Raw genomic sequence first — 137410 nt, forward strand, 5'->3', positions numbered from 1 at the left:
GGCTTTCTCTAGTTGCAGCGAGTGGGGGCTACTCTTCGTTGTGGTGCGCGGGCTTCTCATTGTGGTGGCTTCTCTTGTGGCTGAGCACGGGCTCTAGGCACGTGGGCTTCAGTAGTTGTGGCATGAGGGCTCAGTAGTTGTGGCTCACAGGTTCTAGAGCTCAGGCTCAGTAGTTATGGCACACAGACTTAGTTGCTCCGTGGCATGTGGGATCTTCCCAGACCCATGTCCCCTGCATTGGCAGGCGGATTCTTAACCACTGTGCCACCAGGGAAGTCCCACTAATCTACTTTCTGTCTCTATGGATTTGCTTGTTCTGGACATTTCATATAAATAGGATCATATAAATGGGATCATACTACATGTGGGCTTTTGTGTCTGGCTTCCCTCACTTAGCATGTCTTCAAGGTTCCTCCATATGGTAGCATGTATCAGTGCTTCATTCTTTTTGATGGCTGAATAATATTCCATCGTGCGGTTAGACCACATTTTGTTTGTCCATTCTTCTGTTGATGGACACTTGAGTTGTTTCCACGTTTTGCCTACTGTGAATAGTGCTGCTGTGGACATGTACGTGGATGTTTTCACTTCTCTTGGGTATGTCCTGAGGACTCACAGTAAATGTTCCTGGTTATACTGAACCCTGTTAAACTGCAAAGAGTCACCTGGGTTCGGTAAATGAATGCTCCAACCTCACAGGCTTTGAAATCAGGAATGTGGGCTGGAGTCTGCCCCCACTGGCTCATCTGTGAAGGGGACCACAGAGACTTCTGGATTCGTCGATTGCCTTGTAAGGACCTCAGGGCCCCGTGAGTGGAAAATGCCCTTTCATCGTCAGCTGGTGTAATCACTTCCTCTCTCCTGGGTCTCTCCAAAATGAAATTTTTGTTCTTTGAGGCCAACTGGTCCACCACTCAGGGCTTTTGGGACCAAAGACAGCCCTGTCCATGGGACTGGAAACACCTAGATCTGTGATCTGGATCAGACCTTGGGGTTTTGGTGGGGGCTGATCTAGAGGCACCCTGCCCTGGGTTTATTTTGATTGAGGGTGGTGGGCTGGGTCAGCACGTTGGGGGTAGCCTGTGCCCAGGACTGTGAAACCTGAGGCCTCGAATGCATGTCCTTGGCCGGCAGGTGTCTTGGGTGGCATCTGAGGCTGAGGGCCTGGCCTGTGTCCAGTCAGGGAAGGCCGAGGTAGGCTGTTCTTGCCTCTGGACACTCACTTTGTCAAGGAAATCTCATCTCTAAAAAACAAGCCCTGGGGATTCCCTGGTGGTGCAGTGGTTAAGAATCCGCCTGCCAATGCAGGAGACACAGGTTCGAGCCCTGGTCCAGGAAGATCCCACATGCCGCGGAGCAACTAAGCTCGTGTGCCACAACTACTGAGCCTGCGCTCTAGAGCTCGCGTGTCACAACTACTGAGCCTGCATGCCACAACTACTGAAGCCCGTGCTCCTAGAGCCTGTGCTCTGCAACAAGAGAAGCCACCGCAATGAGAAGCCCGCTCACTGCAATGAAGAGTAGCCCCCACTCGCCGCAACTAGAGAAAGCCCATGTGCAGGAACGAAGACCCAATGCAGCCAAAAATAAATACACAAAATATGTAAATTTTTTTTAAAAAGAAAGAAAAAAAAGCAATGTCACTGAGCTGTGCATTACTGTGTCAAAAATTCACAGCTGCCTCTCGAGGAATGAGAGGGCAGGGGCATTTGAGAGTCCTTGATATCCATCGCCATCTGGCCTTCCCTCCAGAAGTCCCCAGTGATCAATGTCACAGGGTTCCTGCATGCTGATTTCCCTTCAAACCTTCCACTTCTTTTTTTTTGGCTGCACTACACGGCTTGTGGGATCTTAGTTCCCTGACCAGTCACTGAACCCGGGTCCTTGGCAGTGAAAGTGCGAAGTCCTAACCATTGGACCGCCAAGGAGTTCCCCAAACCTTCCACTTCTGACTACAAAATTACTAGCTGCCAGTGCTCTGAACTGAGCCCAAAATGAATGAATATTCTGAACTTCTCCTGAAAGAGAAGGGAGTTCCAGGAAGCTGAGGCCACTATGTTCCTGTCCACATCATTTGTTTACAAATATTATGTTGCCACACTGTGCATGGCCCCACACCAAGTGATGCTGGACTCATGAAACCTCAGTCCTCAAGATCCCCCCAGTCTGGGGAGCAAAGGCAAACACAGATTCCTCCAGTCCCATGGGGTCAGGGCTGGGCTGGAGGGAGGAGGAATTGGAGCTGGAGGACCCTAGAACAGGGAGCTGGGCCTGGGGGTTTAAAGGAGACTTCCTGGAGGAGGGGGCAATGACACTGGGTGTTGAAGGATGAATAGGACTTCGGTGGGTGGGGAAGAGATGGCAGTGACCCTGACAGAGGGAATTTGCAAGAGCATGAGTCCGAGGACATTGAGCGAACATGGGGAACTGTGAGCAGGTGGGCACACGGAGGCAGGGGGGACATTGCTTAAGGATCCCCGTCTGTAGAGTGACCTCGAAGGGAAGCAGCTCCTGCAGAAGGAGTGGACAGTCTTCCTCAAGATCAGCCTCATATGCTCCATCCCGAGACTAGCTTCCACGTCAACATCCTGCAAGACTAAAGACTAGAGAGAAACTTTCTCTTACGGAAAACTTACACTGCAGTGTAAGTGGGCATCATCTCTGTGCCTCTGGGAGCAATAATAGGACATCCACTGCATGCTAATGCCTCATGGCCGGAGGCAAAAACAGCAGCTCAGGAAGGTTCAGGGCTTTGGATTCGAACACTCGGCTGCAGGCCTGGGCCAGACGGGGCCATCTCTTCCTTGAATCACTTCATTTCATCTTCACGCCCAACACTTGGGAGGAGAGAGTCTGATCTCCATTTATTGAACCTCCAAGAGAGGATTTCTGCTTGAGGGTTCATAGCGCTGGTGTCTCCAAGGAAATGCAGAGCCTGAGACCCCCACCTGCACCCATCTCCCTCTACCCCGAGCTCAAAATGGCAGGAGGCTGAGGCCCACTTTCAAGGCCAGTCCCTTCCAGAGGGAGCACCTGGAGTCACCCCAGGGTTTTACATGATCATTTTCTCCTAATTATAAAAATGTTAAGCAATTTCCTGATGGAGAACCAAAGAAACAGAAAAGAAAACAAACAAACAAAAAAAGACACAACCTGTCCCACAGTCGCTCAGCTCAGAGATAATCTCCCCTGGCATTTCATGTACTGCCTCCCAGCATTTAAAAAATGGCCTTATTATATTTTATTATCCAAGTAATGTGACTCTCCTGGAGAATAAGCAACTGACAAGATAAGGAGAAAGAAAACATAAGCAGAAATTACCTATCATTTCCAAAACAAGAACTCTTACTATTTTTTTTGACTTTTTGAATGTTATTTTATTTATTTTTTATACAGCAGCTTCTTATTAGTTACCTATTTTATACATATTAGTGTATATATGTCAATCTCCCAGTTCATCCCACCACCACCAGCCCCCAGCCGCTTTCCCCCAAGAACTCTTTCTATTTTAATTTATTTTTCTTAGTATGCAACACCTCATGTCTACTGCAAATGATTTAGAAAATACAGCTAAACCAAAGGCAGAACAGTTTCTTTTTATTCCTTCACCCATAGATGAGCCTCGTTAACTCCAGTTCTATGGTTTCTTCACACTATAAATACTCATGAGATGAAGAACAGCAAATGCTTATGAGCAAAGACTCTGGACCCAGACAGCTCAGGTTCAAATCCTAGCTCTGCCAGCTGGCTGTGTGACTCTGGACAAGTAGCTTCACCTCTCTGGGCCTCAGTTTTCTTATCTATACAACAGGAAGGATGATCATCATGCTTCCAAGGCACAGTGAAGATTGAGATAATGCACTTGCTGTGCTCAGAACATTTTTTACAACTTGATTTTTGTACTTCTTTCCTCTGCTTACAAAGTTAAGATGTGCATACCATATACAAAAAAATACACACACACACACACACACACACACACACACACACACACACAGCAACAGCTAATAGGAAGGGAAAGGTTGGCAACCCCACCCAGCAAAGCCCAGCCTAAAGCAAGTTAGGGCAAGAGACAAGCTGACGTCCAGCCTCAGCCTGATCCCACGGGGAGCCCTGGAGCATGAACAGCACCCCAGAGCCTGTCTCGCTCAGAGGTGAAGGGGCTGGGCTAATATATCCAAATCCACCCTCGCAGGGGCTATTATTTCTCTCCATTTTACAGAAGAGGAAGCTGGGACCCAGAAAGGGGTAGGTGACTTGTCCACGGTCCAGACTTGATTCATGACATGGATGAAAGAGTCAAGTGATTAGGAAAAAAGCTAATTCCTAAATTTTTTTCCTTTTGTTGTTTTATTTTATTTGTTTATTTATTTATTGGATGAAACCATTTTATAGATTAAAAAATGAAACTCCTAAAAAAAATGAAACTCCTGCAATTAGTGAAAGTATATATTGGTCCATCCTTTTTGAAGTAAAATTTGACATTATATCCCCCAAACCTTATAAATATACATGCCCTTTTGCTTAGCAATTCTGCATTTAGAAATTTATCTTGAGGAAGTAATCACATAAGTGCTCAGAAAATGTTGTTAATAATAATACAAAACTAGAAACAAAACATTCAGAAATACAGTATTGCTTACAAAACTTATGGTACACTTGTACAGTGAAACGTATTTCAGAAATGAAATACGATTATGCCTGCCTATATTTATTGTTATGGAAAGACATCTATGATATGTTATAATATGAAAATCCAGGTTACCAAATAGAGTGTGCTCCTTTTAAGATATGTATAATATGTTATTTTATTTTAAATACAAAAATATTATATGCTCAGTGTGAAAAATTCAAATTTAGAGTCCTGTTGAATAAAGAGAGAAGCCCCACTTCGCCCTTTTGAGAGCAATTTGACATGCATCCTTCCAGGTGGTTTACACCTGCCAGGTATAAATATACAGATGCAGACATTATATACAATTTTTTCCCCTTATTTTTACAGAAATGTGATCCTACTCTACATATTAATCTGCAAATTGTTTTGTTTACACACTGTTCTGTGAATATATGTGCACATCTATACATATAGATCTATCTCATTTTTTTTCCCTTAAATGGACTACTTTAATTCCCCCACTGACATTTTCTGTAATGTTTTTTAAAATTTTTGGTAAATGTAAATTGATCTTTTTTATTTTTTCTTTATTATTGCAGTATGGCTTACACCCAGGAACATACATAAAGTGCATTAATTTTAGGTGTAGATTTTGGTTAATTTTTGAAATCTTTTTTCTTTAAAATTTATTTATTTATGGCTGCTTTGGGTCTTCATTGCTGTGCACTGGCTTTCTCTAGTTGTGGTGAGCGGGGGCTACTCTTCGTTGAGGTGTGTGGGCTTCTCATTGTGGTGGCTTCTCTTATTGCGGAGCACGGGCTCTAGGCGCTCAGGCTTCAGTAGTTGCGGCTCGTGGGCTTTAGAGCGCAGGCTCAGTAGTTGTGGTGCACGGGCTTAGTTACTCCACGGCACGTGGGATCTTCCCGGACCAGGGCTCGAACCCGTGTCCCCTGCATTGGCAGGTAGATTCTTAACCACTGTGCCACTAGGGAAGTCCCTGGTTAATTTTTGATATGGGCACACCCAGGTAACCACCACCCAAGTAAACCTGGCAGGTCCCCTGGTGCCCTTCCCAGTATATCATGTTTCAAATAGCTGTATGCATCTCAATATCTTCATAGAGGTTGTCCCCCACTTTAAAAAATAATTTTATTGTCTTCCATTATTTTCACTATCTGATCTTAATGTCTCAGCATTGCAAGTCTTTTTCTCCCTTTCATTAAACTTTGGTTTTTGTTTTTGCTTTCAAGTTCTTTTTTGTCTTTTTTTTTTAAATTGAAGTATAGTTGATTTACAATGTTGTGTTAGTTTCAGGTGTACAGCATAGTGATTCAGTTATATATCTATGTATATGATTCAGTTATATATTCTTTTACAGATTCTTTTCCCTTATACGTTATTACAAAATACTGAGTATAGTTCCCTGTGCTATACAGTAGGTCCTTGTTGGTTATCTTCATTAAACTTTTTATTTTTAAATAATTTTAGATTCACGTGCAGTTGTAAAAATAAGACAGAGACTTGAAAGCATATTTTCATACTAGAACTTGCATGTGAATATTCGTGGCAGCATTATTCATCATAGTCAAAAGTAGGAACAATGCAAATGTCTACCAACTGGTGAATGGGTAAATTAAAAGTGAGACATCTATACCGTGGGAAATCATTCATCCACAAAAAGGAGTGAAAATACTGATACATGCCACAGCATGGATGAATCTTAAAAACATTATGCTAAGTGAAAGAAGCCAGACATAAAATAAAAGGTCACATATTATATGATTCTATTTATATAAAATGTTTAGAATAGGCAAATCTATATGTAGAGACAGAAAGTAGATTAGCGGCTGACAGGAGCTGGGAGAGGGGAAAATGAGAAGTGATTGCTAATGGGAACAGAGTTTCTTTTTCGAGGTGATGAAAATACTCTGGAATTAGATAGTGGTGATGATTGTACAACTTTGTGAATATACTAAAAACCACTGAGTTGAACACTTTCAAAGGGTGAATTGCATGACATGTGAATTATATCTCAATAAAACTGTTGAAAACAAAGAAAACATACAGAGAGAATTAGGGTACCCTGCATCCCACTTCAACCAGTGGGAACATCCTGTGTGACTACAGTACATACAGGAAATTGACATGGATACAATCGACAGATTTTATTCAGATTTCTCCAGTTTTACATGCACTCATGTGTGCGTCTCATAGAATTTTAAAGAAATAATAATGGCAGTAGCTTGAGAGCCAGCTGCACAGCAGGCCTACTGGGACCCAATCCCACCACAGCTCTGCAAGGTGGGGACCATCTCCCAGAAGAGGCTCAGAGTTTAAAAAGGTGAACTTTTGTGTATGGCATGAGGTAGGAATCAAGGTTTGTTTTGTCCCACATGGATATTCAGTTGCTACAGAAAAATTTCTTAAAAAGTCCATGCATACCCAAGCTCACACAGGTAACCAGGGATAGGGCAGGGACTCCAACCCAGAAATATTCGACTTAACCCAGAACAGTCTCCAGGTCTCCTGTGGGCCTGTCCTAATGGCTAGCCAGCCAAGCGAGCTTTGCCCTGTCAGCAAAATGGAATGACTTTTTTAGAGCGTTTGCCAGAGGAAGCAGGGTGGGGAAGCACAGGCCAGCTCTAACTCGCTTCCTTCCTGCAGGGATGGCGAAACATCTCTCTGTCTCCTTCCCACCCTGACCTCACCTTTAAATTTTTTTCCCCTTTTTCTGCCTTCTTCCGAGGGGGAAGGTAGTTGTCTGGACTGTGTGTGCAGTCCCAGTGCGGAAGGTCCAGCATGTCTTTGCCAAGGGGACGTTCAAGTGCATGCCTACATATAGCACTTTTGTCCACTGGGAGAGGTGAACATGAGGCTCCCAGGACACCCTCAAACTGGCCCAGTTCCCCCCTAGTCTCCCCAAGTCAGGGAGAGGCTCCATCAAGCACCCAAATATCCAGGAGTCTCCCTAGATTTCTTGCCTCCCTCAGCCTCTAGAACATTCCTCCACTGGCCAAATTCTTCCCCTGTTCAGGCAGGCCATCTCTCCCTCAGAAGGTTGGGGGATGGTCATGAAGCCAGGAGGCCTAGGGGCCACAGTTGGTGCCTAACAAATGTTGAATGGAGCCATAGTTATACTCCATGCTTCCTGACACCACTGTCCCTGAGTCCTTTCTCCCTACAGCAGCCACTGGGGGCTTTCCAGAACTTAAAAACCATATCAGGTTACTCCCCAGCTTACCCATGTCTCCCATCATCCTAGAATCCTACTCCCTGCAGCCCCCCAAGGAGGCCCAGTCCCTGCCCATCTCCTTGGCCTCCTCTTTCTCCCTCCCCAGCCTTGCTCACCCTGCTCCAGCCTCACCACCCTCCTCAATGTTCCTCAAACACTCCCAGCTCCTTTCTACCTCAGGGCCTTTGCATGTGCTGTGCCCTCCCCCTGGGATGACTTTCCTCCTGATCTCAGTGTGCCTGACACCTTCTACCCTTTCTGCTCTCGGTTCAAATGTTACCTCTCCAAATGCACTCCCCTGCCATGCTCTCCCAGCCATCTCCCCTTTCCTGTTTGATTTCCTTCTCAGTACCTATTGCCATGTGACCTCTCCTTATTTAGATATTTGCCTTCTATGCTTTTTGTACGCCCCCACACCCAGCCCAGGGCCCATGACATGGTTAGACCTCAACATATCTTTATGGAATGAATGAATGGATGGATGAATATATGAATAAATGAAGGGACGGAAGTGGTTAAGGGACCAGAAGTCACAAGAACCTCTTCTGAGGTCCAGCTATGGGGTAGACTGTTTACACTTTCCCCAATTTGAAGAGGACCCCAGCCATGGCCACTGGGCATCTCTGGAAGGGGCCAGGACTGGGGTGGGATGTGAGGATGCAGCCCAGACCTGCACTCACCTGGCTTGGTGCCCTGGGGCAACCCCAGCCCTCTGAGCCTCAGTTTCCTTCTCTGGAAAACAGGCATAATGATTTTTCCTCTGCTCTCCTCTACCTGGTTTGGACCAGGGCAGAGTCCAGGAGTATCAACTGCTGCCATTGCTGGGATGGTTGAGGAGCTGGGAGGCCTGGGTGTCACGGTTACACTCCATGCCCCTTTGGGTTCATAGTTGGCAGAGCTCCAAGTTCTTCTCTCTGCCTCCCCTTACCCCTGCTCCAGGGGCATATGTCATCTCTGCCCTAATTGAACCCCCGGAATGGGGAGTAGGTGGGGAATTTGGTCCCTGGGGTTCCCACCCCCACCTCACCCCAGTGAGGGAACATCCACGGGACCCTGAGCTTCAGGGCAGCCCAGAAGGGGAGACTGAGACCCAGTGAGGCTTCCCTACTTGCCCAGCCTTGAGAAGGGAACTAAGGTGGGGGTCTTCCAAGCGACGACTCTCTGGACCTCTCCAGCACAGGCTGAGGACGGCACCAGGGGGCCGAAGTTCAGGGAGGTTACCTTGTGCACCCAGAGGTAGAGTGGGGAGGGGCAAAGCCGGGGTTCTCCTGAGACAACAGGGGCCCAGGCTGGCTCTGTGCCCTGCAGCACAATTGCAAAATCAGCCCAAACACTCCTGCTTGTGAATGCTGACGAGTGTCAGGTCTATGAGAGTCCAGCTTGTAGAAAAATGAGATGATTCTGAGCACCTTTCAATGGAGACCCAGGAAATTCCCCCTTCTTTCCTCCCTCCCCCCTCCCTTCCTCCCCCTCCTTCCTTCCTTCCTTCCTTCCTTCTTTCCTTTCCTTCCTCCTTCCCTCCTTTCCTCCCTCTCTCCCTTCTTCCCTCCTTCCCTCCTTCTCTCTAATATGACCCCGAAGGTCTTTAGAAACATCCTTGCTTTCTGGCCTCACAAGATGCTCCTGGATCCTCTGGCCCATTTCCTGCCCAGACCTGGAATCAGCCATTCCTCCAGGAGCCCCGGCTTCTTTCGTGGGAAATGGTATTTAGAGACCACAGTTGGCATCAGGGGTGCTCATTGCTGCACATCTGGTCACTGTTTCTAGGCCTTTTCAGTGGGCAGAGTGAGAGCATACTTCTTCTGTTTGAGAGAAAATACATGCTGTATTCTTACTGATTTTCCAATTCAACTATTTAGGATCGCAGAATTTTACTTAACTTCTTTGCTTTATTGGTACATCTTTCCTCTAACCCTGAAAATCTTGGTTTCTAACATTAACAAAATGACTTAGTTGCTTTATCCAAAAAAAAAAAAAAAATATATATATATATATATATAATAGTTACAGAATAGCAACACCAGTATTATTACTAATGCTATGATTCCCCACCAGGGAATAGGATTTACGTACTGTATACTGTGTTCAAATGACTGTGTTCTAAGGTCATCTGAAATAATTCCTGTTTGTGAGGTTAAGCCAACAGCTCAGAACCACAATTAGATTCATTTGTCTCTCTCTCTCTCTCTCTTGTTTTTTCTTTTTCTGGCCACTCTGCACGGCTTGTGGGATCTTAGTTTCCCAACCACGTATTGAACCCAGGCCCTCCACAGGGAAAGCACGGAGTCCTAACAACTGGATGGCCAGGGAATTCCCCATTTGTCTGATTTTTTTTATTTCAAGTTTTTTGTTTCTCTCTCTCTCTCTTTCATTTAATTTTGTTTTGTAACCGTGCAAAACATTCACATGATCCCAAAGTCACATTTACAAAACAAGATAAACTCAGATAAATCAGCTTTTAGCCTGTCCCTTTCATCCTGTTTCTTCCTTTTAAATGTTGAGGTTTATTCTTCCATTTTAAATATAAGTAAATATACATTCATAATCCCCCTTAGATAAATGATAGCCTATTACATGCACTTTTCTCCGTCTTGCCCTTTGCACTTTATAACATACCTTGGAGGTGACTCTGGTAATACAGAGCTTTTACTCATTGCTTTTTAAAAATATATATATATATATATTTTTTTTTGGCTGCATCAGGTCTTAGTTGCGGCACGCGGGATCTTTTCGTTGGGGCGTGTGGGCTACTCGTTGCAGCGCGTGGGTCTGTCTCTAGTTGTGGCGCACACGCTCACCAGTTGCAGCATGAGAGCTCTCTAGTTGTGGCATGTAGGCTCAGTAGCCCCGCGGTATGTGGGATCCCAGTTCCCTGACCAGGGATCGAACCAGCATTGCAAGATGGATTCCCAACCACTGGACCACCAGGGAAGTCCCATTACTCATTTCTTTTTACAGTGGTGTATTCCATTGGGTGGATGTATGGATAGTTCATCCCATCATCCCCTCTAGGTCATTTTCAGTCTCTGTTATTATCATGCATTTCCCACACATCTCTCTTTGGACAAGATTCCTAAAAGTAGAGTTGCTGGTTCAAAGGGCAAATGAACATGCAGATTTGCTGCATACTTCCACCATGCCATTATACTATTCTACATTCTCACCGGAGGTGAATAAGAGTGCCTGTTTCTTCACAGCCTCACCAAGAATGAAGGGTCATATTTCTATCTCCATGTATATTTTCCCCCAAACAAAATGGAAGTTTATTTTCTGTCTTGTAAAAGTCCAGAGGTAGCTGGTCCAGGGCAGGCATGATGACTGCTCCACAAAGTCCTCTGGAATTCAGCCTTGTTTTCCCTGGCGGCCTCCATGCCCAATGTCTCACGGTTCAAGATGGCTGCCTCAGCTCCAGCCATCACATCTGCATTCCAGGCATAGGAATGATGAAGGGATAGAGAAGGTAGCAAAGAGAGTGCCCTCCGTGTAGTTTTAATTTCCATTTCTCTTATTAGAGCAAGGTTGAGCATGTTTTCAGGGCTAGTGCACTTATTTAATGTGATCTCTTGTCCATTTCTAAATGTAGGGAAGTTGATTTTCTTCTTTATTTTTGGGAACTCTATATTAGGTATATTAACCCTTTGTCTGTGATATATATTGCAAGTGTTTTGTCAGACTTGGAGACTGAGGCTTAGAGAGGCCTAGGGGAGTAGGGCTCAGACAGGGGGTGGGGATCACGGTCCCATTTCTCTGCAGAGGAGCTTAGTCCGGCAGCCCCCTCCCTTCCACAGTGGACAACGTGGCCCTGCAGCTTCTCGCTGGAGCTGCCAGAGCAGACACCACAGTTCGAACACAACCATGGGTGGCTGGCCTGCCTAACCTTGCCCCCAGCATATTCTCAACTTCGTGGCACACTAATGCCCTTCCCCAGCCCCGCCCACTACGTGTGACTCCACCCCGTCTCTCCCACCAAATGGAACAATCCCACCCCCTCACTCCATGGTTCCACCCACCCGTTGTGAGTAGCCCCGCCCCACCAGCCCCGTTTAAGCCCATCCTCCCAGCTGCACAAGACCTCTGCAGAGGTGCATTCCAGCTGGCCCCACCTGATGGGGTAGCCCCGCCCCAACCCCTCTGGCAGCCAGGTTCAAGTCTTCTCCTCGATGCCCGCATCTATGTGTCCTCCAGCACCGTGCTGACCTCTCAGCCTCACCTTCCCCCTCTATACACTGAACGCAGGAATAGTGTCACCCCAAAACCTGCTCCGGCATGGCCTTGATGTGTGACCTTAGGCATGTCACTTCAGCTCTGTGACTTCAGTTTTCCTCTCTGTACAGTGGGTATATTGAGCTCCCTCCTCAAAACCCAGCCCCTCATTTCCCAGCTATGTCAACTTGGGCAAGGACCTTAACTGCTCTGTGCCTTAGTTTACCCACTCATAATGGGCTGTTGGGAGAAATTTGAGGAGGAAGATTGGACTCTCCGTATACAGCTGGCACTCAATAAATGTTTGGAGTTGTTCGCTTAGTTCCTCCAGGTAAGGAGATAAGGAAACAGGCAGTGATTGGAGGAGGTGGTGGCTGAGGGAGACGACAGCAAGTCGGGGGGCCCAGGGCCAGCACTGCAGACCCCAGGTGTTCCCATAGAAACCACTGCCCAGGCAAAGGCATGGAGGTTGGAATATGCTTGGTGCTTTTTTCTTTTTTTTTTTTTTCTGCTATGGAGATATTTTTTTCTAATTTACTTATTTCATTTATTTTTTATTTTATTTTATTTTTATTTTTATTTTTTTGCGGTACGCGGGCCTCTCACTGCTACGACCTCTCCTGTTGTGGAGCACAGGCTCCGGACGCACAGGCCCAGCATCCATGGCTCACGGGCCCAGCCGCTCCGCGGCATGTGGGATCTTCCCGGACCGGGGCACGAACCCGTGTCCCCTGCATCGGCAGGCGGACTCTCAACCACTGCGCCACCAGGGAAGCCCTATTTCATTTATTTTTTAATTTTTTTTTTGCTGTGTTGGGTCTTCGTTGCTGCACGCGGGCTTTCTCTAGTCATGGCGAGCAGGGGCTACTCTTCATTGCGGTACGCAGGCTTCTCACTGTGGTGGCTTCTCTTGTTGCGGAGCACGGGCTCTAGGCGCATGGGCTTCAGTAGTTGTGGCACATGGGCCCAGTAGTTGTGGCTCACGGGCTCTAGAGTGCAGGCTCAGTAAGTTGTGGCGTGTGCGGGCTTAGTTGCTTCGCGGCATGTGGGATCTTCCCAGACCAGGGCCCGAACCCGTGTCCCCTGCATTGACAGGCGGATTCTTAACCACTGCGCCACCAGGGAAGCCTGGCACTTTTTTCTTTTTACTATTTTTTTGGCTGCGCCGGGTCTTCGTTGTGGCACGTGGGATTTTTTTTTTTTTTTTAGTTGTGGCATGCAGGCTCTTAGTTGCAGCATGTGGGATCTAGTTCCCTGACCAGGGATTGAACCCAAGCACCCTGCATTGGAAGTGCGGAGTCTTAACCACTGGCCCACCAGGGAAGTCCCTGCTTGGGGCTTTTGAGGACGAGATTGTTGAGGCCAGCTGGAGTGGGGAGAGGGGCAGGTGCTAGGCAGCTAAAAGCCAAAGAGGTGTGTGGGCAGCGGGGAGCTAGTGCAGATCCTCCTGTTAGCAGGACACCCTCCCCATGTGGGCCAACCTGAATTGGGTCAGGGAGGAGAAGAATGCGTTAAACCTGCAGTTTCATGGGGCATGTGGTGAGGGAGGGGCTGAGAAGCCAAGTCCAGAAGCCGAGTCCTGGCCTGGAGTCTGCCTGGCTCTCCTCACATCTGCCCCCCCCAAATACACCTCACGCCAACTCACACCCCAATCCCCATACAAATTAAGCCATTGGGGAGAGTTGGAAGGGTGGGAAGGGAGCCAGGCCCACGTTCAAACCCCTGCACTGTCCCGCCCCTCCTGGCCTGTGGGCCTGTGGCCATGGCCATTACAGTCCTTGGGCTCAGTTTCTGTATCTGTGGCATGGAGATGATCACGCTGAGCTTGGGAGGTCCAAATACCTCAGAGATGGGGAGGGTCTGGTCAGGTGTTGGTGGGTGTGGGGTGGGGAGGTCCTCTTTAAATGGCTGTAGAATGAGCAAATCCAGTCCACTCAGTCTAGCCACTGTTCATTATCAGTAGTAGTTTGGGGATCCCAAAGGCTGACTCCACGATGAAGACTTGAGGGCCCCTGGATTACTTGGGAGGTGACTCCAGGAAGACCTAGTTGGGGGGTAAAGACCTAAGGTGGGGGGAGTTCTGCAGGCAACGCGGTGGGCAACCGGGGCTCCATCCCACTGAGGACCTCGCGAGACAGGATAGCACACACCACAGAGTGGTCTCACCCCAGGGGTGAAGTCACAGTGGCTCGGGCTGCTCTAGTGTCACTGACCTGGCGCTTCCAGCCAGCCCCGCAGGCCCCACTAACATAGCATTTATGTAGTATTAGGTATTATAAGTAATCTAGAGATGATTGAAAGTATACAGGAGGATGTGCATAGCTTATATGCAAATACTGTACCATTTTATATAAGGGACTTGAGCATCCACAAATTTTGGTATACAAGGGGGGTCCTGGAACCAATTCCCCCCATGGATACCAAGGGACAACTGTAAGACATATTCTTATCCCAAAGACATCCCTTGTCCCCCCACTTCTCTCCACCCCGATGCCCCCACTCAAGGTGCCCCAGTCTCTTCTCAGAGGTCCCAAGCCCTGCTTCCTCCTCCTCTCCCTACTTTGGCTGCAGCGGGCTTCTCCAAATCCTCCTGTGGCCTCCAGCCCACTAGGAATAAAACCCCAACTCCCCACCAAGACCCTGCTCCATCTTGCCCCTCCCAATGGCCCCGCCCCCAAGTGAGTTCAGACCACTCTGTGTGACTCTGGTTACACTGACATCCACCTCATCCCCACTGCTGGGCCGTTGCACATGCAGCACCCTCTATCAGAAACACCTTCTCCGGGGGACTTCCCTGATGGTCCAGTGGTAAAGAATCCCCCTTCCAATGCAGGGGACGTGGGTTCAATCCCTGGTTGGGGAACTAAGATCCCACATGTCACAGGGCAACTAAGCCAGCACGCCACAACTACTGACCCCACACCCCTCAACTAGAGAGCCCACGCACCCTGGAGCCCACATGCCACAACTAGAGAGAAGCCTTCGCACCGCAATGAAGAGCCTACACGCTGGCAATGAAAGATCCTGCATGCTGCAACGAAGAGGCCTTTATTTTGTTGGTTGGTTGGTTGGTTTTGATGTAAAATTCACATAACATCAAATTAACCATTGTAAAATGTACAATCCTGTGGCATTTAGTACATTCACAGTGTTGTGCCGCCATCACCTCTAGCTAGTTTCAGAGCATTGATGAAAGCATCCCCCAAAAGGAAACCCCATACCTATTGAGCAGTCACTCCCCATGCCCCCTTGGGCCCCACTGGGGGTCTCTGATTTGAAGCCACATTTTGCAAAGTAAATGCCTCTAATATTTATGTGCAAATGTCAGATGTTCAAAGAAATGGACACACTCATTTCTTTGATGAGTGTGGAGCAGAGTGAGATATGGGTATCCCATATGGAAATATAGAAGCTGGTGTGGCCCTAAGTATACATAAGAAACCCTGAAAACGTGTGATTCCACTTTTAAGGCTATCTCCAAAAAGCATCCCTCAAGGAAGCAACCTAGATGCCCAACCATAGGGGATGAGTTTAATAAATCACGGAAGAGCCCCCAGCTGGACAATGATGAAGTCTTTCAACACCAGAGGATAGAATGGTACTGATCAGCGTGGAAAGTGGGCCTTGACTGACAAATCATGTGTGCCGTGTGATTCCATTGTGGCTGAGATAAATAAAGGAAAAAAAAATCTAGAGTGAAATAGGTGATCGTGTTAGTAACAGTGGTTTCTGGGCATTGATTTTATTTTTAAAATTTCAGGGACTTCCCTGGTGGCGCAGTGGTTAAGAATCCGCCTGCCAATGCAGGGGACACGGGTTTGAGCCCTGGTCCGGGAAGGTCCCACATGCCGCGGAGCAACTAAGCCCATGCGCCACAACTACTGAGCCTGCTCTCTAGAGCCCACGAGCCACAACTACTGAGCCCATGTGCCACAAAGCCTGCACACCTAGAACCCATGCTCTATAACAAGAGAATCCAATGCAGTGAGAAACCCGCGCACTGCAACGAAGGGTAACCCCACTTCGCCGCAACTAGAGAAAGCCTGCACGCAGCAACGAAGACCCAACGCAGCCAAAAATAAATAAATAATTTAATTAATTAAAAAATTTTTTTCATTCACTCTAGATATTTACTGAGTGCCTGGTGTGTGCCAGCCCTTCTTTGCCAGTGTTTTTTAACTTAACAGTGAGCACCTGGCACATCATAGGTGCATCATAAAAATTCACCCAGGAAATTAAATGCTATAACAAAGGACCTTATTTAGATGATTTATGTCATGCTTGTTTGTGTTTTCTGAAACTGTTTTTATACTGAGCATATTACTTTGGCAGTCAGAAGAGAAAACACATAAAGCTAATTCCATTAGAAAACATATGCATGTATGTTTCATGCCCTCCCCCTGCCCCTCATCATGGCTGTTTATCTTCCCAGCTGCCTCTCCTTTCCTCCAGTCTGGCTCCTCCTGACTTCTCATTGAGAGTGGAGTTGATACATCCCAGTTCCTAGGGTCTGGGGCTGGGCTGGGCTCCTAGAAAGTGTGCAATTAAGATGAGATGGAGAGGGAATTCCCTGGCGGTCCAGTGGTTAGGACTTGGCACTTTCGCTGCCGTGGCCTGCGTTCAATCCCTGGTTGGGGAACTAAGATCTGCAAGCCGCAGGATGAGATGGAGAGATTTCCAGATGGGGGAACTGAGGCTCAGAGAGGTAAGTTGACCTGTTCAATGTCACATAACACGTAAGTGTCAGTGGAAGCTGTCTGCCCCCAGAGCTCTTTCTGCTACCTGGAATGGACTCAGGCCAAGCCTGGATTCCTTCCTACCCTGCAGCCATTTTATTAGGCTTATATGATGGTGGCTTTATTATTGATGGGGGGAGTTGCACCCCACATGGAGTTTGATTTCTCAATGGGCCACTGGCAGAAATCGCTGGTCTTTTCCTTCGTATACATCTCACACTGGTGCTCCTTGTTCCCCAAGAAGCCTCAGCCCCAGGCCTAGGGACACCAAATCAGATACATTTGCCCTCTGCTCCCTGGGATCAGGCCTGAGCCAGGTGCTCTGCCTGGAAAATCTGGAGGGCTGCATGGAGGAGGGGGCACAGATTTGAGACTCAGATGAGTAGAAGTGTGTTAGGTTGAGAAGTGGAGGAGGGACTTCCCTGGTGGTGCAGTGGATAAGAACCTGCCTGCCAATGCAGGCAACACGGGTTCGATCCCTATTCCGGGAAGATCCCACATGCTGCGGAGCAACTAAGGCTATGTACCACAACTACTGAAGCCCGCGCACCTAGAGCCCGTGCTCCACAACAAGAGAAGCCACTGCAATGAGAAGCCTGCGCACTGCAATGAAGAGTAGCCCCCATTTGCCACAACTAGAGAAAGCCCGCACACAGCAACGAAGACCCACACAGCCAAAAATAAATAAATAAAATTATTTTAAAAAAAAAGAAGAAGAAGTGGAAGACTAGCTGGGTGGATGTGAGGATGGAGGAGCTGGGGGTGGATCATGGATGATGCCTGCATCTCTAGGAGGGTAGGTAGATGGATGGGTAGGTAGGTGAATGGTGGGTGGATGGATTGATGGATGGGTGGCTGGGTGGGAGGATGAATGGATGGGTGGATGGATGGACAATGGGTGGGTGGGTGGATGAGTAGATGGGTGCATAAGACAGAGCAGGCCACTCAGAACCACTCACCACCTGGCCGACCCAGTGGGGGCCCCTCAGCCTCCCTCCCTCTTGCCTCTGATCTTCTTCTCCCTGGAAGGTGCTCCCCCAGAACAGCAGAGACACCTCAGCCCAGCCACCAGACACATCCTACCTGGGCCGCAAGGTGCAATGAGAGACCCCAACATGTGGTGAGACTGACACCCCTTCCCCAGACTCTGAGTTCCCCTGGTCTGTGCTCACTTTGGGATTTGTTATAACAAAGAATTAAACGATTTTGAGAAGCGGGGACCCAGAGTTCCAAGTTCCACAATCCCCCCTGCTGGGGTCCCCAAGATGTGACTAGGAGGCTGAGTCCTAGTTGTCCCCACTACACTTATCACACATGCCACCATTTTGGGAGGTGGGAGGGTCCCCGTGTGTCCCTCTGCTCTTGGGCACGCCCCTTCCCTCTCTCAGACTCAGTTTCTCCAGCTGTAAAAGTTGTCCACGAAAGCTCCCAACTGGGACCAGCTTCTAAGTTTACTGCTCTGATGTCACAGTCTTAAAGATCTGAATAATTTGCATTTTGCTTTCACACTGGGTCCTGTAAATCACGCAGGCTACGCTGCTCCCACTGCATCAATCAACAAGCATTTATGCTGCGCCAGGTGAATGCAAGCCAAGCCAAGCCATGATTCCCCTCTCTGGAAGTGTGTGGCCGCTACTCTCAGGCCTCCCGGCTAGAATGACACAGAGCAAAATTCGAACCCAGGCCTCTGATTGCAGCCTGGAAGTAGTCTCCCCTGTGTATGCGGTTGGTGTCCAACGTGTGACCCTTTCTCTGTCCCTTAGTGGGCCCCCTCCTCCAATCCAGCCCAGGGCAAAGCAGGCTCCTCTGTGACCTCCCTTGGGGCTACAGGATCCACGTGTTCCGGAAACCAGATGTTTCCGTCCTGTTGGAGGCCTGGGATTTCAGTGATAAGACCAGGGCCAGCATCAAGAGCTTTTGAGAGAGAGAAAGAGGAAGGCCAGACAAAGCAAAAAGAGAGTTACTGAGATGAGCTTTCTCCTGGAAGCCCTGGGAGGGATACACGCTTAGAGCCTGGGACCGTCTCCAAAGATATAATGATAGCGCTAATAACAATGTCATTTGTTTATCAAGCACAGAGCAGGATACCCTCTGTTTCGTGATAAACGAAGAGGCAAGTATTAGAATCACCCTCCTCAGTCCATTTGCCATGTGGTGTGCTGGTGAATCTTATCGCAGCATGTGAAAGCAAATCCTGTCCCTCTCCTGCTCAAAAGCCTCCCATGGCTCCCCAGTTCACATTCTTCACTGGGACCCAGAAGGTCCCTTCTGACCCAGTCTACGAAGCTCTCTGCCCACACGGTCCCCAACTGTGCCCCCGCACTCACCCTGCTCCAGCCACACCTGCCTCCTCGATGCCGCTCCAAGGGGCTGAGTGTGTTCCCACCTCAGGGCCTTTGCACATGCTGTTCCCCTGAATCACCACCTCCTCAGAGCAGCCTTTGCCAGCCACCTGTCTTTGCCTGTTGCTCTGCTTGATTTTCTTTCCTTCGCACAATGCTGTCAGAAGCCAGCCTACTCTGTCCTCTGTCATCCATTTTGTCCACCAGGTAGTTGTGAGCGCCCTGAGGGCAGAGCCTCCCACAATGCTGGCATGTAGGAGGTACTCAATAAACATGAGTTAACAAATGAAGAGCCCCATCTTAAAGAGGAGGAAACAGGGGATTCCCTGGAAGTCTGGTGGTTAGGACTCCGTGCTCTCACTGTTGAGGGCCTGGGTTCAATCCCTGGTTGCAGAACAAAGATCCCATCAGCTGCGTGGCGCGACAGAACAACAACAAAAAAAAAAAACGAGGAGGAAACAGAGGCCCCCAGTGCATCCATGGAGATGGGCCGTTGGAACATTTGAGTCTGAGCCCAGATTGCATCAAATCTACCTGCATGGAAGTGAATGCCCCCCCAACCCCCTCCAATGGGTAAATAAGTTTCCAAAGGCTGCACGGAGCAGGGCCTGGCCTGTCAGATCCAGGTTCGAGGCCAAGCTTTTCCACTCGGACATTTTATAATTTGGGGAAGTGGCCTAATTCCCCTGATCCTCAGTTTCCTCTTCTATAAAAATGAAGTCAGAGGTCAGATCAAGGAGGCAGCCTGTGGGGCCCTGCCATGGGCTGCCATAGCAGGCATCTCTCTCCCTCTTTGTGCCCTCCCACACTGCACGACGATGGGGCCCCTGAGAGGCCTTTGCCCAAGTCGGGACTCTGAGGGACTCCCAGTCTGGGGTGGCGGCAGAGCCAGACAGAGATATCCCCTCATCATGTAGGGTCAGGGTTGGGGTAGTGGAGGAAGTCTGGGAAGGCTTCCTAGAAGAGGAAGTGTTGGAGGTGGCATTCCAGGCCATAGGTGGGGTCAAGTGCAAAGGCTCAGAAATGAGGCCGAATGCATAGGTTCAGAGATGGGGTTTAGCAGCTTGGCTGATGGAAATGAGGCGCTTGATTCTCCCTCTGAAACCTAACAAGAGAGCCATAGAAGGTGCTGGAGTAGGAAAGTGAGCAATGCCACCAGTTAAGGGGTCCTGGGGGTGGGAATGCTGGTTTAGGGGCTGGCCAGAGGGGTGAATCCTGACTCTAGCCTGTGCCTGGGGACCAGCAACAACCTCCCCTGGCAGACTGAGGGAGGAGGGTGCAGCATCTGAGTCACCCGGTTCCTGCAAGAACATTCGGCACCCAGCAGCCCCACATGGGCTGTCACGAAGCAGGAACACTGCCCGCGGAGCCCCTCCATGCAGACTTCCCCGAGACCTCCTGCTCTCTGTTCCCACAGCTGTTCCTTCAAGGCCACAGAAGGAGAGTAGTAGGAGGAGAGGGCAGGTGAAGGGGAGGCCATGTAGGTTGCTTGGCCAGAATTTGGGAGCTTGGGGGAAGGGGAGATTCCCTGGCTGAGGGTCCTGAGTGTCCTGGGGCTGCCAAAGCCTCTGGACTCTGTCTGGGATTGGGAAACTGAGGCTCAGAGAAAGTCAGGGTCTGCCCCTATTCTGCGCAGTGTATAGATACCTGGTTCTCTCCTAAGAGTTGAAACCCTGGGGAATTCCCTGGCAGTCCAGTGGTTAGGACTCCCCACTCTCAATGTTGAGGGCCTGGGTTCAATCCCTGCTCAGGAAACTGAGATCCCGCAAGCCGCACAGCGCGGCTGCTCCCCTGCCAAAAAAAAAGAGTTGAAACCTTGTCTGGAGCCTGCAGTGTAAATCTGATCACATCCCTCCCTCTCTGGCTCCAAACTCTCCCACGGCTCCCCAGAACCCTCAATACTTCATTGCCATCCACGAGCTCCCACCTGGCTCCTTTAGCCCTCAGCATCCCCTTAGTCTCCTCCCTCACTCTGTTCTGACCACCCTGGCCTCCCTGCTGTTCCTCCAACACACCTAGCCCATCCCCACCTCGGGGACTTTGCACATGCTGTGGCTCTGCCCAGAGCACTCTTTGTGACTTATTATCCCCATCTGATCCCCCAGCAAAGGTGCGGAGAGAGGGGATCATGTGCCCAGGAACACACATCAAGTTGGTGTGAGTCAGGATTTATACCCAGGCCTGTCTGACTACCCCCAATCCAAGCCCTCTCCCACAGATGATGTCACGTTCAAAACAGGCCTCCAGACCAGTCCACCGTAGAGATGAATGATTCTCAGTCTCTCTAGGTTTTGCCACCCCAGGTGGGTGCCAAAGACTCTCAGTCCTTAGGCCCAAACCCGCTGCTCAGGGAGCTCCTGGGCCAACTTGACTCTCAAGTCTCCCACTGTCCCTCCTGATGTGGCCGTGATTTTTCTGCCCCACTTTCTGCCCTTCACATGAGTAGATGGTGGAGCCTTCAAGGACAACACAGCCAAAAATAATCAGGCCCTGACCTACCTCCCAAAAGTGGGGCAGCCCCGCCCAGCCACCTGGTATCGGGGAGGTAATTAGTACATGTGGCAAATGAGGGTAATTAGGTCTGTGGGAACTGAACCATGGATCCAGATTTGAAGTTTGGAGGGGGCTCAAGGGCCGTCTCCCTCAACCCCCAACCTGCCCTGGTCCTGGGAGGTTGAGTCCATAACCCAGTGCCAGACCCCCTGCACCAGCCCCTTCATGTCTGGGCCTGAGGGGGTCTGGTTCCGTTACTTCCTGAGAGCTGTTTGTTTAATGAATTAACCTTGGCTTTGGGGAGAAATTGAATTGGATCTGAATTTTAGGTGGGGTCACTTTCTAGTGAAGAAAAATCACCAATAGTAAATCATCAAACTCTCCTCTGCCATGACCCCTGTGCGTCCACCCCATGCTGGGAGATGCCAAGCCCAAGAGAGGCCTCAGCCCAGCCCTTGAGATACCTTCAGGCTGGGGGAATCAGCGCTGGACACAGGCACCCCCTGGGGTCAGTGTTGGGCTACAAGGAGGGAGGGTGTTGGGAAGGGTTCAGCAGAAGAGGAAAGAGGGCTTCTTAGAGAAGCAGGCATTGGAGGTGGGGGTTTGAGGAATGAATAGGAGTTTGCCGGGAGGATAAGGTCTAGTGGCTGGCCCAACTAGCCAGCCTGGGGCAAGAGGGAGTAGGAGAAGGAGAGTGGTTAGAGAGGCACATACAGGGCCCAGAGCTAAAGATTTAGAGGATATCATTGCCAGGTTGGACCCATTTCTGTTCTCAAGAGCACATGCCTGGTTGGGACCCTTCAAAGCCTAAAAGAGAAAATCTTAAGAACTTGGCTCAGGGTCGAAACCACATGCCAAGAATAACTATGTTTATAACAGCAAGCATTTATTAAACTCCTAGGGTCATACCCTCTTCACGCCAGGATACGTTGGAGCCTTAGAGGAAACCTCAGAAGTGAGCACCATTCTTATGCACATTTTATAGATGGGGAAACTAAAGTGCAGGGAAGAAAAGTGACTTCTTTAAGGTCACCCTGCTGGTAGGAGGCAGGGCTGGGATTCACTCCCTGGCTCATGTGACTCTGGAGGCCACCAAGGACCAAGGTGGGGCCTTGGGACCCCTTCCTTCTGGAAGCATTTACAGAGTTCCTGCTGCAAGTCAGGCCTTGCTCTAGGTGTTGAGACAGAGCCATGGAAGAAGTAGACAGTAACCAAATCATGACCTAAACAGATCTAAGTGGCCACTGTGACTCATGCCATGAGGTTGGGCATGTGGCTTTGGGGAAGAGTGACAGACCTCCCCTGCTCTGGTGGGACAGGAACCCTCCAGGGAGGAGAAACAATATAACTTCAGCCCAAAGGTTGGGTCAGATTTAACTAGGCAGAGGCCAGAGCCTGACCTTTAAGAGCCACTCTGTAAATGCGGCTGCCCTAGAGCCGAAAAAGCTGTTCTATTTCTTGCTTGGTTCCTCCTGTGACGGGAAGCTTATTCCCTCATGTCCTTCCTCAGCCCCAAGAGAAAGCTGTTGTTACCAGTCAGCCACCTTGGGTTGGTGGCCTCTGTTCGCCCCTCAAGGACATTTCCAGTAAGACAGGCCCGAGAACCAGGCAGAAGAGGGCTCAGGCTGGGCTGGTAGTGGCAGCTCAGGGCAGCCCCCTACCCATCTATACCCAGGGGACAGCGAGAAGCTGCTAGTGTTGCCTGGATCCTTCCTGCCTCCTCCCACCACCTACAGCCCTGTAAGCATCGGCCCATTCTCCAGGTGAGAAAACTGAGGTCGACACCGACAAAATCACTCCCTCAGTTTGAACTTGATTAAGACAACTTCAGGTCAGGGCTGCTCAAGGCCAGCCACATCCTTGTCCTTCCTGGAGACCTGAGAGGGGACCCCATTCTCCCTCATGCTGTTGCCTCCTGCCCTCATAAGGGGTAAAGTCTGCCCAGGCTCCTCGCCCAGCCGCCCCCACAGAACAGCCACATGGCCCCAGCTCTACAGCCAGTCAGCACACACCAAGCAGCTTCCAGAAGCCTTGGCTCTGCCGGCACCTTTCCAGTTACTGTTTTTTTTATTTTAATTTTTAAATTTTCTTTTTTTTTTTTTCGGTAATAAGGAAAAGTCATTCTTTGCACAGAACAGACGGTATTTTCTTTGTTCCCTACAGTGTTCAAGCGTTTTGTGGCTTCGCGCCTGAGAGCGAAGCCAAATCCTTTGCTTATGCAGATGCCGTATGAAGTTAAAGGCAACTGGGGAAACTGAGTCTGCAGCTCTGTTTTCCTAGCTGCAGTGATACTACCTCTCATGCTGAGTGAGCCTGGGCTCCAGGATGGGCCAGCTCTGGCCACAATCGAACAAATAAATAGATCAGGGATCCCACAGAAAGGGATGGGGTGGTGGAACAGGGGCGGGTGATATCCCTTCCGAACCCAGGATAGTTAGAGAAGCTTCCAGGAGGCGAGGGGGCAGTGGAGCTGAGCCTGGAAGGACAAAACAGAATATATGCCTTTGGGAAGGGCATTCTAGGTAGAAGAAACAGCTTGGGCAAAGGCCTGGAGGGAGGAAAACTCAGATCTTGGCCTGGGAGTAAGTCTCCGGAAATGACATGACCTGGGATTCGCCTAAAGGTAATTTGAAGGAAGCTACCAGCTCAGATGTGCGATTCTTGTTGGCGGAAACAGACAGACAAGAACAGGGAAAGGAGGTGAGGAGAGGAAAAGCAAAAACCTGGCATGTGAGTCAGAGCTTCAGGGAAGTGCAGGGCTTGGTTCTGAGGAGCCCCGGTGCCTCTGCCCATGAACCCGATGGCACTCTGTGACTTTGGAGACACTGTGTGTCTCCAGAGAAAGGGCAGATGCAGGACTGAAAAGCGGGCTCCACAGGCAGGGTCGGAGGAGATCCTGGCTTGGCTCTAAAAGGACCCTCTCCCAGCAAGTGTAGGCAGGGGGTGGACTCCCTCTGACCAGAGGTGGCAAACCTGGGCCTGTGGACCTCCAGGCAATTCACCCATTTGGTGGCAAGTGGACACTGACATTCCCTCCACCTGGATTTGGGGACCCTATGACATAGCAACGATAATCCTAATCCAACCTCATCGGCATTGTTACAGTTGTTTTAGGGGGCACAGAAGCCCCGAGGTTGACAGAAGTCCCAACCTGGGGATCCGGGTGAGGTGGGAGAGCAGGCAGGAAGGATTCTGAGCAGGGGACCTGGGATCAAGCCCCATTAAGTGCCTACTGTTTGCCTCTCTCTCATCTACCAGCCCCCTCTCTGCTGAGGTCTCTTTCATTTTCTGGATACAGCCATTGAGAAGCTACTGTGTGCATGCGCCTGGGCCCACCAAGGCAGCAGATGTGCCCTGCCCCTGGACTCCCATCGGGTGAAGAGGAACCTGATTCCCCATCACGGGCAAAAGCAGCAGAGGCCCCGAGGGTCAGGGCCCCCCTTGAAGCGAGGATGAGGCCACATTCTCCTCTGTCCACCCAGGTCTGTCTGTCTCTCTCCTGTGTCTCTGCCTCTCTCCTCCATCTCTCTGTCTCTAGGTCTGGATCTCTGTCTCCGCCCTATTCCCTGTCCGCTTCCGCCCCCTTCTTAACCTCTCTTCCCCAATCCTCCCCGCTTCCTCCCTGCTCGCGCCCCTCCTTCTCCCTCTCCCCCCACCTGCCGCCGGCAGGGGGTGCTGCGGTGCGGCCTCGGCGGCCCGGGGAGGCGGGGCGGGCGGCGGCCGCGTCGGGACTCGCCGCGATGGGACCGGAGACGGCGCGGGCGGCGGCGGCGACGGCGCAGACAAAGGCGCGGGCGGTGCGGAGGGCGGCGCGGAGGGCGGCGTGGAGGGCGCGGGCCCCGGAGCCAGCGAGTGAGCGGGGCGCCCGTCTGCGGGGACTCGGCGCCGCGGGACCGCACCCGCCTAGCGCCCGGACACTTGCGGGGTGCAGAGCCGGCAGGGTGAGCCCGGCCAGCTGAGCCAGCGCTGGGAGCGCGGGGGGCCCCGAAGTTCCAGGGCCGGGGAGAGGGCGCTGGGAGTCCCGAAGTTCCGGATACGGAGGCTGGGGGCAGCTGGGGGAGCCCCGAAGTTCCAGGGCTTGAGAGGGCGCGGGGACCCCGAAGTTCCGGAGTCGGGGTCGGGGAGGGGACAGTGCGAGCGGTTCCCGAAGTTCCGGACCCGTCATTGGAGGAGGCTGTGAAGATGTCTCCGACGTTTCGGACCTGGGGTGGAGGGGCGACGCGAGGGAACCCCGAAATTAAGGACCCGGGGATGGAAGGGTGGCAGGGGCGTCCCCGAAGTTCAGGAGTCAGGAACAGCGCGCAGGATCCCCTAAGCTCTGGACCTGCGGTTGCAGGAGGTAGATAACGTGTCCCCGAAGTTCTGGACCCGGAGTGGGGCGGGGCGTCGCAGGGATCCTGGAAGTTCCAGGGTCGGGGGCGGCACTTCCCGAAGTTGGGGCGCGCATAGGGCACCCTGGTCCTGACCCTGGGAACTCGATCCCGACTGAATATCAGATCCCCTGGACTGGGGCTCCTGGGGTGGGGCTTCGCCCCCGCACGCGATTGTGGATCCCGGACACCGGGCGGAGTCGGGCTCCCCTTTGGAGCCCCGCGGCCGGCAGCGTCCGAGGCGCATGACTCTTGGTGAGTAACTTTTCCCAATGCCGCAAGTCGCTGCAGGAACATCCGCTGCAGGAACGTCCAGGCAGGAGGGGCCTGAGTTTCTAGGATCCCTGCGCCCCGGAACCCTGGCTCGACCCGGGACTCACCCCCAAGCCCGGCCAAAGTCTCTGCCCCTCCCCCACCCGGGGGCTCCGGTTTCAGACCCTGTGACCGGGACAGAAGCTGCCCAGGACAGAGTGGGGGGGGGGCATTCCCCCCTCTAACCACGGAGGCTACCGAGTCCAGGCCTCCCTTCCCTTAGTTTGCCTCCCCCCCTCCCCCAGGTCTTTCGTGGACCTGGATCCCGCCCAGCCCCATGGTACTGGGATTGAGTGGTGATGGGTGGGCACCATGGTAGACCTGTTCAGCTACATCTTGACTTTTAACTAGGCTTGAGGCTCCCTGGGGATTTGGACTTTGACTCCAAGGTGTGCCTCTGCCCTACAGTGGAAGCTGAGGGGTCTCTTTGTGGGTCCAGTGGGGGACCGGTCTCCCAGTAGGCACCTGTCAATGCCCCACTTTTTGATGGAGGCCCTGCTTTGAGAAGTGATGGACGAAAGTGTCAGGAAATACTGAACAGGAGTTGGCCACCTTGGCCTCCTCCACCCAGCCCAGAGATTGAGAAGACTTCACTGGGGGTCCAGTAACCAGGAAGATGTGAGGTATATGCTGGGCTGTTAGATGCCACCTGGCTCCTATCAGAGGCCGTCTCCTGCCCAGGGTGTTGCAAGAGTTTCCTCCCAATGGAGAGAGTTGGGATCTTTTTGCTGAGTGATTCCCTCACTTTTGGATTGAAGTTCTATGAATGGTGTACTTGGAAGTGGGTCCTGGGGCTGGACATGCTTGGCCTCCCACAGCTTGGTCTGGGGAGACACTCACAAACCTTTTGTCCCCCCAGAGGCCAAGCCAGCTGTTCCTACCATCCCCCTGGCTGTCCCTTGGAGCCCACCCAGACAAGCCTGACCAATGTCCACAGCCAGGTGAGCCCCTGCTTCTACCAAAGCTTGGCCTTGAGTCCCCTGGGGGGCCGGTGCCTGGCCCCCGCTGAACACCCTCTCCCTATGCAGGGAGCAGCCCATCTTCAGCACACGGGCGCACGTGTTCCAGATCGACCCGGCCACCAAGCGGAACTGGATCCCTGCGGGCAAACACGCACTCACTGTCTCCTACTTTTACGATGCCACCCGCAATGCCTACCGAATCATCAGCCTTGGGGGTGCCAAGGTCCTGGTGGGGCTTGGGTGGGGTGGCAGGTGCCAAGGATCCTAGGGACAAGCCTGGTTCAGTCACTTCCTTGCTGTGTGCCTTGGGGGCCGGGGGAGTACCCTGAGTCTTTCTGGGTCTCAGTCTTCCTCCTGAAATGGCTCAGACCAAGGCCATCTGAGGTGCTAATACAAAGCTATATCCCTGGGGGTTTCACATTCATTATTACCAGTCCCATCACCCGGGAACTTTTCTCCCCACCGCCTTCCCCAGGCCATCATCAACAGCACTGTCACCCCCAACATGACATTTACCAAAACGTCCCAGAAGTTCGGGCAGTGGGCAGACAGTCGCGCCAACACCGTCTATGGCCTTGGCTTTGCTTCTGAGCAACATCTGACTCAGGTGGGCCTGCAGGGATACATGGTGGGAGGAATGGGGCTGGGGCTGGGGCTTCTCTTGGGTGCACTGGGGGACCCTGGACAGATGCTGGGCCTCCATCTTCCCAGCTGCAGAATGGGCCTACAGAATTGGACAAGCCAGTAGCTCCTTCCCAATTTTCTGGTTCACATTCCAGCTCTGTTGGCCACCTGCTCTGATTTCGGACACACCCTGCCCCTCTCTGGGTGCCTAGGATGGGCTGGGTGCTTCCCCGCACCGCTGGCATTACCTTCTTTATCGCCTTCCTCCACCCTCTGCTGTTTCTAGAGTTCAGTATTGTCTTATCCATTGTTTCCCTGTATGGTTCGTGCTCTCTGGATCCTGTTGAGTTCATGATGCTTTTCTTTGCTTTTCTTCTAGAAGCATTAGTTTTCCTTTCAAATTTAGATCATTGAATTAATTTCTACCGGAGGTTTAAAGTAGGAGTGTTTTTTTCCCACATGAGTATTCAGTTGCTCTTGGGCCATTTTTTGAAAAAAACATCTACCCCTCCCAACCCCCAATGAATTGCACTGGCCCCTTTGCACAAATCAAGTGGCTGTATGTCTGTAAATATGTTTCTTTAAAAAATGACTTTCAAGCTGAGGAAATTTATTTTAAAATGAAAAACAAAAAAAGTGTATCCTACCCTAGCTGGAAATGAAAGACAGATTAGCACCCACCTGAGGCTCTCCTTGCTGAAATAAGCCTGACTGAGAGGGAAAGGGGGCCCCTTTCTCAAGGTGGCTCAATGTGATATACCTCCATGAACATCCCCCCCCCATCCTGATACCCACTCTGCTCATTGGGCGTCGTTTTCCAAGCCTACTTCCCACTCTTCCAGTTCATGAGAGGAGGGGATGCACTCAATTCTAAAGTTCCTTCCAAAGTGACAGAGGTGCTACTGGGTGGAGCTAATGTGGTGGGACCCTGGGAGAGGGGGCTGGGGGTTTGTTGACTGTCTGTTCCTGCCCCCCATTCCTCAGTTCGCTGAGAAGTTCCAGGAAGTGAAGGAAGCAGCGAGGCTGGCACGGGAGAAATCTCAGGATGGGGGAGAGCTCACCAGTCCAGCCCTGGGGCTCACTGCCCACCAGGTCAGCACTCCCTGTCCCATGCGTGCCAGGAGCTCAACTGATATTGGGGGGGTCTAGGTGCTGTGCCGGTTCCCAGGACCAAATGCTCACAGATGATGTAAAACTAGATCCATGGCAAGGACCATGGAAGAGGGCTGTGGGTGCCATGGGAGCGTGTCATAGGCTGTCCAAATGTTAGATCAAGGAAGGCCAGAAAACCAACTCACAGGGCAGAGTTGAAATGTGGAAGTTGAAATGGCTAAGTAGAGCGGCAGAGTAAAAAACTGTCCCTGGGTGTTTTCCCCCACTAACTTATTCGTATCATTTATTTATTTAGTTTAAATATTTATTATTTATTTTACTTATGTATTTTGGCGGCACCGGGTCTTAGTTGCGGCTCGTGGGATCTTTGTTGCGGCATGCGGGCTTCTTAGTTGCGGCATGCAGACTCTCAGTTGTGGCACGCATGCAGGATCTATTCCCTGACCAGGGATCAAACCCAGGCCCCCTGCATTGGGAGCACGGAGTCCCACCCGCTGGACCACCAGGGAAGTCCCTCAGCATCATTTATTGACCACATACTGTGTGCCAGGCCCAGGGCTGGGCACAGGGATTAAGGAGATGAAAAAGTAGGTTGGTCCAGGCAGCAGGTGGATTCATAATGAATTTAGCCTGATGGAGTGCGTTTCCTGTAGGAATTTTAAATGGATGTTGAAATTTGGCCCCAGGGAAGGTCATTGCTCTGAGGGAACAGCATGGAGGTTTCAGATTGCTCCCCGCTTTGCAGGTTATGAGTATCTCCCGGGGTTTAGGCTAGCCTGCATCAGGTTTGCTCCTGGGGGTTGGCGACAGCCCAGCAGGCAAGGTGGGGGGCAGGGCCCAGAAAGGGGCCATCGGGAGCCATTGGTGGTGGGTGAGGAGGGGAAAGGAGCAGTCAGATCCCAGTGCTGGGAAGGACCTCCTGCCCTCAGTCACGACCCACGTAGCATCATGCCTCACTGTGCCCTCACTTCTGCCCATGCTCTTAGGTGCCCCCGAGCCCCCTCGTCAGCTCCAACGGCCCCGGCGACGAGAAGCTATTCCGCAGCCAGAGCGCGGACGCTCCCGGCCCCGCTGAGCGCGAGCGGCTCAGAAAGATGCTGTCCGAGGGGTGAGGGGGTAGGGCGGGGCACAGGGGCGTGGCAGGACGAAGGGTTGGGGAAGAGGGGAGAGGAAGTTCTCAGAAACTGTAGGGACTTGTTCAAGCGGCGGGATCTGACACTGGACCCAAGGCCTGTGGTAGGAGAGGAGACACCCAGATTATGCCCCTTCCAGAGCCGACCCCGCTCCTGCCTCATCCATTACTCGGGGCTAACCCTGGCCTGTCCACATCTCCCCCGGCTAATTCTAAACCCACGGGTGCCTCCCCACCCACTTTGTTCTGTCCACATCCCCTGGGCTGATCCTGCTTGGCCTTCCGACTGTGTCTCAGCGAACTGACACCAAAGCGCCTACTTTGACCCCACCCCCGGCAAGACTCCGCCTCCCCGGGACGTCCCCACCCCCTAGTCCCGAGGTACCTTGGCCCCAGCCATAACCCCGCCCCCAGCCCAGCACCTCCCTCACCCTGCCTCAGGCCTAGTGAGGCCCCGCCCTGCCCTCTGCCGACTCCAGCGTCCCCGCAGCTCGGTGGGCGAGGTGCAGTGGGAGGCCGAGTTCTTCGCGCTTCAGGACAGTAACAACAAGTTGGCGGGCGCCCTGCGAGAGGCCAACGCCGCCGCCGCCCAGTGGAGGCAGCAGCTGGAGGCCCAGCGCGCAGAGGCCGAGAGGCTGCGACAGCGGGTGAGGAAGCCCCTCCCTCCCAGAGACCCCAAGTGGCCCGGACCATTGTGAAGCCCCGGCCTCCTATCTGTCCTGGGTTCCCTGGCTGGCTATGTGATCTTGGCAAATCACTTCCCTGAGCCTTAGTTTCTTGTTCTGTAGTATGGGTCTGAAATAATGTCAGCCTCAGAGGGTTGTCAGACCCTAAAGACCTACCTGCCAGAGGCGGGGTGGTGGCCCCAACCAGAAGGGGTTAGTGCCCAGTCATGGGCTTGGCTGGTCAGGCATATTCCCCAGGGATCAGGAGAGTACAGGCTGGGGCGTCAGGGGCTGACCTTCCTGTCTGCACAGGTGGCTGAGCTGGAGGCCCAGGCTGCCACCGCCGAGCCACCCGCAGTCAGTGAGAAGGAGGGACCGGGCCAGTCGCTGGAGCAGCTGGAGGCACTAGTGCAAACTAAGGACCAGGTGTGTGAGCGTGTCTGTATGCGTTTGTGTTTCCTTGGGCCCTGCCTTCCCTGATCTCCCATGGGGGAGCCAGGACTCTCAGAATGGATTCTGGGAACTTCTCCATTAGGAGATCCAGACGCTGAAGAGCCAGAGTGGTGGTCCCCGTGAGGCCCCAGACAGCGCCGAGCGTGAGGAGACACAGCAGAAGGTGCAGGTGTGTGCGGTTGCTGTGAGGCGGGGTGGGGTGACCACCCAAGGCAGCCAGCCTCTGATATAGGACAGACCTGGCATCTTCCCTACCTAGTGGGTTCTGGGCAGCTATGTGCCTCCCTGAGTTTCAGTTTCTTCATAAATGGAGTAGGAAGACATCTAAGGTTGTGAAGGATTTGGATGACCAGGTGCATGGAAGGACTGAATCAGTGGGTGGTTTATAAAACATGGTTATTAGTACAATGTTTCATCTCCTTCCGTTCATTCAACAAGCAGTTTTTGAGTCTCTGTTGAATCTTCATTCTTGACCCCATCAAATCCTCACACATTCCCAGCCTGAGGTCAGGAGCTTGCATTTGTAGCCAGGTGTGCTGGCCTGGCCCTCACTGTAGACTTTATATGAGAAACCTTCAAGCATGTCCTGTGAGTCCAGCAGGAGGGAGAAGTTAAAGGAGCTGGTGCCCCCAAAGAGAGAGGTTGGGGGAATGCTCCCTGTTGTTTCCTGGGCAGAGTGCACAGCATATGCAAAGGCCCTGAGGTGGGGAGAAAGTATGTTCAAGGAACCACAAGGAAGCCAGCAAGCCTGGGTTGGAATGAGCGAGGAGGGTTATGGATTTCATTCCCAGCATGATGGGTGATGAGGGGTCTTGAGCAGAAGAGGAATGTGGTCATTTCAGTGATGTTCCAATCAGGGGACCAGGGAGTGTCTTGGGTAGAGGTGGCAGGGAGGAGGCCAGGAGACAGAGAGGGCTTGGCCCAGAGTGGAGGCTGTGGGGATAGCATTCAGATGCTGGACCCTTGAGACTTGCTGGGGCCCCCAACCCTGCTTGCCCTCTCCCTGCAGGAACTGGAGACCCGAAACGCGGAGCTGGAGCACCAGCTGCGGGCAACGGAGCGCAGCCTGGAGGAGGCACGGGTAGAGCGGGAGCGGGCACGGGCCGAGGTGGGCCGGGCCGCGCAGCTGCTGGACGTCAGGCTGTTTGAGCTGAGCGAGCTGCGGGAGGGCCTGGCCCGCCTGGCCGAGGGCACGCCCTGAGTCCGGCCTCTGGGTCTACGTGGGAGCAGGGGCCTGCGGGAGCTAGTTTTACATGAACGATTCCCGCCTGGGGCACGGGCCAGGCCGCAGGCGGCACAGTGGGCCATTCCCCCGGCAGGGACTGGGGCCCGACTCAGCCTGGGGAGGGCCTGTCCACAGTACTCCAGCCGGCCCTGGCTGTTCACAGCTCACGGGCTGTTTTTGAGCTCTTCATCGTGTAGAATTTCTAGACTCCCCAGGGCATGTGCTGGTGCCCAAATTACATTTCTAAGCGTGGCTGTGTGTGTGGTGTGTGAGTAGCTAGGTACCTGGTCGCCGTCACTGGACCCGCTGCCCTCGGTCTGTGTAGGGTTTGGTAAGCCACTCAGAGATGAGAGGGAGGCTCAGAAAGCCTCAGGGGCATGCCCAGGCCACATGGCTCTGCTGCCCCATCTTCTTGGGCTCTGCCCATGTTGTCTGGACCAGCTTGGACTAAGGTGGACCCTGGTTAAGGACTCCTCCCACCACTTCACTTTGGCCACAAACCCCAAATACAAGCAGGTGGGCAGGAGGGGAAGGTCCTAGCCCATGGCTGTGTTCACTGGGCATGGGAGGGATCTCACCAAAACATCTGCATTTGCAGAGAAGAGCAGCTGCTATGCCCATTTTCCAGATGAAGAAACCAAGGCCCATATAAGGGGCTTCACCAACCCAAGGTCACTCGGCTGGAATGGTCAGCACTGCAGTTCAAAGCTTTGGGCCTGGCCCCACAGGAAAGGAGACCTGGGGGGTGGGGGGGGTGGTAAGTGGTGTTCTGGGAGACTTGAGAAGTATAGGCAGTCATACCCTCCTCCCTCTGCCCCTGCTCCCCGAGAGTCAGACTGGGGAAGTCAAAAGACTCATTTATTGAGCATCTCCTGCAAGCGACACACCTTCGCTCTGGGGCCCCACGGCACCCCCAGGGTGACCCTGGGCTGGGGTCACTGTACGTGGACTTGGGCCCAACCTCATAGCTTTCTTTCCTCCTCTGCAGCCTGCCTCTTGGCCAAGGTTCTGAGGAGGGGCCACCAGGGGCTGCAGGGTGGGGTGGAGGGCTGCGCACTGCACGTGGGTGTCCGTGGGCTCCACTGAGGGGGACTGGGCAGACTAGGAGGAGAGATTATCCTGAGGGGGAGGACCCTCCAACCTTCAGCTGGATGAAGGCGTCCCGGGCTGGGCAGACGGGGGCCGTGTGGAACTCAGGCCGGGCCCTGAGCGGGTGCTGGGGACAAGCAGGCCTCAGGCTGGGCCCTGGATGGACACCCCCTGCGGCCAGCCCCGCTGGCCTTCTGCCGCTGCAGTGCCTGCTCCACTTTCTCCTTGAAGCGCCGGTTCTTCTGCTTGATTTTGGCCAGCTCGGCCTTGCGCTTGGCCTCCAGGTCGGGATCCTGGCATGGGGAGGACCGGAAGGTGGCTAAGCTGATCACCCGCGGGGAAGCTCGTGCCCCACGCCCACTCCACCACCGGCTCAGCCCTCACCTTCCCCTCCAGGATCATCTGCTTCCGCTTATTAATCTCTTTCTTTTCATCAAAGTTGGCTGCCTCCAGTTTCTGCAGGGCGGGGGGAGGGAGAGGCCGTCTTGGGGGTCACCATCTTGCAGGAAGCACCCTGGGCCCCGAGGACCAGCCCCTTCCCCAACACTCACAATCTCACACTCCCTCCGCACCACGTTGACCTGTGTGAGGATCTGTAGCACCTCAGGTTCCTCCACCGAGAACTCCTCCAGCTTCTTCTCTGTGGGGACAGCAGGGTCACAGGGGGGCAGGCACGACATGGAGAGGGATTTCAACCGTGTAGTGAGTTCCCCGTGTGGCAGGGCATGCAAGGCCATCCAGGGCCGTAGCAGATAAGGATCAGGTGGGCAAGATCTAAGACTTCAGAGCCAAGGAAGGTATAGACTGCTCTTTTTTTTTGTTGTTAGCAATACTATGAATTTGACTACGGATTTTTTTTTTTTCCTGGAAACAGTGTCCTTTAAAGTCAAGACATTTCTGAATCTTAGGACAGTCTGTGCAGTGACTGGAGGTGCCCCAGAGGTTCTCGGTCTTGGCTACACATTAAGCCACCCAAGGGGGTTTTTCAAACATGCCCAGGCCCAAGCCCTGGGGCTTCTGACTCATCCACAGGGACCACCCACACACTCTGGTCTGAGAAACCACCAAAGTCCCTTCCCACCAGATGTGGCTTTCAGCTGCTGAAGGCCATTGCAGAGCTTGTTTCAACAACTGGGCAAAAGAAACTTCTTTGAGGGTTGCATAAGAAGGAAAGCGCAGTTTAAGCCTGCTCATGTGAGCAGGCTAGCGGGTGTCTGATAGGGTTGAGTGGCATCTCACCCAGAAGCACCCGCCTCCCCTCCCCTCTCCTCCTCTGCCCCTCCACTCACTGATCTGCTCCTCGATGGCGTGTACCAGGTGGATGTCATACTGCGTCACCAGCGTGATGGCCTGTCCCTGACGCCCTGTGGGGACACACCCAGGCTGTGTGCTGGAGGCCAAGACAAAGGGCCAACAGAAGCAGGTCCTGACCAGCAGGCGGCTCAGGGCTCCTCTCAATCAAGGGGAACAGTACAGGAGCTCGGTGGGTGAGTGAGTGGAAATGAACGACGCTCAGGGCGTCAGGGCTCAACCCCCTGCCTGACCTCTGCGTAGTAGGCAGTTCTGTCCCAGGGGAGCTGCAGGACTCCAGGGAGAGGCAGCTCTCCTGCCAGCTTGGCCTTATACAGGTGATGTGGCTGATTTCGCATTTCGGTGTGGCCGCCAGGGAGCCCAGGCCAAGTTCTGTCAGCAATAAGCCCAGACAGGCTTCAGCTCAGATCTCCGCACACCACTTTCTCCATTCCCCGTTCCTGTGACAGTGACTAGTGCTTGAACAGCACTGGCAGCTGGCCAGGCCCATGGCCCTCGGAGCAGCCCCGAACAGGTGTCACCTTCTTATTACCCATTGTTGGATTAGGCAGTGGGGGCCCAGAGAGCTGATGTGACCTTCCTGAGGCCACAGGGCAGGAGAGAAGGGCCAGGCCCAGTCTGGCCCCAGAAACCGTATCTCTGCCCACTCCAGGTGTGAGAAAATCTCCTGGACTCCGTGCCCTTCCTGGGTGGGGCTGGGGAGCAGACACAAGGATGCCTCCTTGGCTCCTAGCCAGAGTCACAGCGAGCGGTTGAACTTGGACGCCAAATCCCACAGGGCAGCGTCATACCCACCAGGACTCGTACACCTATTTGCTGCTGGGCATGGATTGGCAGCCCTGACGGGTAAAGGGGCCTGGGGTGAGGCAACAGGGAGTGGTGGGGATGGGGCCAGTGTGTGCCGTGTCCCCAGGGGACAGCACGTGTCACTGTTAGTGCTGCTGGGGGTGAGAAGACAGAGCATCCCCACCTACGGTTTTGAAAGGCCGATTCCCCCAACTTGCAAGTGCATCCTCTAGTGTCTTTCACCTGTGGCCTGTAGCCCTCCTGTGTCCCACCAGCTTTTGACTCTGGCTCCTCGTGGTGTGGGCAGGCAGGAGGGGCGGGTGCCAAAGGCTGCCCCACCCTGTATGCTCACCTGCACGGGCTGTCCGGCCGACTCGGTGGATGTAGATCTTTGGGAGCCCGGGGGTGTTGTGGTTGATGACCACCTGTACCGTGGGAATGTCCAGGCCCCTGGAGAGAGAGGTCGGTCAGCACCTCTGTCCATGTGGGGAAACTGAGGTTGGGACTCACCCAAGGTCGTTCAGCAGTGAAGCTGAGGCTGCCTGACCCATGCCTGAAGCCAGTCCCTCCCTCTGGCCCTTTTGCGGGGGGCGTCATGGGGAAGGGGGTACCCTGGAGCTGCTCACCGGGAGGCCACATCTGTCGCGATCAGGATCCGGTAGATGCTGGACTTGAACTTGGACAGGGCGGCAAAGCGTTCTTTCTGTGCCGGATTGGGGAAAGAATTGGGGGTGGAGGGCGGGGTGTGAGGTAGCATCTCAACAAACGTTTGAGCGCTTACTGTGTGAGGCCTGGGGACAGGGCAGAGGCCAGGACAGTCTCCGCCCTCAAGTGGCTCACAGTCCAGTGAGGGAGATGACCTTGAGGAGGCCAGACTGGGGCAGACAGGTGGCAGGAAGAGTGTTCCAGGCAGAGAAAAGGGCCTGGGCAAAAGCCCTGAGGCTGGGAGAAGTCCCCAGGGCAAGGCTGGCGGGTGAGGGGATCTGTGGGGCCGCCCAATGCCTCACCTGTTTCATCATGGAATGCAGAGCCACGGTGGGGAAGTTGAATTTGCGCAGCATCATGCACAGAATCTGACAGGTCCTGGCAGGAAGGATGTGCTGTCAGCCCATCTAGCGCTAGGGTCCTGGAAAGGCGCTCCTGGCCCTCCCACCCCCCGAGTCCCCAAGTAGGTGTCCCTGCACAGCTGGGGAAGGAGAAGCCGGGGTGCAGTGTCCTGCCCACTGACCCCTTCCCTGGCCGAGGCCAACAAGAGTGGGCCCTACACCCAGACTTTTCTCTTCTGGTGGCCAAGAAATTCTTGGGGGGCAGCAGTCAGGAGGTCTCCTCCATGTGCTGTGGACTGCCCTTCTACGCTGGCTCAGGCTAGGCTACTCTACAGCTCCTTGACGCTCTCCCTAAACACCTCAAAGGATTCTGAAATCCCTGGGTCTGCGGAGAGGACAGCCCCAGGTGTTGGTGCTGATGTGCTGGGCCTCATTGATATCCTGAGACCACAGCGAATAGGCTCCTCCAGGGCCTTCTGAGCTGTTGCAGGGGTCTCCTGGAGAGAGCCTGAGGCCCTCAGCCCTTCCGGTTAAAGGCAGGTCTGAGGAACCCCAAATCCTGGCTCTGCCTTCAGGAGGGGTGACCTTGGCAAACTGCTTGACCTCTCTGAGCCCCCTTGAGTGCATCCTCCGAAACTGCTGGTCTGAGCAGAGGCCCCGGAGCGCCGAGACCACGTGTATGCCTCATACCTCCAGCCTTGGGCCACCTCTCAGGCCTCCGTGAGGGGCTATGGGAGGGCGCCCGGGGACGGGAGGGGCAGGCCTGCCCACACTCACTTGCATGTGTTGGTGAAGATGATGATGGACCAGTCCTCGTGCTCGTCCTGGAAGTTCTGGATCAGGTGGACCAGGTAGGCATCCTTGACCTTCTCAGGCACTAGCAGGTAGCGCTGGTCCAGCTGTTCTACTGTACGCACACTGGGGACAGGCGGGCCTGTTTCCCCTTCTGTTGAATGAGGCCAATAGCCCACCCTGCCCATGGGTAGTAACCTCTGTTGCGTGTGACCCCCACTTGGATTCCCGCCTGCCCTGCTCCCCCAGGAGCGTGGCTATGGACTCACGGGGCCTGAGCCTCCCAGAAGAAGGGCTGGTTGGTGGCCAGGCCCTGCAGCTCCCTCAGCGTGTCGGTCAGCGTGGCACTGAAGAGCAGCGTCTGCCTGCGGGCCGGCACAGCCGCCAGGATGGCCTCCAAGTCCACGGTGAAGTCAGTGCAGCCCTGCTCCAACAGCCGGTCCGCCTCATCCATCACCTGTAGTGCCGGCAGCAGGAGGTAGGGATCTGGGGTGAGGGTGCTGTCCGAGTCCTGACTACATGCCTGGGCTCGACCCACCTTCCCCATGTGCCTCCTTCCTGGTCTAAGATGTGGGCCCTAGAGCACTCTCCCTCTAGGTCTTGGAGGCCTTCTCCCTCACCCATCTCAGCTCCAATGTCACCTCCTCAGAGAGGCCCAGCCCCCAACTATCTTTACTAATACTGAGGATGTATTAGTTGGTTAGAACCCCTTTTGTTGGTTCCTGAGCTGTTCTTATCACCACTCCCAACGTGGTACTGGATGGCCTGTGGGACACACATTTCCCACAGGGATGTATCAGGGCCCCAGGCTGACTTACCAGGAAGCGAATCTTCTTTATGCTGAAGGTATTGGAGCTGCGGAGGTGGTCAGCCAGGCGCCCTGGTGTGGCGATGACCACATGTGGTTTCCGGGAGAGCTCCAAGGCCTGGGCCACCATGTCTGTGGGTGGAGGGCGAGAGGTGGGGCTGGGTGGATGGTCTGAGGCTGCAGAGGGTCCATGCCCAGAGCCTCCCTGGGCCCCCCATACCCATGCCGCCGACAACGATGCAGTCTTTCAAGCCCAGAGGCTTCCCCAGGACCCGGAACTGCTCTGCGATCTGGTAGGCCAGCTCCCTGTGGGCATGAAAGGGCCAGCCTGGGTCAGATAGCGGTTTTGTGCTTGCCTCTCATTCCCATCTCCACCCTACGGCCTCCTGCCTGGACCTCTCCTGTTCACACACCCTCCGAGGCTCCCAGTCCCCTTTGGACAAAGGTTCTGATACTGAGTGTTGGAGGCCCCTTGTGGCGCCTACCCTCTCACTAGGCTGGATCCCCAAACAGCCCATGGCTTGTTCCCTGCCAGTCCTACCCACACTGGCCTTTCTTCTTCCCACGTCCTCAGCAATGGCCTCAACACCACAGTCATCAAAGCCTGAGACCCAAGTGTCAGTCCCCCCTCCCTCAGGGCTGGTCAGTGTCCAAGTCCTCTCCTCTCTGCCCCCAGCCCCAGCTCCGCCCAGGCCTTTTCTCTGCCTGTGTCCCTACTTCCCGGCCTTCCTGCTTGCCCCTGAGTCAAGCCCTGTGCTCAGAACTTTTCACACACTGTCTTGTTAATTCTTCAGCACCTCTAAGAGGTGGGCATAATTTCTGTCCCCATCTTGCACACATGGAAAGTGCGCTCAGAGAGGTAAAGGCGCTTGCCCAAGAGAACACAGCTGGTTAACTCACCCACGAGGCCTTTGGGGCGCTCACCTGGTGGGTGTCAGAACGAGGCAGAAGATGCCATAGGGATCCTCAGACAGCTTCTGCAAGATGGGCAGGACAAACGCTGCTGTCTTGCCACTGCCTGTCTTGGCACAGCCCAGGCAGTCCCGACCTGGGCAGAGGGCAAAGCAGTGTCACAGGTGTAGACAGGTGTTGTATCGGGCACAGTTTACAGCAGCTAACATTTAATGAGCAATTACTGTATGCTCAGTACTGGCCTGTGCCCTTCCCATTCCAGGCATTCTGACAACTTTCCATTTAGAGCAACGGACACATTTTAGAAGGGCGAAGCCATTATAATCCCCATTTAACATAAGGAGAAACAAAGTCTCAAAGATTTTCCCAGGATACACAGACAGTGAGTATCAGGCTGGACTGGAACCCACATCCATCTGACCTGAGATACCTGCTACTAACCACGACCTCGTTTTGACTCCTTCCGGGGTATCAGGGCTTGGGAAACCCAGAATGTCCTCCCCCCAATCTGCATCCTACGCTCCCTACTGACTCCTTCATCCTTGTTTATTTAATGCCTCAATTTGTCACATCCTAGGCTTCCTGAAGGCGTCCCTTTAATGGCAAAACTGGGTTGGACCAGAGGAGTGGGGAGAAGAGCAGTCTAGGGACCAGAGCCGTGGATTTACCAGTAATCTTGACAACCTCAGTTTCCATTTGTAAAATGGAGATAGTAATCCAAGCTCTACCGAATTTTCCCAAGACTATTAGTTTTTCATCAAACCCTCCCAGTGCTCTGAGGCTATAAAAGTTTCAGAGATTACATCACTTGGGTGCGGACACACAGCGAGTCAGCCGTACACCCTAAACGCCGACGCTGCCTAGTCTGCCTCCGGAACCCAGGATCGCCCGTAAGGGCCAAGACTGCCCTTCGCCTCACGGGGCCGGCGTGGGCAAAAGCTGCGAGAAGGCAAAGTGAGGTGACAGAAGCGGGGACGCCTCCTGGAGAAGAGGCCTAGCCATACTCACCTTCCAGGATGGCGGGAATGCAGCCGAGCTGCACGGGCGTGGGCTGCTTCAAACCCAGCTGCCGACATTGTTCCACGAGCCAGGATGACAGCCCAAGCTCCGCAAAGCCAGCCATCCTCGCAGCCAGCCCAGTGTAAGCACCAGTGTGAGCCGTGCTTCCGGTGCGTGTTGATGACGTCAGGAAAGCTTTCCAGTTTATTGGATCTGCCTCCTGCCTGGTCCCACCCTCTGCCACTCTTCCCCGAATCCCGTTGGCTCTCAGGATCGAATCGAATTACAGATGCCTGCGAGACGCACTTGCGTCTCCCGCACCTTTGACTCCCGTTTGAGTCTCCCATTGGCTCATCTCTAGGGATGAACGAGTAAACTACACTTCCCGGCGTGCCCCGCGGTGACTCCCTCCTTCCGGCCGACGTGTCTCTCAGAGGGAGTAGTGGGTGAGAGGCCAGCAACATGACGCCTCCGGCTCCTTGCTCAGCCTCTGGAGGCTCCGGGGAGGTGGACGAGCTGTTCGACGTGAAGAATGCCTTCTACATTGGCAGCTACCAGCAGTGCATCAACGAGGCGCAGCGGGTGAAGGTGCGGCGGCTGCGGGGCTGGGGGACCTTGGGGGCGGAGGCGGAAGACGCTTCCTGGTGGCTGCGGGTCGCGCTCTGGTTTTAAAAACCCTCCCTCTTCACCTCGCGCCGTTTCATCCCCGCGACCCCACCACGCCGCCACATCTCTTCAGAGCGCGGTGAAGAATTATCCTTGTCCTATGACCAAACTCAAAGCAGTAACACTTTAACGATACTTCTCACTCTGAGCGCTCTCTCAGACTGAGCTTTGGGAGGCATTTGAGTAAGAGATGGGTTCATACCGCTATAGTAATAATAACAATGGTAATGATACTACGCTACAGTAGTAATCATAAAGACAGCAACAACAATGATAGTTTCCATCTGTTGAGCACCCACACTGTGCCGCCATGTCCTCAATACCCATGAAGTAGGGACTGTTGTTTATCCTCATTTTACAGGTGAGAAAAGGGAGGCTCAAGAGAGAAATGGCTTCTCGCTCGTTACCCTGCCCCGCTAACCAGGTTATTTCTCCCCAGACTTGCGCATTCATTCATTCACCCATTCCTCATTGAGCATCTGTATGGGCCAGGCAGGATATTAGTGCTGGGCTCAAAGCAGTGACAAAATAGACAAAACTCCCAGCTCTCTTGGAAGGCTCAGCTCCCAAGGGAGACAGACAGCAAACAAGTAAATAAACAAGATGTCAGGAGGTGGTACGACGGAGAGTGGTGGGAGTGAGCCTGGCTGTTTGAGGGCCTTCAAGGCAGGGCCCGGGCAACCAGGCGGTGAGTGGGTGACAGGAGAGGGAGCAGCAGGGCCCACGAGCAGCACCATTTGGGGAGGCACATGGATGGTACTGTCACTTTGAGAGTGAGCCATTGGAGAATTTTTAAAAGCAGTGAACATGACAGGGTCTTTGCCTGCCCTCATGGTGTAGTGTCCTGAAGAGAGTAAACAAGTAACGAAGCGAGAGAATACATAGTTTTCAGTTTGAGTTCTCTAGGGGAGAGGGGAGATAAAACAGTGCTGATCAGAAATGGGGGTGGGGGCTGCTTCACATGGGAGTGGTCAGATCAGGGCTCTCTGACTGCCATTTTAACCTGTGACCAAACCTTGAGAAGGCTCTAACCCCATAAGTTGCTGCAAAGGTGCTGAGGCAACAGTGAGCTCCATGTAGTCAAGGCATATGAGGGTGGTGTGGCAGGAGTGAGGTGAGCACAGTGGAGGAGATGAAGAAGGAGGTGGGCAGAGTGAGGGGCAGGGCCTGAAGGGCCACAGCAGGGGTTTGGGTTTTATTCCGAAGGTGTGGGAGGCCATTGTGGGAGGCCATCGGAGCGCCACACAAGGGAGTTGCAGACATCTTCCCAGAGGCAGCCAGAGGGTCGGGAGGAATTTGGATTCTGAAGTAGAGAAGGCTTGCTTTCTCTTCTGGCCTTTGGCAGTGAACCCCATGTCCCTGAGTGTCATCTGCATAATGGGGGGTAAAACCTCAAACAGACTTCAGTAAGAGATTAGGAATCGTTGAAATAACATTTGCATGACTGTATTAGTTTTCCATTGCCACTGTGACAAATTACCAAACGACAGCTTAAGTCAGGCAGCACACGTTTATTATCTCGCAGCTTCTGTAAGTCAGAAGTCCAACACCGCTCTCACCAGGCTAAAATCAAGGTGTTGGCCCAGCTGTGTCCTTTTTTGGAGGTTCTGGGGAAGAAGCACCTTCCTAACTTGTTCAAGTTGCTACCTCTTGGCCAGGGACCACCCTTAGCTCCTGGAGGCTTCTGGATGCTTCTCTCCAGTCCTCAACCCCGCATATCACCCTTCCATCTCAGAACCAGCCACAGGGTTCTCACTTGGAGTCTCTCGAATTTCCCCTTCTTCATTTCTTTTGTCTAAAAGTCCTCTGCTTTTAAGGGTTTCCGTGATTAGACTGGATCCTCCCAGATAACCCAGCATAGTGTCTCCATTTTTAGGGTCCATAATCTTCATCACACCTGTGAAGTCCCTTTCGTGATGTAACGTAAGCTGTTCACAGGCCCCAGGGACTGGTATGGACATCTCTGGGGGACCTTGTCCGTTTGGCGCCATGGTTGTTACATGCCTCCTTGCTGGGGTAGTGTAGACCATGAGAAGATTGAGACAGACCTGGGCTCAGATTCTGTCTCTTCTGTGTTCTCTCTGCAGCCAGGGCTGAGTCACTGCACCTCTCTGAGCCTCACTTTCCCCTCCTGTCAAATGGGAACGATGACATTCATCTCAGTAGGGTCCCTGTGAGGTTCAGCGTTATACTCATGATCCGCCGTCTGTCTTCTGTTGTGTGTCTGTTCTGCTTACATTACAGCAATGTGTTCTTTCCGTCTTATTGTGTCATAATACGCAAACTTTACCTCGCTGCTGAAGGAATCAGCGTGACCTGCTGTATGTAGAGAGTGATGGAAAACAAAGGAAACCAGATCAGCACTCTTATTTATTTATTTACTTATTTATTGGCTGTGTTGGGTCTTCGTTGCGGTGCGCAGGCTTCTCATCGCGGTGGCTTCTCTTGTTGCAGAGCACGGGCTCTAGGCGCGCAGGCTTCAGTAGTTGTGGCTCGCGGACTTAGTTGCTCTGCGGCATGTGGGATCTTCCCGGACCAGGGAGTGAACCCCATGTCCCCTGCGTTGGCAGGCGGATTTTTAATCCCCAGGGAAGTCCCAACAGTTTTTTTTTTTTTTTTTTTTTTTTTTATTTATCTTTGGCTGCGTTGGGTCTTCATTGCTGCACACAGGCTTTCTCTAGTTGCGGTGAGCGGGGGCTACTCTTCGTTGTGGTGCGTGGGCTTCTCATTGTGGTGGCTTCTCTTGTTGAGGAGCACGGGCTCTAAGTGCATGGGCTTCAGTAGTTGTGGCATGCGGGCTCTAGAGTGCAGGCTCAGTAGTTGTGGCTCACGGGCTCTAGAGTGCAGGCTCAGTAGTTGTGGCGCACGGGCTTAGTTGCTCCACAGCACGTGGGATCTTCCCGGACCAGGGCTCGACACCATGTCCCCTGCATTGGCAGGCAGGTTCTTGACCACTGCGCCACCAGGGAAGCCCTCAGCAGTCACTCTTGCTGGAGGCACACTGCGGCCAAACCTCTGAGCTGGGGGAGCTACACCCTCTTTAGCAACGTGGTAAAGATGCACCGGCACCAAACCAAGAGATTCTACCTGGCGCATCCAGAAGAGTGGGAGTCCTGTCCCTGCTGAGCCATTTGATGTGATTTAATTCTGGTCCACAGGCCACCTAAACCTTCTTAGGCAGCCTGTACTGGGTTGAATGGTGTCCCTGAGAAGATATGTTCACCCGGGACCTGTGAATGTGACTTATTTGGAAAAGAGTCTTTGCAGCTGTAATTCAGTGAAGGATCTCTAGACAAGATCAGCTGGGATAGACCCTAAATCCAATGACTGGTGTCCTTCTAAGAGAGAGGCTTGAGGCAGACAAAAAAGATGGAGGCAGAGGCGGGGGTGAGGCAGCCACAAGCCAGGGACTACCTGGAGCCACCAGAAGCCGGATGAGGCAAAGAAGGATCCTCCCAGAGAGCCTATGGAAGGCGCACAGCTCTGCCTGATCTCGGACTTCTGGCCTCCAGAACCATGAGAGAATAAGTTTCTGTTTCTTTAAGCACCCCCCCCCAGCCCAGCTGGTGGTTAGTTATAGCAGCCCCAGCAACCTCAGGCACCACCAGAGGTGGCGCCAGGTAGAACACCTGGTGTGTCTCAGTGCTGGCACCATGATGATGTTTGTTTCCCTACCTGTCAGACATTTCGCAAGCGCCCACAAGATGGCAGGCACTGCACAGGTGTTAGGGATGAAGCAACTAAGAAAGCCTCCAGGAGCTGACCGTCGAGTGTGGTCAGGGGACACTGATGGCCAGTAAGGGGAGGGAACGTGATCCCCCTTGCCAAACCCCATCACCGACTTACCTTTACAGTACCCCTTGCTCTCAGGTCTGGCTGCACCTCTGAGCTGTTTGAAGGCAGTTTGAGGCCACCTCGGGGTTGGATGTCGTTGGTGAGCATAAGCCTCCTGGCTTTTCTGGTTTCTGAGCTCCCAGGTGATTCTGATGAGCTGTCAGGACTGGGGACCAGACCACTCACCTGGTGGCATGCATCACAGTCCCTGGTGTTCCCTGGTCTGTACATCTGTCCTTGTTCTTACACCTCCCAGAAGCTCTTCTCTCTTTGGCTGATTGAGAGGGTCCTGAGCGTCTGTGTGTGGGGTCTCGGTGACCCCCCTTGGCAGTCCTGCAGGGTCAGTGGTGGTGCCTGTTTTACAGAGGGGGCAGCTGAGGCTCAGAGTTGCCTCTGGGACCCTGGTCCCCCACAAGGCATCCCACTGTGTCCCTGCTTCAAAGATAGCAACAGCCAACATTTGTCTCTTTTTTTACTGAGGGTGGTATGGGGACCCCAGGTGGGTTGTCCTCACCAGTGACCACCTCTGAGGGTCATTTCAGAGTCACTCATATAGAGGACACCGTGTTCCAAATCATGGCCGGATCCCCAGCCTGGCCACCAAGGCCAGAACAAGCTGCTGGGACCCCCAGGCAAAGTTGGCCTAAGTCTGGCTGGGGCCAGGAGCCAGGCTTCTTGTTCGCAGTCTCCCTTGGCCTGGGAGGAGGACACATTCAGCGCCCTCGCCCCCTCAGGCTGGGAAGAAGGCCTGGGGACTAGGAGTCTGGTTCTCAGCCTCGGGGGAGAGCAGTCCTGGCATGCTCCCACCGGCGGGGCTCCAGAACATTTGTCCCTGTGCTCTGGCAGCTGGACAGGCTGTTCATTCTCTCTGTGCTTTTCCTCAGGCCCTGTGGTTTAGAGGTTGTTGGAGTAGTGACTCCAAGGTGGCCGGGCCCCCTTCCCCCATGTCACTTTCCTCTCCCAGCCCCCAGGTGGCCTGTCCCAGCACCCGCGTGCCCTCTGGGCTGAGTTGCTCTGTGCCACCCCAGGTGCCACAGGGCCCACAGGAAGTCAGCCAGCACCCTGGGGCGTGGTCCAAAGCTGCTCTTCCCAGGAAGGGTCCCTCGCTTGCCCGTAGCCTCGTGGGGGCCTCCCTCGCAGTCCCACAGTGAACCCTGTAGGAGGTCACCTTACACCTGCTTCTGGGTTCTGTGTGGTGGCTGGGCTGAGGGAGTGTGGCCCGTGGGCCTCGTCCCCGAGTATAGGGCAGTCCCCAAGGTCTCACCCAGCCTGGCTAGACCCAGACATCGCTATGCTGGGGCAGCCAAGCTGAGCTCTCCCAGAAAGGTCCTCCGAGTGAGGCAGACCTTCATCTCTCCTGTTTGTCACGTTTAAAGAACGTTTTGAAACAAAAGCAGGACAGGAACAAGAGGCATGGAAGTATTCATTACAGAAAGTAAGTCCCTTTCGCACGTCTCCCGCTGGGTCCCATCCCTTCTCCAGTATCCACCATTCATGTCCAGATAGGAATCCTCCCGGGCCTGTTTGCTCGGCTTGTACAGACTTGGGCATCGGGGTGTTCCCATACCTACTCCCACCCCCCCCCCTTGCTGTCCTCGGACCACCCATACTGTTGAGCAGCTTCTGTTTTGATCCACTGCACCCTGGGATCCTTCCTCCTTGACACAAGCAGCCACGTGTCCAGTGGTCAGAAGCGTGGGCTCTGCCCTGGCCCCTGCTGTGTGGCTGGAGCAGTTTCAGCACTTTTGGTGCCCCCATCCCTCACCTGAATGGATGGGGGTGACGGTCGAACCTCCTTTCCCAGGGAGATGTCAGGGTGGCACAGAATGAGGTGCCCGGCACACCGCGTGCCCTCAGTGGAGGCTGCTCTCCTGCTGCCTAAGGTCATAGGCACCTGAGAGCCAGGGCCGGGACTAGGACCCAGACTCCACTGGGAAAGCTGCCCACTTGTGGGCTCAGAGGGCCTGTTGGGCACGTAGCCCCCAAGAGTTCTGACCTGCTTTTCCACAGCCGTCAAGCCTGGAGAGAGATGTGGAAAGGGATGTCTTCCTGTACAGAGCGTACCTGGCACAGGTGAGTGTGGGCCCTTGACCATGACTGCCAACACCCTGGGGAAGGAGAGTAAGGAACAGAGTGTCGGCAGGGGCAGGGACCACGAGCAGCTGGTGTGGCCACCACAAGAAGGTGGCAGTGTCCCTGAGGCCCTGGAGCACCAGGCCAGAGGGCCAATGTTGGGATTTCTTGCTTTTCTTTTTATACTTAATCGATAGATTTCACTTGTTCAGTACAGTTCTGGGTTTACAGAATAACTGAGCAGATGGCAAAGAGAATTCCAAATGCCCCCCCCCACAGGCATTTTCTCTTATTAACATTTCGGGTTGGCAGGGTGCTTTTGTTACAATCAATGCAGTGATATTGATACTGTTATTAGCCAAAGCCTACAGTTTAGACACTAGATTTTTTTCTTTCTTTTATTTGGGGTATAATTGATTTATAATGTTGTGTTAGTTTCAGGTGTACAGCAAAGTGAATATGTTATACAAATACATATATCCACTTTTTTTTTTTGGATTCTTTTCCCATATAGGCCATTACAGAGTACTGAGTAGAGTTCCTTGTGTTGTACAGTGGGTCCTTATTAGTTATCTATTTTGTATACGGTAGCATGTATGTGTCAATCCCAATCTTCCAGTTTATCCCTCCCCCCAGACCCCTTACCCCACCCTAGTAACCATAAGTTTATTTTCTACCTCTGTAATTCTACTTCAGTTTTGTAGGTAAGTTCATTTGTAGTCTTTTTTTAGATTCCACATATAAGCGATATCTTATGATATTTTTCTTTTTCTGACTTACTTCACTCAGTCTGAGAATCTCTAGGTCCATTCACGTTGCTGCAAATGGCATTATTTTGTTCTTTTTTATGGCTGAGTAATATTCCATTGTATATATGTACCACGTCTTCTTTATCCATTCCTTTGTTGATGGACATTTAGGTCGCTTCCACAGACACTAGGGTTTTTAAAAAGCAGCATTACCCTGATAATGCAGTAAGACTGCATTCTTCTGTTCTAAAAACAATCTGGACTCTGCAGACAGGATTGAATTGTGCCCCGCCCTGTTCCCACCCCAGACCCACCAGCCTCCCGCCAACCTCGTCCCACAGCCACAGCCATAGACTGTTTTGTTGTGGGTACATGGCTCCACAGATGCCCCCACCTCACATCAGGCCTCGGGTGGCTTCCCAGGTCTGTTTGCATCTTTCCCTCTATGGAGCGTTCTGGAGCCTGATGGAACTTCCACCTTGTGGACCAAGCCCCCCTCACCACCCTCCCCCCACCAACCTCCAGGGTGAAGCTGGGGCCCAGACAGTGTGTGTGGTCCCCAGCAGAGTAGGGTGCCCCGGTGCGCCCCAGAATCTCCTTGGATGTGTTCATATATTCGTGTGTGTATATATATCTTTAAAAGATGAATACGTGTCGGTGGCAACGAAAATACTGAAACTACCTAGAAAGAAAGATACTGAAAAATGGGTCCCTGATTCCAGTTCCCCTCCCTGCAATGACCTCCCTGCTGGGTGTCTGTCGGTGGGGTGCATGTTCTGCTCAATAGAAGCCAGTGCCCAGACCCCCTGCCCCTGGTGACACCACTGCACCCCACCACCCCCGGAGCTGGCGGGGCCCTCACCCCGTCACTTCACCACCAGGGGCTGAACAGTGAGCTGCCAGGGTCTCCAGCTAGAGCAGTGGGCAGCGTGGCACGACAGCTAACAAGTGATGCTGTGCTGGCTTCCACAGCGCACTCCAGCGGGGATGGCACCCATGGGCTGAGGGGGTCTCTGGGAGTGGTGGGCACCGGCCCCTGGTATTGGGGCTCCACCAGGGCAGTGCTAGAGCCAAGAAGCCCTTGTATGTTCCTGGGGTCTGAGAACATATAAACCCCACGGGGAGTTCGGGCGGAGCTGACAGCCTGCTTGTCTTGCCCACACAGAGGAAGTACGGCGTGGTCCTGGATGAGATCAAGCCCTCCTCAGCCCCAGAGCTCCAGGCCGTGCGCATGTTTGCTGAGTACCTGGCTAGCGACAGCCGGCGGTGAGGTTGGGTGGGGGGCAGGCCTGGGGCACGGTGGATGGGCCTGGGTGGGCAGAGGATGTCTAGTTGGCATCCCTCCTCTGCCCTCTCACCTCTCTGAGCTTCAGTTTCCCTCACTTGCTCAGTGGGAGGCTGTGATGGACCCTGCTTCAAAGGGGGCGGGGGGCTGGGGATCAGAGATGAGGACTTGTGTACAGATACCTAGGGACTGTGAGGGCCTCATTCTTGCCAGGAGGACCTCCCCTGGTACATAAGTGTGGGAACCCTGCAGCCAGTCTTCCAGCCATTGCTGCTCACCCACTGTGCAGGGGAGGGAATGGCAGCCACACCACGCATCGTTCACCTCTGCCCAGATGGAGGGTGGGAGGGGACAGCAAGTCTTCACCCTGAGCTGAGTGTGTCCACCTGTGCCACAGACCAGCAGTCATCAAACTCCCTCAGGCGATGGCCAGGAGAGGTGGGGTGGTCCGGGCTGTGGGGACCTGGAAGTGCTGAGCATCCCAGGACCAGGCCCGCCTGTTACCTGCTGCTCCGTTGGGGTCTGAGACAGCTCACAGTCCAGCCCTGCTGGCCTCAGGTGGTTCCTGCACAGGCAGGTGCGTGGGCTGTTCCTTGCTGGCTGGGATGCTCGCCCAGGTGCACGTGAACTCAGCCTCTGCAGGTGGGGGCCGTGTGGCCCTGCCTCACCTGTGCGTGGAGCACCAGCCTGACGCAGCAGGCCCCATGGCCCCTCTGCACCTCGGTTTCCCCCGCCCCTCGGAATGGGCTGGTCGTGAGGCCCCCTGGGATTTCGGAGGTAAAACACTCCCCAGAGGGCGGCTGGGATGGAAGGCTGGGGCAGCACAGCCCACGACAGGGAGCCACTCTCTTCTGTGAGCCGATTCCCGCCTACCTGTCCCAGCCCCAGGGCCCTTCCACCACCCAGGCCGCCCCTCACAGCACTGTGACGCCTCACAGAGGGGCCCTCCCCGCGATCTCTGCCCTGTGGAACTTAGTAGACCAGGATGTGGTCATGACCTTGTTGACAGTATGCTTTCCTCGGAGGCTGCTGCAGCCATCTGTGAGTCCTAAGTGTGGGTACAACTGTCTGCCGTGACCCCCACCTCTGCTCCTTCCTCGTGGAGGGCAGCGCCCTGTGCTCCACCTTCTGTGATCAGGCTCCTTCGTCCACAGACACTTGAAGGATTTACTCAGAGAGGCTTAAGCAGTGGCAGCTGAATGGGGACTCCCAAAAGACATGTCCATGTCCTGACCCCCAGAACCTGTGAACCTGACCGCATTGGAAATGGGGGTCTTTGCAGATGTAAGTGGTTAAGGATCTTGAGATCATCTTGGATATAAGGTGGGCCCTAAATCCGGTGACTGGTATCTTCATAAGAGATGGAAGAGCAGACACAGATGCGGAGGCCGCATGAAGATGGAGGCAGAGATTGGGGTGAAAGAGACACAAGCCAAGGACTGCCGCAGCTCCAGGAGAAAGGACCAGGACAGATCTTCCCTTGGAGGAAGGAACCAATCCCGCCAGCACTTTGATTTTAGACTGCTGGCCTCCAGAACTGGGAGAGAATAAACCCCTGTTGTTTTGATCCCCTCCCTGGTTCGTGGGCTCTGTGACAGCAACTCCAGGACACTAAGACAGGCAGCCTCCTGAGGCCATCCCTTCACCCTCTCTGTGCACGTCTCTAGCTAGGGTGACAAACCCCATTCTCCTTTCGGAAGGGGAAGGAGCCCCAGGGCTGCTGTGAGCACTACAGAAAAGAACCTGCAGGATGCCCACGGCGTGGAGCAGGTGCTTGGGAAAGCAGAGCGGCTCTTGGTGCATCCATCCTGGCAGTACAAACCACCACCCCATACAAACTGCCCAGCGAGCAGGTGGTGGAGAAAGTGCTGGAGCCCGTAAGGGTAACCACAACGTGTTCCAGTAACAACGTACAGCACTGACATTACAAGGACAAGAGCAGGCACCGTGTTCACAGCCTGTGTGCCAGGAACCAGGCAGGAAGCTTTGGGACGTGGCCTTGGGGCTCCTCACGCCAACCCTGTGTGATCCCTGTGCACAGTCCTTCTGTGCAGAGCGGGGAAGAGACTCAGATTTGAAGTCATTTGTCCGTCAGGCACTCTCTGGTGGGCGCAGAGGGAGTAATAGGCACATCCCTGCCCTCCAGGGGCTCTCAGGTACACAGGCACTTGGCCACCAGCCCCCAGCAACCCGCATGAAACGTATGCACTTGTTGAGACTGTGTGTCCCAAGCCACAGCATTTGTCCAGCAGTGACACAGGGCCGGGCCCTTGCCTCCCTTCTCTCATTAACCGCTCAGCAGCCCTTTGAAACAAGGAGTTGCAGCTCCTCGTTTCAGTTAAGCAGACCGAGGCTCTGGTGTCCTGTGGCGGGTGAGGGCGTCCGGCTGGTCCTCGGGCAAGCCTGAACTCCAGCCTGCTGCCGGCTCCCAGCCCGCAGTCGCGCACGACGTCCACTTGCCGGGAGCAGCCTGCACACCAAGCTCGGGAACCGGGGGCAGCCACCCTGCCAGTGGGGTGTCGTCCTGCACAGCCGCCCTCAGGACCCAGGCCCGGCGCTGACCGAGGCAGATCAGGACCCTCTGCTGAGACCACCGGCCTCCTCGGGAAGCTGGTGACGTCGCCAGTGTGAGGTTCGCTTGTGTGGCCTCGTGTCCCTGTGGAGGTGTCCCCATTGAGCTAGCCTGTCCCTGTGCATGTGGGGCAGCGTGGACACCTCAGCCCCCGAGCACTGAGGGCCAGTGGAGCTCGAGACCTGGATGGTCATTTATGCTGCTTCGTGGGCAGAGCCAGGCATGGCCCTTCCTGCCCCACGCTCCCCATAGGGCCTGGATCACCCAACCCCACTTCTCCTGGCCTTGGTTTCCGTGTTTATGTGAGGGGTGAGGAGTGCCTGGTGGGGAGGTGGCGAGACTGGCACCTAGTGGGGCTTGGCAGAGACAGCTGGGCCTATCCTGCCCTCCGCTGCTTTGTGCCCCGGGGGGCCTGACTCGCTCTCTCAGGGCCTGTCGGTTCCCACGGGGGAGAGGCCGCCTCCTGCCCCTGCCTCGGGCTCTGAGCAGCTGCATCTCGCAGGGATGGGATCGTGGCCGAGCTGGACCGGGAGATGAGCCGGACCGTGGACGTGACCAACACCACCTTCCTGCTCATGGCTGCCTCCATCTACTTCCACAACCAGGACCCGGATGCAGCCCTGCGCACCCTGCATCAAGGGGATAGCCTGGAGTGGTGAGTGGCTGTCCTGCACTGGGGGAACGGCCAGCGTGAGTGGCTCCTCTGGTGTCCAGGCAGCTCAGGGCCTCATCAGCCATCGTCATAGGAACGGCAAGGGGGGCTGCTCTGAAAGAGAGGGGCTGGGATGGGGCATGGGCCTCCCATTTAGGCTGCAGCTCTTGTTCTCCGTCCAGGAGACACACTTTTCCGCATGGCTGGGCCATTGCTCTGAGGACACATCACCCGGGGCTGAAAACCCTCTGTTCCCAGGAGCAGAGCAGAAAGCACCTTTGTCTCTGCCTGAGATTTCTGCACCCTCCCTTCTCCCATGAAGCCTTGTGTTTCTCTGCCCTGGGCCCTGGATTTCCATGTCCTCCCTGGGCCCCACGGACCGTCCTCTGAGACCGGCCTTCAGGGCACTCCGGGCCTGGGCACTGGAGCGCCCTGCAGCCTGCTGTCGGCTCCACCCCCACCCCAGGAGGTGGCTCTGGGCTGTGCTGTGTCCGGCTCCCTGCAGCCAGGGCTCCAGCCCTGCAGGGTGCAGCCATTCTCCCCCATGAGCGCTCTGGTTTCTGCCTTCCCTTGGTTAGTTGGTCACCACGTGTTCCTTCATATCCGTTTATGTCCCACCTGATCCAGAGAAGGGTTTGCAATAAGCATGTTACACGGTTGGTGAGGCAGTGCACCCCACGAATGTTTCTCATGCTTCTCCTCGGGCTGGTCTGGGTGCTGGGTCACGTTCTGGCGGGAAAACTCGGGAACAAGTGGCCACATCAGTGATCGGTGGTCACAGCTGTCTGGGCTCGAGGCGAGGGGCTGTGGGTGTGGGCGCTGAAAGCACGGAGCAGGTGTTCCCCTGCAGCACTTCATCTGGGACTCTGGAAAGGAGAGGGGGGTACAGATGGGATGGCCAGCCACGGGGCAGGCAGGGAGTGGGCCACAGGCCTGGGGACCCCATGGGAGCTCCCGGCCCGAGCACACTCAGCAGAGACAGGTGGGAGTGCAGGGCCTGGGAAGTGATGGGGTGCTGAGCCCAGCGAGCAGCGCCCAGGTCTGAGTTTGGCCCAGCTGGGCTGACAGTCAGCCTCAGTGTTCCCCTCTGTAAGGCGGGGCTGGTGGCCTGAGCACTCAAGGGGAGGTTTCTGGAAGGTGGTGCTTACACAGAGTGAGCTCCTGGTGGAGGATAAAGTGGGGTGGGAGTTCACTGACTGTCCGCCCTTCCCACAGCATGGCCATGACGGTGCAGATCCTGCTGAAGCTAGACCGCCTGGACCTCGCCCGGTAAGCCCCTCCCCACCGGGGCTGCTGGGCTGTGGCCTGTGCATCGGGGGGTGGGGGGGTATCTTAGCAACTGCCAGGCCATGTTGGGACCCTGTGTTCTCCAGCAGCCAGGCCGCTGTCTTCAAGGGTGCATGCGGCATGGGGACCACCCAGAGCCCTCCTCCTGGCTCTGATTATCAGTGACACGAGTGTTTCTCCATTTATTTCATTCTAGTCCATTGGGGTGACTGCACTATTGTTTACCTGCTCGTCTCTGCAGGGTGTTGCCTGGGACAAGGGGCGTCACTGTCTGTGCCTCAGTTTCCTTCTATGAGGCAGGCAGTGGGGCCCATCTTGCAGGGTTGGGGTGGGCTTTGCAAGCACGCAGAGGCGTGTGCAGCCGTGGATGGGGGGTGGCCAGGCCGGGGCCTGAGGTCCTGGGGCCTCGTGAGCAAGGAACTCGGGCTGGGGTGGGGCACAGTGACTGGCCACTCAGCTACCGGGCACCTCCCGCCTCTCTCCTCTGCCCCCAGGAAGGAGCTGAAGAAAATGCAGGACCAGGACGAGGACGCCACCCTCACCCAGCTGGCCACCGCCTGGGTCAGCCTGGCTGTGGTGAGTACCCGGCTTGTGTGCGGGCATGAGAGACAGGAGTATCCGGGAGCCAGGAGGTGGCGGCGACCCCCTGTGCGCAGCGCTGGCTGCTCCTGTGGGGAGGGTACAGGTGGGGTTCCACAGATGCACTGGACCTCCTGCTTTCTTGGGGGCTAGTCCCCTGGAGGAGCCCCAGCACGTTTTCCCCCTCTCTCGGGCTTGACCCCTTCTGGCTCCTTGCAGCCGAGAGGCTTGGCCAGAGCCAGAGTGAACAAACTGGGGGTTTATGGAACTGGACTTGGCGTACCTCTGCCTGCACGTACCCCCTCCCGCCCCCCAGCCCGGGTGCACGGAGCCAGCCAGCTGGCAGCGCACCCTCCTCTGGGGTCTGGCCCTGCTCTTGGCTGCTACTCAGCTTGCTCTCTGGGCTCCCAGCACAGGGTTGGTGCCCGTATCCCCCTCACACTTTCCCCCCTGGAGCCCAGCCCCCCACCCCCACGTGCCTGGGCACCCCTCTCCTGGCAGCAGCCCCATTTCTGGATTTGGACATTTGGCTTCCTTTCTCTGAGTCACTCCTTTGTACAGGCCTTTTAAATTGTGCTCATCGTCTGTGTGCATCTGCACATCCTTTTGCAGGGCTGAGGCCTCACCCCACAGTATCCATTCAGTTTATTGCGACAAACCCGAACAGCTCTCTCCCATAGCCTAGCAGTCTTTCACAAGCACATCTTGGTCTCAGGTTCCCTTGCAGGTGTGGCGCTGTTTCTTTACCAGGCGGACAGAACCTTCTTATTCAGAATTCGGGCGGTCAGGGTCACGGCTGCTGGAGCAGAGGCCACCCCGATGGACCATGTGTCCCAGTGGTCCCAGCTCAGACCTTGACCCAGCTGCCCATGCACTGATTCTCCCTCTTGAAGCCGAGGCTTTCGAGTCTATAAACGTAGGGCTTGGGGAGCCGGGTTTGAGGGGGTCTGCGTACCGCTTCGGCCCCTTCACAGCACTAGCTGCACAAGGGTCTCTTCGGGGAAGGGGGTGGTGTCCAAGACTGCCCGCCGTGGGCCGGCTGCACTGGGATTGTCTCCACAAAGTGCTGGGATCCCTCCGGGAGGGAGCAGGCAGGGTAGGGCCGGGCAGCAGGGTGACAAAGCGGTGATGTCAACTGTCCCCGCAGGGTGGTGAGAAGCTGCAGGATGCCTACTACATCTTCCAGGAGATGGCTGACAAGTGCTCGTCCACCCTGCTGCTGCTCAGTGGGCAGGCAGCCTGCCACATGGCCCAGGGCCGGTGGGAGGCCGCGGAGGGCGTGCTGCAGGAGGCGCTGGACAAGGTATGGGCAGGCGCAGCCCCAGCCCAGAAACAGGTGTGCCACAGACCCCATGGCCTGCCTTGTGGCCATGTGGGGATTTTAATGCCATATCAGTTAAAACTCAGGATTGCAAGCGACAATCCTGATTCTAACTTCTCTTGGAAATGCGAGGATCCCGTCAGCCTGGGCCCCGTCGGCCTGAGCTGAGCAGACCCACGCTCTGTCTCCTCTTCACTGACACCTTGGCTGCCTGGCCAGCGGCCTTTCGCGGTGATCCCTCACCTGGGTCTGTGCTTGGGAGAGACAGCTCCCGTTTGCTGCCGAGGGGAGAGCAGGCTGCCGACAGGATGTGTCATCTCTGCCCATCCTTGTCGAGCAGAGGGCCTGGAGCGCTGCCCTCAGGGCTGCCTCAGTTGTCTTCTCACGGCTGCCATCCGAAACGTTGTTTGATATAATGAGACACTGACACCAGTGGGAAGCTTTCTCCATGCTCGTCTCTGCGAGGGGCCGAGCTATCGTCAGGTTGTTGGCCGAGTGGGGCCAGGCTGAGGGGAGTCAGTCGGGTGCTCCTGCTGGCTGGCGTCGTCAGGCTGCCCGTGTGGAGCTGCCTCGCCTACCAGAGCGCCCCGTGCTGGTGGGGAGAATGCGGGTCTCTGCAAAGAAGGGCAGCATGGGGTGGAGCCAGATCTGTGCAGGAGGCCTGGGTCCCTGCAGCCCCTCGAGCCTGTGGCGCCCTGCATCCTGAGCGGCATGTCCCTGCCTCGTCCCAGCCAGGGGCTCTGGCTGGGGTTCCTGGCCAAGGCAGCGGCCGAGCTGATTCCCAGAGTTCCCTGTGCCTCAGAGCCCAATATGGGCGGGTGGGGTGAGGTCACCCCCTTGGAGTTTCTGGTAATTTCCCGCAGCTTCCTGCCAATGCCCCTGGGGAGCAGGCAGGGCGGGAGGGGTCTGTCCCATGATCTCAGGCCTCATCATTGCAGCAGGAGGAGCAGCTAGCTGGGCTGTGATAGGTTGAGGCCGCCTTGGTCTGGACTCCATTACTTTGAGATTTGTGATAAAAACGCCCCTCCCAAATTGTGACAAGCAAGGGGGCTCTGTGTCAGACTGGTCTGCACATGAAGCAACATGCTCGCTGGGAAAGCAGCCGGTGTGGGGAGGCAGAAGGGAGGGCCCTGAGGTCACTGTCTTGCGGAGCGGCCAGTGGTGGGGGCGTGCTTGGTCTTGCAATCCCAGCCCTGCTTGAGATGGGGGCCTGGAGGAGCTGACCCTGCCTGTCTGGTGTCCCCTTGTGTTGCCAGGACAGCGGCCACCCTGAGACCCTGATCAACCTCATCGTCCTGTCCCAGCACCTGGGCAAGCCTCCCGAGGTAGGACCCTCCCCACCCTCAGCCAGGTGCAGGAGTGTTTTCCGGCCCTCACGGTGCCAGCCTGGGGTGGGCAGGGGTCTCTGGTGTGGCCCCGGCTCTAGAGGGAGCTTGGGGCCTCAGGGTCTGACCTTCAAGATTGGCCTGGCCTTGGGGCAAAAACCTGTTCCCCACGAGTGGGTGCAGCTGAGATCGGCCCCGGGAAGCTGGCATTGCAAGTACTCTCCCAGGGTCCCCACCCTGGTCAGGGCTGCAGGTCAGCTGCTCTGTGGGTCCTACAGACAAGTGGGCTGAGGCTCAGGGCTCCCAGGCTGGGACTCGGCCTGTGCCACCTCAGGATTGGGGACGGACACCAGGACAGAGAAACAGGGCTCAGGGGAGCAATCCTGCTGAGCCTACCTTGTCTGAGGGTGGGGAGGAGGATGCTGGGGCACTGCCCCATTTAGGTGCCTTGCCCAGCCGGCCAGGGGCCTGCCTCAGGGCTTCATGATGGTCTGTCACCAGTTTCTCGAAGAAGAGCCCCCCAGACAGCCTCAGGGCTGGGGTGGTGCAGGACAGGTAGGACCGCTCTCCCACTCACCGCAGAGACATCCCCAGACTATCAGTTTTGGAGAAACAGAGCCAGACAGACGCCCCTAGCCCCACATGGTCAGGGTAGGGCAAGGCTGGGAGCGAGGGCCCACCTCTGAGGTGTCTCCATACGACGTGCCCAGAACAAATCCATCTCCTTTCCCAGCCCCGTGCTCCCTGACCTGCCTTCCACTCCTGGCCTCCTGCCTCTCCCAGGGCCTGGGTCCCTGCCTAGCCCACATCCCTGAACCTGGTGCATGCTTCACCCATGTACCAAGTGCAGGCTCTGTGCCAGGTGGTGCTCCCCACCCGCCAGGGTCCTCTCTAATTCAGCATGGTTCCGGGGCGGCAGGTTGTGATGGAGAAAATGTGGGGAAACCAGGGCTCTTGCCTGGGTCTGGCCAGGTGGCCCTTGTTTCACCCCACTCCCTACCCTGCAGGTCAGAGCCACCATGGAGTCCCCATATTTAGCTAACCTTGCCTCCCCCACAGGTGACAAACCGCTACCTGTCCCAGCTGAAGGACGCCCACAGGTCCCACCCCTTCATCAAGGAGTACCAGGCCAAGGTGAGCTTGTGCAGGCGGCCCGTCTCTGAGCCCTAGACCCCCCAGGCTCTGCCAGGCAAAGCGCAGAACTTGGGGCCTGGCTCACAAGTTCTCCCCTTTCTCTGCCCACCCCCATCCCCCTTCCCCGCCCCCTATTCACGTTGAAGGAAAACGACTTTGACCGGTTGGCGCTGCACTACGCCCCCAGCGCCTGAGACCGGCCCCAGACGCGTTTCCGGAGCTGTGGGGATACAAGGCCAGGGCTGTGCTGCCCTCTCCACCGGGCACTTGCCATTTGGCCAGAAGCAGAGGCTGGAAGCCCAGCCCAGCCCCCGCTTTTGTCAATAAATGTCTTCACTCCAGGTATCCCCAACGGATCCATGTTTGCTCTAGCCATTTTGAGGGGAGCATGTGGGAACCAAGGCTCAGATGGGAGGGGCCTGGGCACCATCACCCAGGGCTGTTGCTGGGAGGGGGCCCTGGTGACCAGGGCCTGTGAGCAGCAGCTGTACAGACTCCCCTGCCCTCAAACAGCCACCTCATGTTGCTGAGCTGCAGGCGGCACAGCCATGTCCCCCAAGCCCAGTTGGCATCCAAGGAAACTGCAGCACAGAGAAGTCACAGCCATCACAAGGGGCACCAGGATTTGAACGCAGGACCCCTAGGTGGTCTGCAGGTGGTGAGGGTGCCAGAAGCACTCAGGCTCAGCCAAGTGGGGAGGGTGTGTACCGGGTCCTCACAGGAGTGAACATCAGCCTCCCAGACCCCTGCTCCTTGCTGCCCTGTGGTGAGTCATGAGCCAAGACAGACCCACTGTGGTCGGGGCTGTGGGCGCCGGAGCGCTGCTGTGGCCGAAGCAGCGAGCTCCCTGCCCAGAGAGAGAAATGCATAGTGAGCGCCCCTCGATAAGAAGAAGCTAAGGGCTTCCCTGGTGGTGCAGTGGTTAAGAATCTGCCAATGCAGAGGACACGGGTTCAAGCCCTGGTCTGGGAAGATCCCACACGCCACAGAGAAACTAAGCCTGTGTGCCACGACTGAGCCTGCGCTCTAGAGTCCGCGAGCCACAACTACTGAGCCCATGTGCTGCAAATCCTTGAACCCCGCGTGCCTAGAGCCCGTGCTCCGCAACAACAGAAGCCACCGCAATGAGAAGCCAGTGCACCGCAAAGAGTAGCCCCCGCTCGCCGCAACTAGAGAAAGTCCGCACGCAACAACGAAGGCCCACGCAGCCAATCAATCAGTTTCTTAAAAAAAAAAATGCTAAACAACAGAGGGAGGGAGGGGGAATGGCAGGGGCCTCTGGGATGAGGTCACCATTGAGCTGTGTCCACCAAAACAAGAAGAAGGATCTGCCAGGACAGGTTCTGGGGCGACGAGCATCCTGGGCAGTAGGAACAGCCTGTGCAAAGACCCTGAGGCCACACTGGACTCTGTCTCTGGGCCAGTGTCTGGGTAGGGAAAGAAAGATACTTGGGCTCCGAGAGCCTGGCCTCGGAGGTGGTCTTGGGAAACCCTGTGCTTGATTGCCAAGACAAGACAGAGAGCAAGGGACCTCCAGCATCAGGACCCACCCCCAGCCCCTCCCTGCCTGGTGCGGATGCCCCGGGGCAGGGGCATCAGTCAGGGGCAGTGGTGTGTAGGGGGAGTGAGGGCTGAGATGAGCTCCTTGGGGAAGAGGAGGCCTGCCTTTTCAGGTGGGGCAGGGTATGGGTGCCATCCTTGGGACCTCGGCAGCCCCTCACTGAGCCCCTGGTGCCTGGGAGCTGTTTCTCAGCTGCCAGCACCAGGAGCCACTTTCTGTTTCCGCTCTGTACCCACACATTGGCAGCCTCCTATGTGGGCCCTGCCAAAATGAAACTCGAGGCTGCGCTGGGGCTGGTGGTTGGGGGCACCTCTCCCATTACTGATGGGTGCCATAGTGACCAGATAGTGCCTGGGTGGGAGGGCAGAGGTGGGTGGTTGGGATGGTACAGGGCTGCCCCACAGGCCCGACTGGACCTATGAGGGCATGTCCAGCAGCCCGGGACCCCTTAGCCCCCGTCTGCTTGCCACGCTGGCTGTGGCATTAGTTAACCGGACAGATGAACCCTTGCCCACATGGAGTGCACATTCAAAAATAATGAGTAAGAGGTACAGCAGGACAGATGGTGATAAGTGCCAAGGAGAAGACTGATGGGGGGATCAGGGAGGTGCAACAAGCAGGTGACATTTGTAGGTAAAGCCTGAAGTTGGTGAAGGAGGAGCCCTGCCAATACCTGGGGGAACAGCATTCTAGGCAGAGGGAACAGCCAGTGAAAGACCCTGAGGCAGGACTGTTTGGGGTGTTGGAGAGCCACCTCCAGCTATGAGGCCACTGTGGCTGGAACGGAAGGAGAAAGATGGAGAGAGAAGGGCGTGAGGATAGGTTGTGGGTCACAGTGAGGAGATGGGCTTTTACTCTGTGTGATGGGAGCTATGGAAGGCTGTGAGCAGAGGAGGGACAGGTAGGTTTCCTCTGGCCTCTGAGCGGGGTAAGGAGGAGGCCGAGACACTAGGAAGGAGGCACAAGGGTGGCCGAGGGTCGCATAAGGCTGTACAGGTGCAGAGAAGTGGCTGGATTCTGGGAACATTTGAAGGTGAGGAGAATTGGATTGCTGCAGGACAGAGGGTGAGGGAAAGGAGGAGGGATGAGGGCCCCTTTGACCCCCCCCCCCTGTTTTCACCTGTGCACCTGAAGGTCAGGTCAGGCTGGTGGCCATATGGGACCCAGCCTGGCTCCTGCAGGGCACACACTGATTCCTCCCACCTCGGAAGGCTGTGGGAGGACTCCTGGATGGGGAGAAGGGAGGGGCACAGGCGTGCGGGAGTCCTGGGGCTGGGATGAGGGCTACCAGTGGCAGGCGAGACGATGTCCCCAAGAGGTGACCGGTGCCTTCGGTGATGGCCATTGGGGGCTTTGGACACAGGGCCTGGTCGGTGTACAGTGGAAGATCATGGGGGGTGGTCCCAATGAAGTGGTGGTCTTGAGCCAGCCTGAGTTCCCCCACATGGGCGCTCACTCCCTTGGCCTCCCTGAAGGCCTGTGTTAATCCGCTTCAGGGAGGCCTGCCAGGTCCTCAGGGTCACAGAGAGCAGCAGGTGGCCCTCAAGCGGGGGTATGGTGAGGCCTGAGTGTGGGACAGGGCAAGAGAAGCATGCTGGAGGGCCTGGGAAAGAGAGAATCGCTGGTCCTGGGCACGGCTTACTGGTGCTCACCTTGCCCCATGTTGCGGACACAGCCTGATGGGGTGAAGGAGCCCAGGATGGGCAAGGGCATCCAAGCGAGGACGAGGGATGGGGACACGGGGCCGCTGCGGCCCTACTCGGGTTCAGGTCAGGCGGGCGCCAGGCAGACACCCCCTCCACCCCCCGGTCGCCTCCCTCCCCCCTCCCCCGCGCCTGGGTTTCCTCCACTGGAAAATGAGCCAGATCGCTGGCCCGCCTCCAGGACGCGGCGAGACAACACCAGGACTTGTACGCCTGAGGTCGCCGCTGCTGCCTCCGGGGGACCCAGCTCCTGCACGCCCCGGCCCCGCGTCCCTGCGGGGCGGAGCTAACACTGGCCCCGCCCCTCCGTCCCACGGGCTACGGCCAGCGCGCCCCCGGCCCAACTGCGGCGCGTGACGCGGGGCGCGCGGCTCCGGCGGCCACCGTGGGCGGGCGCAGACTGCCGGGACTACCGGGAGCGGGCGGCATGGCGGCGGCGGGGACCGCGGCGGGTTCGGCGGGGCCTGAGCCCATGCCTAGCTACGCGCAGCTGGTGCAGCGCGGCTGGGGCAGTGCGCTGGCGGCTGCGCGGGGCTGCGCGGATTGCGGCTGGGGGTTGGCGCGCCGCGGCCTGGCCGAGCACGCGCACCTGGCGCCTCCCGAGCTGCTGCTGCTGGCGCTCTGCGCACTCGGCTGGACCGCGCTGCGCTCGGCGGCCACTTCGCGCCTCTTTCGGGTAAGTGCTGCTGGCGGTTGGGACGTGGGGGTCCCGGGCTGGGGGGCCGGGATGTTAGGGAGTCCGGGGCGGGGACCCAGGGCCGCCGCGCGCCCCTTTATGTCTCCGCGGACCAGGGTGACTGGAACGTGGCGAGCCTCAGGCTGGAGGAGCTCGGGACGCGGAATCTTGGGCGGCCGCGTGCCCCTCTGGGTCAGGGCGGGGTGGGGTTGCGAGTGGATGTGGGGGTGTGGCCGGGCTGGGGGAAGCCTGGAACGTGGGGACCCTGACAAGGGTAGGATGCTCAAGATGTGGGGGAACAGGTCCGGTCAGTGCGGGACAAGGGGGCCCCGGGCGGTGGGAGGGCCTTGTCTGCTGCGCACTCTTTCGGACCTAGCTGAGCTGGGTATAGAGGAGCGGAGGACACGGGCAGGGAAGGCTCGGCGCACAGGGGCTGCGTGTGCCTTGCGCCTCCGGGTCATTTGGGGCGCGCTCGGAACCGGATCGGTGTCCGGGGTCGGTGCGGCGGCGGGACTGGCTCGTCCGCTGCGACCGGGAAGAGGCAGGAGCTGCCCAGTCGCTGCCGCTCGTCTGTCTGGAGTCAGCGCCACCCTCCGATCAAGGGATGCAAAGGCCTGGGCTCCCTGGCCACGCCGTGTTCGCAGGCTTTGGGGGAGGTGGCACGGCCTGGGTCTGCGAAGCTGGACTGTGCGGGCTCCAAGGGGTCGCCACCGAATTGCTCAGTTTCCGGCGAGCCTGGGAAGGCCACCTCCCCAGCTGGAGAGTGACTGTGGGGTAACATTGGCGCCTGGCCTCCCTCCCATCCTTGGGGAGGGGTCGCTGCTATGGGAGCTTGTTGGAAGGCGTTTGGGCTCCAAGCTTGGCTGTGACTTCCCTGAGGACCAGCTGGGGTCACTCCGCCCGTCTGACTGGAGGTGGCAGGGGGTGCAGGGACAGAGTGCCTGGAGCCAACAAAGGGGCCTTTCTCTGCTGGCTGGCCAGAGGCTGGCCCTTGTTAAGTCAGGGATGGTGTGTTGTCTGGCTGCCATTGTCTCCACTCCCACCCCCATATGACCCACATGGGGATTAGAGACCCCAGCCACCACGCTGCTCCAGGGAGGGGGAGGCAGGCATGACTATGGCCCTCCGTAGGTGAGCCCTGGTCCCAATCTTGCTTTGTTGATTCCCCCACCTTCCCAGTTTCCAGCTGGGCAGTGGGAGGTCCAGGAGGACGAGGGCCAGAGCCCAGGAGGGGGATATGGTTGCTCTGGGACTACCAGGGTGGAGCAGGCTTCCTCCCCACGTTCCTGAGGGTGCTGGGTGGGGGACAGCAAGGTCACGGGCCCCTCACTTTTAGAATCCCTGGACGTCGGGCACTCACTCCAGTTCGTGGCTCGCCCTTCCCAAGAAACGGGCGGAGGGGCTGCCTCGTTCTCCAAAGCTCATCTTCTTGGCAGTCGTGTGGTTGCCAGGGGTTACCGGAGCTGGCTCTGGCTGTCTCCATGGCGACTGTTGGTGCTCCGGCCCCCTCAGCCGCTCCTAGGGGAGGGGGGCGGGGCTTGGCCGGCAGCTCTGGAGCCCCGCCCCCAGAGAGATTGAGGCTCTGCCCCCAGGACTCCAGGGGCGCAGGGTCCCTGAAATTCCTCCATGCCTCACCGTTGCATGCTCCCACTTCTTTTGTCCCCTCCCTGCTGTCCCCTCAGGTCCCCCCATCTGCGATGTCCTTTCCTTGACCCTCTTTCTTCCTCTGCCCCATCCTCTCTTCCTTTTCTCCCCTGAGTTCCCATGTCCTCCCCCACCTACCCACCCCATCTTCCCCAGCCCCCGTTCCTCTCTGGTCTCCCCAATTCCTCCTCTGAGGCACCCTCTTCCCTCAAGTTCCTCCCCCATGGGGATTGCTAGGGTTCCAGCCCCCCATGTTCCCCCGGATGCCCCCATATTCCCCTCCAGTTCACTCCCATTGCCCCTTCCAAGTCTTCTCTTTAATCCTTCTTCCTCTCTGTCATACCTTTAGCTCCCCCTGAGACCCCCCAGGCCCCCCAGTCCCCTGGACTGACCCCACTGGTCTCCCTTGCTTTACACCCACGTGTCCCCCTCCTCTCCTCACAGCCTCCCCTCACGTTTCCGCCCAGGTCTCCCCCATCACTCCCCTCCCCTTGCGGCTGTGGCTGGACAGCTGGGCCCTAAGTTTAGCCCTTGGCAGGTACACGTGGGCTCTGGTTACTTTCCAGGAGGCTGTGGGTACCGGGCCCGGCACTGCCTGGCCTGGGGAGTCCCTGGGCCTTGGTTTCCCTACCCTGGAGGAGCGGCCCTTGGCTACCAGTGCTGATGGCCGCCCGCCTTCTCACCCGTAGCCCCTAGCCAAGCGGTGCCGCCTCCAGCCTAGAGATGCCGCCAAGATGCCTGAGAGCGCCTGGAAGTTTCTCTTCTACCTGGGCGCCTGGAGCTACAGCACCTACCTGCTCTTCGGCACTGACTACCCCTTCTTTCACGACCCACCCTCCGTCTTCTATGGTAGGGGACCTGCAGGGATGGGGCAGGTTGGGGGAGGGCGCTGTTCTGAACTCAGAGAAGGGTACATGGGGGAGCTGGACACTCATCAGACATCCCATGCTGGATGTCTGCTCTGAGACAAGGGCGATGAAGGGGCCCTGGGGCCAGAAAAGGGGGCACCTGTCCCTGTCAGGACTCAGGGAAACATCCTAGAGGAGGGGACCCCTTGTGTGGGCCCAGGCAAGCAGTCCAACACGTGCAAAGGCCCTGGGGCTTGCATGAGCTTGATAATATGGGGACGAGAGGAGGATGGCAGGAGCTTGAGTTTCGTCCTAAATGGGATGGGTTTGTGGATTATAAAAAACCTTCTTCTGGCTGCCATGTGGAGACAGATGAATCTTGGGTAAGGAGGGGAGCTGGGCCCAGGGTTTAGGCAAGGGACCAGTGTGGTTTGGACCAGCTTGGCAAGGAGATAAAGGTGATGAGAAGTGGCTGCATCCATTGACTGGATTCGACGTGGGTGTCATCAAGGCCTGAGCTCTGGGTGGGAGGGGCAGGAATTTGACTGCAGTGTCCTCTGTTACCAACCGGCAGGCCGATGTAGAAAACTCAGTCTGCGACGAGGGGTCAGGCTTCTCTACTCTTGTGCTGACCACCCAGACCGTGTATCAGGGACACACATGGACATGTTTCCTGCCGTGTGATATAAACATCCTGGGAGGGCTCCTGGTGGCACCAGGGAGCTGGGCATGGAACCCCTGCGCTGCACCTGTCTGTCTTGTGACCATGCTGCCCACATGGCCACTTTTCCCGTGTAACACACGCACATTTCCCGTGTCATAAATCCCTAGAGGGGAGGTTTGAGCTGTCATTCAATTTTCCTTTATGAGAATGAACTGTAATTGAACTCTCTCTCTGTAATTGAAGTTTCGAGCATGGAGTTGCCTCTGGTTCCTGCTTATAAATTATGCTGTGATAGCACACTTACAAGTTAGCTGCTTCTCTGCAGGCACACTTATTGAGTACCTACTCTGTACCGGGTGCTGTGCTGACACAACTGTGAGTAGGTCAGAGAATGCCCCCCACCCCTGTGTTTTGGGGTGACAGATCTGTTAACGTGAAATAGGAAATCTGTTAACGGTGATAAGTGAAGATGAGAAAACTTGAGTGAGCAGAGGAGCATGGGATGTGGGGTGTCTAGGAGGTGGGGAGGAGGGCATTTTCTATAGGGATGGCGATGGTCCCACCAAAGGTGACTTTTGAGTGGGGACTGGGAGGAACCTGGGGCAGATGGGAAATGCAAAGGCCACTGTCGGACAGACACGCTACTGGCTGATCAGAAGCAGCAAGGAGCCCAGTCAGGTGGGGTGGGAGCAGTGGGGGTCTTTTCCATAGGGCCACGAGCAGAGGGGGGACGTTGACAGGACGACCTAAGGGTGGGGCTGAGGGCAGGAGCCGGTGTGCTCTGCCCAGGACAGGGTTGTGGTGGGGAGAGAAGTGGCTGATTTAAGAAATGTTTTGGGGCTTCCCTGGTGGCGCAGTGGTTGAGTCCGTCTGCCGATGCAGGGGACACGGGTTCGTGCCCCGGTCCGGGAGGATCCCACATGCCACGGAGCGGCTGGGCCTATGAGCCATGGCCTCTGGGCCTGCGTGTCTGGAGCCTGTGCTCCGCAACGGGAGAGGCCACAACAGTGAGAGGCCCGCGTACCGCAAAAAAAAAAAAAGAAAAGAAATGTTTTGACAGCAGAATTGATAGGATTCACTGCCAAACCATAGGTGGGTGTGAGAGAGAAGGAGGGTGGGGCTGACCCCAGGGTCTAGGGGGCTGAGGGTGGGGCAGGTTTGGGGGAGACCAGGAGCTGGGTGTGGGATGCCCAGGTGGCTGATCCTGGAGATCAGGGAGGGGGATGAGGCAGGAGTGACATGGAGAGGCCAGAGCAGCAGGCGGGGTGTGCGTGGAGAGGAGGTGGGAGGTCCACAGACAGAGCCCGGCCCACCTCACCCCGCAACGTGCAGGGAGGTGCAGACGCAGCCCAGATGGGGAATTATCTGCTGCCCTCTTCCCTCTGCCCCAGATCTGGGGCCCAAAGCTGGAGAGGGGGTGCTCTCCACTGTAGCAGTCTCGCCAGTGTGATAGGTGGAAAAGAGGGTGTCCCGTTTCCATAGAGGGTGCCTCCGCGTCCCTTCCTTCCCAAGAGGGACAGAGACACTTGGCAGGTGTGGGGAGGCCCCCCTCTGCTGACTGCAGCACTGCCACAAGGCTGTGCACGGAACGTGGGGGGAGACCCAGCCAGGAGTGTGAGTTTTGCTACTGAGCCCAATTGGGGAGCCCTGGATGTGTTCAGGTGGGGGATGAGTGATCTGTCAGGTGTCTTTCATTTTTTTTAATTAGGTAAAATTTACATAACATAGAATTAACCATTCTATTTTATTTATTTATTTATTTTTGACCGCACTGTACCGCTCGCTGGATCTTAGCTCCCCGACCAGGGATCGGACCCGTGCCCCCTGCAGTGGAAGCGCGGAGTCCTAGCCACTGGACCGCCAAGGAATTCCCAGAATTAACCATTTTAGCCAGTCACAGAAACACAAATGCTGTGTGATTCTACTTATGTGAGGCACCTAGGCTCGTCAAATCCATAGAGACAGAAAGTAGCATGGTGGGTGTCAGGGGCTGGGGAAGGGGGAACGGAGAGGGAGTGTCTAATGGGAACAGAGTTTCAGTTTTACAACATGGAAGAGCTTTTAGAGATTGGTTACACAACAGTGTGAATACACCTAGTGCTACTAAACGTAAAAATGGTTAAGATGGTAAATTTTATGTTATGTATATTTTTACCACAACTTTTAAAAATTCACCATTTTAAAGTGAGCAGTTCAGTGGCATTTAGCACGTTCACAGTGTTGCGTAAGCACCGTGTCTATCTAGTTCCGGAACATTTCCATCATCCCGAAAAGGAGACCCGTCCCCATTAGCAGCTTGCCATCCCCCCTCTCCCAGCCCCTGGCAACCATTAATCCGCTTTCTGTCTCTATGGATTTGCCTGTTCTGTGGACATTTCATATACATGGAATCATTGGTTTGTGATTGCATGTGCCCGTTTGTGTCTGGCTTCTTTCACTCAGCATAATGTTTTTGAGGTTTATTCATATTGTAGTGTGTGTCAAGCCTTCTTTCCTTTTTAGGGCTGCATAATATTCCACATGATGTGGCTACGCGAAACGTGGATTTACCACATTTTGTGTACCCAATCACCTGCTGATGGACATTTGGGCTGTTCCCCTTTTGATGATTGTGACTAGTGCTGCTGTGGACATGAGTATACGGGGGTCTCTTGAGTCCCTGTTTTCAGTTTCCTTGGGCACAGGCCAAGAGTAGACTTGCCAGATCATGGGGTCTGTGTATTCACAGACATCGAGGCTGCTGTGGGGAGAATGGACAGTCGGGAATAGGCTCTGGAGGCCGGGAGAAGCTGGGGCAGCGCTGGGAGGAGATGACGGTACCTGGACCAGGGTGGGTTCAGTGGGGGCAGGGCAAGTAAGTGGAGGTGGGGACCGAAGAGGGACCCCCAGATAGAGGTCCAAGTGGATCTCCGTTGCAGGCAGGACCAGGGTACAGACGAAGGGCTGTCACTGAGGTGGCAGCATAGGAGGCATCTAAGGGATAGCTGGCCTCCAGGGGGACTTGAGGGTCTAGCTCCAGATCACTGAGGCTTGGAGGGGGAGGGACAGGAGACCGGGGATGGAGCCCAGGGAGGCCGTTACGGGGGATGGACAAAGAAGGAGCCGCAGACAGCAGGGCACAGTCTGGAGTTCTAGGTCGATTCCGGCAGAGTCCTCGATGATGGACTGAGGAAGGGAGGCGGAGGTGGTGGGGGGAGCGATGTCCCCTGGGAAGGCATGAGGCCTGAGTGCGGGTGGGCGTATGTGCAGGGGCAGGGGGCAGGAGGTGGCTGCAGGAGGGGAGGTGGAGCCGGGCCCGCTCTGCGGGAGAGCCCGCACTCATGGGCGTTGGAAAGTGTGTGATTTCTGCCTCAGCTGCTTGGCCGGCACAGCAAGGCAGGTGGCAGCCTCCATCGGTTTGGGGATTTGCTGGGAGGGCGGCACCCAGGACCAGGTGTCTTGAGTGAGCCTGGTAAGAGAAGACGGGGAAGGGGGCCTGGGGCACAGTTGGAAATTCTGCAAAGGACCAATTTCAGGGTAGGAGCACCTTTTTCTGTAGGTCTAGAACTGTTCTAAAAAGTAATGCCTATTCATAAACAATGATGGGTGGAGAATGGGTAACAGAAAACCAGCGACCAGAACAGCTGCAGAGACGCGTGGCACGCCCAGCATGCAGAGGACCCATGCGTGGCTTGAGGGAATGCTCGGGGTCGCCTGCGGGTCCTGGAGGCCCTGCAGGTCCCTGACGTCACGGTCTGGCCCTCCCCAGGCTGGAAGACGGGCATGGCGGTACCACGGGACATCGCAGTTGCCTACCTACTACAGGGAAGCTTCTACGGCCATTCCATCTACGCCACGCTGTACCTGGATGCCTGGCGCAAGGACTCAGTGGTCATGCTCATCCACCATGTGGTCACCTTGGTCCTCATTATCTCGTCCTATGCCTTCCGGTGAGTCCAGGAGGGGACAGGAGGGTGGAGGGCACTGGCGTGAGCAGTGGCAAGAGGCTGGCACAGGGCAGAGGCTGATGCCTGGGTGGGGGGTATGGGGGTGTCTGTGGGAGAGGTTTCTGAAGAGAGATTCTGAAGTGATGGGGCAAAACAGGTGCAGAGAGGCACCACCTGCCCCCACCCTATCTGTCCCCCTCCAGCTCCTCCTGGATGGCAACCTTGGCTGGGTCACAAAGCAAGTGTTTACTGAACACCTGCCATGTGACAGGTGCTGCTGGGGGCACAGCCGTGAGCACAGTAGACAAAACGTTATGTTCTAGAGCCCACTGTGGCCACCACACGTGGTCATAGTGCTTCAAGGCAGAGCCTGTGCAAACCACAGCATGCTGTATGTATAAAAGCCACCCTGATTCCAAGGGTAAAGGAGAGTGAAAATATCTTGCCGTCCTTTTGTTATGTCATTTACATGTTGAATGACGACATTTCGGATATACTGAGTCAATTGGAATATATTATTAAAATTAATTTTACCTCTCCCTATTTACTTTTTTTTTTTAAACGTTGCTGATAGAAAATTTAAAACGAAATTGGGATTAGCAGATGCAAACTATTATAAATAGGGTGGATAAACAACAGGGTCCTACTGTATAGCACAGGGAACTATATTCAATATCCTGTGATAAACCATAATGGAAAAGAATATGAAAAAGAATATATATATATATGTATAACTGAATCACTTTGCTGTACAGCAGAAACTAACACAACATTGTAAAGCAATTATACTCCAATAAAGATATTAAAAAAAATAAAAATTGAACATGGAAACTCAAAAAAAAAATTTTAAAAAAAGAAAATTTTAAACGACATATACAGCTCATATTCTATTCATTTTTTATTTATTTTTTTTGTTTTTGGTTTTGGCTTTTGCGGTACGTGGGCCTCTCACTGCTGTGGCCTCTCCCGTCGCGGAGCACAGGCTCCGGACGCGCAGGCCCAGCGGCCATGGCTCACGGGCCCAGCCACTCCGCAGCATGTGGGATCTTCCCGGACCGGGGCACGAACCCGTGTCCCCTGCATCGGCAGGCAGACTCCCAACCACTGCGCCACCAGGGAAGCCCTTCTATTCATTTTTTAAAATTTATTTTTATTTATTTATTTTGGCTGTGTTGGGTCTTTGTTGCTGCGCGCAGGCTTTCTCTGATTGTGGCTAGTGGGGGCTACTCTTCATTGCAGTGTGCGGGCTTCTCATTGTGGTGGCTTCTCTTGCTGCAGAGCATGGGCTCTAGGCGCGTGGGCTTCAGTAGTTGCAGCATGTGGGCTCAGTAGTTGTGGCTCACGGGCTCTAGAGCACAGGCTCAGTAGTTGTGGCGCACGGGCTTAGTTGCTCTGCGGCATGTGGGATCTTCCCGGACCAGGGATTGAACTGTGTTCCCTGCATTGGCAGGCGGATTCTCAACCACTGCGCCACCAGGGAAGCCCCTCAAATTCTATTCTTGTTGGACTAGCTGTGCCCTCCAGCACAGTAGCTGCTGGCCACAGGTGGTCATGTCAACTTTAATTAAACTTAAATAAAATCACACATTCTGTACCTCAGCCCAGTATGTGGCTGGTGACTCCTGTATTGGACAACGCAGATTTAGAACATTCCTATCATTCTTGAAAATTTATTAGACAGCCCTGCTCTAGAGGGTAGAATCAGATAACAACCCCCCCACAAAAAAAAAAAAAAACCCATGAAAGAAAAGAACTAACAGTTTGTTTGAAGGTGATCACTATGGAAAATTCAAGTCGGAAGATAAGGACTGCAGAGGTGGTGAGGTGAGGTGGGGTGGTCAGGGGTGACAGGTGAGCCGAGACTGAAAGTTGGTGAAGGAAGGCTCCGGGAACACCAGGGATGTTAGGGGATGAGAACAGCCTGTGGCTGTCAGGAGGGCAGAGTGGGCATGAAGACGGTGACAGAGGTGCACAGCCACATCCAGGCTGAACTCAGGCACCAAGCAGCTGTGAGGCGGAAGGCTGGATAGGGACGGGACTCCAGCCTTCGTCAGATCCTGGTGGGGGTGCGGCCTTTCCCAGGCAAGCCTGCAGTTTGCAGCAGTGTTCGGGTTAAATGTACAAACCTGGGAGCATCAGTGAGGCAGTCATGTTGAAAGTGTGGGGTATCTGGACACAGAATGACCCAGGCCTGTGAGGGTCAGGGGTCATGGAGGGTCAGAGGTCACAGAGATGAGGAAGGATCAGAGAGGGCACTTCCAGGGAGGTTCCTGAGCCTGGGGTGTGGCTGCCACAGGACGGGTGCAGCCTGGGTGTTACTGCTGACCTAGCCCTGTGAAGGGGGGATGGGCAGGGCAGATGGGCCAGGGACGACAGCTCTGAACAGACCCACGGGAAGCCTGGAGGGGTGGCCAAGGGGGCCTGTCCTTGGGAGCCTCGGTGCGGGTAGGGGTCCCAGGGTAACCAGCCCTCTCTCCTCTCCCGATTTCCTCCTCAGGTACCACAAGGTGGGCATCCTTGTGCTCTTCCTGCATGACATCAGTGACGTACAGCTGGAGTTCACCAAGCTCAATGTCTACTTCAAGTCCCGCGGAGGATCCCACCACCGGCTTCACGCCCTGGCTGCAGACCTGGGCTGCCTCAGCTTCAGCCTCAGCTGGTGAGCCGGCAGGGGAGGAGGCGGGCCTAGTGGAAGGGGAGGGGACCTGGTGGAGGTAGGCGGGGCCAGGCCGGGAAGGAAGTGGGGCTTATGAGAGTGGGTGGAGCCAAGCAGGAAGGAAGTGGGTCCTAGAGAGGCGGGTGGGCAGGGAAGGGGTGGGTCCTGGTGAGGTGGGTGGGGGCTTGGTGAGGTGGGAGGGGCCAGACAGGGCCAGGGTGATGTGGGCGGGGTCTGGTGGGACAGCAGAGGGCACGAGTTGGGAATAAGCAAGCTGGGCAGGAAAGGACAGCACAGGAATGGAGACAGCTGGGCAGGAATGAACAAGGGTTGGGTAAGGAGACATGGATGAGTGAGGATGTGCAGGGGCAGATGGATGAGTCCAGACGGGACAGGACAGGGACTGGGGGGAAGGGAGGGGGCTCCCCTCCCCCTCTCCCCCACAGCCTCCTCGACGCGCCCCTCCCTCCTGCAGGTTCTGGTTCCGCCTCTACTGGTTCCCGCTCAAGGTCCTGTATGCCACGAGCTACTGCAGCCTGCGGTCGGTGCCTGACATCCCCTTCTACTTCTTCTTCAACGCACTCCTGCTGTTGCTCACGCTCATGAACCTCTATTGGTTCCTGGTGAGTTGGCGCTCACAACTCCTCGCCACCCCTTTCTTCTCAGATGCCAGTCCTGTCCCGGTCCCCGTCCCCAAGGGGCGCTCCAGGTGCACGCCCTTCTCACGCACTCCCAGGGAGGAGGGGCATGTTAGGCAACGTGCAAAGGGCTGGTGGCAGGAGCACCCAGCCATCAGGAGGGCAGCGAGGTCGGGGACGGGGCTCTCTTCTCACCTGTGCCCTCCCCTCCCACAGTACATCGTGGCTTTTGCTGCCAAGGTGCTGACGGGCCAGGTGCGGGAGCTGAAGGACGTGCGGGAATATGACACAGCAGAGGCCCTGAGCCCGAAGCCCAGCAAAGCTGAGTGAGTGTGGAGGGGCCCCCAGCCCTAGTTCATTCCTTAACCACGTCTGTCCGATCGAGCGCGCTCTGTGGGTAGGCCCCGGAGACACGGCAGCCGATGAGGCCGATGCCGACGCTGCCCCCCCCCCCCCCCCGGAGCCTGCATCCAAAAGAGAGACTGCAATAAAGGCATGGACAATGTAGCGACAGAGTTAGATGCTGTCAGGACAGACAGCGAGGAAGGTGCGGGTAGAGAGGTGAGGGGTGAGAATCAGGGTCTCGGTGGTGGGAGCCGTGAGGGCCAAGCCCAGTGCTGAGGATCAGCTGTTTTCCAGGCCTGACGGCAACCTCTAAGCAGGTGGCAGTGGAAGGGGGCGGTGAGGGGGTGCCATGGGCGGCCCAGGGAGCCCGGGCTCTGTTCGGGCTAATACTCCCTGGTCCAGCGGGGCAACCACTGGTCAGCCAAGCAGGAGATGGGGCCGGGGGTTTGGGCCCAGGTGGGAGTTGTAGGGATGACGAGCCAAAGGGGCCTCTTCGACCGTCCTGGAGGTAGGGGCCTCGGGACTGCCAGCCCTGGGATGTGAGCCAGATGGCGCCCAAAGCCCTTGGCCTGGAGGGGCCCCAGGAGTGAATGGAGGCAGGTTGGGATGACCAGCAGGGTCCAAGGTGTGCAGCGCCTCACAGTCAATGTGAGGAGTGGTTGAGCAGCAGTGAGGTGGGGGCTGCTGAAGGCTCGCAGGGCGCTCCCCGGCAGACCCTCTGATTTGACCCCTGGGAGGTCATCAGTGACCAACCTGGGAAAGATGGTTTCGGGGAAGCAGTGGGCTCAGAGTGCAATGAGGTGTGGGTCAGAATGGGCAGGGAGGAGGATGAGAGAAGCAGAGATTTTTAAAAAATCTCCTTGAAAGACATGAGAAGGGGAGCAAAGAACTGAGGGAATTGCCAGAGCAGCCAAAAAGCCAGCACCCAGGTTAGAGGGGAGTCAGGCAGGTGAGCAGGGATTGTGGACACAAGAGGGCTGGGCCGCAGGTGAGGTCACCCCAGTGGTCAGATCCCAACTCTGGTGTAGAACTAACCAGACTTGCTTTGGATGTAGGTGAAATAGAAATAAAAAATTCAAAGATGACCCAAGACCTCTGGCTCGAGCTGCCATTTACCAAGATGGGACTCAGGGCAGGGCCGTGTGCACCGGTGGGGGTAGGGGGTTGGGAGTCTAGTTTTGAGGGTGTCGGATTGTCGATGTCCAGCGAACGTGAGTTGGTAATTGCGTGTAGAGGTCAGTGAGGTCTCACCAAGGAGTCTGACCAACCCTCAGAGGCTTCCAGAAGAAGCAGTGATTAAAGAGAACTCCAGGGGTGAGGTTGGGGAGGCACCTGCTTGGCTAAATCTAAAACTGAAAGACCTTTCTGCTGTAAAACAGTGAACTCCTAGAGATGTCCTTGTAAACGCAGAGCCCAAGGCAAAGAGCAAGCCAGACCACCTAGCTCCACCCTGCTCCCTGCTCTGTCTCCCCCAAGAATGTCCAGCCAGAATGTGAGTTGGGAGGCTGGCGCCTCCAGCCCCAAATGACAGCATTCCCACTAGGATGGCAAAGAACAAACTCCATACAGAAATGACAGGGGACTGGGGACACGCTGCCATGGTTGGCCCCATGGGCACCACCCGCAGAACCTGGTCCCTAAGGATGGCTAGAGTTAGCACAGTTGGGTATAAAACAAGATAGGATAAAAAGCAATGAGAATGTGGAATGTGCCACAAAAGAGCTGGTCAGGACACCTCAAAATCGTCAGGTCATGGAAAACAAGAGACTGAGGATCCGTCTCAGCTCAGATTGACTGAATGCAATGTGGGATCCTGGACCAGAAAAGGGACATCTGTGGAAAAACTGGTGAAATTCAAATAAAGTCTATGGTTTAGCTCATAGCAATGTTCTAGCATTGGTTTCTTAGTTGTGATAAATGCACTGTGGAGATATAAAATGTTAACGTTCGGGGAGACTTGGGCAAGGGCTACCCTGGAGCTCTTTATGCTATCTCTGCAAATCTAAAATTATTCTAAAATGAAAAGTTTATTAAAAATGTAAAAGGCATGAGAGACCATGAAAAACAGCATTGGATGTTAAATATATTTCTTTCCTAGGGCTGCCGTAACAAAGTACCACAAACTAGGGGGCTTGAAACAACAGAGGTTTATTCTCTCACAGTTCTAGAGACCAGAAGTCTGAAATGAAGGTGTCAGCAGAGCCACTCTTGCTCTGAAAGTCTAGGGGAGGATCCTTCCTTGCCTCTTCCAGTTTCTGGGGGTTCCAGATGTTTTTTGGCTTGTGGCTGCATCACTCCAATCTCCATTTCCTGTCTTCAGATGGTCTCTCTGGCTCCTATAAGGACATTTGTCATTGGATTTAGACCACTATGGTCTCATCCCAAATTCCTTCACTTAATTACATCTACAAAGACTCTTTTTCCAAATAGAGTCACAGTCACAGTTCTAGAGATTAGGATGTGGACATATCCTTTTAGGGACCACCATTCAACCTATTATAGATGTTAAGTCTCCAACGATTAGATACAGCTGAAAAGAGAATCAGTGAATTGAAAGCTGTGGAGAAATTACCTAGGATGCAGCCTAAACAAATGGAAAATATGACAGCTAGAATAGTAAGAATTATGTGGCTGAGTCCTAATAGGAGATAGACAGGGAGAGACAACATGAGAAGACATAATGCTGAGAATTTTTCCAGAAAGTGACAAGACATAAATCATAAGCAGGATGAATACAAAGGCATCCGGGCCCCAGACACATCATAGTGAAATGTGAAACAGCCACAGAAAAGAAGAGATGACCTACGAAACAGTGACAGACTAACAGCAACGAGGGAAGCTGGAAGACTGGAGTCAGATATCACCTCAAATGCTGAAAGGAAGTAACAAGAAACCGGGACTCTTATACACAAGTTTAAAAACAGTTACTCAAGAGAAAGGATACCTGTTGGCTTGCATGAGATCCTGGGTTTGGTCCCCAGCATCCCCACCAGAAAAAAAAAAAGGATATCCGCAGGAACAAAAACTAAGAAGGCTTACCATTCACAGATCTTCTCTAGGAGAATATTTCAGAAAACTACCCCAAGAGATAGATCAGCAGAGAAATTGATACATATCTGGGTAAAATTTTTTTTTTAACGCCTAATTTGAGAGATTTTAAAAAATTAGAGCTGAAATATTTAATATTATTGAAACAGGATTGGTGGCTTTGCATTTTGCAGGAGGGTAGGGCATTACCTTTGGGCTATATTGAGTATTTATGTTAACACTATTAGGGTGTAGAGGGGAGAATGGAACCAAAAACAGGTACAACAAAGTAAATGCAGGAAAGGAAAGCTAGAAAAAGCAGGGTAAGTAATGCAGAATGAGGGTAGAATCTCAAATATTGCGCATGCAAATAAACACACATGGAATAATCATGACAATTACGCGACTGGGCTTTTAAATAAATCCACCTCTGACCTGGTCAAGACTTCAACTCCAGGATAAATAAAAGTTGTAAGTAAAAAGACAGGAGGAGAAAGTCAGGTGTAATTTTTGATGTGAAAGGATCCGCATGATGCAGCCCTAAACCGTGGCAAGATGGGACCACAGGAGGTAAAGTCCACGTTCCTCATCAGGCAGCTCCGAAGCAAGAACAGATGTTCTTTTTAAGCACAGGAACACTTCTCAAAATTGAAAAAAACCAGGGGCAACCTCAGTTGCTCAGAACCAGGATCGTGCAGACCATGTATGATGAAAATGCAGTTAGATTTGAAAACAGTGAGAAAACAATGACTGAGAACCACTTTGAAGGACCCCAGTCTTCCATGGCAAAGCAGCACTGAGGACTTCTTTGCTCCTGCTGGTTCTCTCTTCTGAACCCCCCTCCGTGGGGCCCCTCCTGGACCTCTGTCTTCGGCCCCCTGCAGTAGCCCCTGCACCCTGGTCACGACCTCGGTCTGAAGCCCCCATCGTTCTCTTGGGCTGCTGGGACCGCCATCCATCGGGGGCCCTCACCCCGCTCTGGGTCTGCTGACCTGCCCGAGGCTACCCCACCCCTCCGTACACCGGCTTTCTCCTCTGTGACACTCTCAGCTGCCCCCGCTGTATCTGAAGAGCCACGACCCACACATCTGGTCCTCGCTGCAGCACTAATGGGGGCCAGGGGTCCTCAGCGATGCCTGGGCAGTGCCTGATCTCCTGAGACTCTTCCTTCTCCTCGGCCATCAACTGTCCTCACCATTGTCCCCTCACCCGATGACTTGGCTTCCGTGTCCCCAGGAAAGCAGGGGTAGCCGGATGAGGACATCCACCCTCTAGTGCTGGCTGGCTGCTTTGGTAGATGGTCCGTCTCCCTCTGAGGCCACCGTCCCGGGCCACCGATGTCCACCCCTTTGCCTGCTCAGGGACATTCTGATCAAGAAGAGAAACCTCCTCTCTCCGCTCCGCTTACAGCCCAGCACCCCCTCCTCCTCCCTTCTCGAACCCAGCTCCCTCTGGGGTCTTCCCCCCACCACCCCGAGACCACTCCTGTCCGCTCCACTGATGCTAAACAAATCTGGTGGTCACTCCCCGCCGCCTTATTTTGAACAGTTTTATTGAGATGGAATTCACACACCATGCAATTTGCCCATTTGCCGTGTAGAAGTCAATGTTTTTAGTCCATTCACAGAGTTGTGAAACCATCACTGCGGTTTTAGAACATTTTTGTCACCCCCGCAAAAGAAACCCCATACCCAACCCAACCTCTCCTTTTGCAATCGCCAGTCTGCCTCTGCTCCCTGCTTCACTTTCTTTCTTTTTTTTTTTTTTTAATATTTATTTATTTACTTGGTTGCACTGGGTCTTAGTTGCGGCTCGCAGTCTCCTTAGTTGCGGCACGTGGGCTCCCGCTTCACTTTTTAGTGCCTTCCTGCTCCGCGTCTGGCCTCCCCCTCTCCCAGGGCCCTTTCACTTAATCCACCCCGACTTCCAAGTTTCTCTCCCAGCTCACAGTGCTCCTCTGAGTGCCATTGTCTGTGTCAGCGTCTGCTTGACATTCCAAGCACCTTCTAAATATCCAGAATCAACCCCCATTCCCACCGCAAACTACCTCTCGTGAACATTTGTCCATCGCAGTTGATGGCAACTCAGGGTGAAAACCTTGCAAAACCCTAGGGAGCCCCCCTTCTCTCCCTCTCCTCCTTATCCTCAAGGAAACATCCAGAATCCACCCGAGTCTCTGCCTGCCCACATCCCCCTGCAGCTTCCACCCTCGTCCTGATTTTCTCTTTCCCGCTGTGGTGCACTGAGACGAAAAAGTGTAAATCTGATTCTGCAGAGAGGCCATCTCGCCCTAGTTGGGTACTCCCCTCCCCCGCAAATACACTGTTTTTGAGGAGGGAGGGGGCACTTGGAAGCTTGTGCAGAAAAACAAACCAGAATCACCACAGGAAAGCTCTTATAAAGAGGCACAGGGCAGGGGTACGGATCCTTGGAGGTATTAAACCTTCTATAGAAGTATAGGAATTAAAACAGTGGGAACAGAGCTGAGCCCATCAAACTTTAGCAAAGAAGCATCCCGGGAGGGAAGGAAGAACTGTCAATGGGACGCTTGCTTGGTAACCATCTTTATCTCGCATGAGCCCCCAGTGCAAACTCCCAAAGCATCAAAGATGTTGATGCAGAGATGAAAGCTGTGCAATCAAACAAGAGTCGAAATGAGAGACTGTGCCGTCCAGCAACTGAACTATGAGAAGACTCAAGAAGCTGGGAACCCCACCTCTGCTCTGTCTAAAAGACCAACAGGCCAAGCTGAAGATACAGGACAGATGGGAGGTCCACGGGCGGCTTATCTCTGATCTCCCAGATAAAGGGCTCCCGCGGTGGCAGCGAGAGAAAACAGCAGCCCACACCGCGAGAGAAAACAGCAGCCCACGGAGAAGTGGGCCGAGGGCGGGAGGTGTGCTCCCAGGAAGGGGCATCCAGTGGCTCCAGCCCCAGGGAAGAGCAAACCGAAGTGACTGAGACCATCTTCTCCAGGAAAGTCTTTACGTTCTCATATGGAACGGTCTCTGAGCTAGAGTGCTCCACAAACCAAAGGGCTGCAGGGTACGGTAATGCACATACGCTAGTATCTGAGGATACACAGAAGTCAAAGGGTGGTAGATCCCTAGGAGCCGCTCGGTTGAACTGTTGAGTTTTCTATGCTTTCTGAGGTCTTGATCGTGAACATATATCACTGGCTCAGAAAACTTAATACGGCTGTACATGAACTAGACTGTAGAATTCACTTCAGCAGAGACTGATGGACCATGTGCAAAGGCACGAAGGGTTCTCATACGTGGGAATAGGAATGGTCAATGGCCGTGACCATAAGACTGCGGGGAGATGCTGTCTTGGCATCAGCAGGCTGGCCAGTTAAACGGGACACAACACCGAGCAAGTGATGGCAATAGCGGTGAGGGGCAGGGGTAGACCTGTTGAGTCCAGTAAGGTGGACCTGGGCAGATCCCCAGGGTGCAGGTCCCCTCCCAGTCGGAACCCCAGAGACCTGCCACTAACACAGGCAGGGAAGATGGAATTAAGGAGAGCATCAGTGCACATGGGAGCGATCTCGGTGGCACATTTTTGGAAAATTGAGGTGCAGGAGAAGACATCTTTGTAGACGGTTTGAAATATGCAAACCATGAACGTTGTTTAGACGTTAGGGGTCTTTCTCTGGGATCTTACAGTACTGATTCGTTTTAAAACACTACATAACTTGTTTTAAGGCCATGGAAGCAAAGTAGGGGCTGCGGCAGGTGTAGACAGAGGGCAGTGGATGGAGAATCATGGGCTGGGAAGCCTTTCCTGGTAGGGCCATTGTAGTTGGGGAGGAGCCTGCCCGGTGGGATCGCCGGGGGCTCTGGCCAGTTCTGCCTCCCTGAGAGAGGAGGAGGATAAAGTGCTGGTCCAGGTCCAGGCGATGGGCTTAAATCAGGCAGAGGTTGGTAGGTGACTTTTGCCCTCCAGCAGCCGCGGGTGGCCCAGGGGGGAGGGGAGAGGAGGGTTTAATTGTGGGAAGGAGCAGGGACCACTTGCCCAGCAGGCAGATGGCAGGGTCTTTTGGCCTTGTGGGCTGGGAGGAAGAATGGGGCGGGGCTGGGAAAAGGAGGGCAAGGAGGGCGGGACGGTGGTGGGAGGCGCTACGTGGTGGCGTGGGGTCCCTAGGCTAACCTGGGCCGGTTCTGGCTCGCAGGAAGCCGCTGAGGAATGGACTGGTTAAGGACAAGCGCTTCTGAACCCCTCGACCCCGGCCCCGCCGCCCAGGACCCAGCCCCACCCAACCTCGCCCTCGGGGACCAGCCACGCGGCTCCCCCATTCGCTCCCTGTACCCTGGCCCTATCAGGCTCCGCCCCCGCCGCAACCCACCCCGCCCTGGCCACTCCCGGGACCCCTGCCCCGCCCCCTCGAGACCCCGCCCCCGTGATTGGTCCCTATTCGACTTCAGGATCGCGGCCACGCCCCCCGAGACCCTGACCTGGCCCAGGTCTTTCCAGGGACCCCGGTCCCGCCCCCAGCCCGCAGGTCCCGGAGCCCAGCAGCCCCTGAGCACTCGCCCGGCCGCCGCCTGTGACGAAGATGCCACCGCTGTGCCGGCGTCCGGGCCGCCGCGTCCTTCTTCTCCTACTAGCCATGCTGCTGCCCTCGTCACCCCCGGCCCGCGCCCCCGCGCCCCCGGGCCCCGCCGCCGCCCTACTCCAGGCTCTCGGGTTTCCCGACGTGCCCCGGGGCGCCCCCAAGTCCCGGCCTGTACCCCCTGTCATGTGGCGCCTGTTCCGTCGCCGGGACCACCAGGAGGCCAGGGCGGGCCCTCGGAGGACGCCCCTGGGGACTACCCTGCGGCCGTGCCATGTGGAGGAGCTGGGGGTCGCCGGAAACATCGTGCGCCACGTCCCGGACCGCGGTGAGTGGGGTCTGCGCTGGGGGCGTGGGTCTGGGAGGCCGATACCCCGCTGGGCGCCCCGAGCCCGCCACGAGCCTCCAGCGGCGCGTGAGGAAGGCCGGAGAGCCCTGAGGGTCGCCACCCTCCCCGTCCAGCCCGCAAGCAACCTGGGCCTCTGAACTCCCTCAGCTCCTCCGCGTGGACACCTGCCGGGACAGGGGATGGGGTGGGGGAGTGGTCCGAAGGCCAGGCTCCCTTGCACCGAGCAGGGCCCCTTGCTTGCAGCTGAAGCCCTGCCCCCACTCCATCCCACCCCCTCTGCCGCTTCACACCACTTGATGCCTTCCTGCAGATGCCACCCGCCCTAGCATCGCTTCCCCACTGGCCCCATGCGTTCGCTCATTCCCCCCCCCCACCTCCCCACCCCCGCCTATGTCCCCAACGGCGGGCTGGCCGCCCTACACTGGTCGGGGCCTCTTCCTTGCAAGTGACGCCCTGCCCCCACTCCATCTCCCTCACCCACCGCCGCTTCACACCATTTGACGCCTTCTAACAGATGGTGCGACCCCCAGCTCCGGTCGCTCACCTTCCCCCGCTGTCCCCAATCAAGACCCATTCGCGGGCCGGTCGGCACCGAGTGGGGACCCAGCGCCAGCCGAGCACTCTCCCTTCCTCCCCAGGCGCGGCCGCCCGGCCCCCGGAGCCCGCCTCAGCTGCGGGACAGTGCCCTGAGTGGACCGTCGTCTTCGACCTGTCGGCCGTGGAGCCAGCCGAGCGCCCGAGCCAGGCCCGCCTGGAGCTGCGCTTCGCGGCTGCAGAGGCGACGGCGGGGACGGCGGGCGGCTGGGAGCTGAGCGTGGCGCCGGCGGGCGCGGGCCCCGGGCAGGTGGTGCTCCGCCAGGCGGTGTCCGCCCTGGGAATGCCGGTGCGCGCCGAGCTGCTGGGCGCCGCCTGGGCCCGCAACACCTCGGCGCCGCGCAGCCTCCGCCTGACTCTGGCGCTGCGTCCCCGGGCTCCCGCCGCCTGCGCGAGCCTGGCCGAGGCCTCGCTGCTGCTGGTGACCCTCGACCCGCGCCTGTGCCACCCCCTGGCCCGGCCGCGGCGCGAGGCCGAGCCCGCAGTGGGCGGCGGCCCTGGGGGCGCGTGTCGCGCGCGGCGGCTCTACGTGAGCTTCCGCGAGGTGGGCTGGCACCGCTGGGTCATCGCGCCACGCGGCTTCCTGGCCAACTACTGCCAGGGCAAGTGCGGGCTGCCCGCCGCGCTGTCCGAACCCGGCGGGACACCCGCGCTCAACCACGCGGTGCTGCGCGCGCTCATGCACGCGGCCGCCCCTAGCGCCGCCGCCGGCCTGCCCTGCTGCGTGCCCGCGCGCCTGTCGCCCATCTCCGTGCTCTTCTTCGACAACAGCGACAACGTGGTACTGCGGCACTACGAAGACATGGTGGTGGATGAGTGCGGCTGCCGCTGACCGGGGGCGGGCGGGAGAGGGCAACAATAAACACTGCGCGGTCCGCTCTGCTGCCTTCTCGGGTCTTGTCACCTGGGAGTGGGGAGGGAAGCAGCTATGTCCATCACCATCGACCACCAGCATGGTGGGTGGAGGTCCTACAAGTGACGCCGCCGGCGCAGCCTTTCCAGAACCCATCTCTAGGGGGCCCAACGTCTAATGTACACGGGCCCCAGGAACTGACCCTGCGTAGGCCCAGATTCCCCCACTCCCATCCCTGCTGCACAGGTTTGGCCCGTCTCAGCTTTGCCGTTGAGGTGGCTCCGAATCCCCCACCCCCAACCAGGCAGAACCCCCAAACCAAGTGCTCTGCCACCCCCTGTAGTTATCCAGCCCCAGTGTGAATGCAGAGCTGTTTATTAAGATTTTATTGGTGACAAAAGAAGTTAAAACAACAAATTGACCGAAAATCAAAAAGTTACATTGCCTTGGTACAGATGCTTCTTGATTTGGGGGACTCATAGCAACTGTTGCTAAGGTGGAGAAAAAAGCAAACAGCACAAAGCAGAGGCAAAGCATTCCAAGGGACAGAACAGGGTGGGTGGGTGTGTCACCCATGGGGACAGTGCACAAGGGGTCATAGCAAAAACCTATCCAAACTCTATGCAGCTACCAAAAGAAGTGGGAACCGAAAGCACTACAGCAATGGTAATAAATAAGAGGCCTTGCCAGAAGGAAGGTGGCCTGTGTGTCCCCCATCTCTCCCATGTACCAGCTGGAATCTGGAGGCTTTGGGATAAGGCACATGGGGAGGGGGATGCTGGGGGTCAGGGTCATCAGGGCCTGGATAGGCAGGGTTAGGGTTAGACAGTCCCCAACTAGGTCCCGCCAGGGAGGCTAACCCCCATCACGGTGTGCGAAGAGCTGGGGGTGACTCCACCAGCAACAATAAATGCAAGTTGCAACCCAGACCCAGGCAGAGGCCCCCTGTACCACTTATTTCAGAAACGTATTCCCTTTCCCCGCCAAAGTTAAAATGACCCCACCTCATCAAAACTGTGCCCGCAGGTAGAAGGGCTCCAAACTAGTCAGGTAGGGTGGGGAACAAGAGGGGATGGGGCATTCAGTGAGCCTAACTGGCCACAGCGGCGGTGGGAGCCTCCCTGGGAACGGGGACAGATCCTCCTGGCTGGTGCTTTCCACCAAATCCTCAGGAAGGACCCTGGGGAAGGAGCCACTGGCCAGGGAACTGCCACCTTCCTGCCCTCTGGCCTCACGGCCAGTCCTGCCCGAGGCCCCTCCTGTGGGGCCGAGTCCACGGCACACGGGAAGCGCTTTGCTTCTCGGAGTCCAGCAGAGACCACGGAGTCGCCTGCCCGGCCCGGGACCATGCTCCCTCACTGCCCTGACCTACAGGGAGAAGCTGCTGGAAGCTAAAACTGGAAAAAAAAAAAAAAAAAAAAAAAAATCCTCCTCCCGTCACAGGTGTTGATCCTAATCTTGAGTTGTTTTGGCATGTTTAAACTTCGTTTCTGGAAGCTTCTCGCATCTCCCAGGTCCACCACTAAGATTTGAGAGACAAATTCAGGAAAGTATATTTTTCAGTACTCCTTTGAAAGAATCTTTAAAAAACAGACAGAAAAACACAAACCACCATATTTTCTTTAAATGAAAACCCTCCTAGAACACAGGCAGTGTGAGCGCGGCGATATCAGAGCCAGCGTGGACAGAACCCACACTCTGAGGGGCTCTCCCGGCATGGCCGCCACCGCAAGGAGCCTGCTCAGCACAGAAACGCGTAGTTTTTCCTGCTAAAACGTAGTCCCCTTTCAATAAAAGAGAAAAAGAAAGAAAAGAACAGAGGAAAGGGCTACTCTGAGATGAGGGTCTTCCTCCCTCCGCCCTGGTCGCAGACCCAGGTGTGGACGCAGCGGGCGAGCGCTGGGCTCCTCGGCGAGCGGGGCTGGCGGGGCTCGCTGGCGGGCGGTCCTCCGTGGCCGCCCCACCTCCCGCTCTCCCTTCTCCGTCTCCTCGCCGCCACGTGCCAGCAGTGGGCGCTCGCTCTGTCTCGGGCTCCTCTCTCCCTCGGGTACTCCTCTCCCTCTCCTGTTGCTCACAGTGGTGCTTCAGTTTTAGCAGTGGAAAACAGGTATCCATTTATTTTTATTTTTTATTACCCAGAATAAGATGCTGATGGACTAAGCCACGTAGCTTAGCTCTTCCGCTGCCACCTGTTGGGGAGGGAGGGAGGGCAAGAGGCTTCAGAGAAAGTGGGAGCCGGGGCAGCTCCCGGGCCTGGCCCAGAAGGCACGGACGGGGCTTTCTCCCCGACTCCACTTGGCACCTGCGTCCTCATGTGTTAAACATGACCTCAGAGGCCGGCCGGGTAGCCAGACCAATGACTTCCCACCCGGAGAGAAGGCAGCCAAGAGTTAAGGCTGCTGAGCCTGTGTTGTTCAACAGCGGTAGGCCCCTTCTCCCAGCATCGCTGCATCCCACTTTCCCTGCACACCGTCAGGAAGGGGCAGAGGTGCAAGCCCCAGGCCTATGCTTGCCCTGCTCGGCCTCGTTACAGATGGAGAACCATGAGGCCCCTTCTCCCAGCACCACTGCATCCCACTTTCCCTGCACACCGTTAGGAAGGGGCAGAGGTGCAAGCCCCAGGCCTATGCTTGCTCTGCTTGGCCTCGTTACAGATGGAGAACCATGAGGCCCCTTCTCCCAGCATCACTGCATCCCACTTTCCATGCACACAGGAAGGGGCAGAGGAGCAAGCCCCAGGCCTATGCTTGCCCTGCTCGGCCTCGTTACAGGTGGAGAACCATGAGGCAGGGCCCTCGCGGGCACCTAGAAGCACCCCGAGGCACCCGTGCACCTAGGAGCTGGGGCCCTCGCCACCCTCATGACCTGCCTCGTCAGGGCGAGGGGTACGTCCACTTCCTGGCTGCCCACCAGGAGCAGCTCTAAGACTCTCTCTGGAGAGGACCGTGGCACAGACGGTGTGCATGAAGTTCACATCCCCCAGACACTAAGAAGAGGTGCAGGGACCCAGAGTGACAGGTGACAGGATGCACTGGCCCCTCGAGGACTTGAGACTCCCACATTTCCCAAATTTTCCTACAAGTCCAGATCCCAGCGAAGACCTCCTCCAGAGGCCAGCTTGCCTTCTAATACTGGGACAGCCCCGTCACTCCGCCGTGCTGGTACGCCCGCTCCCCCTGGTACGTGGAGTCTTGCGACAGCGCCACGTCAATCTGTGACTTAAACTCATCTCCAAGGTAACTGTCCTGGAAGACAAGGTTGGAGAGATGAGCACCCAGTCGAAGGATGCGCACTCACCCTCCCAGGCTTGAGAACCTGCTCTGCGTCCAGCCCATCACCAGCCGCAGGGAATAATCTGGAAACTTATCCTCAAGCCTAAGTGGCAGGAAACCCACACTGGTTACTTCACCATTGGAGACGTGCTACCCAGGACAGTATTGTGGATGGAATGTTCTAGACCTACAGTCCCCCTGCTAAGGTCTTTAGGGGTGAGTGTCACGGGGTCTGCATGTGTGAAGAGGGCTCCCTGGGCTGGTCTGACTTTTCTGTGGGTGTGAGACGTCTCAAGTTAAAGTGGCAGAGGGCTCACCTGGGACAGCTCAGGCTGGGAGAGGCCGGGCTGGCTCATCTGGGAGGGCTGGCTCATGGAGATGTAGCCCTGGGTCAGAGCGCCCTGTGAGAAGGGCTGTGACGCCACATCCTGGCTGGCCTGGCTATTGGGGAGATTCGTCTGGCTGGGCCCAGGAAGCCCAAAGCGGTTCTTCTGGCGTCCCCCACGACCAGTCTTGCCTTTTGGGGTGCCCCGGCCTGAAAGACAGCCATCCAGGGTTCCTTGAACGAGGTTCTGAGCCTCACAGACAAGCACTCCTGCTCAAAGCCTGGATGTGAACAAACTCCAAGGCCAAACTGCTTTTCCCCATGGGATGCCACTCGGTGCTCACCTGCGGCTGGCCCATTAGCTTGTCCAAAATACCCCGGTGGCGGCATGGGCGGCATGACCAGGTTGAAGGGGATGGGAATGTTCATGGCAGCCACGTGGCTGGGGCCAGCACTGATCATGCCAATCTGGTCATGGGTCTGGAAGTACATGTTCGAGGGCCGGCCTATAAGACACAAGGTGAACGGCAGGCATCACACTGCATCCAGCTGAAATGTCTGTTTGGTCCTGTCACTGCTTTGTCTGCCCCAGCGTTTCTTGGTGTGTCCCTAACAGCAAAGTCACCTGATGCAGAAATCTCACAACTCAACCCCCTCCCCCTCCCTGCGCCCAACAGCCTCCTTGAGGCTGGTGCCTGGGAAGGCACCTTTTCTCCCAGGGGATTCTGAGAATCACTGGCCCATGGGGATCTGAAAAACTGAAACCGCTATGCATTTCTAATTTCTTAAAAAAAAACCTTTTATGGCAAATGTTATATTCATATTACATGCTACCACTGCCACCCTGCCACCCCCCAATCAAAAGAAAAAGACCAAGCTTGACAGATCAGCAGATCTCACTGAAAGCAAAAGCCCCCAGGGCAACCTTGGGTGTAGCCAGACCCACGGTGGCATCAGGGATGAAGTATGGACCCAGGAAACCCCCAGCCACACGGGGACTCATCAGATATGGCGATAAGAGATCTGTTGTTCTTCAAGAACACAATCCCTGGGACTTCCCTGGTGGAGCAGTGGTTAAGACTCTGCGCTCCCAGTGCAGGGGGCCCAGGTTCGATCCCAGGTCAGGGAACTAGATCCCACATGCATGCTGCAACTAAGAGCTCGCATGCTGCAACTAAGGAGCCCATGTGCTGCAACTAAGGAGCCCGCTTGCCGCAACCAAGACCCAGCGCAACCAAATATAAGTAAGTAAATAAATAAATAAATATTTAAACAGACAAAAACAAACAAAAAAACACAATCCCCTGTCTGAGCCCAGGGACAGGGAGAACACTGAGGCAGGGAAAGGGGCCTTGCCAATTTAATGTGGAAGAGGAGCAGCTGGGGTGCGCCTGCCCTCAGGGTGAGTGGCAAGCACATGAGAGGTTTAAGGCCAATGTGAAACTCGGGGAGGTGGCACAGAGTCATGGGTGAGGCAGTCACCCTCCATGCGGGCTGGTGCAGGGAAGGGTCCCAGGAGGCAGGGATCTGGGGGATGAATGGGAACCGTCTACAGACTGGCTCAGGCTAGAGTCGTCATCCCAGGCAGCAGGATAAGGCTCAGCCTCAGTACATACAGAAGCCTCACACAGGAAAAGCGGGCATGCGCAACCCTGAGGTCTGATAGATGGAGCTGAAGCTTGGGGAAGCTGCGAAACCTGAAATGAGGCGGTGGGTGTGACACCGCCACTGAGAAGGCGAGCGAAGGGCAGGCGGGGTGGGGTGTGAGCACAGGGGCAAACTGGCTGAGCTGCGGTATTTGTTGAGAAACCGCTGTCCACTGAGCTGTATTATTTTAAAAACATCTGGTTTTTAGAAATGGCCAAAGACCAATTATTTGATTTCTGACAAGGGAAGCTGAGAAAACTCTGTCAAGCAGGCTTCTGTGGACCAAGGCTTGGGAGGCCACTCTAGGAGTAACAGGGCTGGAAGCTGTGGGCGTGGGAACAGTCAACAACTGTGGGGCCGGGCCGGTCCCCTGCAGAGACTCACCCTGGCTGCTCCGGTCATAGACCGATCCTGGGATGATGGCCTCCCGGGCATCATACATGGCTGTTGTCATGAAGCGGGCTCCCTGCAAAGGGTTTAGATAAGTGAGGAATTTATCATGTTGACACAAGGAAGAACTTCCAAAGATCTGGTGGCCTGGGAGGTGGCCAGGCTGCACTGAGGACCACCCCGAGGCTTGCCGGCTTTGGGCCTTGTGTGCTTTGGGCCTTGCCTGCCCCTCCTCACCTGACCTGGTCTTTGTTGCCAAACATTTCCGTCTCTGGGCTTCAGCTCAAGCAGCATCCACTCCCTAGGCCCCCAGAGCACCTTGGGTTTGCCAAGTTCCCTAACTGCTTGGGTCTGACCCCTAGGTGCCACCTGTGACGTAGCACCCCATGAAGTCCAAGGCCAGAAGGGCCTCAGAACAGCAGGGAGACCTGGCGTGGGGGGGCTCTGTGGGGACAGACCGGCACATGCATGGCTCCTGTTCACACTGACACTCTCGGCGCACCCTCAGCTCACACCAGTCACGTGTCACACCTGCCATCGCTCACTGCCACGTGCCCGGAACACCGGCTTGGGGAGGACGGGGTTCCCAGCAGTCTCCTCCCCGCCTCCCCGCCCCCTGCCCGCGGCCGGCCCTCACCGGGTTGATGGTGTTGACCAGCTTCCTGGGCTTGCTGAACTGCATGAGGCTCTCCCGCAGGTTGTTCAGCGGCCCCTCCACCAGCACCTTCTGCTCCTTGTAGTAGTTCAGCAGGTGGTTCCAGAGCGGCTGCTTGGACAGGGCCTTCGGGTTGCCCACAATAATGACCCCATATCTGCGAGACGTGGGCACAGAGAGTGCTGTGCTTAGGGCTGCACAGTGAGCAGAGCACTACGCAGATCGGTCCAAGGCAAGAGCAAACAAACTCAAAACCCAAGTCCAGAGTAAAAGGTGCCCAGACAGCTCTCCTGGCACCCCGCCCACCAGGCACCCCTCCTCTTGCCACACAGGAGCCTTGGGTGCCACCCTTGACCTCCCTAACCAGACGCCTGCCCTGCCTGTGCCAGTGCCCGCCGTGAATGCTGGGGACAGGTGGATAACTGCGAGCTGAGGTGACTTTCACTGGAGCCCACCCTGTAAGCTGCCGAGCCTACACTCGGGTTTATTTGAGGGCAGATTTCTGTGGAGCCCAGATGTCAAAACACCTCTGTGCACCGATGAGCTCAGAGATGAGTCTCCTTGTTTGCAACCATGAGTCAGCCTTCTGGGCACTATGTCATAAGTGGTCCAGGCAGGCTCCACAGCGGCTTCGGGACCCCTGATGGGCCGGGCATGTAACTCGAGGCCCAAGCTGAGCTGCTAATGGATGCTCACACTCATCAGGCTGTGCTGGGACCACCCCCGCCCCTGCCAAAGCTGGCCACCAAACAAATGGGGTAACAAACGAAAACCAAGGCGCCCTCAGTGGGGAAGGAACCAACATGCAAACGTGAGCCCTGCTTGGGGCTGGTACGATGGTGGCTGTTGTCTGGTGTCTCGTGGGGGTAACACGGGGTCCACCTTGCCCTCTGGGTCCCTCACCATTTCAGAAAAGTTTTATTCCAGAGCTGAACAAGGCAAATAGGACTAAAACATTAGACTCATGGATTAAACAACTTGACAAGGACACTCCGCTGTTGGGATGGAATTTCCTTCGAGACTGAGGCCACAGAGAGCCACCAGGACACAGAAACAAAGACAACTCATGAGTGAGACGTTCTTTCCGAATTGCTGCTGGGAGCCCTCTGACCACTAGCACTGGCGAAGCCCCTCTACCATGCCCTGTGCCCCAGCCCAGGGTGCAGCTGGGGTACGAGAACTAATAGGAAGAGAACCAGGCACTGAGCAGCCTCTTGGGCCAACCCCTCCCAGCGCCTCAGAAGGACTCCTATGCAAGAGAAGCCACCAGCAAGGCCCAACAGGACTCAGTCCTCCATACCGTGCTCTGGTCAAGGCCACATTAAGCCTCCTGGGGTCGTTTAAAAACCCAATGCCTTGGTGCTCATTCGCCCGCACACAGGAGAGGATGATGAAGTCCTTCTCGCGGCCCTGGAACGCATCCACGCTGGCGATCTCCACCTCCTGCAGGGGCAACGGTCACGGTCAGCCAATAGGCTTCCTTCAAGGACCCCTCAGCCTGGGGTGCTCAGCCTGGTGTTAAGATGCACCATCAAATCCCAGCGATGAGCCTGGGACCCGAAGCCTGCAGAGCCCCTAGGTGCTGGCCACTGGCTCACTGCGCCTCTGCTACAAGGCGGTCAAAGTCAGTGCCTGGGGTAGGAGCCAGCAGACCGGACTGGGCGCGCGCACCTGGTAGAGCTTGGTGTGCAGGGAGCCACTGAACTGCATGTACTGCACCAGGTAGGAGCGCTGGCCCTCATAGGGCGTGATGATGCCGATCTGGTCTGGCTTGGCGCCTGCCTTCAGCAGCTTCGTGGTGATCTTCTCCACATTTGCAGCCTCCGTCCTAAGAAAATCAGGCTTTCACTTCCCAGGCTCCACCTGTGGGCTCCTGAGACCCCCCCCCCCCAAGGCTGGAGGCTGTGGGAGGCTCAGGGGCAGTTCCGCCTCCAGCACGACCCTGGGAAGACCCTGCCCAGTGCGGCCACAGCTGGGCTGCCCATCCTTTACCAAGGGAGTCATGAGGGATAGAAAGGCTCATGCGTGGGCTTATGAAGGATCTGCTCAACATAAAAACATACGCTGAAAAGATGAGATTGGAAGTAGGCTGTTGGTTTAAGTGTCTGAACAGAATAAGGATGAGGGGGACAAGGAAAAGTTTCACCACCACATTAAACAAAACCACAGGTTAGCAGTCACTGGACAAGCCGTCACTGAAGCCAGGAGACGCCACAGATGAGTCTCTGCTTACCTGTTTAGGTAGGAGGTGCCTGAGCTGGCAATCTCCTCTTGGCCCTGGGTCACGTAGAAGAACATCGGTTTATCCGGTTGGGGCCACTGGAAGTCAAACCCCTTCTTCACACGATCCGCTGTCATCGTAGAGGAGAAAAAAAGAGAATATCCTATCAGAGAAGAAAGTGTAGGCAGTCTGGACTGAGCTAAGGTGGAGAGCTGAGTGGAGGCCATGCCATCCTGGGCAGGCACACGGTGGGGCAGGAAACCGCAGGCTCCAGACAAAAGACCCAGGTCTGCGGGCCCGGGCCAGGCCACCAAGTACCGAAACTCCCAGGAACACCTGGCACCGTGTCTGGGATGAAGCCGGCTCACTGGCTGAAAAGATCTCACTGGTTAGTGCTTTCTGCAGTCTGTTTAAGAAACCTGTGTCTGGGGGCTTCCCTGGTGGCGCAGTGGTTGAGAGCCCACCTGCCGATTCAGGGGACGCGGGTTCGTGCCCCTGTCCGGGAGGATCCCACGTGCCGCGGAGCGGCTGGGCCCGTGAGCCATGGCCGCTGAGCCTGCGCGTCCGGAGCCTGTGCTCCGCAACGCGAGAGGCCACAACAGCGAGAGGCCCGCGTACCGCAAAAAAAAAAAAAAAAAAAAGAAACCTGTGTCTGCCTCAGGGTGACGAAGATATTCTATTTCCTTCCAGAAGCTTTATGATGTACCTTAAGGGACTCATATGCCCCTACAACTGGCTTTTAAGAATGACACTGTTGGGACTTCCCTGGTAGTCCAGCGGTTAAGACTCTGCACTTCCACAATGCAGAGGGTGCAGGTTTGATCCCTGGTTGGGGAACTAAGATCCCAAATGACGTGTGGTGTGGTAAAAAAAAAAAAAAAAAAGAATGACACTGTTGAGCTGACCCCATCTTGTCACACACCAGGGCCTGTGGACACACGGGTCTGCCTCTGGACTCTATCCTGGGCATTGTGCCCAGTGTCTCTGCAACTGCAGCTTTACAGTAACTCCTGACATCTCCTAGTATGAGTTGCCACCTTCGTCAGGCTCTTCATGTTCGTCTTGGGTGCCTGGTCCTTACAATTTAAAAAAATCAGCTTGTCAAATCACATACCCCACCCACACCTTTGGGAATTCTGACTGGAGTTGTACCTGATCAACAGATTAGTGTAAGAAAACTGGTATTTTTGCATGAAAATAGCCTAACACTGATGAAGGAAGCTTGACCCATGAGAACACGTTGTATGATCCCTTTTATGTCAAGCTGAAAATGAGGCAAAGCCTCAACCTTTCAAGCGAGGGCAGTGGCTGGCAAGCTTGGTGACCAGCTCACTGCTGGCAAACGCTTAACCACCTGCTGGGGGTAAGGCGAGGGCTAATCTACAGTGCTGGCCAATTTCTGTGGTGTAAACACTCCCGCCACCACTGATGTCAGGCTATCCTGAGTCCGTGGGTCTGGGCAGGCACCCGCACTGCCCTGGACAGGGGTCACTTCAAGGCTGCAAGGAGCTGGTCAGGTTGTGCTTTTAGATGCAGGTGCTAGTGACACAGGTCTGTTCACTTAGTGAAAACTCACTAAGCTGAACACTTAGGATCCGGGCACTTTTTTACACTTCAGTAGAGAGTTTAAAAAAATATACTCATGGGCAGTGATAGTTCAGCAGTGAACCACCACCACCAACCCCTGCCCTACGGAGCCGACGCCGTGGAGGTAGGTGGAGCAAGGTGGGCAAGGGTGTGAATCATGGTTAAGTGGTGGCTTTCCCAACAAGTGTCAACCGTGTCAGAGAATCACAAACAAGCTCCTCATGGCCTGGCCTTTTCTAGCCCCACCACCCAACAGACCAGCAGCATTCTAAGTGTCAAGACTGCATTGCACAGCAGCCATGGGGCCCTGGCCAGGCACGCACACTTTCGGCCTCAGTCTCCTCACCTATAACGTGGGCTCAACAGGCCGACGTGGTGGGCTGTTGGCATTAATGAGACACTAACTGGTTCTTGAATGAATGCTGGTCTCAGAACCCCTTTACACTCTGAAAAGTTGAGTTCAAACAGCTATTGTTTTTATGGATTACATCTACTGATATTTATTGTATTTAAAACCCAGAAATCTAAAATATTTAAAAATTCATTTAAAGATAAACATATTAACTTACAAATATTTTTTTATGAAAAATAACTATTTTCCACTAAAATATATATTTAGTGAATTTTCGCAACTCACTTCACTATCTGGCTTATTCTAGTCCTGTTCCCAGTCTCCCATGAGCCCTTGCAGCATGTGAGGATGGTCACAGATGCACGTGGTTGGAAAAGGGAAGCGTGTTTTATGACCTTTCCTACTACTGTGGAATTCTGCCCGATTCTACAGGAAAGCTGGACGGGAGGTCACCCTGCAGGTCAGTGACGATGGCCTTTCTACTCTGCCCTGCACCTGCATGGCCTTTGGCCCCCCAGTGACTTGGGAGCACCCTTGCTGGCCATTGGAATGGCAAGTGCCTGCTCACCCCGTCAAGCAGAGCTTCCAAAGGCTGACGCACCTGACATCTGTCACCACCAAAGATCTCATCAGAAAATCCACTCAGCATTGGGAAGACTTGGTCAGCTTATGCTAGGGGACATGGGTTTTCCAAAATTCTAATTTTGGTGTGAATTCTCAGATTTTATCACTGGTGATGAATATTCTCAGTTATTTTCCTTGAAGCCACAGGCTCACTTTGGTCACTTTTGGGAAAACGCCTGCTAAATACCCCAGTCTGTATAACCAGTGTGTGAGTCCTTCCTTCAAGCACCTCACACCCCTGCCAAGTTTCTTAGGAGAATGTCCTCTCCCATCACACATAGAATCACAAGAACATGCACTCAGGGATTAGTAAACTGAGTACTCTTCGCTTGTGCACCCAGGCTGGTACCTGCCACAGGTGCGTGGTGGTGACGACACACAGCAGCCTGGTCGCACCACTGACTCATGCTGAGGCTTCTGTGCCATTAGCGTAAGTGTCAGCACAGCCAAAAGGCACACGGTGTCCCAGTGTTACTACAGAAGTAGTCTGGCCTTGGTCGTGCAGAGGTCTTTGAGACCCCCACGGCCCGGACTTTGAGAACCACCGACAGAGGAAGGAGCGGGACAGGCAGTCAGCTCTGCCACCCCCTCTTGTGTGTGTTGTGTGTGATGCACCAATGGTGGGAACGCTCACAGAGTGACTCTGAATTTTACGAGGACGCGGGCTCCCCCTTGCCCACACCCCGAGAACGTCCAGAGTGCACTTTCTGTCCCACTGACCACTGCATCTCTCTGAGGCGTCCCCTACCCACAAGCAGTCACCACGTAAGGCCACTTAAGGAGGAAGTGACAGGAGGTATTGTCTCCCCAGGCCCCCACTCTGGGCCGAGTATTACCTGCAGTGACACCATTCTGAAGAGAGCCCTCATAGAAGATGTTGGATGGGAAGGCACTGAGCGCAGGATGCATCCGATACTGGACCTGCAGGCGGATGGGACGGATGCCCAGCACCACCAGGCGCTCAAAGAGCGACTGGGACAGCCCGGCCTTGGCCGCCTTCTTGCACATCACCACGGGGCCCAGCTGGCAGTGGTCGCCCACGAGGATCAGCTGTGGTGAAAGGCCCACACAGGTAAGAAGCTCAAGCATGGAACAGCCTAGACGTCCACTCAGGGGACTAAGAGGGCCAGGGTCCATACAACCACCCGACTATGTGAATTCAAGTGGCAAGATATGGACCAGGGGTGGGAAAACTGCCCACCACATACATGGAACATGCAAACTTGCACTCAGAACCCACACAAAGGCACTCTGTGCCAAGTCCACCCTTCGAAGACCCCCTCAAAGGGCCTGCTGTGCATCCCTCTGTGCTCTGGCAGGGCATCAAACAGCACCACAGGACACTTAAAAACAAACCCCCAGCACTAAGAATTACACAGAACTGGAACAAGAGAGAATGCACACCAATTTTCAAACAAGACTATAATGGATGGGCTGTGGCCCACCTGCTTGGCTCCAAGGACCACAGGGACCATACACTCTGGCTCGGTGGCCTGGGTGCTCTCGTCGATTAAAATGGATCGGAACTGCATCTTGGCGAGCCTCGGGTCCCCGGCGCCCACACACGTGCAGCAGATGACATCTGCATTCTGGGGAAGAGAGTGCGCCAGGCATCAGGGCACCTGCACGGCCAATGTTCCCAGATCCCCAAAGCAGGCAGGACGGGACACAGACACCATTCCGGTCCACGCCCTCCTCAACAACTATGGAAATAAGTGGCCCCTCCCTGACAACATCTGTCCAGGGTGCAATGACCCTAACTTTCGAGATCCTAAGTGGTTGGGCTTCACTCCTAAGAAAGAGCTTGGCGCCTTGAGACAGCCTCTGAGGGGCAGCGCTAAGCCAAGGACACCATGCTCAGGCTGAGATCCACTTTTGGTTGGTTCATCAGCAAAGAGCAGGAGACAGCGCTCCAGACCTGCCCCCTGCCCCACCGCGGGTACGGACCAGGTTCCCAAGATCCCAGCAGCAGGGAGGCTGGCGGGAAGTGGAATCTACCTCAACAAGATGTCTCTGTGTGATCTCAGAAAAAGCATACGGAGGAGGGTATCAGAGTTCTCTCCTCAAATGCAAAAGAACAAACTAACTAAAGGTGCCATCGTGGACTTAACATATCCAAGCAGGTCCTTTGGCCCAAGTGAACAAGACAAACGCCCAAAGGCCCAGGCCAGTTCCCCCGGCAGCAGGGCAGGTGAGTTCACCATGAGCAGCTCCCTCTCGGCAGTGCGCTTCAGGGCCCGGTACCGCTTTTCGTCCGCAGACGACAGCTCGCCAGTCTCATCCTTCAGCTGCTGCAGCTTCTGGAGCTCTGGCATGCTGCAGACACAGGGGCACATGAGAGGGAGGCGTGTGCAGCCAGGGCCTGCCCAGGGGAGACACACCTCGCTTAAGGCCGGCTACCCGACACCCACCTGTCCATGTTCCTGATCTGGTTGTGCAGGGCCAAGAACGACACCGGGGAATCGATGGCCTCTCGGCTCTTGGCACAGAGCCGCACGACTTTCAGCCCAGTCTGGTGGATCTTCTCAGTCAGCTGATCCACGGCTATGTTGCTTGGAGCACAGACAAGCACGGGCCTTCAACACAATGTGAGCAAACGTCAGTGCTCGCCCAGAGAAAGTCGAATTAGCCAAGACTGTTGTTTTGAATCATAGGCGGTAGAGCCAGCTCAAGCTCTAAGACTAAAGCCAGGAGTGACACGATGCTGAAGGAGCTAAGAGCCAGATGGTCTGGAGCTTCCTGATCTTCACTCTACTCAAGCAACCCACCACTAACACCCGAGTCCAACATCCTCACCTCCCGTTTGCACTGTAAAGTCTCTCAAAGCTCCAAGGTGCACGCAGGCACAACACGACCCAGGATGGACCTACCCACTACGGCCTTTACAAGAATGGCAGGTTTGCTTGTTAAAAGCAACCACAAAGGCCAGATCTAATACAAACGGCATAGAATGCAGCGTGCGAGACACCCTGGGCCCCAAAGCCTCCTGGAAGACAGGCCTCCCTCTCCCCCCCACTTGGGCCGTGCAGAGCCCTACCCATTGCCTTGCCGAGCCAGGTGGTAGACAATGGTGGCCGAGGTCACCGTCTTTCCTGTGCCCGGCGGGCCCTGGATCAGACTCAGTGGTCTCTGCAGCACAGTCTTCACGGCGTAAACCTTTGGATACAAGTGGCCGTCAGGGGTGCAGACACGGCGGAGGGCCGCTCACCAGGCAGGCTCTGCAGTCCGGGACCCTCCTGCCCCCGGGGCGGGGGAGAACCTGAGAGTGGTTGAGGTCAGGGAGCCCCTGCGCCGTGAAGCGCTTGGGCAGCTGGCACTTGATGATCACATCCTCCACTTCGTGGCCGAGAAGTTTGTGGTAGATGTAGCCCGACACGGAGGTCTCGTCCACAGCAAAGGTTTTCAACGCACTCTGCATCCTGAAAGGAAAGCTCCAGGTCAGTGGCACGCACCACCGTGGAGCTGCTGTGCAGACCTGCCCCTCTGTGATGAGGAGGAGAAGCACGGAGACGCCGGAGGCAGCAGCCACGCCAAGGGCAGGTGACTGCAAAGTAGAAGCAGGGAAGTAGAGGCTGGGAAGGAGGCAGACATACCTGTCGAATGAAGTTGACTTCCACACGAAATCCACCTGGAAGTTATGAGTCACCTCCACGGGTGCACCCACACTGCTCCGAAGCTCAATAGCAATCTCATCGCCATAATCTATGCCGCCGAGTTAAGTCTCATCCTGGTCAAAAGCCTTTCTGAGGAGACCTCACTCTGTTACTGAAGAGACAGACCCTCCTCTGCACCAAAGACAGAAAACGCAGCCAGAGACCCATGTTCTCAGTGACAGATTCTGCCCACCGTGTCCGGGGCCAGCACAGCCAGCACTGTCCTCCTCCTCGTGAGCCCTGGGGCAGCAGCCAGCACCCAGCATGGAGCAGCCAAGCCCAGGGCCCAAGTTCCAGGCCCTGATTGTGAATTTCCGCAGAGCCCTCAGGCACATAGCTCGGAGCACCCTGGCTTCTGCGTAAGCAGCTCTCTTCATCAGTTTTATAGAAACGGTGCCCCTCAGAGGACACCTGAAGAAAGGGCGTTGCAGCCGCAGCTGTACACACCCTTCCCTCCACCTGAGGCCCCAAGGCTGCTCTCAGCAGTGACCCCCACGCAGGTCTCCTGTGCTCTGGACAAGCTCGTCAGAGACTTGGGCAGACAGTGCCTGTGCCAGCCCTTCTTTACACAAAGGATACTATCAGGGACCTTGATGACGTGGCCGATCCCTTTCCATAGGGGCGCCAGGTCCCCTTTGTACCGCAGGCATATCTCATCCCCTTGCATGAGCCGCATGTCTTACAGGGAAAAGACAGCAAGAAAGTTAAGGTTTTCACATGTGCCACAGACGCTACCATGAAGAGTTCAAATTAAGGGACACTTTACAAGGGTGAAACTAGGAATTTTATGCTACTTATGGTCACAAATATTTTAAAACTTAAAATCACCTCTTAACCAAATTATGACTAAATCCTCATTACCAGAGTCAGTCTTGGGCAAAGTGAAGTAGGCGATTCTCTTCTTGTTAAGGCCCAGGTCCCACCTGACCGTGATGTTATCTTGAGTCTGAGCACATAAAAAATAAGAGCCCTGTTAGCCTGCAACACAGACACAGGCCTGGACTCCTTGTGTCTGGGTTTCCACAGGTGCGTGCCCTATGGCGAGCAGCACCGGACAGCCTGAAACACCAACAAGGGCACATCCAAGAGACAAGTCATTAGGACCCCGAAACCTGCGCAGGACGACCAGGAGACCCCCACATGATGTCTGTTCTTGGAGGCGGCTTCTCTGTGGGCTGCGGAGGGAGAGAAGGAAGCCGATGGCCGAGGACACATCTCGTGAGCCTCAGGGCTCCTGCTTCCTATGCACAGTCTCCGAGGGACGGGCACAAGGAGTGTCCTCAGTGTGCTGTGGGCTCCTGAGGTCTGACTCTCATGGCTGTGGCAAAGGCTACAAACCCAAATGTAAGGAATTTTTGTTGGATTTAAAATCAGAAAACACCCAGGCGGGTGTCTGGCTTTGAGTGATGGGGCGTCTGCCCACAGGCCTGTCCTCAATCCACGGTTCTGTCTCTCAGGGGCTGGGCCTCGGCCCACGTCAGCATTTGCAGTCTGCAGAGAAAACCACCCCCCCCCAGACCTTAGGAGAGATGCTTTGTTAAAATGACCAAACCCTCCTGCACACACATCACCTGCGACTCTTTGAGTTTCTTATCGTAGTCAGCCTCCAGCTTGACCAGAGGACCGAAAATGTTCTGGTACTGGTAGGCATCCTCATACCGCAGGAGGACATGCTGCGGCTCCTCATCCACTCCCGGCTTCTCGAGGTCCTCCAAGGTGGCAGAAGGATTTTCCTAGAGGACAAGAACGGCACCACGTTCTTCCCTGTTCTCACCTCTAAAATGAACTATATGCGAGCTCCCCAGTCAGTAGAGGCACAGTCACACCCACCATTTCTCAGAACGAGCTGATGTTGGGCTGATGCGGAGAAGGGCACCCGGTGGTCGGTGGTGTCCACTCCGTAAGGAGAGCCCTCATATCAGGAAGTCCACGTGGCACACAAAGGTGGACACCCCAGGTACACAGCCCTGACACACCTATACCATCAGATGGGTGCATTCTCCAACAAAGGCCTAACCCCTGACCTGGGAGAGATTACACTTCTTCCTGGCTGCCAGAAATTACTGGCTTCCCTGGCTGTGTAAACAGAAAGGAAGGCCCACCTCCCCATTTCCTCCTGATCCTATGCTGCACCAACAGGAGCAACGCACACTTCCTTGGCAGGGACAAAACAGTATGTGGGCTGTCTGGATACAAACAGGAACAGTGAAATAATTGTGGCAACTTGAAAATCAAGGTGGAAAGGTTCCTTGCTGGACTGCCCTTCAAAAATATTTTGACTTGCACTTGAAGATAAATTCACATCCTTGATTATATGGGTGCCTAATTAAGATTTCTAGCCTAGTTACTAAAACTTTATCGTAAAATATAAACAGCCAGAACCAGAGATGGGCTTCCCTGGAGAAACGGTCTGTGGGCAGGGCAGGAATCCTGCACACCCCCAGCCTGGTGTCGCCCTGGCTCTGATGCGTCGCAGGCCCGACCAGGTTTTATGGAGTACACCCGCAGTCCTGTCTGTCCACTCAGGCCCGGCTCTTCCTGACATGTCCACACACAGTCACCAATGGCCAGTTCCCAACCACTTCCTTCCCACCACCTACCCTTGCCCTCAGCAAGAGAAAAATTCCAACAGCCGGAGCGTTCCTTTCCCAGAGGCCTGGCGGGAGGTACCCGTGGCGCCCTCGGTCCTGCTTCCAGAAGGAGCTCGAGGGGCCACTCCAGGTAGAGGCTGCAGAGTCCCCCTCGAGCTCCTTCCGGAACCTCCTGTTTCTGAGACACCACCCCCAGCTCCCCTCTCCACCCCCCGCAACACTTGGTGCTGAGATGGGTGTGCATTCCCAGCAGGCCCTCACCTTCCAGAGCTCCTCCAGCTTGTTGATCTGCTGGGCGGTGATCTGCCGCGCCCGCAGCTGCTCCTGCTCAGAAGGGATCTTGACCAGCCAGGACAGGAAGCAACGGTCCTGGATCAGGGGCTGCCACTGTGAGCTGTCCCAGTTAATGTCCTTGAGGCTGCTCTGACTGGCACAGGGCTGCCTGCAGAAGCCCCGAGGGTGGGGAGAGCCCAGGTGAGGATGACCTCTAGCCCCCCAAAGGCTTACTGCCTTTAACCTCAAAGGGGCGTTTTCCCTACATTTTACTGTATGAGCACATTACCTTTAAATTGTTAGGAATAAATTGTGTGTCCCCACACACTTGAGCTCTGAACTCTTAAAACTCAGAAGAGACTTTGCTTTTACAGAATTGTTTTCATGATTTAACCAGAACACACCCCAAAAGGGTTACTTGACATTCCCAGCTCTCTAACAAGCCCCAGCCCCCGGAACCTCCTTACACCTTGTCAGTCGGCAGAAACTATTTTAAAGCTCCATGAAGTCAGAGCCATGGAGTGGCTGAGTCTTTGGGGAAGATGACTGGGGCTGAAAGGCAGACCCCCAGGGAAATCGCGGCCCTGCCCTCACCTGCATAGCAGCACCACAACCGAGTCAGCCTTGGCAGGGATGAAGCCGAGGAGGAAGACGTTGCGGCAGCCGCAGTTATAACACTCCAGAACCGTCTCCCCCAGGGGCCCATCCTTGTGCAGAGTCACCTCTTTGCATTTTGCCCTCACGAGGTGATTTACAATGTGGCTGAAACCAGGAAATGATAAATAGTTAACACCCGAAGTTTGGCTTTTCACCACTTCCAATTTTCGAGCTCCGTTAAAAGTTCCGGTACCGTTCACGGTCCATTAGCAGGAGTGGTCACACCTCATCCATCTGGCATCCCGGGGGACCAGCCCGCCCCTGAACTGGCTCCCCACGGAGCACAAAAATCAATCCGACTTGAACCATTTTTAAGGAAAACTTTCCTAACACGTTTCACACAGTTCCTGCTTTTTTCTCTCCCCCCCAGTTCCTGCTTTCTTAAATCCAACTTATTGGACCTAAGTGAATCTAACGCTGGGGCCAAGGCTGCTGTCCTGGAGAGGCAGGAGGCTTGCCCCTTTCACTGCTCCTCTGCTCGTTGTAGTTTCTCTCCTGCTCCTTTCAAAGTCACTTCTCATGGCCCCTGTGCCTGCTTCCAGGAGCAACACCCCTCCTCATTTGCTACAGGCCAGGAAACCTGATAACCAAATGTATTAGAAACCTGAGGACAGTAAAAAATACCGAGTAGTGGGGCTCAGGGCTACTCTCCGGAAGCACAGGGCCAGCCCTGAACGGTCTGAAAGCCCCACCGCCTCAGCTCTTTCCTTGCTGCGGGTGGCAAGGGCTCTGACGCCTTTCTCATTTCCGGGACACGGCTCACCTAAACCAGGGCCTGAGTGCCCCAGCCACAGAACTCTACCCTCCGCCACGCCAGCCTCATTCAGGGCCCACGGGTGGTGCACGGTTCTGCCTCAAGCCCTCCCAGCCCCTGCAGCGATCTGCAGCCTGGCTGCAGGTTTGTCACACGCTGAGCATGCCTGCCAAGCCTCCAGCCTTCCCTGCTGCCGCCCTCACATCACCTTGGGAAACCCCTCCTGTTCAAGCTTCGGCTCAGATGCCAACATCTTAATCCTCTCTGGCCCCACGAAGACTGTCAGATTACCTAACTAATCATCACTGCTCTCCGTACTTTCAAAGCCACCCCCTCCCCCCACCCCTGGGCCTTCTACCAGGATCAGTGATTTTCTCTTGTCTTTTCTAGGCCCACCTCACTCCATTACACTGGCAGCTTCCTGAAGGCGAGTGGCTGTCCCATCACCTTCACAGTCTGACCTTGCACAGAACACACAATCTGGCTGGCCGAGTCTGTTTTCTCTTAGAGGCCCTCCGCTCACTTCCCTTATCTTGGCTCTGCTGACCGGAAGCTGGGGTTGCCTGCTGACCGGAAGCTGGGGTTGCCAGCCAAGGCAACTTTTATTTAACTGCTTTTCCTGCAGGAGAGGAACTAATGTGAACACGGTAACACTTATAATTACCCAGAAAGTTCGGAATAATGGTATACCAGTCTCTTCTGGTTATTCTGAAGATGCTTTTCCCTTCAAATCTCTAAAAAACATCAGCTCCCTTTCTTGCCTCACTCAGAACCCCACAATTCGCATTACTAACTCCAAGGTGACACGAGATCTGACCATTCTGTGTCCTCAGCCACAGCTGCCAAAGGCACAGGAAGGGTACGGGCTCTATGCAAATAAAGCTGCCTATGGAATTTTGTCACTTTATTTCTATAAAACATGAACCTCAGAGGAAGATGCCGCTTTCTTGCAGGCGACCTGGATCCTTGCCCCACGGAGACTCTGCTCTGCTTCCCTGTGGTAATGGAGTGAGTCGCTGCACATCATGGCAGCCTTGGAGGAGCCACCAGGACCAGACCCATGCCAGTGGTGGAGGCTGAGGAGTCTCACCACTCGAGCTTAGCCAAACGGACTCTCCCCTGGAATCCAAGCACCCTCACAATGCGGGTCTCACCCCAAACACAAAACAAGGGACCTAGTCACAGCTGCTGCTGATCAACAGCAGGAAGGGAAGCCCAGAGCCAACGGTCAAGTGAACTTAATTTAATCTGATGATTCAGGATCTGGCCCATATTAGCCTCAGAGCTGCTCTGATGAGCTAAGGCCAGAGGGAGCCTTCTCAGGAAGCAGCTCCCATGGATGCCCATTACTGTCTTGGGAACATCCTCCCCAGGCACCCAGTAATGAAGATGAACGGGCGTGCCAGGAGCTCATCTTGCAGAAAAATATAAATAAAAACTGGGAAAGAGAATTAAGCCAACCCTACTTGCATAATAAAAAGAACCACAGAGAATAAATCAAGGGTAAATACATTAAGGCATTCACACACCACCATCTGTTTCAAGTTAAACCAGTCACAGAGGAGGGAAAAAACCAGGTTTGTTAGCGTGCTTTTATATTGTGCTTCGCTTCAACATTTCCATAATTTACACACAAATCTGAGCACAGCACTGATTAAAGACACATGCGCGGTTTGATTATCTACCTGCCAGAAGTATTTCCACGTCCATTACAGAACCACTTCTTGCTGGTATTACAGTAAACCACGCAAGCAGGATCGTGTATTCCGCAGTAACTAAAAAAGTCAAAACATCAACAGTTAAAGCTAGAAGACCACTCTCTGGTTTTAATTTGGCAGGATGTAAAATTCTTTCCTCTTACAACAGTTTTAAGCTTTTCATTAAACACATACTCAAACCCAACGATCCCACTAACAAAATCCAATCAGTTAACTGCAGAGGCTTCCTGACCCTGTGAACGCAGGAAAGGGTTTAGGGGTGCTGTGGAGACTCCTCAGACAGCAGCAAAGCCCCTTCCAGGGTGAGGTGGGGGTGGGGGTGTGAGAGCAGTGCAAGGTACCAGGTGAGCCCAACAACGGAGTCCTAAAACCCCCAAGGTGACCTAGTCACTCCCCTTGGCCTCAAGTTTCAGGAACCCTGACTTATAAGCAGGGAAATCGGCATCCCTAGCTCTGGGCACACAGAAGGTAAGCTGAGACCACGCTGCGTTCACAGTGCCTCCCATGCTCCAGCAGAGGGCGCCCTGCTCCTGGGAACACTCAGCTCAATCCAGCAGCGGAGGGTCCTGGGGTACAGACTGAGCTCAGCTCACAAGGAGCACCTAGGGAGAGCCCCCTGGCCTCCCTTTTCTGAAAATCAACACACCCAAAACAAAAATATTGGCTCTCCACAGAGTTCTGTATGTGGATGAAGCCAAGACTCAAGTCTCAAATGAGAATGTCCTCTGGCCAAGAACCTTCCCTGCAACACCTCACGCCAGGGGGCTCTCCCTACTCCACTCCCCACGGACGGCAGGAGTGCGACGGGGTGTGCAGACTTTAACGACCTGCAGCTTCACCAGGACCACTTCACAGGCATATTTGGTACATAACAGGAACACGAATACATAAGTAAAAATGTACTGTAAATGAGAGTGAACAAAGAGCCAACAAAGTAAAAAAGTGTGCCCACCAAGCAGGGAAAAGAGCGGCCCTCTGTCTCGTGATGGGTGCAGACCTCAGAGGGGCAGCATGCCCAAGGGGCAGGCAGAGCTGAGTAGAGGCCCAGGCCCACTGCCCTGACTGGCGGGGTGCCCTGAGCAAGATCATTTCACCTCTTTTGGTCTCAATTTCCTCATGTGCGTGTAACAAAAAAGCAAGAGTAAGTCCAAACACAAGGGGTGGGTCCTCCTCTAGATAAGAATTCCAAATTTGGTCAACACGCAGGTCTATCCACTGACTACTCACTTCCAATTTTTCAGGAATCTTCAACGCAACAAGGAGGCAGATGTTTTAAAGAAGCCTACAGTAATCTCTTTGTAAGAGAAATCTTAGCTGCTCTATTCACCCTCCAAATGCTCACCCCATGTGATGAGTTCTTTCTGATACGTGAGTGGGGCAGGTACCGGGTAACAACCCAAGGGCCTGAGGAAGGCAGAGAAGGGGAACCTTTCCCCCTCCAGCTGGGAGAATCAGGGATGACAGAGGGTGCTGATCCCATTCGCCTGCCCAGTAATAGGGACTTATGTGTGTATAAAGGCTTGAGCAACCTCCTTATTCCCAAGGACAGTGTTTCCAAGTGTCACAGTCCATGGTCTTAGAGGGGCCTCTGTAAAGTTAGCAAATGCATATAGAATGTGGATGCTCTGGGAGGCGAGTCCTCTCCTCCACTGAAGGTGCTCACCTGCAGGCATGTATGGGGAGATCCTTCGTGTAATAGGTATCTTCCTCATCTTCTTCAAAGTTCAACTCGGCCAACAACTGGCTAGTCTTGGCCACGCTGTCATCCACGGCCCCGTTCTGCAGGATGCCCTCAGGTCCACCGACCTATGGCAGAAGGCAGCGTCACCATGAAAGACTGCAGCTTCCGGGCCTCAGCCCAGGCACATGGCTTCTCCCCATATGAGCAGTCATGGCAACCTTCCCATGAAGCACTGGCCTGCTCTCTACTGTGCAACAGTTCAGCGTCTTCTGATTTGACTTTTCATACTCTCCTCTTCCCTATCAAACCTACCCGGCCAAAAACAGGGCACAGGTGGCTGAGGTCATCCGCCCTGCCACCTGCACACCCAGGCCCAACCCCATCTAGCCATAGCGCCATGACTACAAGCAGGAAGCTGAGGGCCACAAGAAGCAAGATGACTTTTTACAAACCAGATATGGTCCCCCCCTGTGGACAGCTGCACAAGGGTCCTCCTCCTTTAAAGCCTAAGCACCAGAAGTAAAGGTTGTGACCCCTGCAGATGTGGGAATGCAGTTCTCTCGTTAGTCCACATACTTCCTTCACTGTCAGTTCCCCTCTCCAGAAGGCAGCCCTTCTTAATTATGAATTAGAAATTGAATGTTAGGATAATCTTCCAGTTTCAGGACACAATCTTACTAAATGTACCCTTTATATGTCATAACAGCAAAAACATACAAATAGGCAACTTTAAATAACTAAGCGATGAATTTCACAGGCACCTCTGCTGAGCTCACACATCCATTCACGAGTGCACAGACTCAGCTTGTCCGAGGGAAACAGGTGCTCCTAATGCTGCCCCCGTAGGAACTGCCTCCTCAGACAGCAGCCAACAGTCCCCATCATGGTCCCCACGGGCCACAGCCCACACAAGGCTGGGTCAAGCAGTGGAAGCATCATGCGATAAAAGACGGGAAGGAGTGACAGGAGCCCCAGGGCAGGCACCAGGTTTCTCTGAGCTGTGAGACGGGATCAGACACTGACTGGCCTGCCACGCAGAGCTGGGAAACCAAAACCCACACCCACGCCATGCGGGGTCGGCTCAGGCCAGTCCCTGTCCACTGCTCCAGTCACCTATATGGGCCTAAGGACAACGGGTCTCCTGAGGGGGGGGGGGGGCATTCCAGAAACTCCAAAGGTGCATTCAGGTTGTCAAGGAAGCCAAGAACCCATTACAGGAACACGTGTCTCTGTAATGGTCTCAGCCAGATCAGTACCCCATTTCACTGTGTCTGCCACCACTTTAATATACTATCTTTTTTTCTTAAGATTTTTTTGATGTGGACCATTTTTAAAGTCTTTATCGAATTTGTTACAATATTGCTCCTGTTTTATGTTCTGTTTTTTTGGCCCAACAAGGGATCAAGCCCACACCCTCTGCACTGGAAGGCGAAGTCTTAACCACTGGACCACCAGGGAAGTCCCAACATTTTTTCAGAAGGCAACAATCAGGTTAAATGCAAGAAGACTGTATGCTTTGTTTGGGGGAAGTTTTTTTTTTTTTAATGAAAAATCAGTATTAACTTTTGGATTTTAATGTAATGAAGACAGTATTATTAACAACATCACAAGCACCTCTTTGTAAATCCCTGACCTCCTTTTTAAAAAAATTTTAAGTGGTTCTGTGGCGTTAAGTACATTCACATGGTTGTGCAACCACTACCACCATCCATCTCCAGAACTTTCTCATCTTCTCAAACTGAAACTGTCCATTCCCCCTCCCTCAGCCCCTGGCAACCTCCACTCTACTTTGTTTCTATGAATCTGACTACTGTAGGGACCTCACATAAGTGGAATCATACGGTATTTGCCCTTTTGTGACTGACTTATTTCACTTAGCATAATGTGCTCAAGGTTCATCTATGTCCTGTGTCAGAATTTCCTCCTTTTTAAAGGCTGAATAATATTCCATTGTATGGACACACAACATTTTGTTTATCCATTCATCAGTCAGTGAATACTTGGGTTGCTTCCACGTTCTGGCTGCTGTGAATGATGTTGCTATGAACATGGAGTACGAGTATCTCTTCAAGTCCCTGTTTTCAATTCTTTGGGGTATATACCCAGAAGTGAAGTTGCTGAATCATATAATTATTCTATGTTTAACTTTTTGAGGAATTGCCATACTGTTTTCCACAGCAGCTACACTATTTTATATTCCCACCCACCAGTAGTGCACAAGGGTCCTAATTTCTCTACATCCTTGCCAACACGTGTGATTTTTCTGTTGGCTGTTGATAGTAGCCATCCTAATGGGTGTGAGGTGGTATCTCATTGCGGTTTTGATTGACACAACCTGGATTATAATGATGCTAAATATCTTTTCCTATGCCTGTTGGCCATTTGGGTATCTTCTTTGGAGAAAGGTCTAGTCAAGTACTTTGCCCATTTTTAATCAGGTTGTTAAATTTTTTGTTGTGCTTTGTTTGAAAATATTTTAAACATTTATTTATTTATTTAGGCTGCACTGGGTCTTAGTTGCGGCACGTGGGCATGTGGGATCCTTAGCTGCGGCAAGCAGACTTCTTAGCTACAGCATGCGGACTTCTCAGTTGCAGCATGCGGGCAGACTCTTAGTTCCCCGACCAGGGATCGAACCTGGGGCCCCTGCATTGGGAGCATGGAGTCTTACCCACTGGACCACCAGGGAAATCCCCTTTGTTTGAAATTTTGATAGCAAGTTACTACTTCAAAAAGTTACCTCTCCTTTTGGCAACACTTCTCCTGACACATGCAGTGGCAATACTGGGATGAGGCTGCTGACAAGGGACCAAGACACCTCTCAGTGTGACTGCCTCAGCACACACATGTTTGTTTTCTGAAAGTGTGTGGCCAGATTATGGTACCTGGATTTCACTTCATGGCAGTGAAAGAGCCACATATATCATGCTATAGGGGAGGGCTGAGAGGGTGTGGGCCACAATCTCAGGCTCAGAATGGTATTTACGTTTTTAAATGGTTGGATTAAATACCTAATAGTAGGTATTTGCTTCTTGTCCCACAAAGCCTAGAACATTTACTACCTAGCACTTTAAGGAAATGCTTGCTGACATTTCTCCAAAGAAGACATACAGATGGTCAACAGGTACATAACAAAACGCTCAATATTGCTAATTATTAGAGAAATGCAAGCCAAAACTACGAGGTATCACTTCACACCAGTCAGAATGGCCATGATTTAAAAGTCTACAAACAATAAATGCTGGAGAGGGCGTGGAGAAAAGGGAACTCTCCTTTGCTGTTGGTGGGAATATAAATTGGTGCAGCCACTATGGAGAACAGTATGGAGGTTCCTCAAGAAACTAAACATACAGCTACCATATGACCCAGCAATCCCACTCCTGGGCATATATCCGAAGAAAACTCTAATTCGAAATGTACATGCACCCCAATGTTCACAGCAGCACTATTTACAACAGCCAAGACATGGAAGGAGCCTAAATGTCCATCGACAGAGGAATGTATAAGAAGATGTGGTACATATACATAAAATGGAATATGACTCAGCCATGAAAAAGAATGAAACAATGCCATTTGCAGCAACATGGATGGACATATCATATTATCATATTAAGTGAAGTCGCTTATTAACTGAAGTCAGACAGAGAAAGACAAATATCACATGATATCACTTGCATGTGAAATCTAAAAAAATGAAACAAATGAACTTATTTTCAAAACAGAAATGGACTCACAACTATAGAAAACAAACTTATGGTTACCAACAGGGCTGATGGGGGGATGTTAATTAGGAGTTTGAAATTGACATATACACCCTGCTACTATAAAATCGATAAAACAACAGGGACCTACAGTATAGGGTGCTACATTCAATATCTTGTAATAACCTATAATGGAAAAGAATCTGAAAAAGAATATATATATAACTGAATCATTTTGCTGTATACCCGAAACTAACACAATATTGTAAATTAACTATACTTCAATTTAAAACACGTTGGGGGACTTCCCTGGTGGTCCAGTGGTTAAGACTCCACGATCCCAATGCAGGGGGCCCAGGTTCAATCCCTGGTCAGGGAACTAAGATCCCATATACCGCAACTAAGATGGCACGCCTTAGAGAAGCCCGTGCCAAAATAAATAAATAATTTAAAAAAATAAAATAAAAAATGGTTAATTAAAAAAAAAAAAAGAAAAAAGAAAATGCTTGCTAACTCCTAGTCTAGAAGAACTCTTAAAATGTCTCATCAGGTTGTATAAACTTTTATGTGTAAAGAAATATCCTTAGTGATATGTGAATCTTTACTTTCCTGAAACATAAAAATTAGTATGTGGAGTAATACGGGCACCTGCGTGACACCAGGTGCCTTCATTCCACCCACTCCTGCTTCATCCAGGCCTCAGATCCCACACTTCATCTCCCCTCACAGAGGGAAGAGTGAACCAGCAGAGGGCACATCAGGAATGTGTGAGGCTCTTAACAGAGCCTGACCAACCATGTGACGACCCTTTCTCTGCATCACTCATACCCCTTCGGGCTTAATAAAGAGCAGGAAATCTAAATCCGTTCTAGGACCTGCTCTAGGAACTCTCAAGAGACAATACAATACCGACACAACACAAGGTCAGATGGATTCTCCCTCACCCCCCCACTGAAGGCAGGGAGACTAGAGAGAGAGGAGTCCAGATTCCCCAGTAGGCCCTGTAGCTGTGTGGCTGGGGGGCGTGGGTGTGTCCCTCCTCACAAGTACTTACACACACCTACACACCACATGCACTTGTCCAACCCCTGCCCAGCCCCACTCCTGCCCAGCTGTGACCTGACCACAACACAGACTTCTATAGCTGGCTTGTTAGTTTCTCCCTCTACTTTCTGGAAAGTTTTAAGCTAAACATTAACTTCAAAAATACATTTGACCTTAGCAACTATAATTAAATGAGTTAAAGCACTAAAGAGTGCCTAGCACAGAGAAGGCCCACAATCCAAGCCAGGCGACGTAATGGAAGAAGGGAGGGGAGTGTCCTTGTCTGGCACAGGACTGAGGTTATCAACCCATCACCTCCAGCCAGGACCCCTGGGTCCTGCTGGGCTCAAGAGGGGAAAGTCCTCCCTGCACCCCTGGCACCAAGCCCATCCCCAGGCACCGTGTCACTGGGTCTAGAAAGCGAAGGAAACAGTTCCCCCTCCACCCCTGCTCTGGACACTCATTATTGAAGTCCATCTATGAGCTGCTGAGCTGATCAAGGTCTTACAGAGGTTTTCTGCCCAGAGAGTTTCTTACGACCCACTGCAGAACTCAGTGCACCTCAGAACAGCAGGAAGAGAGGTCACTTCATTCCCACAAAGGAAAAGCACATCAGTTCAAAAATTACCACTAACTGTGCTGGTAAGAACTTTTAGACCATAAATTTTTACCCCAAACCTCATAAGCGTCATACCACTCAGCATGAAATAGACATTCCTGTCCCTCAATCCCAGACTATGCCAATGTCCCAGGGCCTTTGCACTCACTATCCCCCTGGCTTCTACACAGATGGCTCCTGGTCCTTCAGTCCCGGTCCACAGGGCACCTCCTAGGGAGGCCTCCCCTGACCCTATCTGAGAGGCACCAGTGGGGCCAGCTCTGCCGGTCCTGCTCCCTGCTCTGACCCCCGCACCTAGAACTGAGCCCACACCCCAGGAGGCTCTCACAGTGTTAGCTAAATGAACATATCTTCTCAATCAAAATATAAAGGTTGAGATGTAAAATGACATCATTTATTCTTTTCTTCCACAACTTAAATAAAAAAGAGTGAGTGGGAAATCGCCTTTCCCTCAGGTGACCTGAGGCAGAGAGGAACTACCAGGTCTCTGAGCCCTGCCTCAGCAAAAGGCTAACAGAAGATCCGCTCTCCCTCAGCTTTTGAAAAAGTTTCAAAGCTACAGAGAATGAATGACCCACACACCCACCATCTGGATCCACCAGCCACTCACATTTTGCCACATTTGCTCTCTCCCTCTCTTGCTCTGCACACATATGCACACATGTGTTCACACACACATAGTTTTCTGTTCCTGATCCATTTCAGAATCATAGGTCCCAGGACAAGGGCTTTCTCCACACAACCACAATATAAACATCACACTCGGGAATAATGCTGATGTAATACTGATATCTAATACACACAGACACATTTTCCCAATGTTCTAATAATGTCCTTTACAGTTTTTTAAATCCAAGACCCAGTTAACAATTACACATTATTTGTGATGTAATCTCTTAGCCTTCTTTAATCCATTAGTTTTAACCACAAGAAATTGTTGAGATTTGACCATTTTTGACCTACAATGAAGGGAACTTCACATGGTCCCACCCAACACAGCAGTCCCTGAGCTTTGGGTTAAAGGAGTTCTACCTGCCTCCCTCTTTTCAGTAGACCCTTGTTTTGACCAAATGCTAAGTCCACCCCTGCCGTTCATTTCAAAGCTCAAGAATATCCTCGACCTGTCTGGGGTGTCTGCAGCTCACCCTGTGCTGCCCCTGCCTGCCCAGCTCTGGGGTCAGCCACTCGCAAAGGAGCTCACAAACTGACATGGAATCAACCCACACCTGCAGGGAGAAGCCAGGCTGTGAGGAGAGGTTCAGTCCAGAAGGCAGGACACCTCACAGGACAATGACCTGGACCGGATCCTGGCTCAGTAGCATGAAAAGAAGAAGAGGGAGGGGCTGCCCAGAAGAGCAGGGCTGGAGACGTGACAATCAATCACATTAACACTAGATCTCACGGGGATCCGGACCAGGTAAATAATCTGACTGTGGAGAAAGGGAAGCCCCATGTATTCAATATTAGATGATCCTGAAAAACTACTGTTGGTGCTGTTTGTCTGACCACAGCAGTACGGCTATGAAGGAAAGATGCCCTTTTCATGTTTTTAGAAATGCATTCTAAATAGCATAAGTCTAAATGGTTGAGTATCACTGTCATATGGCTCAACCTCAGAAGAGTGAAATGACAAGTTGGATTTGCTTTAAAACACTTCAGCAAAGAAAAAGAAAAAAGAGAGAAAAGAAAATCTTCACAACCATCAAATCAAGAAGACAGATGGGCAGGATTTGCTTTATCTACTTATACACGAGAGAATTCCTAATAAACATTTTTACACAATACAGGTGGACAAGGTGGCTGCCTGGAAATCTGTGTTAGCTCTGCAGAGCCATGCACTTGAAAGGAGAGATGGAAGATGAGCACAGCTTGTACCAAATGGCTTCTGCCTCGGGATGAGGCAAGCAACCCCTCCAGGTTCACTGTCAGCCCTGGCAGCTGAGCTATGCGAGGAGCTAGAGTAGATAGGAAGGTGCTATCCTCAGTCACGACAAAGGGCTACTCACAGCTCAGCAGGCAGCCTAAATCAACTGTACTGTCTAGAAGCCGTCCTGGCAACAGTCCACAGGGATCCTGAGAAACCCGGCTCAGTTGTCCAACTTGCAAGCTGCTAGTGGACCAACACACATAAAAAGGCACAAGGACCCTATGCCAGCCATGGGATCCCAGGACCCGGCATTCCTGTTATCAGAGGAAGTAGGATTTTGCCCTCAAGGAAAGCTCTTCCGGCAAGAAGAGTTCAAAGCCCCCCAAGACTGGGGCCCCATAAGACTTGGAAAAGGGAGCACTAAAGACCCGGTCCGACTCACTGCCCCCTCTGCACCTCCCAGGCCACATTCTGCTCTGGGTCCCACTGAACACAATGGTCATCTTGGCCCTTCTCTGTGAGCTGGACTGTCCTATACCACCAAAAGACCACCCCTACCACGCTAACCACCACAACTGCCCCTCAGTTGAGAGCCACTGCCCACAATCTGCCCCTCCAGCCCCTGCGCACAGCGCTCTGGTGGGGCCTCTCCCTCCTGCAAGGCCTCTCACCCAGCTCTCAGGGCAGCACCTCCAAAGGTCTGCTGACCCCCTACTCACACCTCCCATCCAAGGGGAGCCCTGCCTCAGCCCAGGGGGATCCCGGGCCCTGATGAAAACCATCAGACAAGAACTCACGCCTGCTCTAGAGGAGTTATGAGGACTCGGGGACAACGGGGTGCTCAGCGCAGTGACGAGCATGTGCCTGAGGAGGAGTGGCCACTGTGGCCACCTGGTACTGTGGTAGTTCACACATGTGCGCATCTGAGGGCACACATCTGACCCCAGCGCTCTCTGCCTGAGCTCCCCTTCTAGCCTCAGCCAAACTCTGCCAGGTCTCCCTGCCACCTAAGGGCCCTTCCTCTCAAGGGAGGTCAAGGCACCCCTCAGCAGCAACACAAGGCTCCAGGATCCAGCCCGAGCCCCTCGTCGTGGACAACAGCCCTTTTCCCTCCATGCCAAGCCCTGTGCCCAAGTTGTTCAGGGTGCACTTCCTGAACAACTCAAGGACCACCACTCAAAAAGGCTTTTTTCCCTTTCCCTCCTCTGGGCCCTCACTGTCCCCAGGGTCAACTGCAGACTGGGCAGCACCTGCCATTTCTAACAAAGCAGCTGCAGTTGGCAAAGGACTCACTTTGACTCCCAGTGGGAGTCAGCCCTCCCCAAGCACAGCAAGACAGTGAAACAGAAGTACTGAGAGGACGGGCGTTGAGAACCAGGCTGAGGAGGTCAGCCTGAGAGTCTGTGCAGAGGGAACAAAACAAAACGTGAACAGACACATGAGGGCTCCCAGGCTCACCACATGAGCAGTGTGGCCAGGCCTCAGCTCCTACCTCTGAACCCCAGCACAGAACCTACCTAGCACACGAGGCACCATATCTCCCCAGTGTGTGGCCTGGAATGGGAAGCACGGGGTCACCCGATCTCCCTACCTTAGAGCTTTAACAAGAAACTACCAAGATTAGAAGGAGCAAAAATAGAAGAGGAAAGGAAAGGTGGCATGAAAGAGAACTCAGGACAGTGACTGTTGGGATGGCTACACAGCCCAGTAAATTTACTAAAAAAAAATGAACAAAAAAAACACAAAACACTGAATTGAACACTTAAAAACAAGAGGCCTCGGGAACTGCCTGGCGGTCTAGTGGTTAGGACTCCGTGCTTCCAATGCCAGGGGCCCGGGTTCAGTCCCTGGTCGGGGAACTAAGATCCTGCAAGCTGCTTGACAAAGCCAAAAAAAAAAAAAAGTATGTCTTACCTGCTTATATCTATGACCCAGATCAAGGTGTGTGAAATTGTAAAAATTATAAAAAACAAACAAGAGGACTCTGGTATATGACCATACCTCAGTAAAGCTATCATTTATTTATTTTATTATTACTTTTTTTTTGGCTGCGCTGGGTCTTCATTGCTCTGCACGGGCTTTCTCTACCTGCGGCGACTGGGGGCTACTCTTCATTGCGGTGCACAGGCTTCTCACTGCAGTGGCTTCTCTTGTTGCAGAGCACGGGCTCTAGGCACGCGGGCTCAGTAGTCGCGGCTCGCGGGCTCTAGAGCGCAGGCTCAGTAGTTGTGGCACACGGGCTTAGTTGCTCTGCGGCATGTGGGATCATCCCGGACCAGGGCTCGAACCCGTGTCCCCTGCATTGCCAGGTGGATTCTAAACCACTGCGCCACCAGGGAAGCCCAGTAAAGCTATTAGAAAGATGCCTCTCTTTTTTGGTTGTGGGAGCTAGACTGATAGAGAACTTTGTTCTGCTGTTAATATTGGTATTGTATTAGTGTTACCTTTTCCCCCCAATCATGCTGAATCTGGGTAACAAAACTAATTGGGTAAATAGAGTTAGGAGTTATTTCGCTTATTAAGCAGTAACTGACACGTAAGCCCTCCCTTTCGGGGGTTTGGAACCAAACGCCAGAAATCCAATAAGAGGAAAGTACAGGTAGAACACATGCCAGAGCTCCTGCGAGGTTAGCAGCATCTCACCTCCAATTTTCTTAAGGCGTACTTATGTCACAGCTGTACTGAGTGTTCACGGAACAAAAAAAGGCCGACTCAAATTTTAAACTCACCACTTTTAGGAACCCCGGAACGATATGGAACTCACTCCTCATCATAAGCTGAGGGCCAGGAAGCAGAAGATGATCTGTTTACCTGGACAATCAAGGATATGCTGGAACAGCCTTCCCTGACTTCTGAAGGCAGCAGGTTTTGAAGAGTAGGTAGCAGCTCTTTATAATTTTATAAATTGACACACAGCAATGTACATAAACACCGGTGAATCCATCAATAAAGGTAACAAACACATCCATCACCCTCAGTCTCCTCGTGCCTTTGCCATCCCTCTCTCCTTTCCTCCCCTCCCCACAACCACTGATCTGCCTTCTGTCACTGTAGGTTACCTAGCACATTCTAGAGTTTTATATGAACAGAATCAAAGAGTATATACTCTTTTTTAAGTGCATCTTTCACTCACTGCAATTATTTTAAGATGCATCCATGTTGCTGGCTGTATCAATGGTTCATTTCCTTTTTTTTGTTTGGCAGTGTTCCCAACTCTTAAGATTTTCACCATAATTCCAATGTTTGGAGGAAACACGATAGTAGCAACAGTCAAGGGGAAATATTCCAACCAGGCAGACCAGAAGGTCTGTAATACCAGCTATTATGCAAAGGACTTCCAAAATTACCTTTCCCTGCCCTTTGAGGGGCCGGGGAAGGGGCCAGGAAAGGGTCAAATACCCCAAAGAAAACTGTCCCTTTATCTTAAGGACACCTGTCAGGGCTTTGATAAATATCAGTTTCAAATCATAAACAAGAAAACAAGTGTTATTGGAACCAACCCAGAGCTCAGCAGGAGTCACCTCTGCCTGCCATTCTCCCACCCTGGCCAAGACACACATGTGTTACCTCAACAAACTTTCAGATAAAACCAACTGTGCAAAACTGGCAGTCAAGACTGATATCAAAAGTGGCTACACACCGGAAAACAGTCTGGCAGCACCCGAAAAAGCAACAGGCAGTTGTTACCATACCACCCACCAATTTCACTGAAGGCTTACGTCCACACAGAAACCTCTACACAGACGTTCACAGCAGCATTTTCCATAACAGCTAAAAACAAAAACTCAAATGTCCACCGACAGGTAAGTGGATAAACAAAATGTGGTCTGTCTGTGCTGTGGAATATCATTCAGTCATAATAAGGAATGGAGCAGATAACATGCCACAACATAGATGAACCTTGAAAACATGCTCAGTAAAAGAACAAAAGACCACATACTATATGTCTATTTATATGAAATGTCCAGAGTACGTAAATCCAGAGATAGAAAGATTAGTGGCTGCCTGGGGTTAGAGAAGGGAGGACTGACAGGCTAAGGGGTGCAAGGCTTCTTTTATGGTGATGAATATGTCCTAAAATCGACTGTGGTGGTGGCTGCACAACTCTGAATGTACTGAAGTCACTGAATTGCACACTTTGAATGGGTGAAGTGTATGGTATGTGAATTCTACCTCGGTAAAGCTGTGAAACAAAAGCGGTTGCCCAGCACTTGACAATCCACAGCCACTCATCCAATAAGATAAAATCAAAAGGCACTCAGAATAGAAGCCCAGGGACTTCCCTGGTGGCGCAGTGGTTAAGAATCCGCCTGCCAATGCAGGGGACATGGGTTCGAACCCTGGTCCGGGAAGATCCCACATGCCGCGGAGCAACTAAGCCCATGCGCCACAACTACTGAGCCTGCTCTCTAGGGCCCGTGAGCCACAACTACTGAGCCCACGTGCCTAGCGCCTGTGCTCCGATACAAGAGAAGCCAATGCAATGAGTAGCCCCCGCTCACCACAACTAGAGAAAGCCCGCACACAGCAACGAAGACCCAATGCAGCCAAAAATAAATAAGTATAAATATATTTACTTATTAATTTAAAAAAAAAAAAGAACCCAACTAGAACTCAGAGCTGCTCCAGGCTTGCTGTTTTATAGGCTACAGTTTAAACAGCATTTCCAATAAAACGATTACCTCTCACAACCCTGAGCTGCCACGGGTCATGGCACACTGCTCAACCAAGAGATCTTTATCCTCAGCCTTCCGGACACGCTGGACACAAATTACAGACAGCACTATCTGGTCCATCCATTCATACATGAGTCCAGATTTCACATATGTTTAAAAGTAACAAAAATATAGCTGTTATCCCCATTTTACAGCTGTGGAAACAGGTCTACAGAGTATGAAACTACAGGCATTATCATGAGCCTCCAGCGGCTCATTAATTTCTCCATGCAAACTCTCCCCTCTCTCCTACCTTCCCCCCACCATATGTAAACAAAACCGAAAAAACATACATATGGTGCACACCTGTTCTCCCTGATGCCCCACCCATTAAGCTTCTATTTTTAAGGAATCTGGGGTTAGCATGAGTCAAATGTTTTCTGCTTCTATTAGGGGCTAAAAGAAAGTCCAGGTGGGTGGTCTACCCACGGGAATGACTCATCCAACTAGAATGTAAGCCCCCTCCTCCAGGACAGGGTTTGAGCTCACTCTGGCTGAGGATGGGTTAGCTCCCCGCACCCTGGCAGTGGATCCTCTTGCTAAGGGACACCTATGACAAGGTGAACCCTATAGCTCCTCCCTGGCTGAGAATTCAGGAAAATAAACCTGAGGGAGGTGCCAGGCACAGGAATGGAATCTGAGATCCACAGGAAGATGGCTACATTCCTGGGGAGCCCAGCCCAAGACCACTGCCAGCCCCTTCTCCCACCCCGGGGCAAGGACCCAGGTCCAGGAAGTGTATGCCCAACACACTCTCGTAACACAAACCCAAATTTAAAATAACTGAGCAGCCTTCGCTAAATGTTCACATTATTAAGAACAAAACTTTCTGACGTGGCAGAACCATTTATATGAAACCCACTACCACTGCCCCATTGGAGGAACAAACTCAAAACCAACTTTTCCAAGGCAGGGCTGTGGAGTTACGTAACAGGTCGATTTCAGCAACAGGCAATGCAAGAAGGAAAAACAAAACGCAAACTGCTTCATGAATAATCTTAAAAGCCAGAGAGTGTGGGGTTCTCGATTGGATGCAAAAATTCCGTGTCTGCTGGGGAGGCCTCGACCCTCCTCTCGCCAGCATCCCAGGGCCCGGTGAAATTTGAACCCCGCCGCACAGTGGGCATGAATGGGGGCGGGGGTGCCCCGATGGCTGCGACCACAGGTAAGGGAGTGGGGCAGGGCGGTCGCATCAGCCAGAGGGGGAACCGGAGCAGATCACCCCGGAGCTGGTTTGAGCAGGGCACTGACCCAGCTGGAGGAGAACTCGGGGACAAGTCGCCCCCAACCTGGCCATAGACGGACCTAGGGCCGCTCACCTCGGACAGGCCCGGAAGAGGACTTGGGACAGATCACCTAAGACCCAGCCTGAGCTAGGTTCTGAGATCACTCGGACGCAACCAGAGCGGAACTTGAAGGAGATCTACCCGGGTCCAGCTGGAGAGCGGAAACTGGGGCAGGTTACTCCGGGCACGTCCTGAGCGGGAGATGCCCGGCCAGGTTACTCCGGACCCGGCCGGGCTGTGGGACCCGAGCAGATCAGCCCGGGCCCGGCTGGAGGGGAAACCGGGGCAGGTCCCCGACCGCCGAGGCCCGGCCCTGGCTTCCGGCGTCGCCATGTGCCGCTCACCTGCGCGTCGAGCTGTCCGGCCGCCGCGCCCGGGCCCGCGCAGACCGGGGCCCCAGCGCCGCCACCTCCGGGGCCGCCGGGGGGCGTCTGCGTCTGGCTGGGGAGAGTGAAGTCGGTAAACTCGAACTCGGAGCCCTGGGTGTCGGCGCCGAGCAGCTCGGCCTCCTCAGTGTCCAGGAAGGTGAGCGTCTGAGAGCTGGGCCCGTACGCCTCCACGCTCATGGTGCCGCCGCGTAGAGCTCTCAGGCCGGCTCCACACCTCACTCGAGCCCGCCGCCGCGCTGAGGCCTAGGCCGCAGGCCTCGGGCTGCCGCCGCTGCGCCCGCGCCCGTGAAACGGATCAAAACGCCCGCCGCAGAGCGAGCAGGGTCGAGAGTCACGCCCGCCAAACCGCCGCCGCTGCCGCCGAGCCTCTCAGCTTCGCCGCTTCCTTCGGAGCCGCCCGCCCTCGCAGCCCTCGGCAGGAACCGCCGCCACCGCTGCCGTCGCTGCCGTGCGCGTGCGCGAGCCCAACGCCGGCGCAGGTGCGCGTGCGCGAGCCCGACGCCGGCGCAGGCGCGCGCACTCCTTGAGGACGCCTCCAACCGCGCCCGGACTCCCGGAGCCTAGCGGGCCGACGGGACGCGCAACGTGCACGCGTGGGGGGCGGGGCTTCCAGCTGCCGTCTCAGCAGACGCTCCAGTACGTGGTCCCGCCCCAACCGCTGCTCTGTGGCGCTGGGGCAGAGGTTGGTTGCGGACTTGGTCGTCTGTGTCGTTAGAGGCGGTGACAGTGTCTTGGGTTAACTGAGCGCCAACTGAATGCCTTACATAGGTGGAACACCCAGCTGGGGAGGCTTGGCCAGGACGGTGCGGTGCGTCCCCATCTCTCGAAGAAGCTCCCTGGGCCTGTTAACCCATCTTTAAAATGGGGGCGCCTGGCACAAAGTAGCGGCTCAGTGTGCATTGGTTGAATAAATGAATGGGGACAGTCCTTACCACAGAGCCTAGCACGCGGAAATGGTGATTGCTGCTGCTCTGGACAATAATATTATTCAGAGGCAGTATATAACAAAGCGACTGGGAGTACTTGCTCTGAGTTGAAATCCAGACCTGACCACCTACTGGCTGTGTGGCTTTGTACAAGTGATTTCACCTCCTGAGCCTAGGGTTTTCTCATCTGGGAAAGGGAAATAATAGCCATTAAGATGGAATGAGGAATAAATGAGCTACTATTTACTCCCTTAAGAAGTATTTATAAAGGAAAGTTCCATGTGGACAGGAGCTGACCATGTGATCATGGACTTCCCCATGGGGAGAATAATGCCAACACACAGGAGGTGCTCAGTAAAAGTTCAGTTACTAGTTTATGAGCATTAATTTCCTAACTCCTAGCCTCAGTTTCCTTTTTTGTAAAGTGTCTTCGAGAACCTGCCACTTCCCAAGATTCTGGGACTAAATACTTGAAGTCAGCTCACAGGGCTCCTGGTTTGCATGGCTACACTAAAAGTTCCTGATGCTGCATTGTTCCTCATTTTCCAATATTCCTGTCACAACATGATAAGAGTTTCCTTTTTCCTTCTTCACATCTTTTTTGGCTTCCTGTGCACTAAAATGTGGGAATATAAAAAATGAATAATTAGATCCCCCTCTCCAGGGTGAGAGCTTAAGGGAGAATCCCAACAAGCCAACAGATGCTTTCAATAAAATGCAAAGCCCTCTATGGACAATATCCAATTGAATTGGTAGAAGCATTTAAGACCAATGTGGTAAAACTTATCAGAGTTTTATTTATTTATTTATTTTTGGCTGTGTTGGGTCTTTGGTGCTGTGCACGGGCTTTCTCTTGTTGTGGCGAGTGGGGGCTACTCTTCGTTGCAGTGCGCGGGCTTCTCATGGCAGTGGCTTCTCTTGTTGCAGAGCAAGGCTCTAGGTGCATGGGCTTCAGTAGTTGTGGCACTCTGGCTCAGTAGTTGTGGCTCTCAGGGTCTAGAGCGCAGGCTCAGTAGCTGTGGCACATGGGCTTAGTTGCTCCGTGGCATGTGAGATCTTCCCAGAGCAGGGCTCGAACCCATGTCCCCTGCATTGGCAGATGGATTCTTAACCACTGTGCCAGCAGGGGAGTCCCCCTTATCAGAGTTTTAAATGCATGCCCTGCCCTGCATTTGACCTAGCAATTCCATTTCTAAGGATCTCCTCTTATGTCCTACATACACTCACATTTGCAAAACGTTTTAGTGTATTTGATAATACACTAAAACATATCTATTTAACACAAAAGAAGTCGGTAATTGAAAAAAAAAGACATGACGTATAGAAAGCAAATAGCAAATGGCAGAAATAAGTCTTTATGTGTAATTACACTAACTGTAAATGGATTAAATTCTCCACTTAAAAGACAGAGATTGTCAGAACTGATTTTTTTTTTAATCATGGTTCAACTATGCTGTCTACAAAAGACTCACTTTAGATTCAAAGACAAAATTGAAAGTAAATGGAGAGAAAAAGACACTCCATGCAAATAGTAACCAAAAGAGAGCTGGACTGGCTATACTAATCTCAGATGTTAAGACAAAAATTGTTACTTGAGACAAAGAATATTATATAATGTTAAAAGTTTCAGTCTATCAGGAGGAAATAATGTATTTTGGGTCTCTACCTAACAGTAGAGACCCAAAATACATGAAGCAAAATGTGATAAATTGAAAGGAGAAATAAACAATTCAACAGTAACTATGGTTTACTCTTGAGGAAAGGAGTCTAAGGCCTAGGGAGATGAAAATGTAGAGTGGATTTGTCATTTAAGACCTACTCACCCAACCTGGGAGGTCCCAAGGATACAACTTTCACCATGATTGTGAGAAATGAATTTGTGAGGGGAACCCCAGCATCCTGGAGGAGCTCTATGATCTCTCTTCTCTGTAGCTCAGAACTTATAACAGTAACTGCTGCCACTGAATTGGGAAACCTAAATGCAATGAGAGTAATTGAATCCCGGGTTGGCACAAGCCAAGTGGTGGCACTCAAACACCAAAGGCAAGGTGGGTGTCATTACTATAACGGACATCAGGGTCAAAGCAGCGATCAGGAAAAAAAAAAAAAATCAGGATAGTCTGACTCACAGAGACCTATGGCATTGGCTAGCTGATCATGGTGTTCCTAGAAGTGAAATAGATGGGAAGCCTACTAAGTTCTTATTTGATCTGTTTAAGCAGAAAAGTTCTAGGTCAAGTGAACAAAAGTCTAACTTGAATCATAAAAATAGAGAGTTGCGGCCCCTCAGTCAATCCTCAGACTTGATCCAGTTCACAAACCCAGAACATCTTTAAGGAAGATGAGGCTGAGTGCCCTTGAGGAAGGACCCTGGCACACTACCAAAAATTTGTATGTTAACATTTCTCCCAGTCTTCTCCAATGAAACCTATGGCCCTTTACCAGGGTGACTGTGCACTGGGAAAAAGGAAATAATTACGCCTTTCAGGAATTACTGGACACTGGCTCTGAACCAACACTAATTCTGGGAGACCCGAAACATCACTGTGGTCCATCAATCAGAATAGGGACTTATGGGGACTTCCCTGGTGGTCCAGTGGTTAAGAATCCACCTTCCAATGCAGGGGACACGGGTTCCATCCCTGGTCAGGGAACTAAGATCCCACATGCTACAGGGCAACTAAGCCCGCACACCACAACTATTGAGCATGCATGCAAGCCACAACTAGAGAGAAGCCCAGTGCGCCTCAACAAAAGATCCTGCCTGCCACAACTTAGACCCGATACAGCCAAAAAATAAATAAATAAGTAAATATTTTTTTAAAAAACTTAAAACTTAAAAAAAAAAAAGAATAGGGGCTTATGGAAGTCAAGTTATCAATGGAGTTTTAGCTGGTCCATTTCACAATGGGTCCAGTGGATCCCTGAACCCATCCTGTGGTATTTCCCCAGTTCTGGAATACATAATTGGAATAGATACACTTAACAGCTGGCAGAATCCTCACATTCATTCCCTGACCTATGGAGTGAGGGCTATTATGGTGGGAAAGGTCAAGAGAAAGCCACTAGAACTGTCTCTAGCTAAGAAAATGGTAAACCAAAAATAATACTGCATTCCTGGAGGGATGGCAGAGATTATGCCAACATCAAGGACTTGAAAGGTGCGATTGAATGCACATCCCCATTCAACTCTGCTATTTGGCATGTACTGAGGACAGATGGAGCTTGGAGAATGACAGTGGGTTATCGCAAGCTTAAGCAGGTGGTTGACTCCAGTTGCAGCTGCCCTACCAGATGTGGTTTCATTCCTTGAGCAAATAAACACATTCTCGGTACCTGGTATGCAGCTATATAGGTGGCAAATGCCTTTTTCTCCATCCTTGTCCAAGACCAGAAGTAGTTTGCTTTCAGCTGAAGGGACCAGCAATACACCTTCACTGGCCTGCCTCAGGGGTACATCAACTCTCCAGCCCCATGTCACAATTTAGTTCGCAGAAATCTTGATCACCTTTCCCTTTCACAAGATGTCACGCTGGTCCATTATAATGATGACATTATGCTGATTGGACCTAGTGAACAAGAAGTAGCAACCATTATGGACTTACTGGTAAAGCATTTGCATGTCAGAGAGTAGGAAATAAATCCAACAAAAATTCAGGGGCCTTCTAGCTCAGTGTAATTTTTAGGGATCCAGAGGTGTGGGGAGTGTAGAGGTATCCCTTCTGAGGTGGCTTAAGTAGTTCCATCTGGCCCCATCTGTCACCAAGAAAGGGACACAAAGCCTAGTGGGCCTCTTTGGATCGTGGAGGCAACATATTCCTCATTTGGGTGTGTTACTCTGGCCCACTTACCAAGTGACCTGGAAAACTGCTGGTTTTGAGTGAGACCCAGAACAAGAGAGGGCTCTGCAACAGGTCCAGGCTGCTGTGCAAACTGTTCTGCCACTTTGGCTGTAAGATCCAGCGATCAAATGGTGTCAGTGGCAGATAGCGATGCTCTTTGGAGCCTTTGTCAGCCCATGTAGGTGAAATGCAGCACAAGCCCTTAGGATTTTGGAGCAAAGCCCTGCCATCCTCTGCAGGTAAATACTTTCCTTTGGGGAAACAGCTTTACGCCTGCTACTGGGCCTTAGTAGAGACTGAACCCTTCACCATGAGCCACCAAGTTACTATGGGATCTGAGCTGCCATCATGAACTGAGCAGTGTCTGATCCATCAACCCATAAAACAGGATGTGCACAGCAGCCCATCATCAAATGGAAGGGGTATGTATATAAGATCAGGCCTGGGCTTCCCTGGTGGCCCAGTGGTTAAGAATTCAGCTGACAATGCAGGGGACGTGGGTTCGAGCCCTGGTCCAGGAAGATTCCACCTGCCGTGGAGCAACTAAGCCCGTGCGCCACAACTACTGAGCCTGCAAGCCACAACTACTGAAGCCCGCGCATCTAGACCCCATGCTCCGCAACAAGAGAAGCCACCACAATGAGAAACCCGCTCACCAAAACGAAGAGTAGCCCCCCCCGCTCACCGCAACTAGAGAAAGCCCGTGCGCAGCAACGAAGACCGAATGCAGCCAAAAATTAATCAATTAATTAATTTAAAAAAAATATATATATATATATATATATCAGGCCCAAACAGACCCTGAAGGCAGAAGTAAGTTACCTGAAAAAATGGGCCAAATGCCCATGGTCCCCACTTCGGTTACACTGCCTTCTCTCTCCCAGCCTGCACCTATGGCCTTATGCAGAGTTTCCTGTGATCAGTTGACAGAGGAAGAGAAATCTTGGGCCTGGATTACAGATGGGGCTGTGCAATATGCAGGCACCACCAAAAGTGGACAGCTGTAAAACTACAGCCCCTCTGTGACAGCCCTGAAGGACAGCCATGAAGGGAACTCCTCCCAGTGGGCAGAATTTCAGCCAGTGCACTTAGCTGTTCATTTTGCTTGGAGGGAGAAATGGCCAAATGTATGATTATACACCGAATCATAGGCTGCAGCCAATGGTTTGTTTGGATGGTCAGGGACTTGGAAAGAACAAGATTGGAAAACTGGGAACAAGAAAGTCTGGGGAAGACTATGTAGATAGACGTCCTTGAATGGCGGGGGGAGGAATGCGAAGATATTTGTGTCCCATGTGATTGCTCACCAAAGGGTGAACCCAACAGAGGAGTATTTTAATAATCGAATGGACAGGATGACCCATTCTGGGAACACCAGTCAGCTTCTTTTCCCAGCCACTCCTGTCACCACCTAATGGACCATGCATGAACAAGGGGCCATGGTGGCAGGAATGGAAGTTATGCATGGGCTCAGCCACCTGGACTTCCATTCACTAAGGCCAGTCCAGCTATGGCCACTGCCAAATGCCCGATCTGCCGACAACAGAGACCAACACTGAGACCCCAGTATGGCACCATTCCCTGGCCAGCTACCCAATGGCAGGTTGATCACTTTGGACCACTTCCATCATGGAAGAAGCAGCATTTTGTTTACTGGAATAGATACTTACTCTAGATGTGGAATTGCCTTCTCTGCATGTAATGCTTCTACCAAAACTACCATCTGTGGACTTACAGAATGCCTTGTCCGCCATGATGGTGCTCCACATAGCGTTCTTTTGATCAAGAAGCTCACTGCACAGCAAATGAAGTGTAGCGATGAATTCACTGGTCTTACCATGTTCCCCATCATCCTGAAGCAGCTAGTTTGCTAGAGCAATAGAATGGCCATTTGAAGACTCAGTTACAGTGCCAGCAAGGTGGCAGTACCTTGCAGGGCTGAGGAAGCCTCTCCAGGAGGCTGCATGGGGTCTGAGTCTGATAGCCAGGATTCACGGATCCAGGAATCAAGGTGTGGATGTGGGAGTGGTACCTTTCACTATTACCACTAGTGACCCCTTAGCAAAACTTTTGCTTCCTGTCCCCATGACCTTATGCTCTACTGGCCTAGAGGTCTTCATTTCAAGGGGAGGAATGATGAGACCAGGAGAAACAATGATTTCATTGAACTGGAAGTTGAGACAGCCACCTGGCCACTTTGGGTTCCTCATGCCTCTGAATCAACAGGCAAGGAAGGGGGTGACTGTGCTGGCTGAGGTGATGGATCGTGACGTCCAAGGGGGAAATTAGCCTTCTACTCCACAATGGAGGTAAGGAAAAACATGTCTCGACCACAGGAGATCCCTGAAGTCATATCTTAGTATTACCATGGTCCTGTGATTAAGGTCAATGGAAAACTACAACAACTCAGTTCATTTCGGACTGCTAACGGCCCAGACCCTTCAGGAATGAAGTTTGGGGTCACCCTATGAGGTAGAAGACGATGACCACTCAGGTGCTTGCTGAGGGCAAAGGGAATATGGAACAGGTAGTAGAAGAAGGTAGTTAATACCAGCTATGACCACGTGACCAGTTACACAAGTGAGGACTGAAATTGTCATGACTATTTCTTCTTCTTATTGTTATGTATGTGTGTGTGTAATATCTATATATTCTTCCTTCTCTTATCCTCTTATCATGGAACATGAGACATATTGACTTTATAGTACAGTATTTAAGTATTGTTAGCTTTACATTGTAGTATTTAACTTAAAGTTTATCAAGAACAAAAGTAAACATCACCCAAGGACTTTGCATTCTCCTCTAGAGAAAAGGTTAGTGCATTTTCATTGTATACAGGAAAGTTGTATTGTGTTAGGCAAAATTATGACCTGGTTATAATTTTGCCTAACACAATAAGTAACTGCATGACACTTTATTTGAAAATTAAGTATGGTTTAAGGAGATGTGTATGATTGCCAAGTTGAAAAGGGGTGGACTTATGATGGTTAATTTTGGGTGTCAACTTCACTAGGCCATGGTATCCAGATATTTGGTTAAACATTATTCTAGATCTCTAGGTATTTTTTAGATGAGATTAACACTGAAATGAGCCAGGCCAAGAAGGACAAATACTGTATGATTCCATTCCTATGAGGTACTGAGAGTAGGCGATTCATAAAGATAGGAAGTAGAATGGTGCTTGACAGGATATGGGGGAGGGGGAATTGCAACAGGTATGGGGTTTCTTTGGGGAATGATGGAAATGTTCTGGAATGAGATAATGGTGATAACATTGTGAATAGACTAAAAAATCAATGAATTGTCTACTTCTTTTTTTCTTTGGCAGCACCGCTCAGCTTGTGGGATCTTAGTTCCCTGACCAGGGATTGAACCTGCACCCTTGGCAGTGAAACCATGAAGTCCTAACCACTGGACCGTGAGGGAATTCCCTGAATTGTCTACTTTAAAATTATGAATTTTATGTTATGGGATTTTATCTCAATTTAAAAGTCGCTCCTCATCAACATTTTGGAAGTTTAAAATATGTCCTCAAGGGCTCCCCTGGTGGCGCAGTGGTTGAGAGGCCACCTGCCAATGCAGGGCACACGGGTTCGTGCCCCGGTCCGGGAAGATCCCACATGCCGCGGAGCGGCTCAGCCCGTGAGCCATGGCCGCTGAGCCTGCGCGTCCAGAGCCTGTGCTCCACAACGGGAGAGGCCACAACAGTGGGAGGCCCGCGTACCGCAAAAAAAAAAGTCCTCAAATCCTTTGACACTTTTTTCGATTGCCCTCCCCTTGAGTGTAACTGGACTTAGTGACTTGCAGCTAATGAATAGAAGGCAAAACAGAAGGTGACAGAAGAAACTGCATGATATTGGAGGCATTGAGGTTTCTGCCTTGCCCTCTCCTGGTCACTCACTCAAGGGGACACAAGCTACCGCATCATGAGGACACTCAAGCATTGCTGTGGAGAAGCCTCCAGGGAGAAGAACTAAGACCTCTCACCATCAGCCAGCACCTGCTGCCGCCCATCTGTGGCAATGAATCCTACAGCCCCAGGAGAGTTTCCTCTGGCTCCAGCTCTAGCCAGTAACTTGACCACAAGCTCCTAAGAGATTCTGAGCCAGATCCACCAGGGCAAGCCACTCCCAAATTCCTGACTTACGGAAACTATGAGATAACAAGGTGTATCTTTTTAAACTACTAACTTTGGGTATAACTTGTTACACAGCAATGGATAACTAATACAGACGTACAAGATATTTAATTTCAGGTTAGTTGGTAAAAGCAAAGAATTCCAAACAACTTAGGTGTCCATCACTGGTAACAAATGACTTGTCCCAGCCTCAGATTGGGTTGTTACACCCCTAAGGGCAGGACAGCCTCAGCTGTCATGGGCTGGGTGATATCCTGGCTGAGGTGCCTCAGGAGGGAAGCCAGCCCTAGAATGTGGTCTGGAGCAGCTGAGCCCCAAGCCCTTCCATTGCACTTTAGTTCTCCAGCAGAGCTGGAGACATGGTAGCCAGAATTCCAGACCCATGCCTTATCCCTCCTTTCCCTGTCACCCCAAGACTTTCCTTTCCCTTCCTCTGATGGAGCCCTTTTCACAACCAGCATTTGTAACTGAACAGGACACTGTGGGGCCATCCCAGGACAGACTCCACCTCCCATGTCTTCCGCCTGCCTCTTGTCTGCAGAAAAAACTTTAGCCTCCTAGGCCTTTCCCAAGTTCCAAAGAATAAATTTAATCAGAGAAGTGGGAAAATTCAGCTAGAAAGGAAAACAGTCAAGCAAGACAAAATAATTTCAGGTTAGTCATTAAACAAAGTCAAGGACTTTTAGTTCCTTCTCAAGGGCTATAGATAATATTCTGAGCCATGTCCTTTGAGTTATTTTGCAGATACTGAAACTCTTACCAGGTAGAAGTTAAGTGCATGCTGCCCACAAGCACACAGACCCCCAGATCAGCTGGAACCGGAAGATTGATGATGTTGACTCCCAATTACCTCACCACCAGCCAATTAGAAGAAAGTCCATGAGCTGATCACACACCCCACAACCCCCCTCCCTCACTGTCTTTAAAAACCTTTCCCTGAAAACCATCAGGGAGAGCCTTTTGAGGGAGAGCCTCTAGCTGCCTGTACTCCTTGCTTGGTGCCCTGCAGTAAACGCTGCACTTTCCTTCCCCACAACCTGGTGTCAGTAGATTGGCTTTGCTACAAGTGGGCAAGTGGACCCAAGTTTGGTTTGGTAACACATTGATCATAATTTTGATTAAATTATTGTCAGTGTGATTCTTTGTCGAATGTTCATTATTTTTTTGGAGAGGATGCTGCAGGTCTCCCACCCAGATCTCCTTTACTGGCTGCCGCACCCCTACCCCAGCTGCTGTAAATATTGTCTGCTAACAGCTCACAGCCACCCATCGTGAATTGCCCTCACCCGAACTGCCTCACCAGGGAGGTTATGCCCCCCCAAAACACACATCCCCTAGGGAAGCCCACACCAAGGACCAACTGGCATGGGGAACCAGAGGCCAGACCCCTTGCACCAAAGTAGGAACAACTTGGGCTTGTCATGCTCCAGGGTCCCCCCTAGATCAGTGGAGGCTTGACACCAGTTGAGCCCACTTCCTTGCCTGCTCCTTCCCTAAATTGTCCTGCATCCTTCACTCCCTCACAAGTTTCCCCCAAACTCACACAACCTTGAATCTCCATCTCAGGCTCAGCTTCTAGAGAACCCAACCCAAGGTGAGGCAGAAATCAGTTCTCTGAAGGCAGGAACTGTGTCAGTTTCATTCACTGCTGTATGCACAGGGCCGAACACAAGACTTAGCACACAGTAGGTGCTCAGTAAATGTTTCAGTGGCCAAGTCACGAGCCCATATTACTGCTTGGGGAGAACATGGAGGAGGCCTATTACCCATGTTTATAGGTTGAAGGGATAACTAAAAGGATCGTCACACTTTTTCAAAATCTTCCATTCTCAGTCACCTCTGGCATGTTTCTCCTGCAAACTCAAGATCCATCAACATCTTCAAGTGCTTTGAGCATGCAGAGGCCAAGGGCTCCTCAAAAAAGAAGGCACGTTGATCTACTTGTTTCTTTTGTTGCTTGTGCTTTGGGTGTCATTTTCAAGAAACCATTGCTAATCTAAGGTCATGGAGATTAACCCTTATGTTTTCTTCTAAGAATAGTATGATTTTAGCTCTTACATTTAGGTCTTTGATCCATTTTGAGTTAATTTTGTGTATGGTGTGAGGTAGGGGTCCAACTTCATTTTTTTTGTATGTGGATATCCAGTTGTTCTAGTACCTTTTGCCAAAGAGATTATTCCTTCCCCATTGAATGGTCTTGGTACCTGTTATAAAATGAATGTTTGTGTCCCCCCCTAAATTCGTATACTGAAACCCTAACCTCCAATGTGATGGTATTAGGAAGCAGGGCCTTTGGGAGGTAATTAGGGCTTGGTGAGGTCATAAGGATAGGGCCTTAATAATGGGGATTAGTACCCTTATGAGAAGAGACACCAGATCTCTCCCTCCCTTCCTCTCTCTCTCTCTCTCTGCCAGGTGAGGGCACAGCAAGCAGGTGGCCCTCTACAAGCCAGGAAGAGAGCTCTCACCAGGAACTGAATTGGCTAGCATCTTGATTTTGGACTTATAGCCTCCAGAGCTGTGAGAAATAAATGTCTGTTTAAGCCATCCAGTCGGTGGTATTTTGTTATAGCAGCCCAAACAGGCTAAGAAAGCATCCTTGTTAAAAATCAATTGATCATGAATGTAAGGCTTTATTTCTGGATTCCCAATTCTATTTTATTGATATATTTGTTTATCCTTATGCTAGTACCATGCTGTCATGATTACTATGGCTTTGGAGTAATTTTCAAAATCAGGAAGTGTGGCTTTCAAAGTTTGCTCTCCTTTCTCAAGGTTGTTGTTTGGGGGGAGAAATGTCTATTCAAGTCCTTTGCCCTTTGTAAATTGTTATTTATATTTTTACTATTGATGCGTAAGAGTTCTTTTTGGATACTGGATACAAGTCCCTCGTCAGGTATATGATTTGCACGTGTTTTCTCCCATTCTGTGGGTTGTCTTTTTCATTTTCTTGATGGTATCATTTGTGGAACAAAAATTTTAAATTATGATGAAATCTAAATTATCTATTTTTCCTTTTGTTGCTTTTGTGCTTTTTTCATCACAGCTAAGTAACTGTTGCTTATTCTAAGGTCACAGATATTTATTCCTATATATGATAGACGTCCAACTTTATTCTTTCACATATACATATATATATATATATGTATACATATACATAGTAGATATACAATTGTCCCAACACCACTTGTTGAAAAGACAACATTTTCTTTTGTTCATTTCAACAGTTCATTTCCCATTGAATTGTCTTGGCACCCTTGTCAAATGCCTTTTTAGTATAAGTGTGTGTCATGGGACAAACTTAGGCTAAAAAATTTTTCTCTGTTTATCTGAAATTCAAATGTACCTGGGTATCCTGCATTTGTATTTGCTGAATCTGGCAACTCTATACTGGCATCTAGTGGGTAGAGGCCAGGGATGCTGCTAAACATCCTACAACGCTCAGGACAGCCCTCCACAAAAAATGAAATCTTATCCAAAATGTCTATGGTGCTGAGATTGAGAAACCCTGGTGTGAAACAAATACAGGGATAGCATCGCTTGACAACCAGCACACCAGCAACTCTGAGGGTAGGTGGGATCTGCCCATTTTTCAGGAGTGGAAACTGAGTCTCAGAGCAGGTGAAGCAAGCATGGGAGGTCGTGGGCAGTGGGGATTCACCTGGATTCTCTTTAAAAATCACCCAGGAGAGGGCTTCCCTGGTGGTGCAGTGGTTGAGAGTCCGCCTGCCGATGCAGGGGACACGGGTTCGTGCCTTGGTCCGGGAGGATCCCACATGCCACGGAGCGGCTGGACCCGTGAGCCATGGCCGCTGAGCCTGCGCGTCCGGAGCCTGTACTCCGCAACGGGAGAGGCCACAACAGTGAGGCCCGCGTACCACACACACACACAAAAATCTTCCAGGAGAATCTGTCCCAGAAGAGACAAAGAGGCTCTTCAAAGGATCCTGGGCTACCCCCATGGATGCAGGCACCACAGATCAATCTCCAAGGTTCCCCCCCAACCTCCCCACCCCTGCCAGACACTTAGCCTGAGAAGATCCTGGGCGCACCCAGGCATTTGCATCTTAACGTTACCTCAGGAACTCCACTCAATATTCTGTAATAACCTATTGGGAAAAGAATCTGAAAAATAATGGATATATGTATATGCATAAATGGATCACTTTGTTGTATACCTGAAACTAACAAAACATTGTAAATCAACTATACTGTAATATAAAATAAAATTTCAAAAAAGCACATGCTAACCCAGAGCACTTCTTTAAGATGTCATATGGAGAGGATGAAAAATAAAATAATGCTTGGTCTAGCCACATTCTCATCACTGGAGGGTCCATGGCCACTTTTCGTTTACTTGGTTAGTAGTCATTTTTAAAAACCTACAAATGGGGAATTCCCTGGTGGTCCAGTGGTTAGGACTCTGTGCTTTCACTGCCCGGGCCAGGTTCAATTCCTGGTCAGGGAACTAAGATCCCACAAGCCGCACAGTGTAGCCAAAAAAAAAAGTTTTTTTAAAAATTACAAATAAAATAAAATAAAAACCTACCAGTCATTAATATTTGCCCCCGCTAGCAGGCTGAATGGTGTCCCTCCAAAACATATGTCCAAAGTTTAACCTCTAGAACCTATGAATGTGATCTCATTTGGAAAAAAGGGTCCTTGCAGAAAGATCTCAAGATGACATCACCATGGATTTAGAGTGAGCCCCAAATCCAAGGACAAGTGTCCTTATGAGAGACAGAAAAGGAGAAACATAGAGGAGAAGGCCATGTGATGACAGAGGCAGAAGCTGGAGTGCTGCAGCGACAGGCTAAGAAATGCCTGGAGCCCTCAGAAGCTGGAAGAGGCAAAGAAAGATCCTCCCTTAGAGCCTCCAGAGGGAGCACGGCCCTGCCAACACCTTGATCCTGGACTTCTGGCCTCCAGAACCATGAGAGAATAAATTCCTGTTGTTTTAAGCCACCCAGTCTGTGGTAGCTTGTTACAGCAGCCCCAGGACACTAACACCCCCCACCAGATGACTCTCATCTCAAAGACCCCCATCCAACCCTTGTACTATATTTTTCATACCTCTATTAATTATTAAAAATACATATACATTTTTATTTGGATTGCTTTTAACTGTATAAAAGGGCATCAAGCTGCCTGTGATCTTGGGGTCACTTACTCTTTTTCACATGGTGATTCTATTTCTGAGCTGTGGCCATACTGTTACTCATCCCTCTGGGCATACTTTTTGATGGCTGTATAATATTCCACCACCTTCATTCAGCGTTTAGGCAGATTCCAGGCGTGGACACCTCCAACACATCTAGCAATTTCTCTCGAGCATGTTGCAAGGCATGTGAATATTCCACTCGAGGAGGAAGAAACAGCATGGCCACCACACACGCCTGCCCCCCAGATTTCTATGAGTTCCCCAGGAGCCCCATTCCCACCATGCTGGGTATCATCTCACTGGGTAATTTTTGCCAACCAGCTGGATGCAAAGTAGTAGCTCATTGAGGTACTCAGGTTATTCTAATTTTATAATGCAATTCACACAACGTAAAATTTGCCACTTTGGTTATTCTAAAGTGACATTTAGTATGCTCACAATGCTATGTGAACATCAGCTCTAGTCCCAGAACATTTTCATCACCTCATAAAGGAAACCCTGTACCTTTAATACAGCTTTTGAGCAAAACTAAGCAGCTGTTTAACTGGTATTTAATTCTTGTTTGTTTTTCCTATTCAGGGGAAAAAACACAATGTTTGTGTGTATGGGGTGGAGGATCCCTCACTGTAAAAGTAACACATTCTTGATGCTGGAAAAGAAAAAATCAGACAAAACAGAAAAGTAGAAAGAATATAAAACCACCTGGAATCTCACAACTCAGAACACAGTGTGCGCCACGATCCCCACCCCCAGATGGCTAACGTGAAGAAGATTGACACCAGCAAGTGTTGACAAGGTTGGGGAGGAACTGAAACTCCTGTCCAGGCCGCTGGAAATGCAAACTGCTGCAGCCACTTGGAAAGGAAGTTTGGCGGTTTCTTCAAAAGTTAACAGAAGTCCAGTAGCGGGATTGCTGGGTCATATGGTAATTCTATTTGTAGTTTTTTAAGGAACCTCCATACTGTTCTCCATAGTGGCTGAACCAATTCACATTCCCACCAGCAGTGCAAGAGTGTTCCCTTTTCTCCACACCCTCTCCAGCATTTATTGTTTCTAGATTTTTTGATGATGGCCATTCTGACTGGTGTGAGATGATATCTCATTGTAGTTTTGATTTGCATTTCTCTAATGATTAATGATGCTGAGCATTCTTTCATGTGTTTGTTGGCATTCTGTATATCTTCTTTGGAGAAATGTCTATTTAGGTCTTCTGCCCATTTTTGGATTGGGTTGTTTGTTTTTTTGTTATTGAGCTGCATGAGCTGCTTGTAAATTTTGGAGATTAATCCTTTGTCAGTTGCTTCATTTGCAAATATTTTCTCCCATTCTGACACATATATATGGAATTTAAGGGAAAAAAATTGTCATGAAGAACCTAGGGGTAAGACAGGAATAAAGACGCAGACCTACTGGAGAACGGACTTGAGGATATGGGGAGGGGGAAGGGTGAGCTTTGACAGGGCGAGAGAGAGTCATGGACATATACACACTAACAAACGTAGTAAGGTAGATAGCTAGGGGGAAGCAGCTGCAAGGCACAGGGATATTAGCTCGGTGCTTTGTGACAGCCTGGAGGGGTGGGATAGGGAGAGTGGGAGGGAGGGAGACGCAAAAGGGAAGAGATATGGGAATATATGTATATATATAACTGATTCACTTTGTTATAAAGCAGAAACTAACACACCATTGTAAAGCAATTATACCCCAATAAAGATGTTTAAAAAAAAAAAAGTTAACAGAAGTCAGCCTTTCCCCTCCTCAGTATTTAGCCTAGAGAAATGAAAGCAGGTGTTCATAGAAGACCTGGTACATGAATGCTCCCAGCAGTTTTATTTATTAGTAATCGTCCCAAACTGGAAATAACCCAAATGTCCACCATCAAGGGAATGAATGAACACACAGTGGAATACTTCTCAGTAATAAAAAGGTGTGAACCGTTGACACTCCAGCAACAGGGATGCATCTCCAGCCCATTATGCTGAGTGAAAGAATCCAGACACAAAAGGCTATATACTGCACGATTCCTTTTATATGCCATTCTAGAAAGTGCAAACTAATGTACACTGACAGAAAACAGGTCAGAGGTTTTAAGGGGAGGGGTGGGAGGAAACATTCAGGGTGATGGTTATGTTCACTATCTTGATGTGGTGACAGTTTCACAGGTGTAGACATATATCAAATGCATCAAATCGTACACATTAAAAATGTGCAGGCAGGGAGATCAGCTCGGTGCTTTGTGACCAGCTAGGGGGGTGGGATAGGGAGGGTGGGACGGAGGGAGACGCAAGAGGGAAGAGATATGGGAACGTATGTATATGTATAACTGATTCACTTTGTTATAAGCAGAAACTAACACACCATTGTAAAGCAATTATACTCCAATAAAGATGTAAAAAAAAAAAAGAAAAGAAAAAAAATGTGCAGGTTTTGGTATGTCAATTATAACTGAGTACTGCTGTTTTAAAAAGCAATGACAATGACAGTATTATATGAAAAATGTGTGTGTGTGTGTTGTAAGAAAAAAAAACATAAGAAAAGAACTCAGAGTTGGGATTCACAGATACTTGTATGGGTATGTTCATAGCAGCCCTATTTACAACACCCAAAAGGCAGAAATAACCCAAACGTCCATTAGTGGGTGAGTGGATAAACAAAATGTGGTCCATTCAAACAAGAGAATATTAGGGCTTCCCTGGTGGCGCAGTGGTTGAGAGTCCGCCTGCCGATGCAGGGGACGCGGGTTTGTGCCCTAGTCCGGGAAGATCCCACATGCCGCGGAGCGGCTCGGCCCGTGAGCCATGGCCGCTGAGCCTGCGCGTCCAGAGCCTGTGCTCCGCAATGGGAGAGGCCACAACAGTGAGAGGCCCGCGTACCGCAAAAAAAAAAAAAAAGAGAGAGAGAATATTACTCAGCCATAAAAAGGAATGAAGCAGTGATTCATGCTACAACACGGATAAAGCTTTTTTTTTTTTTTTTTGGCTGCACTGCACAGCATGTGGGATCTTAGTTCCCTGACCAGGGATCAAACACACGGCCCCTGTGGTGGAAGCATGGAGTCTTAACCAATGGACTGCCAGAGAAATCCCAACACGGATAAACCTTGAAAACATTATGCTGAGTAAAAGAAGCCAGACCCTAAAATGCCACATGTTGCATGATTCTATTTCTATGAAAAGTCCAGAACAAACAAATCCACAGAGACAGAAAGCAGATATTAGAGATTAACTAGGGGGTAGGGGAGGGGGAGATGGGAGTTATTGCTTAATTGGCACTGGGATTCTATTTTGGGAGGTGAAAAATTTTGGAAGTAAATAATGGTGATCGTTGCACAACACTTTGTGAATGTACTTAATGCCACTCAATTGTACAGTAAAATGGCGAATTTCATGTTAGGTATATTTTTCCACAAAAGAAGTCTAAAACGATAAAATTCAATTAAAAAGAAAAATACAACACATGGTTGTGTTGATGGGTTTGGGTTGACTAAAGCAGGTCTGGATTTATATCCCTGCCCTGCTATCGGCTTGCTGTGTAACCTCTCTCAAATGTCTCACCTGTAAAATGAGATTCTAGTGGTCCCAACACCCCACAGTGTGTTGAAGGGCTTAGGGCAGTATCTGGACAGCAGCCATCAAGCACTAGTTCTCAGTGTTCTTTATTTTGTCTACATTTTCACAATTCATCATTGAAAATTTTTTTAAAAATTATTTCAAACCACACCAAAGTCCCCTCGGGCCTCCACCACAGCCCAGGCTGGGTCCCAAGTAGATCTCAGCCAATCCCAGGCCTGTCCCACTCAGTGACTTAACCCAGCATGGGTCGCACTCTGGAATTCACCCGCCAGTCCTGAATTCACAGCTTTGCCCCACGTCCTGGTCCAGCCCCTCCTCAAGTTCCATGCCAGCTTCCAAGTCCAGGGAAATGGCATTCTTCTCTTGTACCAAGAGAGGTCCCTCGAGGGTAAGCAGCGGCCATGGCTGCTGCAGGGAAATTCCATGACTTTGGAAAAAAGGACATTTAGGATCTTAGCTTTCCCCCAGACCAGCTTCTTTGAAACCCCATCTGTTGGGCTCCTGGCTCCCACAGAAGTGGCCCTCGCCAGCCACGCCTTGCTGAGATGTGGGCAGCCCAGGCTGACCGTGGACCCCATTTGGGGCTCTTCCCAGGAACAGTGGGCGCTTGTGGGTTTCTGTGGGCCCCCCTCGCGGCCCCATTCTTTCTTCAAAGGAGCCTCTTGTGGGACATGGATATGTGGCCAAAGCCCCGGCGATGCTGGTGGGGAAAGAAAAATAGGCATGTGTGTATATTTCATAGCCTTCCTCTGCTCTCTGAACAGCCTCTTTGAAGGTGACGATGGGTCACAGCAGGCCTTGGGTGGGGGGGATAGTGGGTGGCCACCTTGATTCTAATTCAACCACAGGCTGCTTTTTGGGGGGATATGCTGGGGTGTCGGGAGAGGTGGGTTTTGGCCTCCAAGCTTGGGTTCCCAAAGAGACCCAAGGCTGCCACTGAGGGTGGCAAGCCTCCAGAAAAGAAGTCAGCCCCCAGGAACCCTCTTCTATTCCCATACGACACTGCACGCTGGGATATATTTGGGGTGGAATTCACCATGGATGTTTTAGAAGGTGTTGGGCTGGGAAACTAAATAACACCTCCCAGTGGGTCCGACCCAGGTCATTCTCCCCAATTCACAGATAGCTGTGTGGCCTCTCAGAGCAGGGAGATGGATGATACGCAGAAGCCATCAGAAATCAGTAACTGGTGTAGTGTGTGAGGAGTGGACAAAAGGATGGGAAGGAAAATGGACCACGCCACACCCACTAGGAGGGCCACAATCCAAAATGGAAAATAACAAGTGTTGTTCAAGGATGTGGAGGAATCGCAACGCTTACGCGCTGCAACCTGTAAAAACATGATATGCTGTAGTCGCTGCAGAAAAGTTTGGCGGTTCCTTAAAAAGTTAAACATTGAAATGCCGTGTGATCCAGAAATCTCACTTCTGGGTATATGTGCAAAATCGTTGAAAGCAGGGTCTCAAAGAGGTGTTTGTACACACATGTTCACAGCAGCACTAGTCACAATCGCCAAGAGGTGGAAACAATCCAAGTGTCTGATGAATGGATAAACAGAAGGTGGTGCCTCCTTACGGTGGAATATTACTCAGCCATAAAAAGGAATGAAGTTCTGATACACGCTACAATGTGATGAACCTCGAAAACGTTATGCCAAGTGAAAGAAGCCAGACACGAAAGGCCACACAGTATATGATTCCATTTGTACGAAATGTCTGAACAGGCAAATCCATAGACCAAAAGCAGATTAATGGTTGCCAGGGGCTGGGGGATGGGGACGGGGAGTGACTGCTTAGTGGGTACAGGGTTTCCTTTTGAGGTGATGAGAATGTTTTGGAACGAGAAAGAGGTGATGGCTGCACACATAGTTAATATACTAAGTGGCAGTTTAAAGGGGTAAATTTTTTGTCATATATTTTACTGCTAGAAAAAGAGAGAAAGGGAAGGAAGGAAGGAAGGAAGGAAGGAAGAAAGAAAGAAAGAAAGAAAGAAAGAAAGAAAGAAAGAAAGAAAG

The 137410-nt window shown here is 53.1% G+C and overlaps 6 protein-coding genes across 9 annotated transcripts; 4 read left to right on the forward strand and 2 right to left on the reverse strand.

Moving 5' to 3' along the window:
• The first annotated feature begins 25378 nt into the window (after positions 1-25378).
• On the forward strand, positions 25379-32922 carry HOMER3 (homer scaffold protein 3). 2 transcript variants are annotated; one of them, XM_029215639.1, is made up of 10 exons: positions 25379-25562; positions 27163-27244; positions 27332-27488; positions 27741-27872; positions 28874-28981; positions 29989-30110; positions 30625-30781; positions 31112-31225; positions 31335-31421; positions 32262-32922. In XM_029215639.1, exons 2-10 carry the CDS (start codon positions 27231-27233, stop codon positions 32451-32453), a joined length of 1083 nt encoding a protein of 360 aa, XP_029071472.1. In that variant the 5' UTR covers positions 25379-25562; positions 27163-27230; the 3' UTR covers positions 32454-32922. The 2 variants fall into 2 exon arrangements, with proteins under 2 accessions (XP_029071472.1, XP_029071473.1); XM_029215640.1 differs by lacking the exon at positions 25379-25562 and adding an exon at positions 26061-26246.
• A 355-nt stretch (positions 32923-33277) lies between these two features.
• Positions 33278-40454, reverse strand: DDX49 (DEAD-box helicase 49). Of its 2 annotated transcripts, none has more exons than XM_029215647.1 (13): positions 40230-40454; positions 39234-39357; positions 38530-38615; positions 38320-38441; positions 37771-37958; positions 37487-37627; positions 36671-36746; positions 36290-36366; positions 36016-36113; positions 34856-34930; positions 34118-34206; positions 33951-34022; positions 33278-33859 (listed from the first exon to the last, which is right to left on the reverse strand). In XM_029215647.1, the coding sequence occupies exons 1-13, from the start codon at positions 40342-40344 to the stop codon at positions 33671-33673; spliced, it is 1452 nt and encodes a 483-aa protein (XP_029071480.1). In that variant the 5' UTR covers positions 40345-40454; the 3' UTR covers positions 33278-33670. The 2 variants fall into 2 exon arrangements, with proteins under 2 accessions (XP_029071480.1, XP_029071481.1); XM_029215648.1 differs by having other exon boundaries at positions 33297-33859; positions 39234-39286; positions 40230-40395.
• A 177-nt stretch (positions 40455-40631) lies between these two features.
• COPE (coatomer protein complex subunit epsilon) lies at positions 40632-58046 on the forward strand. Its single transcript, XM_029217874.1, has 10 exons — positions 40632-40808; positions 46731-46793; positions 48708-48808; positions 51902-52054; positions 53267-53320; positions 53833-53914; positions 55065-55220; positions 56495-56563; positions 57623-57697; positions 57844-58046. The coding sequence occupies exons 1-10, from the start codon at positions 40683-40685 to the stop codon at positions 57889-57891; spliced, it is 927 nt and encodes a 308-aa protein (XP_029073707.1). The 5' UTR covers positions 40632-40682; the 3' UTR covers positions 57892-58046.
• A 3277-nt stretch (positions 58047-61323) lies between these two features.
• CERS1 (ceramide synthase 1) lies at positions 61324-79758 on the forward strand. Its single transcript, XM_029216357.1, has 7 exons — positions 61324-61637; positions 63971-64130; positions 68542-68722; positions 71217-71378; positions 71851-71998; positions 72230-72339; positions 79560-79758. Exons 1-7 carry the CDS (start codon positions 61389-61391, stop codon positions 79600-79602), a joined length of 1053 nt encoding a protein of 350 aa, XP_029072190.1. The 5' UTR covers positions 61324-61388; the 3' UTR covers positions 79603-79758.
• A 129-nt stretch (positions 79759-79887) lies between these two features.
• Positions 79888-83162, forward strand: GDF1 (growth differentiation factor 1). Its single transcript, XM_029216356.1, has 2 exons — positions 79888-80268; positions 80928-83162. Exons 1-2 carry the CDS (start codon positions 79944-79946, stop codon positions 81713-81715), a joined length of 1113 nt encoding a protein of 370 aa, XP_029072189.1. The 5' UTR covers positions 79888-79943; the 3' UTR covers positions 81716-83162.
• UPF1 (UPF1 RNA helicase and ATPase) lies at positions 82108-118194 on the reverse strand. Of its 2 annotated transcripts, none has more exons than XM_029216354.1 (24): positions 117713-118194; positions 104119-104261; positions 102423-102512; positions 99921-100088; positions 99315-99495; positions 98034-98195; positions 97324-97408; positions 97042-97140; positions 96403-96511; positions 96069-96228; positions 95847-95965; positions 95221-95385; positions 95011-95125; positions 94255-94398; positions 93646-93859; positions 90259-90376; positions 89697-89853; positions 89326-89468; positions 88008-88182; positions 87365-87446; positions 85678-85839; positions 85326-85543; positions 84859-84981; positions 82108-83925 (listed from the first exon to the last, which is right to left on the reverse strand). In XM_029216354.1, exons 1-23 carry the CDS (start codon positions 117932-117934, stop codon positions 84862-84864), a joined length of 3351 nt encoding a protein of 1116 aa, XP_029072187.1. In that variant the 5' UTR covers positions 117935-118194; the 3' UTR covers positions 82108-83925; positions 84859-84861. The 2 variants fall into 2 exon arrangements, with proteins under 2 accessions (XP_029072187.1, XP_029072186.1); XM_029216353.1 differs by having other exon boundaries at positions 97291-97408.
• Between the last annotated feature and the right edge of the window lie 19216 nt (positions 118195-137410).

Source organism: Monodon monoceros, unplaced genomic scaffold (genome assembly GCF_005190385.1).
Source record: "Monodon monoceros isolate NGI ecotype Baffin Bay Population unplaced genomic scaffold, NGI_Narwhal_1 Super_Scaffold_12, whole genome shotgun sequence".
NCBI classification, from domain to species: Eukaryota; Metazoa; Chordata; class Mammalia; order Artiodactyla; family Monodontidae; genus Monodon; species Monodon monoceros.

What these genes read in the sequence shown, in the direction of transcription:
- HOMER3 (XM_029215639.1), top strand. An exon ending in TAGTGCAAACTAAGGACCAG is followed by an intron (nt 31,226 to 31,334) that starts GTGTGTGAGCGT and finishes CTTCTCCATTAG; the next exon opens with GAGATCCAGACGCTGAAGAG. An exon ending in AGACACAGCAGAAGGTGCAG is followed by an intron (nt 31,422 to 32,261) that starts GTGTGTGCGGTT and finishes CTCTCCCTGCAG; the next exon opens with GAACTGGAGACCCGAAACGC.
- DDX49 (XM_029215647.1), bottom strand. Translation starts at nt 40,344, where the DNA reads ATGGCTGGCTTTGCGGAGCTTGGGCTGTCATCCTGGCTCGTGGAACAA. An exon ending in TTCTGGGAGGCTCAGGCCCC is followed by an intron (nt 37,628 to 37,770) that starts GTGAGTCCATAG and finishes GCCTGTCCCCAG; the next exon opens with TGTGCGTACAGTAGAACAGC. An exon ending in GCGACAGATGTGGCCTCCCG is followed by an intron (nt 36,114 to 36,289) that starts GTGAGCAGCTCC and finishes CTCTCTCTCCAG; the next exon opens with GGGCCTGGACATTCCCACGG.
- COPE (XM_029217874.1), top strand. Translation starts at nt 40,683, where the DNA reads ATGACGCCTCCGGCTCCTTGCTCAGCCTCTGGAGGCTCCGGGGAGGTG. An exon ending in GACCGCCTGGACCTCGCCCG is followed by an intron (nt 53,321 to 53,832) that starts GTAAGCCCCTCC and finishes CTCTGCCCCCAG; the next exon opens with GAAGGAGCTGAAGAAAATGC. An exon ending in TCAAGGAGTACCAGGCCAAG is followed by an intron (nt 57,698 to 57,843) that starts GTGAGCTTGTGC and finishes TTCACGTTGAAG; the next exon opens with GAAAACGACTTTGACCGGTT.
- CERS1 (XM_029216357.1), top strand. Translation starts at nt 61,389, where the DNA reads ATGGCGGCGGCGGGGACCGCGGCGGGTTCGGCGGGGCCTGAGCCCATG. An exon ending in CCCACCCTCCGTCTTCTATG is followed by an intron (nt 64,131 to 68,541) that starts GTAGGGGACCTG and finishes GGCCCTCCCCAG; the next exon opens with GCTGGAAGACGGGCATGGCG. An exon ending in ATCTCGTCCTATGCCTTCCG is followed by an intron (nt 68,723 to 71,216) that starts GTGAGTCCAGGA and finishes TTTCCTCCTCAG; the next exon opens with GTACCACAAGGTGGGCATCC.
- GDF1 (XM_029216356.1), top strand. Translation starts at nt 79,944, where the DNA reads ATGCCACCGCTGTGCCGGCGTCCGGGCCGCCGCGTCCTTCTTCTCCTA. An exon ending in GCGCCACGTCCCGGACCGCG is followed by an intron (nt 80,269 to 80,927) that starts GTGAGTGGGGTC and finishes CTTCCTCCCCAG; the next exon opens with GCGCGGCCGCCCGGCCCCCG.
- UPF1 (XM_029216353.1), bottom strand. Translation starts at nt 117,934, where the DNA reads ATGAGCGTGGAGGCGTACGGGCCCAGCTCTCAGACGCTCACCTTCCTG. An exon ending in CCGGACAGCTCGACGCGCAG is followed by an intron (nt 104,262 to 117,712) that starts GTGAGCGGCACA and finishes CTTCTGCCATAG; the next exon opens with GTCGGTGGACCTGAGGGCAT. An exon ending in CGTGGAAATACTTCTGGCAG is followed by an intron (nt 100,089 to 102,422) that starts GTAGATAATCAA and finishes TCCTGGTTTCAG; the next exon opens with CCACATTGTAAATCACCTCG.